This window comes from Caloenas nicobarica, chromosome 5 (assembly GCF_036013445.1).
Source record: "Caloenas nicobarica isolate bCalNic1 chromosome 5, bCalNic1.hap1, whole genome shotgun sequence".
Taxonomy (NCBI): Eukaryota; Metazoa; Chordata; class Aves; order Columbiformes; family Columbidae; genus Caloenas; species Caloenas nicobarica.
In genome coordinates this window covers 33230691-33342962 of record NC_088249.1, presented here as the reverse complement: position 1 = coordinate 33342962, position 112272 = coordinate 33230691, and the positions used below count along the sequence as shown (strand labels likewise).

The 112272-nt window shown below is 38.5% G+C and overlaps 1 protein-coding gene across 1 annotated transcript; it reads right to left on the bottom strand.

Annotated features, from left to right (window-relative positions):
• Window positions 1-28887: 28887 nt before the first annotated feature.
• On the bottom strand, window positions 28888-89268 carry SPRED1 (sprouty related EVH1 domain containing 1). The gene is made up of 6 exons (XM_065635931.1): window positions 88594-89268; window positions 53245-53419; window positions 45112-45280; window positions 43771-43820; window positions 35592-35750; window positions 28888-30687 (listed from the first exon to the last, which is right to left on the bottom strand). The coding sequence occupies exons 1-6, from the start codon at window positions 88623-88625 to the stop codon at window positions 30028-30030; spliced, it is 1245 nt and encodes a 414-aa protein (XP_065492003.1). The 5' UTR covers window positions 88626-89268; the 3' UTR covers window positions 28888-30027.
• Window positions 89269-112272: the final 23004 nt, after the last annotated feature.

Here is a 112272-nt window from a genome sequence, read left to right as displayed (position 1 = left end):
CACAGACCACAACCGCAGGGACCCCAGTGCCTTGGTTTTCCACTGTGGAGGCCTCAGCCCTGCCCCAGGGGTGAAGGCCTGGCAGAGAACAGCTCCCAGAGCCTGGTTGAGCTTAAAATCCAGGCTGGTTATGATATTTTTAATACATTATGGAGGGAAGCTGGCTTGTATTGGACTGATGCGCAATGGTACCAGCTATGAGCATGACCAGCTTGCTCCTGCCCGAGGAATGCAGGGTTTCCAGCTGCATGTGGCTGTGGTGATGAAGACCTTGGAAGCGGCACACAGCTTTATAGCCCATGTGGGTTATGTACTGCATGTAATGGAGTGCAGTGACCTGCTGGGCCTCTCTGGGGAAGTTACTTTTCTGTCCTGTGACCCTGCAAGGATTTCTAGTTTCAGTACTATCAGACCCATTGATTGGAAAACTAGAAGGCAGGTCTCCCAAAACATGTGACTTTGATCTTTGATTTTCTTTTTACTTTCTCTTTCGAGTTGTTTGGGTTCCCATTTCCAAATTTCTCTTAGCAGCAGCAATGTTGAAAGAAAGACATAAACTCACACCAGGTTTTTTCCTCTTTGGTTCCAAACTATCCTTGTTTTATCCCTCACTCAAAGCCACTTCAGGTGCAACATCCCCCAAGTTGCCTCTGAAACAATATTGCTACATCAGCTTCTCAGAGTTTTGGTTTTTATCTAGCTCAGCTGTATACTCCTATATTAACTGGAAGGAAAATTCTTCCTTTTTTTTTTTTTTCACCAGTGCTGTCATATATGGGCCTTCAGAAAATCCAGTGGCTGAATCTGTGATGAAGACCTGTAAAGGCGTGCAACCGGAGGGAAGTATTTGCAACACAGATATTCTTAATTAATAAAATCTCCACAATTTCTGAGGCAACCGTTTTTAATTATTTGCACTTAGCAGAAGACATGGCTTTATTGAGTACTAAGGTCTTAAAAAAAATGGGAATCAGGACATCCATGACACCCTCCCACACCGAGAGAAATCTATAAATTAAAACCTTTTTATTCGTGGCAGTCAGTGGAAAGAGCACCTCCGAGTTTGTAGGCTTATGTTGACTATATGATGTACATCAGTGCCAGTAGCTGCGTGGTCTCCTTCACACCTCTCAACCATGTCTCCTCTATATGACTGAGCTTTAAGAGGACTTTTGTTTCAAGTGGGTTAACATGATAATTTCTCTAAATGAAGGAACATGCATCTGAGAGCAGAGCTTTTGAAAATAAGAACTCTTACTCCTGTTTAGGCAACATTAATGTCCAATTAATAGACGGTCCAATTAATAGAGTGAGAAAACAAGATAGAGAAATAGATAGTTTTCTTTCCCTTTCTTTCCTGAAGTTGTATCTTTATGCTGCCCACAGTGAATCATCACTACACAGTTGTTCTGAGAAACTGAGTGATTTTCATAAGTGCATGCTAAGAAAAAGAACCAGGAACAACTGGAAGTGAAACCGAAAGTGAAACTATCATAACATAATCTACAACTAAAAAGAAATCTAGTAATTTAACTGGTACTGTGTGGTACAACCAGGTGGCAGCATTATTCCTTGGCTCTCTCCCTGTAAATTTTGATACATTAGAAACATGTTTTGCTAATTTATGCTACAGGACAATACATAAACCAGTAATTTCTCCTGCTGTCTTTTGACAACCTTGTATATATATGATAGCCAAGCATATGCATGAATCACTGTTTTAATTGCACAAGAGTTTTTTGAAAAGTCCTAACCTTTCTTTATAGTAAAGATAATACGTATATGAGGAAATATGGGTCTGAATTTCACAAATTGTGTCTTCAGACCCACAAGTGAAAGACATTTTTGGTTGTGATCACATACTTGGGTTGCCTTCTCACCTTCCCACAACTTCCTTCATGTCCCATTCTGCATTTCTCATCCCTCAGGAGGGGAAAAAACAGTGGGATAAAGCTGGCTAAAAAATACTTTGTAGCAGCCAACTCCCCTGGGAGTGGACTTTGCCCCATGCCTTTTGTAAGGTACAAACCAGAACACCAGAGGAAGCGGTCTCAGCACACAGCCATTACTTTGACAGGAAAGGCACATATAGCTTCAGCTGGGTCATCAGCACCCTCAAGCTTTTTGGTTTTGGTCAGGATTTCTGTTTCACTAGTCTGCCAGTTACCCACTTCCCTCAGCAGTCAGGTAAGTCCCGGTGCTACTGTGAGGAAGGACGAGAACGGCACAGCCACGGTTAGAAAATGAAGATAGCCCTGGATCAGCAGTGACCCGAGTCGACTTGGACTGATACAAAATGGCATCTGAATTGAGCATGCAGCTGCAGCTGTTTATGTGTCTCTTAAATCTATTGGAAAGGACCCTGAGTTGAAAGAAAGGTGAAGTTAGGAAGCTGAGGATGGGTCTTCTGCCAATTTATATTAAATTTCTACGATAATTACAAGTTGCCTGTAATCTTACTTACACCCAAAATACAGAACTCCATTTTCTATTGATGCTAAATCGAGGTAAATCACAACTGCTTACTGAACTAGTCTGAATATGAGCAGTCATATGTTGCTGTGCTATTCAAAATTGCTGGAGAAGTGCTCCTGCTGCCAGCCTTGCAACTGGGCACCGGGCATTCTCAGACTCCTGATGGCAAGGGCAGGATGGAAGGGTCCTGCTCACTGCGGTCACCTCCTGGCCTGCGCTGCCAACAGAGCAGGCTTGGGGTTGTACATCATGTGGACAATCTTATCTGTCCCTGGTAAGGAAAGTAAAACTGCCCACAGAAACACTAGCTGCATGTTTTGAAAGATTCAGTTGCTTTGTCCTTCTTGTATGCAGCGCAAGAATGAAAAAACAGGTGTCTTGAATTCAGATGAGGAGGATAGTCTCTATTTTAATGCAGAAGAGGTACAGATAATTTGTAGTACTAAGAAACGGTTAGCAGACAATTGTTGACCGCTAGAGGGGATCATAGGAGTGGAGAAGGAATTGAAGATGCTACATAATAAATGCTTTCCTCTAATACAAGCATGCCTACCTGCAATATGGTATGTATGTGCACAGTTTAAAAATGATTGAGAAAAGACAGCACTTTATGCATGGTTAAGTTGATATAAGAAGCTTGTATTAATTGAATTTAAACCAGATCAATAACAGGTTTAGTTGATAAAATGAAATAACTTCACACAGACTTTTTTGCATCAATTTAAATTGATACAGGCTAGACCTGTTCTGCTTCTGTCTGTAAATAAGTACAGTACATTCTTTTAAACAATTAGAAAAAAACTAGGTACTCTTCTTTAGACTTGCTGACCTTTAAGCAAGTGTAGCTTGCTTGTTTAAAAACAAAGTTTAAATTGCTCTTAATCCTTTAATAAACTCCTTCTTATCTTTAAAGATGATTTGGGAGTACCTACCCCAGGCAGTATCAACTTAATGACATCATTGAGGAACCACATTGCAAGTTAAAATTGATCTATATACAGATTATATCAATCTTGCAAATAAAGTAGATATGAATGATGGGTATAGTAACTTCGCTGAACCTGAACAAATTAATACTAGCTACAAGAATCCTGCCCAGCAATTTAAGGACTACCCTACTGAAACTGAAGCTGATCTCCCATTATGAACATTCGATTGAGAAAGCACCCTTCTAACATCTCCCAGACCAAACCAAGCCACCTGAAGTAGTGACATCAAAGTTTTCATTCCAAAATGAATTATTTCTAGAAATGATGCACAGTGATAAATTCTGCAGAAGGAAAATGTCAGTTTCTTGAAAACAGCCTGCTCTCAAACTACTTTCTCAGGGCACAGGTCTCTGCAGAGATGGTGGGGGAGAGGTCAGGAGCAGGCAGTCATCAACACCTTGCACAGGCACTGCGGCAGACTGACTAGTCCTCTTTTTCCATTACTTTCTCTAAGGAGACAGTGGCTCTTCATTGTCCCTGAGTTGGAATAAAATGAGTAAGGTACAGTCTAGCTCTGTAATGTTATAGACTTAATTACACATAGTTGAAGTCACTGAGATTTTTGAAATTTACTTTAGAAGGAGAAGCTGTGGGGCCTAAATATTTCAGTGAGATGTGCTCATACCTTTTAGCATCACTGGTAAAATGAAATAACTCCTTGCAGACCAGGCATCTACATTTATTCGCTTCTGGTTTTTTGGTGGGTTTTTTTGTTGTTTTGTTTTGTTTTTCTAGTGGTGCATTACAATAGAAGCATTATGAATATTGAAGGAACCTAGATTTCTTTTTGTTTAAGTGGAGTGTCGCATTCAATATATCCATACACAACAATATAGCAAGAAAGGTGTTGACCATAAGCAGCTTTACAAAAGAGAAAGCTGCGTGACTCACGGAATTGCCAGCACCTTTCACCTGTGTCAGGGGACTCAATTTAATTGTGTTCTTACTACCAGGATAGTCATTACACGGTGAGAACTATTTACTTCTGAAGTTTCTCATGTTTTGTTTTAAAGAGAAAGCGAGAAGATGATTTAGTCTGTAGGTGCCAAGTGAATGTTTGTTTGCAGAAGAGGCTGTTGAGTACTGGTCATAATTTTGTGGACATTATTCCATTAATGAGACTGAAGCCTCAAACTAGTGCAACATATTAAGTGAGCAAAAAAAAGACAGACCTGCAGTAAGTCTGGTCCCGGCTACAGCAAATGTTCAGCCTGGCAGGACAAAGCAATGAATATTCCAAGTTCATATTTCTCATACTTTTAAAAATAAACTGTGCCCGTTTTGCTCTTCAGACCATATGGCATGAATCATTTCAGTGAAGCATTCATCACATCATGATTTACACTGACATTATTTCTTAGAAGTTAAGTGGTGGGGATTCACTGTGAGGAGCTTCATGGATTGCAGCCGTTCTCTATTTCATTTCACTGATTTCACTGGAAGGTAACTTTATTCATCTAAGCTCAAAACTAGAGTTACAAGAGTGTTCCTGCTTTCAGGTTTTCTGGTTGAAAATTAATCTCCTCATAAATGTACACAAACTTTTACTTTAAGCTTTTATACTCATGTATGATGTAGTAATAGGTGCCTGTTTGACACTTGTTCTGTTTTCATTTTAAGAAAGTACAATAGAGAAAGGTCTTATGATAGTTCTTATGCTAATGCCAATTTAATTAAAATATGCTGAATATTTAAATGGTGAAGGAGGTGTGGGGCCAGGGGTGTGAGTTGTCTGAGAGAGATTCTCTGAGGTCAGAAACCTGCCGCCAAGTCCCCACAACCTGTGTCAGTAACACTGGAAAGCTGCAGAGTTCTTCAGGAAAGCATGTGTGCGAGGGCACCGCAGGCTCTGTGCTGCTGCCTCCATAGGGAAACCAGGCATATAGATTGGCAAAAGGTCCCTCTTCCAGCACGCAACTCTTTTTTTTTTTTCTTTCTTTTTTCTTTTTTTTTTTGATCACTACTTGTTTCTTTATTCCATTGGTTTGCCACAGATAAGTGAATTTGCTGGTGCGTGGGTTGTTTTGGGTTTTGTTGTTGTTTGTTTTTGTTTGTTTGCTTGTTTTGTGTCCATGAGTCCCGTCTCCCCACCTCCCCCCCATTAGCTTATTTCTGATGAGGAGAACAGAAATTGGAGAAAGATCTTTTGTGTATAGTGAGACAAAATGGTTTCTCTTCTAGCTATGTACACAGTGTGACCTTGAGAAATCACTCAAAACTCTTTGTGCTTCAGGTGTAAAAACCAGTGTTATCTCAGTATTAAAGACGGTAGACCAGCACTCAATAAATTTAAGAAATAATAATCATCATCATACTCTACTGATAAAATGTAAAGTATGAGAATATCTGTCCTAGTTAAAACAAAAGACAGGAAACAAGGGATACTATTAAATGGTGGGAATAGTTTACCTCTAAAAACCCCAAACAAATCAAAACAGCATAAAGTGGCAAATGTTGGGTCTTGAATGTAAAGCTGAGCCTTTCAAAGTATGAGGCATCCGTTTCACTGGGGCTTGACTCACGAGTCATACTTCACAATTTGTAGCAAAACTGGATTCTTAACATATTGGAATAAAGATTTTTAACAAGCTTCCATCTGTTAAACCAGCTAGTTGGCTTGGTCTGATCATGCTTGCTGTTTTAATAAATAGCCAGCATCATTTTTCAAACCACAGCTTTCAGATGAGTTTGGAGGATTTTGCCTTGCACTAGTTGTGGCCAGTCCTGCAAGGTTCACATTGCTGGTACGTTTGGAGGAGCCCAGGCCTCAGAGAGGGCCCAAGCTCCTGGCCTGCTGGCTGGGAAGAAAGGCCCAGCAGTGCGGTAGAGGAAGGGTGGGCTGGGAAGTGACCTCAGGACAGCCACTTCCCTGACTCACGGTATTGCAAACGAGACGTAATTGGTCTCAAACAGGAAGGGAGTGAACCACTAAAGTCCGAAAGCAACTCCCTGTCTGGAAGGTGTGTTTGCCACAGGAAAAAAAGCTACTCTGTTAGCACAGGAAAATGAACTGAGGGCATATTTGTCTTTTTTTTTTCAACAGCACAAATGAAAATGTCAACAAAGAAGTGTTCATGAAATGAAATTTTTGCTTTTGCCCTCGCTAAAAGAAGACACACTTCTCATTTAAAGGCTTCAGCAGTGCTACACAAGCAGTTTTCAGGGAGCTTGCTAATGCAAAGGCTTCAACAAGTGAGATTACAACCTGACATTTTGCATTCTCTGACAGAAATTCCCTTCTAGGTAAAGAATTAAGCTCCAGACCAAAGTGTGACCTGAATGTAAATCAGCATAAACTTGTGATTCTGAAACTGTAAACAGGTTACTCACCTCTGTATGTACCAACTTGGAAAGTTAATAATGATGTATCAATAATGGGTACTTACTGATAATTGTGTTGTGGAGAAAAAAACAACAAACGTTCCCCCTAACTTACCTGGCTAACACATTTATCCCAGCACTCACTACTGCCAAATTGCCTTTCCTTTCTAATCACTGTGTGTGAGAATACAGAAAATTAATTCAATATCCTAAATGTTTTTCTCTGGACAACAGACATCGAATTGATAACGTGTTCTTCTTTATCAATTATGTGGATGAGGGAATTGAGTGCACCCTTAGTAAGTTTTCAGATGACACCAAATTGGGTGGGAGTGTTGATCTGCTGGAGGGTAGGAAGACCATACAGAGGAATCTGGACCGGCTGGATCGTTGGACTGAGGCCAATTGTATGAAGTTTAACAAGGCCAAGTGCCAGGTCCTGCACTTGGGTCACAACAACCCCAGGCAGCGCTACAGGCTTGGGAAGAGTGGCTGAAAAGCTGCCTGGCAGAGAGGGATGTGGGGGTGTTGATTGACAGCTGTCTGAATATGAGCCAGCAGTGTGCCCAGGTGGCCAAAAAGGCCAACAGCATCTGGGCTTGTATCAGGAATAGTGTGGCCAGCAGGGCTAGAGAAGTGATCGTGCCACTGTACTCGGCACTGGTGAGGCCCCACCTCGAATCCTGTGTTCAGTTTTGGGCCCCCCATCATAAGAAGAACATTGAAATACTAGAGGGGGTTCAGAGGAGGGTGATGAAGCTGGTGAGGGGCCTGGAGCACAAGTCCGATGAGGAGCGGTTGAGGGAACTGGGGCTGTTTAGCCTGGAGAAAAGGAGGCTGAGGGGAGACCTTATCGCTGTCTGCAACTACCTGAAAGGAGGTTGTAGCATGGAGGGTGTTGGTCCCTTCTCCCAAGTAGCAAGTGATAGGACAAGAAGAAATGGCCTCAAGTTGTGCCAGGGGAGGTTTAGATTGGATATTAGGAAAAAAAATCTTCACGGAAAGGATTGTCAGGCAATGGAACAGGCTGCCCAGGGAAGTGGTGGAGTCACCATCCCTGGGGGTGTTTAAAAGGCATTTAGATGAGGTTCTTAGGGACGTGGTTTAGTGCCAATGTTAGGTTAGGTTATGATTGGACTTGATGATCCTGAGGGTCTCTTCCAACCGAAATGATTCTACAATTCTATGATTCTATAACATGACTGAAAGAATCTGAAGAGGAGAGAGGCAACAGGAGGCTGTGAGAGGGTGGGAGAAGCGACATTTAGGGCATATATATTTTTTAATAATTTTATATATTAGTATTAAATGATAAAGCAAAGCATCAATAAAGTTAAGATGAACGCTTGTGGTCCAGAGTAAAGCATTCAAAAAGCCATCAAAGAGAAATCATAATGGGAGAGGTGATTTTAAAAGAAAAGGAATAAAAAAATACTAAATATTAACAGCTGAAACGGTACAGCGGCTAGAAAGTCTGAGCATGCTTGGTTTGTGCCCCATGCCTCTCAAGTCCTGAGGGCAAGGAGCACACAAAATAGGAAGTGGTGAGGATTTGGATGCTGGCCTCCAACACATACCGTTAGAGGTTTTCTTATAAGAAAAATATGAATTGTCTAGTCTGTTGTCGCTTCTCCATCTTCTCTGTTTCTCCATCCAAGCTCATCAGTTTCTCCTGCGTGCTTTCCTGGGGTATTTGATCCAGACCGTTTCTACTCTCTATCTCAATCTTGTGTTTGTCCCAGTTCCCCTCATGAATTTAAAGACAATGCAAAGCATGAGAAGTGCTAAAGGTTCAGTGAAATGGTTGCTTAAATAATCTAATCTACGTGAACTAGCTGAGCTTACCTGGCTGAAGGAATAAAAAATTGAGTGAATTAAAGGAGCATGAAGCATTTGAGCCCAGATCACTGAAGTCTGACAATGTTAGAAGCAGTTGAAAAATTTATGATGTGACCTTTAATGAACACAGTCTTCCTCTCATGCAAAATTTGATACAGACACAGATACATGCACACATACACACGTGTATGTATATATAAAAGAAGGTCACTAACTTAAATTTGGGGTTGGGGGTAGGTTTTGGTTCTTAGGCTCTCTCTTTCAAATGATTCATGTATGTACTGCTTTTGTAAAAAGTTCTTAACCTAATTCCTTTGGATTCTCCTGGAAAAAGAAGGTATATTTAGAAAGCTTATTTTTCTCTGCCTTGAACTGTAGGCCTTTTTTAAAAATAGTAACTCAGCCTTTTGGTTTTCTCTCACCCCTTTCACCCCCTCTGTTGCTATTCCTTGAGAACTGTGGGTGGCCGATGAAGCAGTGAACATCACATGATATCACTTAGCAACCTGATGTTCATAAACAGCAACAATCATTTTTCTGATGGCTATTTTTTTCCCACCAGGAAAAATGTTGAGACCCAGTCCATTCTGACAGTGCCAAATTCTTCCTCTGGCCTTCCAGCATCTTTATTGCTTATGTTTTCCTTTTCTGGGGTCCAATTTCAATGATAACATCATGACTGATGCTCTTAGAAGGTTTCTAACATATTTCTGTGCTTACTGGTAACATTTAATGACAATAATTGTTAGCGCCCTTGAAGATCTTTAAGAGTAGTCTCCTCTCCCTTTCCCCAAATGTCTGCATTGCATAAAACTCAGATGACCTCAACATACAGTTGGTGAGATGAAATCAGAAGGGCCGTCCACAAATGTTTTTTTTTTTAAATGCCTTTGGGGAATACTCAGGAAGCTCAGACATTTTTCAATTCCTTCAGAAAGAATTTGGCAGGATATTTGTGCATCCTCTTAATATTAGTATAATCCTTTAAAATACTGGCTATGCTGTGGACGACTGTCTTTGTTAAATGACAGATTTTTGCCAATAGCATACCTTCACACGAGTTATTAAGACAGAAACCAAAATATAAGATTATAAACTGAGAAAAGTAGAATTGTGCAAGCCTTTGAAAAGGATCTTGCAAAAAATTGCTTAGGAAATACAGCAAAATTATGCAACCATCGAAGCCCAGCTTCTCCCCAAGGAGATCTCTGTCTGAGAGCACAGAAAAAGCCCCAGATCCTGTCTGTGCAGCGCCAGTTCCCCTCTCCCTAACCATATGGCTGCTCCTCGAAGAGTTGGGGGCTCTGTAACTGAGAAGAGGGAGTAACGTGGGTGAAACTAAGACACCGTCATCATGCGTGTGTGACGGCTTCCACAAATCCTCCAGCTATTCTGTAAATACTCTTCTCCCTCTCACTATTTGCAATGCTAATTCACACACCAAGTAACTAGTGGCTAAACTACAGAGATGGGGAAAAGCATCTGGATTTCTTTCTCTCCTTGTTTCTTTATTTTTTTTTTTAACTTGATTTTTAAAAAATCTAATATACTGTGGAACAGAGGAGTAAGGAGGACTCAACTTCCTTCTTTTTTTCCAAGACATCTTTTGTCATTCATACATTCTTTCTGCGGAGTTGCATTTCATTTCTATAAAACTAGGGGGTGGGAAATATACGTTAGAAACATTTAGCCCACAGAGCTCTATACAGCTCTCACATAGCCGCACTATCTTGTATCTGCAAACTGTGGTTACCTGAGCCCCTTCAGGGACACAGACTCACATCTGGAGGGTCTCAGCAGTAAAACTGCTGTGAGCAGTCTTGAAATTTCAACTTCAGTGTGTTTGGTGGAAGCCAGAGGAGCAGGAGCTACGAAATATACCATTTCCTCTTGTTTGAGCGACATCAGGACAGCAGGACTTAATCAACAGCTCTCAAATAGTCTCCTAAAACCTTTAAACTCAGCTTAACAGGAGAGGCAGGCGCAGTGATCCCTGTAATACATTACTTGCTACTGTTTCTTCCCTCAAAATTAAGGCTACTGTTGTGAAAGATGAATTAATCCAAGCTGGGATTTGATGTAAATTATGCCGACTGAGAAAATGAAAGAGATATCGTGGCCTCTGCAAATGCATGGTTTGCTCCCTGCCAACGCGAGAAGATTTTAAAAATTTTTTTGAATTCATATTTTTATTACTATATACATCATGTGCTTACCCACAGAAATCATCACATTCAGGACATGTGCTGGCTGGAGATATAGGAAGAGCAAGTCCTTAACCTGATTATCTCCCAACGTATTTTTATTTGCCTCATAGTCCTTTTACATGTCACGGTGTGAATTAGAGTTGGAAGACATAGCTAAATGAGGGACAGATTGTGGGGTGTAGCAAAACTAAAATCACAGTTCTGAGCTGCCGTGAAGAGGATTTAGGAAGGAAGAATATTTTATGCTCTTTATATGTCAGTAGATGGTGCTCTGTATGCTATCTACATAGACAACATATGCGTGCAGAGTGGTTTTATAGACAGTGATTATTATGTAGCATTCCCTTAGTGGAATGGAAAGGACTTCTAGGGAGAAAAACTATATTAAATTCAAGTTATTTATAATTTCATTTATATTAACTTAAAAATATACCTTTTGCCCCTTATTTTCTTTCTAACTCCTCTTTCTGTTCACGTGTGTTCTTAGAGGGTTTTTCCTTCAGTAGATCTTCTGGCTTCTGCATCAGCATATAAGACGGTAAATAAAAACAAACTAGTAAATAAGTTTGCTTCACAACTTAACTGATTTTCCTTGTAACTCCCATACACACAGCTGCAAGTAGCTCCACGTGTAGGTCCTTGTCTGAGTGAGAATGATATTCCTTAATAGTCTTTTAAAACTCCCATTTTAGGAATACGATTACTTTAAATACATTTTATGTTAGCTCTTGATGCTGATCTTCACAAATTACCATGCCCCTTATTTGTTCCCATGATTAGGTGACACCTATACACACATTAGTATCATTTAAGACTTCACTTGCAGGAGCTTTTGCTCTTTTTTTAAAAAATGATACAGACATCCATTCAGACACCAGAGTACGAGAAAATTTCCAAGAAAATAAATAGTGTTGAAACACAACCAAACCTTGAGTTATGCTGTTCCCTGTTGGCTTTACTAAGATGAAGAGTTCAGCATCTTGCAAGACAGGATTCACTTTGTTTTGGAACAATTACAAATCACAGCATGTACAAAGTATACAAGTTATCCGTCGTCCACCCTAGTCCCATGATGTCAATGGAAAAGCTCCTGGGTGACAAATTGAGTACACTGTGTTGGCACCCAAAGATCTTCTCACCACTCCTTTCTCATACAGGGTCGGTGCTCCTTGCTGTCTTTCTAAACATAAAATAATGGTAGTGATAAAGTATTTTTAGATAGAAAAAAAAGGTTTTATTTTGCAATTTCACTGAGATACTGCTGTGTTTCAAAAAGAAAAATATGGTGGACAAAAGGGAGGAATCAGGATAACGTGCTAGAACAGAGCTTCCAGGTTGGTTTTCAGCTCTGTCAGACTTCTTGCAGACAAGTTAATGGAAGTGCTCAAATCTTCAGCTAGGTTTTGCACGCTACCAGCTGTAACGTATGCTGTGATGTAAGTGCCCAGCCTGTACTCCATAAAGCATAAAAAGACTTAGATGTTGAAGGGTGAAGTTCATAAGACTGAGAGATCCGAGCAGAAGATAGTTATCCAATAGGACAGATCGAGGGGCAGGCAAAGGTCTAAGTGTTGCTGTTCTTCTTCTAAGAAACAGTCAAATTATTTTTTTAATAGCTAGGAGGGTTGGAAGTGGTACACGTCAACCAACTATTTCAGCATTTTGTGCATTGTGGGAGGTCCAAATTCAAACCTCTACAGTCTGAGGCTTTCTCAGGAAAGCCCTCTTCTTGAAGATTACCAGTTACGAATAAATTGGTTTTACAGAGAAATTTCTAGAACCCAGCCCTCCCTGCTCAGCTGCATGCCTTGAAAATGTGCCTTTTTGACACAGCAAATATGTGTTTTATAGACTGCAAACTCCACCAAAAAAATTGTCAGAGCACCTGGTGGATGGAGCAACCACCTAGGAGCGATCACACCAGCACTGATGGGGACCCAGCCTGGGACCCACAGCCCAAGGGGCTACTCAGGCTGAACTATCAGGACCACCTTGTACATTTGTCTTACTGGAGAATTTATACTCCAGATTTAGGTAGTAAATCAAGAAACATGGATAAAAAAGGATAAGGAACCTCTGTTTTTGTGAATCCTGGCAAATGTCTGGCACTGCCCAGCAGATAGCTGTTTGATACAGTTGCAACCTGTGGCACTTGTATGCCTGTCCAACAGATCACATAACTTTACACATGAAATAGTAGGTATTGAGTGACTTTGGGTGCCTTTCCATGTTGAGTAGATAAGGCAACTGAATGTGTTTGTAAGTGCCTGCAGAGATACTTGAGAGAAAAACCCTTGCTCTGAATTTAGCCCACAATCCCTATGAGACTCAGTTGGCTGTCCATGAAATGGGAATGTCATCACTTCCTTACTTCCTGGAAGTATTATAAAGGAAACCACTTGGTAAGACTCAGAAGTGTAGGGGCAGTACAGCTGTACAAAGGGGGAGGGAGGCTAGCGCATTTGATATAATAGGACGCTTTCTTGAGATACAGGTTTCGGGAGGAGAAAATATGTTTTCACCCAAAAATATTAAATAACTTTCTTCCTAGTTACTATAACTGTAGTAAACATTTCTAAAGCGATGACCAGCTCTAGAATCAAAAGGAAGATTAACAGCTTTAGCTTTGTGTGCTAGCAGCCAAATTCTTTTCTCACTTTGTGGAATTCATCCAGGCTTCTACTCTCTAACTTTAGTGAGTTACTCCACATTTAAACCAGTGTAAGCAAGGGCAAGTTAAAAATACTTCTGCCACAATTGGCCTTGGAAAATACATTTCTCCATGATGGACATTTAACTGACTGCTGAGGCAGACAGCATGTCTTGCCCATACTCATTTCGTATTTGCTTCTTTTCCTCAGTCCTTAAAATGAGTTCATGACTCTAAGAGTAAATACATTATATAATGAATACACTTTTTATTCAATATTTGGAGGAAATTAAAGTAAATGTTGTATGTAATAATACTGCATGGAAAAAGCAATGATAATTATCTCATGAGAGAGTAAATATGAAGGGCACTCAGTTAATCCTGTGGTCTGAGGTAAATGGCAGACAATCAAGTAAACCTAATGAACATCATAAGACAAAGACAAACAGCATTTGTCCACCAGCTCTTGGCTAATCTATTATTTTCTTCAGAATACCATTGCATGAAAAGGTTAGGGTGTATATACTCAAATAAGCCCAATTCCATAAATGAATTGTCACATTGTACTGCTGAAAAAATATCAGTAAATAGCTTTTGTTCCATTTATAGATTGTTGCTTAAATGGATTTCCTTTTCATTTGGAATAAGAAATCAAGTGGGATTTTTTCTGTTTGTTTTGGTTTTAAATGAAGCTATCATGCTTTAACCAAGTTTGACCAAGACTTTCTATCTGCACTCTTGCAAGCAAGTCCTTACTCATGCAGATAGACCTTTAGAAATGAGTTTTGCTTAATGGCATTTCCTCCCCATTATTCTGGCAGATGAGCATTGTACAGGGAGAGGGGGATTAGTGAGAAAAGAGAGAAACCACAGAAGCATTGCAATAATAATGGCATCATATTTCAGTGCAGACAGTTAAATGAGAGCAACTTTGCTGCTTTAGGTGCACTTCACCATTTGTACCAGTAATCATTGGAGGGGAGGCATCAACACTTGGGAAAAGCCCCTGAAAACAAGCATATTTTCTGTGGATTGTATTTTTGGTTGGAGAGAAGGATTTGTGACATTTTCTCTGAGGTTTTTTAAAGCAGATATACATAATATATCATTAAATTTGATTTCTTGTTATCTTGTTGGTTCCTTTTGCTGTTCATTAAAACCTGGAAGACTCCACATCACTTGTAGATAGTCTTTCCGTGAATGTGGCACTGTGGATAAGCATTGTAAGATGTACTTTGGACGTGACAAGGGTAATTTCTTCATACATTTATATGCAGAGACGTGGACAGAATATCAGAGGATGGACAATACAAAACCTTTTAAAAACTGCCTTTTTTTCCAAATTTACATAGAATTGAGTGGATGAGACTCAGAAAGGTTTTTGAAAAGTGAATATTTCATCTACACAAGCCATCTGAGGTGAACAGAGTTTCAGCTCTCAGTTGAGGAGGATTATGAGATAAAAATAGCTACCGGTATGATGAACTAGCACATGCTCAATTTTACTTGGTTTCTTCATTTACAAAAGTAAGAGGGGTATGGAAGGCGATAGAAATAGAGAGCAGTTTTTCTACTTTAAACCCAAGATTTGTGCAAAATATTAGGTGCTTTGACCACAATTTATGAAATTCAATAAGCAAAGTGTTGTCATACTTTGTTAACTGTATTGCCCTTTTCCTGTTAATCCTTCATTTTTTTTTTCTCCTGATGACAAATCATTGTCCAGCTAGCTTTATAAAAAATTATCCACCTATTAGTCTTTATCGGGAAGTAATAGAGAACTCATTATTAAGAACTAAAGCAAGCTAACAGGAGTACGTGCAGTAAAGAGGTTGCATGGAATGACAGGAAAAGGGCAGCAGCAGCTTTAAATTAAGAAAGGAAAATGATGTAATAATGATTAAACCACAAAACAGAACTCCAACACAGTGAATGAGCAATGAAAATAAGGTAATAAAAAGGGGTACTGAGCTAGCTCATGAGACATGTTATTACAGTGAGCATTACGCTAGCACTGTTTATTTTGCTTAGCATTATGGCCACCTTCAAGGTTGCTATGACAAATGTGTGTGAGCGTTTAATGGAAAGTGAACATTTTTTTTTAGCTAAGAAGGCATCCACTAGCTCTCTGCCTACTCAATTTCCTAAATTACGTGCCACATAAATTTAACTTTATTGGCACTAGACAAATGTTAACATTAACCACTTATGGGTTAAAATAATTTTGGAAACATTCAGTGTGTTTCTTTGTTGATATTCCTCAATCCATACATTGAAATCCATGCAGTTACGCAGTTTTGCTTGAAAAAAGTATTCACTCAAAATGTGTAACCCAATAGCAGCACCTCAATAAGAAGTTCTAGTTGAAGGGCTGATGCAGAGATAAAATTAATATATACAGCTTGCACTGGATTTAAGAGAAATTAAAGTTGTTTTCATAATTGGCCTTTTAATGACATTTTTTTCAAGACACTGAAAGAGTCTTATTCATGTGTGACTAAGCGACACTAAAATTTTTGCAAGCTTCTTACAGCAGAGGGAGTAAAGGAGGAAAGGCACAACAGAGTTTCTCCAAGCAACTTACAAAAACATTATCAGTGTAGTTCGTTAATTGAGCAATGGCAAACTCAGAGGCCTGTTACTACCTGCAATGGATGTAGTGGACCAAAGAAAGAGGGAAAGTGGAATTGGAACAAGCACAGCCTGAAAGTCAGTTAAAATCAGAGCACAACAAGGCCATTGGAACACAACACGCAGGAGAGCCGCGCATTGACGGTGCCACTTTCTAGGTTGTTATGTAGGGATCCAATTTATAAAGACTAAACTAGGTATTTGAGGGCTTTGGTGATATAGGAAGCAGGTGAGGGGTTCCCACCTGGCCTATCGGGACATGTAGGGGGGGGCAGTAGGAGGCTAGATTAGCCCTACAGCATTTGAAGCTGTGCAGGTAGTGCTCAATAACGTATTTAAATAACGAAAACACTAAATGGAAATAGAGTAGACACAATGGAAGTTCTGAAGCAAGAAGAAAAGCTGGTGTGGAAAAAAAAAAAAAAGTATATGAGATCAGGGAGCCCATCTAATCAGATCTCATCATTTCAAAAGGAGTGGATCCACTTCCTGTGCTGGGACGTCAAGCTGAAGGTACACTGCCCTCTAACGTGGTAACTAAAGAATTTTGTGACATTGTTGCTGGAAACCTTGATATGCGCTTTCCCTTTCCTGAAACATTGGTTAGGAGATGGTTTTTTTGCAAGTTTTTTCTCTTTGTTCCTGGGCGATGATGGGTAGAAGACTCTTTCATGGCCTGTACATCTTAGCACAAGATTGCAGTTTCGTTGTTGGGGTGCCTGATGAAACATAACACTGCCACTGCTTGACTAACAAAAAGCATCAGGAAGCTTCAGGTCACATCAAAGGAACCTGCAAGTCTACAAGTCATATCGATCGTGTTCTTGTCTGATGCTTGTTGTCAAAAACTCAGGCTCATACCCCTCCTAAAGAGCTGGCCAGGAACCTGTCAAAAGGACTCGAAAGCAGCAGGAGACACTTCTACAAATGTTCTCAAAGTTCATGTCGCTCTAATGCTACATGTGGCAAATAGTGTAAGAGCCTATATAACCATGTATATCTGCTGCTCAGAGAACAATATATATAAGCAAAGAAGGGACTGAGAACAAGGAAAAAACCCCAAAAAACCACTTTCTGAGATGTGTTTGGTGATGAGAGAGGAGCAGATTCACCTGGCTGTGGAGATTTTGCTTGAGGTACCATATTCTGTTTCAACATGGGAATGGATATTTTTGCCATTCCTGGGGACATGCTGTGGTTCACCAAGCTCTGCCCCACCGAAAAGAAACTTTTCATGGCATGTCTCTGCAGAGTGCTGCAGGAGATACTTGTGGTGGTAGAAAAGCTGGAAAGGCTGTGATCAAATTGAATGCAAGAGCAGAACTAATGCAGAGGTTGAGCAAGGCTGAGCATCAAGCTGCCAAGGTAAACACCATCTCAGGTCTTTCATTCTGGTCCATTAATACCTTGAAAAATGGAAGAAACATCATACAGTTGATGCTTAACATCAGCCCTCAATAACTCATCAGGAGCTATTTCACCTGAAGACAACTGTCAATAAGCTGTTTTAAGACATTGTCTACAGTGTTACCCAGCTGACTGATAAACTGCTGCCTGCTCACTGACATAGGTACAGGACCTAAAAGTCTTCAGTAAGCTGAAGTTTTAAAAAAGAAACCAAGACTGTGCACTCAGCAATTCTTTGTGATTGTCACATTGTGTATGAGCCCAGTTAACTTCTTAAGCAATTTTACACCCCAAATGCCTAATATCTATGACCACTGTAAGGTGCTATATTCCAATGTATAATTCACTTACAGGATGCTACCAAAAAAACCCCAAAAAAACACCAAACCAAACCAAACCAAAATATTTGGGAAGAGTCCTAGCTTCAGTCCTGATTTGACACTGCAAATTACTGTCAACTGTCTTCTAACAGTCAATATCATAAGCAGAGAAAGGCAAGACACTAATTTTTCAGGTATTGTGATGATACATGATGACATGGCAGGCGTTTGAATACTTCTGCATTCTAGCTATGTGCACTGACACTATGAAGCACCTGTTGATACTTTCCTCCTCTTGACTAACTTTCTCCACTTTTGTAACAAATCAAAATGAGTCAGCTGACAATCTTTCATTATCTTCTTTAATCTGTTGCTGTAGGTGTGTTATTGACAAGATACTTACTGTCCGAAAAAGGAAGCAAATAACTCACTGAAAAATTATATCAGCATGTTGTTACCAGCCATATTTCAGAAGATGTTTAAAGTCTGGTGACTATCCAAACGTGTTGTCAGCTGGTGAGATTACTGCAAGTAGAGTTGATCTTCCAAGTCAGAGATATAGTTAAGCCCTCACTACACTGTGTAGTAGAAACAGAAAAAAAAATTCTTTGCAAGATGCGCTGTTGCTGATGAGGTGCCATCTGATCAGCCATATAAATATGCAAACTGAAATTCCCCTTGGGCTGCATCACAGATGTCAAAGTTCCACCAAGTCCTGGCAGCATGTTCACCAAATGCTCTGACAGCCAAGTCTTTCATCTCCAGTGATGTTGTGGTAGTATGTCAGTCGCTCTGTTTTGCAGACATGAATCACTCATGATGTCAACCCTTCCTAAATGGCCTTTGCAACACATGGGAGCAGTTTCATTTAAATGTTCTTACATCCAGTTACCACACACAATTTTGAACCAGGCATGCTTAAAGATCTTTTCTACAATATAATTATTAATTACGCAAAGTGAGATTTCCCAACATGCAAAATTTTCAGAAGGCACATAATCCCAGAAGAGGTCCACACACATAGCAGGATCTAGTTTGCCCATTTACAAATCTGTATCACTTTGATATCTGGCAAACGACAGTTCTTCAACCAACAGCCTGATAAAGAAGCCTACATTTGCTAAAGGTTCATTTGTGGATAAATGATGATAACATGAACCATCACTGATTTAGTACATACTACTTGTAAATTGAAGAGCAAGCCCATACGGTGTTTCTGTCGAAGTCTACAGAAATACTCCACTGTATTACCTAAAGATTGCCTGCTCCATTAAGGGGAAGGCTTCTATATCACCCTCAGGAGAATAAAAGTAGATTTTCAGGTGCAGATGCTTGGGAAGGGAGTAAAAAAATACAAATCAAGGGATTGGGGACTTGGAAAAAAACCCACAGTTGCCAGGTGCAGGTAGCTTTGCACTTGAGATGCAAGTGAAGCCTAAACCCTAGGAGTATGTTGAAGGTAACTTCTAGATCATGCTTCAGCAGATTTATAGCCAATTAGAAATACCTGCACCAGACAAAGCACATTGTAAATGTTAGTTTGGAAGATCTGAAACTGCTCTAAGTCATCTAGACTAAAGTGCAAGTGGCTGATTTCTAAATTCTTCTAAATAATAGTAACTGTCCTAACACACTGTTACAACACCAGTTTGCTAGCATTCTCACCCTACTTTTCCCACTCAGTGTAAATGTGTATGTTAAAGGAATTGAAAGGCAGAAACAGAGAAGCTGAACAGAGAATAGAGAGAAGTGTTGCAGTGAAGGAATTTCAGTAGATACATGTGGGCCACAGTTCAGAGTGTGAAGTCAGAGCGAGTGTTACAGCTCTGGTGGCTGGCAGTCACAACTCTGGTGCCTGTGTGTCCTCTCCTCCAGCCCAAAGCTTTGGTACAGCAATACTGGGCAGCCATAGCATGGGAAAGTACAACCAACACGTCCACTCCCACCTTTCCTCAGTGTACCTCCCACCTTGCTGGAAGGAGAGACCAAGTTGCTTTACACGACTTGTTGTTTTTGTTGTTGATCTTGGGGCAAAAACCTTCTACTTTACTGCCACTATGGTAAGGCCTCAAGGCAGCGTTTACCAAGAAATGAGATCTGCCATTAATAAATATAGGAAGACAATATTGTCACTGGTCAGAACTGCTGCCACAGTCATGATTGTTTGAGTCAGTTTAGAGGTACCAGGCTGAACAAATGAGGACAGAGAGGAAAGCAAAGAGGTGACAGGTCAGAAGGGAAGAGAGACTTCAGCAAATAATTAGGCATTTTTTGTAAAGACCAGATCAATAGAGAGAACAGCTACAGAGAGCATGAAGTCATCAAGGAAGTACTTGAGTCATGATCAGCCTGTTACTGAGTAAGCTGATGAGCCAGAGTTACTGCTTCAGAACCAGCTGGAGGTAAGCTAGCAGGTGTCCATAGACAACTAGATACCTGATGAGCAAATGATGCAGTTCAGGTACTTCCGAATTTTCTAGAAACACAAAAAAAGGCTGAGGTCTTAAGAATATTTCATTATTCTAAACTTTATAAGAGAGAAACAGGACCAAGAAATGTGAACTGGCAATTACATGGTTGAAATCTATTCTAGTAATCACTTGAGCCAAATGTCTGTCTAAAACCGGGATGGATGTTTGTGTGCAGTAACATTATTGTAATTTTTTAGGATGTGCATGAAGGAGAACGACTCAGTCTTCTCAACTCCCCACTCATCCTTTGGGCCTGGCTGCTGAGCACCACATAGATGTTGCAGTAGGTCCAGGGTCCCAGAGGCACAGCCATCACTGCCTGCTGGCTCCGCGTGCACAAGGGCACCGCTGACCAGGCTCACCCTATGGCTGGTGCTTCAGTCTGAGCACATGCTTGTGCCTTCTAAGTACTCTCTGCTCAGGCATTTTTGCCTGGTTTTGCACAGAAAACTTGCCTCAGATTCCAGCCAGGTTTTAGAGATGTTCTTAAGATAGATTGGTAATCTAGAAAAGGCTTGGAGGGCCCTTTTTTTTTTAACTAAACTATCTTAAAGTTAGTTAGCAATTCTGGGAAAACATTTTCTGTGCCAAAAGAGCATGTGAAGCAGCTGTTCTGTACTTATGCAAACACCTGTGCATATTTTTAAGCTTACTAACAGTTCAAATAGCTTTCCCCCTCACCTCAATACTGTGCTAATACCTATTACTTATATTGAAGCCTTTGTTCATTAAATATATTCATATTTTAATAATTCCATCAGTGAAAAATATTGAGATATAATGATGACATGACTAAAATGACAATCCTTCTATGGTACTTGAAATATTCAAGAATTAACAGTAGAATTTGCCTCCAAATCAGAGACAAGATTTAGCAAGCACAAAATTGCATCAGTTTTCTGAGACTCTCTTGCTTCTCCAAAATCTTCATTTTCTCGAGAAACAAGCCGCAGAATTGCCGATGTTGTGACTTCCGGATATTGCCTAGACAATCCCACCCGCTCAAAGCAGGGTCAGTTTGAGCAGATTACTCAGAGAGATGCCTAGGTGAGTTTTGAATGTCACTAAGGATGGAGACTTGCCCACCTCTCTGGGCAACCAGCTCCAAATGCACTAAAGCCTTCTGGATACTCCTTCACAAACATGACTTTAGAAATACAAATTTACTTTATTAACAGAGCTAACACAGAGATGTCTATGCAGGTCTTCCACAAGCTACAATTATTTAGAAGCCTGAATACCACCACCACTTTAGAACAGGGTGTTAATTGAAATGTCTGGAAAGCAGTCAGCCTTCAATATCAATCAATTAGCTATTCATCTCTGTGAATCCCAGACAAGCACTATTTGCAAAGAGGAGTGTCCTGTACTATGACCTGGTGGATTTCAGAGACAGTTCCTATCATGGAAGAGCCAGGACCTGGACTGTAACAGACTTTACGTATTTATTCAGGTACACAATGAGTCTCAAAGGCTCATTGAGGCTGGGGAAGTCAGAACCCACACAGATGTATTCAGAAAGTTTGAAGTCTCTTGTGATTACTGTATCACTTGTCAACTCATCCTGAATAAATTAATTTTGTGAACAGGGCCCAGATGATGCTCCTATTCCTCTGCTCTCTCTCTCCATTCCCATTATTCCATCCACACAGGAAGTTTAACCTGTGTCCCACACTGTACCTCTTCAACTCAGGGATCACCATTCTAACATCTCATGCCTCCACCAGTTTCCAGACTTCCAAGAACTCACTGAAGACCATCAAGTCATTTCATCATCCTCATGACAGAAGTAGCCCTGAAAGAAAAAGAGCTCTCTCCTTCATAAGCAGCATTTTTAAAACACAGCTGTAATGCCATGGAAAACAAGAACAGAGGATCCTGCACAGCTGGTGACTCACCAGCATTTTTGGTGCTGTTGAAGGCTAACAGTGACAACCCTCCCAAACTAATTTGTTCCACCATATTGGTTTCAACATAGTTTCAACAACTGTTAAAATCATTTAACTGTATTACTGATGTGATTGTTAGGGCAAGAGAACAAACCAAGAGTTGTTTAGAGCTTCAGGGTTTGGTTTTCCCACTCCCTTTGGAAAGAGCTGCCCAATAACATACTGGAGACTTCACCCCATTACCTATCCCATAGACAGTTAAATGCAAATAGGCAAGACACAAATGAAAATTTAGACAAAAACCACTATCAGATTCAAAACCCAGCTTATTTGGATTGGTCAGCCTGCGGCTGGATGCCCGCATAACAGAGAAGACTTCTCAGCATTACCATATTCAATAGAGATGCAATATTTCAAACTTTCTTGGCGCAGCCTGTAAAAACCCCATATATGCTGGCAGAGAAAGCTGAAGAAGACTTCATGCAACATAAAAGGAAAAATGAACAAATTATGGAAAAAAACATAGGAAAGATCAAGCCATGCTAACACTTCCCTCATAGGCAACATAAAGCACATTGGCAGGTACAAAGGGACAGTCAGCTCTGGCAAAGGGGCAGTGATAGCTGCTGACAGCAGTAATAAGTTTTCACAACCCCCATTTACTTCAGAAATAACAAATATAGTCTCATACCCTCAGTTTGAAAGAAATGGTTCACTCTAGTACTTGCTGTTTACATGGGATACAAAATGGCAAGTTACCTACATTGATTGGCTAGGAGGTCTTTGATACACGTGAAAGGATTAGTTTTCTACAAATGTAGTAGTGGAAGGAGAGAACTCATACAGGAATGGTTTGGCAGGTTGCAATATTGGAGGAGATCAACCCGTAATTCAAGGCCAGTTTTGCAATAGGAAGTTTAACCATCTTAACAGACTTTCTTACAGCTCATTGTAGCATTGACTGGAGAAACAGACTTGATGGATCGATACTGGATCTGTGTTTAAAATGATAATTCTTTCTCTTTCAAACGTTTGTTGTTGATCCCACTAAATATAGTTCTACCATCACAAACCCCTGAGTATTTTCTACTGTTAGCAATCTCATTAACATCTGCATATTGTCCTTCCTGGTAAAATCAGAACTCTCTCTTAGCGAGTTTGCTCATTATCATAGAAAGCAGCTAAATCTTTCTAATAAGTCTCCATTTCTAGACAGGTCATAATGCAACAGCTTTCATTTAGGAGTTGTTTCATAATCTTCATAGTCTACCATGTAGCCCTGATCAGGAACTAAAAAGAGGTTTTGTTGGGTTTTTTGGTGTTTTTTTCGTTGGTTTTTTTTTGTTTCTTCTTTTTTTTTTTTTTTCCCTTTCTTTTTTTTCTCCTCTCTACCCATTCTGCCATCAAACACTGAGCTTTTTGGTTAGCTTGCCTTACCCCAATACATATTACTCAAAATCAGAATGCAGAAGATGTTCTTTTTGTTGGTGGTTAAAAAAAATATTAAAAAAGCAGTAAATGTCAAACATGAAATAATTGTTCCTTTGCATTACACTTCAGACTGACATAAATAACCATACATTGCTAAAAACATATCAGATATAATTTGGTGGGTACTGAGGTGTGCCTGGAGTCTGCCAAATCACCACTTAGCTGAAATCACAATTCATCTGTGCAGTTTATTCTGTCAGTAAAAGTCAGCATTTTCTTAAATATTCCAAAAATTTCTCCAGTGAGGGCATGGATATCTAGAGCTACAAGCTTCTTGAAGAACTTGACTTCTTTCTTTTCCTTCTAGGTAAAAACAAACACTGCTAGTCATTCACATTATGCAGCACTCAAAGCATAATTTAATCAGATCCCATCATGTGTGCATGCACGCACTCTCCAACCTCAATTTAAAGGTATGAAATGTGGGATTATATTTTATTCTCATCCATTTACTCCTTATGTCTGTTTCCAAACTATTAAATTACATGTTCCCAAATGATGGAAGTGATGATATAACCCCACAGACTAAAGTCTTTCCATTCTGTTGCAGGAGCACATAGTGATCCATGACAGTAACCCGAAAGGTTTAAGACAGTGATACAAAATACAGAGTATTAATTACTGTATGACAAGGATTAATTGAGGTATTTTGATGAACTCTCTTTAGAAACTGGCCATTAGCTCTGTGGTCTACAGACTATAGTCTGTGGATTAACTTCAGTTTTTGATTTGATTTATAAACCCCAGCAACGGAGTTTGACTTACTTGTCAAAAAAACCAAACCAAAACAAACCAACAAACAAACAAAAAACCAAAAAAAACAAAGAAAAAAGAAAAATAAAAAAGGCAAGCCCCTTACCTATGGACTTTTTCTTGTTCCAAACCAGAAGACTGTGCATTAGCCATGATGTTAAGGTGGATTTGACCAAGACCTAACATTAGGTTTTGAATTTTTATGAAACCATGTTTAATGCTGGGTCACTTTCTCATATGTGGTCTTCACGTAGCCTTAGAACATTCTCTCTTAACCCTGCATCTTGTTAGTCACTTAATTCACTTGTCTGTTTCCTTTCTCTGGTAGAGCTGCATTTTCAAATCATCAGTTAAAGGCTCAAGCATCAACAGTTAATAGTCCATGTAATGATTACACCTGTCAATGATAAAATTCAAGTTAGAAACTGATCATATGAATAGTGAGAATTACTTTATTGGTTGTAAGCAATAAGAAAACATTTGCAAAAGCTGGCGGCAAATACAATTCAATTTGGAATAATCCATCCAAAACCCTGACCGCTGAGCTTTCAAATTAGTCTTACAGACTTCTGTGTGTTTATCTTCATTTTTCTTCATGGACTGCTTAGTTTTCCTTCCTTTCCTGATGTGTATCTTATTCTTTAACTTGCACAAAGCTTAGAATTACATTCAGAGATACATGTTTGTGGTGGGATTGAGTGGGAACTTAGATAAACAAACATGATTTATATGATGCAGTCTTGACCATGATGCAATCCTGAGCATGATGTCAGGGACAGGTTCTGCTGTAGATACAAAGCAAGCTGTTACAGGCACATTTTTCTTTAAAACATTATAGCAACTCTTAATAATGGTTCTGGCGAGAAAGATGCTGGAGTCTGAAGATAATACAACGTTTGTTTGACCAGTCTTAAAAATCATAAAATGATCCAATGAACATTTTGTTCAACCAGTGAGCAGAATACTGTGGCAAAATTACCTGTATTTAGATCTTTTTATTCTGTTCTTGAGCTGCAACATTTTATTTCATACGCACTGTTCTGAGTAATCCCAACATGGAACTGAAAAAAACATGTCCATTGTTTCATTTCAAGATAGTTTTAATCAGGTAATTACAGGAAAAAAAAAACCCAAACATTTAAACATTTTTTATGGTGTTATCTGCTGTATCAACTTACAAGGATATGATGTAACAAACCAGTTACAAACTTAAAGGCATATTTACATTATGTACTCAAAGTAACCAGCTATATTCATAAAGGAAACACCTATGGGATGAGTAACTAAATTACACGTCATTTAGTAGAAATAGCAGTTGAGGTTTAATGGAAACAATATACACATGAGGCACTTTGAGGTCATTAGGGTGGAAAGCAAAGGGCACCACGCGAAAGAAGGGAAACTATGCACAGCTTATCCTGTGTCTTTGAACATCAAGGGTTCCTCTTCACTGAATGCTTTGATTTCTTAAATTAACCACAATTTTTGTGATTAAGAAAGAGAAGTTTCCAGGAAAACAAAACAAAACGACAAACCCGCCCACCCCCGCCTCCTCCTGCAAGCCCTCCTTGTATTTATCAGTGCACCGAAGGAAATGGAATTTCCATCTACCCAGCTGCTGGACCAACAGTACCATAAGGCATCTTTTTAAAGTTATCAGTCAGCCACCACCCGTGATTGCCATTTTGTTAATATGAATGTATCACTGTACTGGCTCCATACTGTGCCATAAGCTCTGAAAAGATTTAAAGTCTAATTTAAACCTGTGCATTATTTACATGGGAGTTCAACATTATCCTCCAGGTACAGGTGAACAGATAATTCTGGAGAGAACACATCCAAAATGGGAATGTTATACTCCAACATACAAAATGAAGACATTCTTCAAAATACCTTTGTTTCTCTAGAGGAAACTGCACTGGTTAAGGCAGTTTGGAACATCCCTTACATAAGCTCTGGAAAGGCATCCAAGCTTTATGCTATCATTTGCTGCTGTTTACTAAACAGTTACCATAGTAATTGTAGATAATTATCAGAATATTGCTTTAATCCTGCACACAGCTGTAGGTATACCCTTCACAACTACTGAATCGCATTTGCGAGGGCACAGACCCACCTTTGTGTACTCAAAAATTTGATTCGTATCACAAACCGAAAGGGCGGATTCCCTCTGCATGAATATCAAAACTCCATCACTTTGCTGGGGGAAGAACTTAAAGGACAAGAGAGGAAAAAAAAAAAAAAATTAAAAATCTTGCTTATGAACCCAGTGACAGAATCAAAAGAATTTTCATTTCATTCCTGATTTTTACGCTCTTGTGTAACAGGCCACCGCAACTATTTTAGACCTAAAAAAAGGTACGGTTAAAGCATTTTTACTTTCAGTCAATGTTAATAGTGAAACTTAAGAAGAATGATGAGATAAAGAATCGCAGTAAGAGTCCAAATTACTATTTTGTAAATTCATAACTAAAGCTTAACATATTTTTGTAGCTCCAGTAGTGCACTGATATCCAGTTAAATTACTATGTAATCAAATATTGTGCCTGAATGAGGCTGAATGACTTTTCCCCCAGTAGATGGTGCACGACTGCTGCTTTCATTTAACTTCTTCCCTCACTTTCAAGGGGAAATACTTAATTTTCACAGTAACGGAGGCTTTCAATAAGCAAGGGACTTAATATTCAGCGGTGGTTTCCCACGGCTCTGGTCTCCCCTCCAGGCAACACAAAGCTCTGCTACTACGTGCCTGACAAACTGCAGTTCTGGTGTTTAAGGGCATGGGGAGGAGTCAGGTTTGGGGAAGAAATTTCTCTTTTCCCAAGTGCTTTAGAAAGTTATTTCAGAGGAGACAGAATAAATGTTAAGCGCTGTCAAAATCAAAAGATGCATGGATGCAACAGCCCATTCTGGAACAGGCGAGCTGTATGTCCATCTTCTACTGCTCATCTCCAAACTAGCAGTGGGTAAGATCCCCAACACCAGAAGGAAATGTACGTGTGCATCCTACTGAAACCAAGCCCTATGTAAACACGGATCTTTGTGGTTCTTCTAGTCACTCTCGAGTTGGGCACGCAGGCTGCTGCCTCCAGCACAAGAAGAAAAAGTGAAACCGTGTCAATTCAGTAACCCTTCTTAGATGGATCAAGTCTTCAAAGAGGAAAGCAAAAGGTGAAAACATTTTAGCAGCAAAGTGATTAAATGCAAGGTGAAAATATTAATGCACACATTCAATAAAAATATTAAAGCATCTGTTTCATACAAAATACAGTACAGGACCAGGAATTTCACTATGTTGTATAGTGCTCAGGGCAAAGCGTTAATTTCTTTCTGAAGTATATACACAATATGATTGTACAGCATTTTCCTGTACAGCCAGCAAGTTCTTTTCTTCGGTTGTTCATACCTCTCTTCACCTTGAATTAGGAACCTAGCTAGCACTCAGAAATATTAAATTCTTCTCATTCACTAGAAAAACATCACCATTTTTTCTACCAAAGTTGTTTTTAAAGTTAACAGTCTCTCCTAGGCAACCAAGTTTAGCCAAAAATGTGTGAAGCATGAAAATCAACCAGAGTAGCAGCTTTCAAATATATAAACAGTAAAAACCAAGACTGCTGCTACTGTGTCATATTCTTGGACTTAATTCATCCAATCAACTCTTAATACAAAACTAGAAGCTTTTCCGTAACTTCTACAGTTATCAATATATTTGTCTTCTTTTCAATGTGAAATAATACTTTGAGATGATCTATGTACAGAAGGTGGTCAATTCAAGCTGTAATAGAAATGTAAATATAAGCGTTTTCTCTTTAAAAGTATTTTACAGACAGACAACATTATATACATTTGCTCATTTTACTTCTGGGCTACAAAGGAAAACTAAGGGCAGGATACATGCAGAAAGAAAAAAAATACACAAAATCCACTGAAGAAATGCATACAAAGTGAGGAAAAAGTAAATCATATGCATCTTTTAAAATCAATTAGTTTTTTTGCTTGTTTAATAACAAAGGTATAACTGAGGACAGTCTGTCCCAATCCAGCCATAATATCAAATAGGCACCTTCTCTAATTATGACTGGTTTTAGTGTTTGACCTATCTTTAATGAGGAGTGTTTCTTACTTCATGACAGGGCAAGGCATGTAATGTTTTAAAAAATTCTCTATGAGTTAATCAGTTAATTCTTACCTGAAAGTTAAACAGTTAGTACGTACAAAGCCATAACAAATACACACAATATACCACCGTGCATACACAAACACACATTCTCTCTCTCTCTCTCCCTCCCCATCCTCCCTCCAAATTTCCTCAATTAAGAAGTTCGCTCCAATTTTGCCTGGGCTGTAATTTATTTCTCAAGCTAAGCCTTTTGTTGTTGTTTTTGAACAAAACACACAGTACTTTTGTTCTTGCCCATTCAAACAAGAAGAAGTTGCAGTTCAAAATAATGAAAACAATTTAACTTTTGTTATTAATCTTTTGTTTTAATCATAGTACTTGATAAACAGCTGAACAGGATCCTAGTTTAACAGAAGGATAAACAAGAACACTGATGACAATTTGTTACAACTGCCTTAATGTACCTTTTGCTTAATGAACATTTGAATATGCAATAAAGTATTTTTGGAGGACACCCCAAAAGAAAACAACTTGCTGGTTGAGCAACAGAAACAACTTCCTTTTTACTATTATGTTGAAATCAAAGTCATTTATATATAAAAATAAATGTTATGTTCTAAAAAGAACATTTTAGACAATTACATCTGTGCTTAACAAAAAAATATTGGTCACTCAAGACTAGAATAATTAATATTTTAAAGGTTCTTAGATTATCAGAATGTATGGATACAACTCAACACAAACTGTAGCTGAAGGGAAACAGGACTGAAAATATCAATTTGTCCATCTGGAATAAAAATGCAACTAAATTAACTAATTAAATATTTAAAATACTACCATGGAATGTGACAGTAGATATGGTCCATACCTACTATATCAGAGGGAAGGAAAGTTTAACATGTAATAATTCGTACCTTACACATTTAGTTAAATATAAACATTTGTTATTTATACATAAAGTCGCTTCCAAAAAAACTATTAATAAGTGATTTAGTTGCACTTAAAATCAGTTTCATTTCTCATTTACCGAGTATTAACTGTTCTTAATCTTAAATCAACTGTCACTAGTGCACTTTTAGTTAAAATTTCCCCTCAGGTAAGTTTTAATCCTTTTAAAAGAGCCCCCTCACCTAAACCATGAATGTACAAAGTGGCAAAAGTTAATCCCTTTTAGTATAATCATAGTTTATATACTCATTTTATAGCCAATAATAAGAATAGGCTTTCCTCGCAAAACCTCCTTCACGACTTGCAACAAACGCCACGCACTCAAAGGAAATAGTTAGGCGTGGCTAGCACTTGTAAAATGCCAAGGTCTGGCAAGTCTTGTTGCTTCCTCCACATCAAGCATCTCTTACATGAAAGACGACTCCCTTCAGCTTGCCAAAAAGCTTCTACAAATCCAAGTTAGAGGCTTCCTGGAAACAAAGATTTTTCAGCTCTGTTTGGCACAAGACCGATTCATCCCGCGGCTTTATGCTTTCCTCCACAGCACCCGCACACCTCACCGCAGTGGTGGCACGCTCGCAAGGGGAGGTAGCAGCACATACAGGGAGCGATGAAGGAGAGCGCCACCAGCGCTAACCAGCGCAGGCAGAACTTGTCATCGCTAGTGTCACACGAGCAAGGATCAGAGAAATCTCCTTCAGAGTCCGACATGCAGTGATAGAGCATGCTCTCTGCACAAAGCATGCAACTAACTTGGTAGATACATCTTTTAATAGGATCTGGCGCATCTTGACATTTTCCTCTGCCGTTATCTTCGTGATTAAACCTTTCCTGGCAGTATATACAGCGGGAACGCTCACCATCCTCTTTCCTTCTTTTTGAGTTTTTAAATTTCGATGAGGAAGGCTGAGTTTTAAATACCACAGAAGTCTTTGAGTCTTTCAGGGAATTCAACTTAGTTCCATCCCCACATGGGTATAAATAGTCAGATTTTTTACTGTCTGATTTAGAAAATGGTATATTTGAGTCTGCGTCATCCCTCTCCAGGTCGTTCTTCCACATGTCAGGATGCCTGTAGTCTGCATAACGACGTATCAAAATGTCACGAGGGTTTATTCTAACAATTTCATCTTCATCCTGAAAACTAACGTGTCTGATTGACTTCAGTTGGACCTGAAATGGCAAAGCAAGAGAAGTTTACTATAGTGAAGTCCCAAATTTATGTCCACCTACAATGTAAAACTTAGATTAGAAAATTTAAAAAAAACCCCCACAAACAAGATGTTTTTCCTTGATGCTTGAAGATAAAAATTTCATCTTATTTTCTTACTAGTACAATTTACAGACTTCCCCACAATAATGAGCCTTTTGCACAATATTAGGACCACGAGCTTTAGTATTCTTTCCTGACTTTTCAGTATCTCATAAGAGCTTTGGATATTCTGGTATCTGCATAAAATTTGATACTGGTCTTTGAATTATGCTCAAAATTCAGGTTTTAACATCTTACAGTGGCAACTAATTCCACAGATCTATTACACCTTACGTGCGTTTGCTGATCTCATATCGGCGATGATCCATTGCTTTAGGATTAAACTCCCTGATACATTGACTTTGAGTCACTCCTGTTATCTAGGAGAAGCTTTCCTTTATCGCTGCTCTAAGTTTTCAAACTCCCTTCAGTTTTGCAACAAGAGTTGCAAATACTGGTTACGTATTCTCAAAACTGTATTCTAGAGAAGTATTTTGCCATACGAAGAATACTATTCAGTAGCATGATCACTTAATAACAGTGGCTTCTAAACGCATCTCCCCTTAGTTAATATACAGTACCTGAATCGATTAGTTTAGGACACCAGCAGGCAAACACCTGAGCACTTTTAAAATTCTCAACTTGTAATGACTGACCATAATTCAAGACCTTTTACCTCAAAAGGCAAGTAAGAAGGAACGTGCTAAACAAATACAAAACAAACACGAGAGAGATAAGAGTTCTTGTTTATTCTGCCTTAAACTGCAAGGGCACGGGGGCAGGGAAAAGTTGTTGAAGGTGGCAAATTCAAATAATCCAAATTGAAATATTGCAGACTTTACATATGTGTAAGATGGTGGACAGCCCCTAAATGTTACTGAAATCATATTACAAGTGACTTCCAAGAAAAGGTGCAAATAATGACAGGACAAAAATTTAACATATGCCTATGGAAGGAGCTCCCAAAAATAGCAGATAGCGCAGCAAAAAAGCAAAAGTCTCAGTATGTCCCAGTATTCCTGCCTTACAGACAGGCAATTATTTTCCTACACTGTAGGGCTATTATAATCAGAGCCAGAATATAAACCAGCTCCGAGTCAAATCCGTCTTTTTATCCTGTCAAGTGCACAGCCTACAAACCATCTCACTGAAAAGACCGAAAAAAAAAAAAAAAAAAAATTACTCCCTAACCCATCAGCCTTAAAAATTCTTCCAGAATCATGAATTATTTGGGAATGCATCTTTGGCGTCAGTATTGCTGCTTTGAGGGTGTTTACCTTATTAGTACTGATCAAATTAATGAGAATTAGTGTCACCGTTCCACAGTCCAGGAGGACAGCTGAACTGCATATTCCTAATATGTTGCAGTGTGTAACAACAAACTACTGAAGATGATGTTTTAAGTTAACACTCCTATTTCACTGTGCACGTGTCTATACTCCTACTGCACTGAAGTCTGCGTGCTCTGGCTTTGGGGTAGGAGGCAGAGGAGGGAAGAGGGAAGGCAGCTGGAGAAGAGGAAGGAATAGCTTCTTAAAATATGCCAACTTCTGATTATGTAAGAATATCTGTAACCTGCTGTACCCATCACTTCCCTGCTTGATAATCCTTATGTGATATATTTTAAGTGCAGAAGTATAATTAGAGCTGCTTTGCCCTGGGAGTTTCAACCAGAGTATGCTAACAGGAATATTTTTTTTTCTTTGGCTCCAAGCCACATAGTTGGACTTCCACAAGGTCTAAAGGATACGGAGTGAAGAAAGGTTATATCCTATTCAGCTAACATCACTGCTCTTCCACACTTCCTCAGGCTCCGATGCAAGCAGTTAGACCTTCCCTTTGCCTATAAAAGCAGAGTGCTTCTCAACTCTGTTCTGTTTTCAAACAAGAGAAAGAGCCTATTGTTTTAGCATCAATAACTAGCTATGGTTAATTGGCTTTTTGAACGGTTAACAGCATAAATTTATTTGAAGGAAAAAGCATCAAAAATGTCATTACAATTCTGTATGTTGCAGGCAGAAAGTAACCACTGTCCACACAGAATATTACGCATGCATTTGAGACATTAAATAAACCCCATTGTTTAAAAGAAAACAAACCCACAACCAAAACCTCAAACCAAAAAACTCACCCTCGACCTCCCATTCCCAGACAGCTAACAGCCATTAAAGATCACTACAATTACAACTCTAAAATCTGACCCCTCCTCAGTCTTTGAAGGCTTTTTATTTGTTTGAGAAAAATAAGCCACATACATAGAACTCATTTCTGTTTTTCAAAGCCTCAGCCAAACACCTACTACAATGCTTAAGGTCTGACATGTTACAAACAAGGCAGCATCATGTTCTTTATGAACTTATATTAAGAAATAATTTTTAAGAGAGTGAGTGGGAAATTCTGAAAAATAAGCCAACAAGAGAAATGTTGGAAAAGCTTTACTTATAAAGTGCTTACATATTGGGTGTTTAATGGGACAAATAAGAAAGCATGAGGTACATGAAACCTTAAGAACAATACACAATCCAGGTTCAGTTAGGTACAAATACCAGCAAAATTCAATGAGAACAACGCACACAGTTCTCTGGTCATTCAAAATTATAACTCAGTAGTAAGTGCCACGTCTATGTAACAGTTGAAGCAGGAAGGCAGGAAGAATATTACAGTAAACTGGAATTCCACAGAGAATCTCGTTATAATTAGCCAACTGGAAATGAGGCAGAAAATTTTTGTTGACATGACTGAACTTGCTAGTATTACACCTTACTTGAAGGGGTGCACCTTCAAACAAGGCATGGATGCTTGCTTGGTATTGCAGCCTTCACTGTCTCTCCTCAAAGAGATACACCTGACTTCGCTTAGCTTGCACTCCACAACATGAGGACACCAGCAGCTGAATACTTCATCGCCATGTATTATACTAAATTTAAGTTAAACGCACATCAGTGTATCAGAAGCCGAAGATCTGAGGGACTTGGGTATTTCTTAGTAACACAGTATTACAGGTAAAGATCTGGATGGTCATGAATCACTTCCTTAGTTTGAGTTTGTATTTCTTGAGCTATTCAACTTATGAGCACAGTAAGAGCGTTCAAAATTACTTATACGAAATTGAAACAAAATAGGTATTTACCTCAAGGCCTGCTGTGCCACATGGTCACATGCGTGGAGTTCAGCAGAGACACTGCAGTGTGTGCAGCTACTGAATGTGAGATTCTGTTGACTTGCCTATGTTCTAAATGTGTGCACCACAGGACCATGCAAAAAGCATGGAGTGTCGGATGCAGGTGGTGCTACAATACGAGAAAAATATTTTAAAGAATATCTACTTAGATTTCCATGGAATCTCCCGTAACTTCAGTCTACAAGAACATTCTCTCTAACGTTGTTAGTTCAAATAAATTCTTAAGTAATTTCTATCAGACAGGCACTACCCAGTATACCACAGCTTAAATTATCAAATTCTCAGTAGCCAATTCTGTATGTGCTCTTAAAACAGACGAGTATTTTAGGCTACTGCACTTTTCGTGCAGTACAACTCAGTGAAGACTAAGAGCACATACCATCACTGGTTACTGTAGCTGTTAAGTGTGCAGTTGTAAACTGCAATAATCACATCACCCATATATTCTATTCTATTCTAAGAAATTTTTAAATTCTCTTTGCAAGTAAATGGGAAGAAGGAATAATATGTATCTCTTGAACAGAACAAAAATATGAGGTGACTTATACAAAGCAATAATTGGAGCAGATCCATGATTAAAAATCGGAAGCTCATAATTACAAACTCTTCAGTTAGTTCTCCAGATAACACTGTTTGCTTCTTGTGCCTAATAAAGCTGTATGAAAGCAGCTGCTACAAGACCTCTAATACAATCCTACCTTTCTTTCTAAGAAAGACTGAGGATATTAAAAAGTCTTATTTCAAGGAGCAGAAATATTCTCTGATGAAGTGTTCCCAACTACCTGAACTTGCATTCTGCTTCTGTTATTAAGCTTATTCTATAAAGCTTCCCATGTGTTTGCTTCTAGGCATAAGACCCTCAAATTAATTCTTATCCAACTCACTATTATTCTACTTCTATAGTCTACAAAAACCGTCAAGTATTTGAGGCTTAGAAAAAGCAAAATGTGCAACATTGCCTTTCCAATCTACTGCTGTAGGAATATGACCTCTCTTAAAAAACGTCTGTATATCAGCCTTCCTTGTGTTCGTGTTGTGGGTTTTTTCTTTTCTCTCCCTGTTTTAGGAATCTGTTTACCAATAACTTGATATTTTTCATGCATAACTGATATACTGTTTTCCTTTCTGTACCAAGATAGAATATTTCAGTTTATGTAGGCAGTTAGAAAGCATCCAGAAAGTTTCACTAAAAATATTTAGCAAAAGCGCCTCACTGTAATGCATCCAAGATATCCATTTAAAATACACTTTTCAATATTTCAAGTAAAAACAATACTAGTATACACGTAACTGAGATTGAGCTCATGGCTAATTGATATTTTCTGAAAAAATTTAAACAGCTTTTCAAGGTTGCAGATACAGCAGTCTGTACTACAGAAATCTGACTTCAAAGAAAGTGAAAGATTTATTCATGTAGTCTGCTGCACTATAAGCATAGACAAATACCTTCACAAAGCTTTACCTCTGCCATAATAGTGCTGTGATATTTCAGCTGCAAAGCTTATATTGATCATTTCAAGGAGCTGAGAGAACAATGCTACATCCTGGGACTCAGAATGAAAGTGCTTTCTTGTCAGAAACTACATACTGTGCCATTAATGCAGCAAGCAAAGTAAGAGCTGCTGCTTCTATTGGTAGTCTTACCTGGTTAGGCGGGCTGGAAAAACAGGCTCTCCTGGTGCTGAAATCCTCAAATGCGGAAGGCCTTAAATTTGCACTGTTGTAAGGCTCGCTGGTTACTACAGTTTCGTGTTGGAAAAGTTGATCTTTCATTAATGAACCTGATGTATTTTCTTGAGTAGTCTAGAATACAAAAGAACTCCCTTGAAATGATTTTGCATTTACACAAAAACCACACTAAACCCACCAAGTTCATATATAAATACATTAATATTCTAGATAACATGTTAGAGGCATCTATAAACACAAGTATTTTTAAATACGCATTTAAAAAATACTTATAAGTAGGCAAGTATTTTCCTTACTATGACGTAGTCCTGGAAAATAAGAGTTCCTTCTCTGCAGAGTACACACAACTTGGGCATTAGAGATAAACGCCTTTGTAACTCTGTTGCCAAATCAGACTGAGGAACTTCTTTAAGGAAGGAGAGATTAGCCCAGTCTCTGAGATTATGCTTACTCTAACTACCCACAAGGCTGCCAGCGTTTACAAATATGCGATTAGAAGAAACATTTTCTGAGACTAATAAGGCAAAAGCTAGTCAGACCTTTTAATAAATTAAAAGCAAGATCAGCTGGAAAGGAACAGAGAGTCATTTTTAATGTATACAGGCTCAATTAAAATATCTAATTACAGCCAGTGTTGACTAAAGAAACTGATTGTCTTTTTGAAATTAAGTTTATATCTGGCAATTTGATACAGAAATAAGACCAGGTGGCAACATATAATGAGATATCTGCAGGACATGTGCCACTCGGAATAAGGAAAAGGAAGTATGTTTGGGTGCAATATTGGCTTGTGAGATTATCCAATTTCTGAAAATAATAGGAAAAACAAACAGTTTCATTTTTTAAGCTTAATTGACTGGGATATACTTAGGGTATAGTAGAGCATATTGATACAAATCCCACTGGACTGACAAAAATGTACTGTACCATGTTTTGTTTGTATTGAGAGGCACTGTAAAGTTAACTGGGTGTCATCACCTGATAGCACTGAGAAAATTCTGGCACCATCCAACTTCTAGCAATGAGAACATTTCAGCTCTATTATAAGGATTTTTATATATCAAGAAAACATTAAGGGGGAAACAATAAAAATACTGCAAAAAACTACTGAGGCAGAGGCAAACTTGAAGTTTTGGCAGGTTCAGTACTAACACTGAATCACTAGTTTTCCTTTATCAAAATACTTAAGGAATTTATTCTGAGATTACGTTCGCACCTTACATACATAAAAGCCTGATGTATCAAGTTCTAGGACATCTAGATAAAGTAGATGTAGCTGATCTTTAGGAGAAAGAAAATCAACAATCACGAAGAATTTATATATTGTTCAGAAGCACTCAGGGTGGAAAAAGATTAGAGTTAGTAATTAATTAATTATCAGCTTTAATTAATACCACAGAGCATACACCCCACGAAAGACAATAGCTCAATCAGGTTAAAGTTCCACTGAAAAACTTTGAAGACAGACAAAACTACAGAAACAAGTACATTTTGCAGATCCTTGAGCATGAACACACCACTAAGAAATTGACCTGTTGTTGTCAAAATTAAATTTTCTGGTCAAACACTGTTGGGAAAGGAGTATAAAAGAAATCTGGAAATGACTGGCAAGAGTTAGATTTCATGGATCTATACTTCTTTTAAGAGCAAAAAGCATCAAATATTAGCACAATATCAAACACCTTCCTAGCAGGAGGTGCTCCTGCAGGTTCATTGCCCAATGACATAAAAAGCTTCCAAAATACTGGTTCAAACCACAGGAGAGCTGCATTCAGAATGAGGAAGAAATAACCTACTACTGGTTTTGGTTTGAGCGATGTTATAAATGCTTACAAGCAGAAACTATTTAAGCTTAGAACATGCTTAACAGCGAGAAGCCATTTTACAGAAACCACAGTGATAAGCACTACCTAAGCCCTTTACCCCCCCAGCTATTATCAATTTGAGTGGTCTAGGGAGAAGGATGAGAGCTGTAAAAACTACTGCTCTGACCTTCCCGGGGAAAAAAACACATCCTACCCACAAGCCGGTCTTTATCCTTGGGTGAGATTTGCAACAGCCTGCATGATTTCCTGTCCCTGCAGGTGATTCACACCTTTTCCCTTCGGAAATAAACTACCTACACTATAGAGCAAAAAGGACACACGCTCAGACAGACAGATACACACACACACTTCCCTTGGCAGTCAAGAAGGGCTCCACCTAATATAGGATGCAGGCACTGATCATCTATCACGGTGCTAACTAGCAGTGCCAGATACTGATGTATGAATTACAAACCTTAATCTTAAAGCAAGCCCTTGTGCCCTACATGCAGCAATTATAAAGGAACGCTTTTATAAAATTCCAATGCAGACACCACAACTCAAGCTAATTGACTTCAAGGACAAATTTTGGGGTGGCAGGAGACAGAGAAAGGTATTTGACCTTTGGAAGGCAAGAACTCATGAGACAGCTGTTCGGAAAGCACAATGCTCAGCATACTAGGCACTCCAGGTAAGTAGACACAGCCTAACTTCTGGTATTTAAGAAAAATGAAAAGCAATCCCGTCAGTTATGATTTCATTTAGCCTATAAATCTTCACTACGCAGAACTACAGAAATGCCAGATGAATATCCTGAACTCTATATTTTTAATTAAACCAATAGTTTAGATACAGCCAAACCACCTTTATTAGTATCAAAAAGGCTTTATCTGATGGACACTTCCTGCTCCAATGTGATGTTTTATGACAAAGTCATAAACACTTGAAAACCCACGTTTATAATGGAAACACTGACAACCTGAATGGAGAGGCCCTAGAAACAAAAATGCTATTGTCCTGAAAATGCATTTAAGTAAAAAGCAAACATCTAAAGTTTTCTGCAAGAACTAAGCTTGGTATATTAAATATACAGAATGTTACACACACACAGATGCACACATCCCCCTTTCCTACTGTCCAAAGCAATTACACCGCCCACATTCAATATCCTTTAACCACAGCCTGCAAAGTACAGTACTGGCATAGGTTATTCAGTATCATCTGTAAAGTAACCTACGCCAGTTTTTAATGCACAACGGAAATCTGGTTTGCTCCCAGCTGCTGGTATAATAATTACTGTCCTATGGTTGCTAAGAGATACTCTGAATTTTTTTCCAAGACTACTAAAACATTTCTGTGCGCGCAGGCAAAAGGATGCTGGGTAAAGCAATAAAATGACTCCAGCTGTAGCTCTCCAGCAGAATTCAAAGCCAGATGACAGCTGTAGAGAAAATGAAAACCAGACCGAGCTTCTCTTATTCTTCAAATTTTCTCTCCTTACTTCTCCCAGTTTGCCAGAGTTAAGTCTGGGAGAGAATTCAACATTGTTCTGCAAACATTGTTAAAAATGTTCTGCTCTAAGTAAGTTTAATGATTACACAGAAGGATGGATGAGAGACCACATTTCCGTTGCATCCCAGTTTTTGTATTTACTTCCCATGAGGCCTGAAAATCTGTTGTTTGATGCTAACCAACAAGTTTAAGTGTTTTTCCTTAGTTTTTTAATTGTGAATAAGTGATACAGGTTTCAAACACATTTGAATATCTTCCTTCTGCTTTAGCTATTTCTAAGTCTGATGGAATAACTATTTTCATATTTGGCAAAGAAACTCTGTTATAATCAGGTATGTATTTCTTACATGGACTGAAATATTACCTAGATTACTCTGAATGGTTTTTACATTTTGAAATAAAAAGTAAGGCATTTGACATGCTTCTTTCTTCCAGGGCTGTTCTACCTGAATACATAAAGCATAATAGAGGTTTTTAGGCATTCCAAGGAAGGAACTAATAAATTAAAACACAAAGCATAACTCTGAGGAAAGAAGAGATGAAGATGTAAACAGGCTGTTAGAGATACTGGGTGAGAAAAAAAAATCCTCCTGAGTACTACTAGTATCACACAAAAAGGCTTAATAAACTCAAATAATTTTAGCATTACATACTATTAGATTTATTTTAAACGGATAATATAAATTAGCATTACTTTTAGCAACTACATCTAGCCAATTTATTATGTGCACTATATACTGCTAATCTTCAGTGTTTTATCATGTAGTATTTTCTTCCCCACACAAACAATAGTGTCAAGAGTAAATTATTTCACATTTCCTTACAAATCATAATGTCAACATATTTTTGTGAAACAAAACTTCTGCAAACCTTTTGTTATAGATAAAATAAATGGAATGGTCACTAAATAGTGTATTTACAAAGAGGTCACTAAATAGCGTACTTACAAAGAGGCACGTGAACCATTTATGCCCTCCCTGCCTGCACCAAAACCACTGAAGATGTGTGTAAGTTGCAGGTCTTTTCCCCTTCATATTGACAAAAATCCCAATGTACCTATTTCTGAAAGAACAAGGCAAGCGTGGTGGTTTTCGGTTTTTGTTTTTTTTTTCTTCCTTACAATTTATGAGCCTTCAGTTTTCTTCTGCCAGTAGTAAGAAACTCAAAAGCATAAATGCTCCACTTCTTACTACTTCGAAACTCTTAAAATATGTTGGTAGCCTACAAATAGCATCAGTATGGCTAAAGCAACAAAACCTGAAAAAATTAAGACTCAACTGCTCTATTTTTTTCATTCTCAAAAGCAGGACTTACACATTTCAGTATCCAAAACCCACATAAAAATACTTCTAAATGCATGAGCTCCGGATTTCATTTAGTTAGATTTACTTCTAAGAAAAAACCAAAATGAAACAAACCCAAAACACCACAGTTTTTTACATTTTTTTTTAGTTAAGCTAGATGAGTTTTAGAGCAAGTTTATACTCAGTAGAGGAAAACAATCTGAGTCAATCTTTGAACAAACAAGCAAACGGACTTTAAGAATCTGCTTGTCTACTGCATTCAAAATGCAGTTTTACAGCAAAAAACCCAAATCTCCTACCCAAATAAAATTCCCAGTGTATATGTCCATGTAAGTGTACATACATTCCCAGGATCCATTTACAAACAACACAGGAAAACAGACAGCTCTGCATTAACTCAGTGGTGTATTTTTATTCAAAATTGATCTAGTAAGACTAAGGTTTATTTAATTATATAAGCCATTTGCATGTAATATGTTCATTAAACAACTAATAGTAATTGTCATCATTTAAGCAACCTTAACAAGCAAGTATGAACACCCTTGAATGATGGCATTTTAATACTAAGATTTTAACATTATTTGTGAATAACAGATCATCTAAGGAAGCTATAATAAAGCTTTATCTTCTTAAAATGATATATTTGATCTCCAATACAAAAGGATGCTTTCTGTGTAAGATTTTAGTCAAAGAATGTGAAAACCCCACAAAAATCCAGTTAAGCAAGATACAATATAGTGAAGAAAATGCTAGCATAGAAAGCACAAGATAAGAGTTCAGTTGTTGGATTTGCATTTAAGAGTTGCACAGTTACGTTTTGGACAGCCCCTGTTTCTGCTTGCTACATCTATACATTGTGGTCATAGTTATTACAAGGAGGCAGGAGGTTTAACAGCCGTGCAAATGACTAGAGCAAAATGTTAAATGTTTTGATCTTATTTGGATCATTTTATTTGCCGTCTGTAGCACTGAATATAACCAGCCAGTAAAATAACTTACGAAGCATGTTTTGCTTTCTCCATCAGTAATCATCTTCATTAAAAATGCCCCACTATTAATGAAATTTATGTACAGAGCACACACTATATTCATACTTCAAATACACACTAAATATAGGATTTCTGCTGTGTAAGATGACTACAACAGCACAGGCAAAACACCTTGATGGCAGAGCATGTAACCGACAGGGACCTGGTAAAATTAATATTTTCAAACGTACTTTTATGACATCCTGGGGACTTTACCTACCATACTAACTAAACAAGAAAAATACAAGTCCGAAAAATATCAACACACGTGATAGCTACTACAGTGTATAGACAAAAACAAAACATATAAAAGCATATAACAAATATGCTATGAAAAGTAATTGTGAAAGAAACCTTTTGTCTTTTTGCTATTCTGCTATTTTAGAAACAATTTATGACCACTTAATATTTTTAATTAAATGGAGGAGCTCCACTGCTTGATCCGTTGTACTTCTTTCCTTAAAGGTTACAGATTACAATTCTGGAAGATTGTTCTGATGAAACAAGAAACATCCCATTGCCCTCATATCCAAGTGTTAACCTGCTCTTTAACATTCTGTCCACACTCTAAAATGCTCTTGCACAGATATACTCAAAAAACAGCTTAAAGAATAAACAGGGAAAAAATCCCAATCATTAGGCCATCTAAACAAAGAAGGGGGGCAACTCAACACAATTCTTCAAATTCGTAATACATTATCTTTAAACAAAATGGTCTTACCAGTCTTTCGAGTTAAAAAATTACTGGAGTATCAAGTTTCACTTACAACAGTATCAGTCTTGGAAAGGGGAAGGAATTAATCATTTGGAGGAGAATGTAGACTATTTGCTGTTTCCAAGATACTCTTGATGACTGGAGCTGGTGCCTGAAACTAAAATGCCACAGCCTTTCTACACTGACAAATTATGGATTAGTTATTGATATATAAACCTTATTTAGATGAAGCATAGCTAAACTGGGCTGGGTTCAGCCTTACTTGCATTTATTTCCCCCCTCCCTTCTGGTATTGTTATCAACAGGCAATTCTGGTATCATTTATGTTACTTTGGTATGCAGAGATACGGTGAGAGAGACCGGCTGGCTTTTTTGCCTCTAGAAAACAGGTAATTCTTGCTATCTATCCACAGCATGAATCCACAATTAAGCAATGTGCGTTGTAGTAAAGTCATGAAATATGATTTCCTTCCCGGAATGTAACAGATAATTTTACCAGCAGTTTGCACCAAACTGGATTGTTTGTACCTGTAAGTTATATACAGAGTATTTCTTAAAATATATATATTTGGTTTTTAACAATACATATAATATAAAGTAAATTGACATAATCTATTTACATATCTACTAACAGATCTATATTTACATCGATATAGTTGATGTGAATATACTTTTCTCCAGTTTCCCAATAAATTGTAAATATAAAGAATCACAGATATTTGCTTCAATTTTGGCATCCTTATATAGAAATGTGATAACTAGGCAGCATAATCAAGAGGTAATTAGTTTCCTCTAACCTCATTAGGCCTGCAGACAATGCTCAATTATTAATCTATGCAACAAAGCGTGTTTAAACAAGGCTTTTAAAAGCTGATTAAGGATTGCATTAACTTTGGCACACATTTCCTCCACCCTGTCAAAATCTCGTTCCTATTTTAAATGCAAGATATCTAATATTTATAGCATTTTACTTTAAAGTGCCTTAAAATGAAGCACTGTAAATAAAGAACAACAGGTGGTTGCATAGTCAGTTCTTACACAAATACATACATTTCTTCTACTATAAAACGGAAAGAAAATCAAGAGAGTCTTCTGCATTTTCACTGCATTGCAGCATCCTTTCTAAATACTTGACTCTCAGGCTCCTATCATAATTTGATTCTTACCCATATCTTCAAAGTAGGCTCCTTATTTTCTTGATTTTATGTTGTAGAGGTTCTACACTACAACTAACTACACTGATTAAGAGTTTAATATTGCATAAATGACAAAATTGTTTCCCTCAACAAACCACTTCGGAATACTATCAATTTTCTGAATAGTCACTAAGACCCGAGTCAACTTGTTTCTCTATCAGCTTCATATTAATTTAAATATCTGCACTCTGAAAGCTGACCGTATGTGTGAATAAAGCCAAGACTTTCCCTGAAACAGTAAATAGGAAGAGATGACAGGCACACATAGACACAAGTTGGTTTTTACTCAGTTATATTACAGCTATTTACTGTATATAAACATAAACCAGAATAGACATGGTAACCTTGAAACTTAAACTCAGGATGGCTAATCAACTATTGACTAAATATTGTCTGCTTAGTTTAGGACAGACAATACTGTAAATCTTCTAGATAACTGTTCTGGAACTTAATTCATTAAACTGATTTTGCTATTGCTCTTATTTTGCTTATTGTCACTAATGAAAACAAAAATTATTCAATTAGTTTCTTAAAAAAATAACTGCACAATTAATTTGAAAATGTAAATACTTACTTGAAAGCAGTCATCTGCCACTTCAACATCATTTTGGGAGGGTGGATAACCTATAGAAAAAGTAAAAAACAAAGGAACAGACAAGGTTATTTTATTTTATTCACAGTTTACTGCTTCCAGTAGTCCACACCATCCTTCAATATCCAGCTATGATGATATAAATATGCTTTACTTTTTAACCAGCGGATCACTGTCTTTTAAGTTGATTTTAATAAGTACCATTCATTTCTGCATTGTGTATTTTATATACTGAATACTCTCAGCCACACTCCTCTATCTTGTTCACATCTTTCTTGTAAAAGCATTTTCAAAGTGTCATCAGAAGTCAGCAGCAGAGTAAATTCTTCTTAATGTAGCATTTTGAAAATTAAAGGCAGATACATTTGGTTGGCATGAATGCACGTTGTGCTGTATTTTGCTATAAATCAGCAGAAATTGGAACTGCGAGACTAAGAGAGGAAAGGAGTCGTATGTTCTCTAATTACTTCTCTTGCAGGGATATGGATGATACCGGCACAATCCAGAAGTCATTCTAGTATGTCAAAAAGTGTTTCCCTTCAGAAACATGTTTCTCCCTTTGCTAATATGATAACACATTAACTCCTTAAATCTACAGCACGTTGCAGCACAGGATATTTTGTTTATATTTCTCCCTTTGAGTTACTTTGTACAAGCCTGAAAGAGATGCTCTTTCCCTTCAATAGACACCTGTTCTCTTCCCCCCCTCCTCCCATCCAGCAATACAGTTATCATATTTTTATCTAAGAATTGAGGCTTGATGATCTTCAGTTTGCTCACTGATTTCCATGAGGTCAGTGAACCTCTGGAACCAGTTAATCACATTCCTATTAGAGCAAATTCTTCTACTGTCCCATATAAACCTGTCCTCAGAACTACTGTGTCAGCTATTAGCAAAGAAATAAAACTATTAACTGAAAGTATGTGCAGATAAAAAGAGAACTCAACGTGTCTTCAAATCATTCAGCTTCAGAGCATACCCTCTAAGAACACAGAAGCTGTAACGAGCTTCTGAGAAGAAGATCCAAGTAAGACACTACAACATTCTAGCTTCCTCCATTTCCTCACCTATTAAAAAAACAGAGGCAATGCTTCATTACGTATGGATGTTGCAGGGAATTACCTTATTAGTGTTCGTGAACAATTTAAGACACTTGGATGAATGGCACTTAAAAAATGCCAGAAGTACTATTTAAAAACTGGTAAAATCTAAATATGCCATAGATCAATCCACATCCTTAAATGCTGTTATGCAAAGTGCTTGGACTTATCTCATTTACTAAACACTCAACATCCCATCTTCCCTTCACCTGAAATAAGTACCTTGAGAAATATCCTCTACTGCTCTCCGAATACCTCTGTCAAACGCTCTTGCATCAGCAGGACTCTGAAATGTGAGGCCAAACTTTTTGTCATCAATCTTCCAGTGGTAAAAAGTAGGAGTAACTTTGTTGTAAACGAGGTCCTTCTTTAATGTGCATTCCAAGACCACCTTCCAGAAAGGAGACAGGAGGAAAAGATATCAGTGACTAATATACCACATTTGAGAACAAAATGTAGTCTTCGTGAATTACCTGAAAACCTACATCATAAAAGCAGATAAAACTGCCTGTTTAAATGTCTTCCTCTTACAAGGATGTAACTTTAACTTTGTTTCCATTATGGCCAAATTATTCACTAACAGTTGCTGACAGGTGGTATGGGTTAAGGACACTATTTGTAAACCCAGAGAATCTTCCCAGTCTCGAAAGTATTTCATACCTGAAGCAAGCACTTCAGTCAGTACAGACTTGCTAGAAGTTCAGCAAACCAAATAGGCCACAACTCAAAAAACCCCATTATTATGCTGATATCAAGTATTACTGTATCACTGGGAATTTTATTTGTATACTTATTCTATAAAATTTTTGAGCATTGGACTAACTTGATGCTGCTTTCAGGCCGTATCAGTTTTTCCCCAGAAACACTACTAGATGAGAGAAAATAATACAGGAGAAGTGTTTTAAAAATTGAAATTAATAAAACAGAAAAACAGTCTAGGTACTACCTGTACCTAGACACAGATATATTTATGGCTTATGTTCAACTATATTGAAAACAGTAATTAGGAATAATTAACTGAATTATTTGGCTACAAAGCCATTACATGTATATATGCACATTCAGTTATGAAGCAAAGTCACAGTCTTCATATCATTTCCTCACTGTAAATTGGCTGGTATTTAAAATATATTTGCATATTTAATTTACCTGCAAAAATTATTTATGTAACATTGTGCCATTGAATGTTTCTTGATGAAAAAAGTCCAAGGTGAACATGAAAATACAGAGGGACATGCATTGATCTGCTCCTCTAGCACTAGATATAATAAAATGCACAGAAAGGCAACCTGTATCTTTGTATTATTACTGAATTCTGAAAACCTACACTGAAAGGAGAATCAAGAATTTTAATATCCTATCATTTCAACATTAATGTATTTTCAGATTTTTCTTTTTTCATTTTCTTACATGTGCAGCTCCTCGAGAAAAACATAGAATTTCTTACAGCCTGTGGAAAAATGAGGTTAATTATAAACATAACTGAGAAAAACATTCCAAACTTTAAAAAATTATCTGCCTGTACTTAGATTATTCTTACATATCCTTTGTATTCTTCCTCTCCTTTCCTTGTATAATTCATTACGTAGACAAACAGGCTTTTTTCTCCTGCTCTTCATTATTTATTCCCCCTACCTTAAACCCCACCACTAATCATCTCGAGTTTTACTGCCTTTTAGCTCTGTATCCAGGATGATATTCTTTCTCCACATATAAACTCTTTCAGCATTAGAATAATTTTTGTAACTGTGCTCTAAACTCCCTAAACAGCCAACAATATGTAGGTGCAACTGTCTACTAGAAATCATAGGAAGGAATCTAACTGTTTGCTGTAGATGTGCAGGAAAAGGCAATGAAGAAAACAAAAAAATAAGGTATCTTTCTGCAGTTCTGTGGTGTCTTTGTTGCTTTTAATAATTTTAAACTTGCTTCCTCCAAAAAAGAGAAGGAGTTAAAAATGAAGATTTCTCACATCACTGCATTTTCTAGGTCTGTGAGCATTTTCGGGGGATTTCTACTATATTAAACACCAACTATTTTCACACTATATTATGTGTGCAGTTTCACCTAAAATATCAACAAGAAGTACTGCAAGACTGATTTTATAGCATCTCAATGAACAGCTGCTCCCAAAGGAGTTAATCCAGATTGCTTTATACTGAAAATTCATACCCAAGATGACAAGTATTTTTACAAGATAGTAATACTGGAGATAAACTACTAGAGTAAAACTTTACTGAGTAGAAGCTATGATTTTCAAAAAAAACCCAAACCAACCCAGAAAACTCCCAAACCAGCTCCTCCCAACCCAAAAAGCACCACCACTACCACCTGTTCCCCATCCCCCTCATGACATTTTAGACAACAAGCAATCATTAACTAAACAAGCAAACATCCTATCCAATGCTGTAATTGTTTTCAGCTTGACTTAAGGAAACAAGAAATTCGACACGACAACATTGAATTTTCAGATCTAAAGCTGTACAGAAACAGACTAGTAAACACAGTAGGTGTGTGTGTGGTTAAGGGCCTTGAAAGGGGACAAATTGATTGCATCAAAATAAGACATAAGAATCCATATAGGCAAGACTTTATGCCTGCCCATGAGACAGAAAACTCAAAAACTGTAGGTCAGACTAAGCACTGGTACACGAATCTACAAACATCCAGCCTTCAATAGGTTTTGTGGCATCCAGAAATACTAAAACTCCAAACCAAACAAAAAACATACCAACCATCTATAAAGCTTTTTTTTTTTCCTCCTCAAAACACTCCTGTGCTTTGCAGCAACAACATATTTTTTTCCCTGTTAAACATAATGTGTCAAAGGCTTCTTTATGCTGAAGCATGTAAACTCTCATTGGGACTGGGGAAGAAGTCTCCCAATATGTGCACCTCCAACGCCTGGAAACCAAAACCAAACTTTTAGCAATACAGATTTGTTTTTTCTTTTTTTTTTGAGTCTTCAAATATCCAAAACTCCGATTATATTTGACTGCACTTGCTATAGTTCGGAACTCTCCACGTCATCTGTGAGGATGAGATCATAGTCTCCCACATGGTTGCCAAAAATCTGCCTTCCCAAATGTTCTTTGGTAGACTTTCCCTAAGATCTCCAGTGATAAGCACAACAAAAATCTGCAAAATCGTAAATTTAAGTGACTATGGCTTAAAAAAATTGCATTTTTAAAAATAAACACGGGTTACCATTCTGAAGGTTCTCCTCATTTGGAGAGTTAATATAAAACTTCCACACCAATATAAAGCCACCTTGGCACGTAATGGGAAATGTTGCAGAGTTCTCAGACTCAAGACAGAAGAGCCCAGATCTACATGATTGAGATGTAATTTCTCAGAGCATACATAGTGTTGTATGTCTACTTACTACTATTTAATGAAAAAATTATTTTAATATCCAGATGTCATTAAGTGCAACACTAATGAGTTCATGGCTACTCATAAAAATACTTGTTTGCTATGTGTTTCTTTTCTCACCTCTATGAGCTACATTCTTTAAAGATATCAAAAACTACTTGGTTTGTGTAGACAAGATGAATCTCTAAAGTCAGAAATTTAAAACTTCAACACTTAAAAATCAAATATTTTTAAACAAAAATAAAATGAATATTTAAGGTATTGACATCATAATCTAGGGTTTGTTTTGGAAACAAATACGAAAAAACTGTTGTTGCATTTTGATATTATTTTCTATTTTGATAACAAACCCCATAATTGAACATATCTAGATACTGAATACTGTTTTACAGGTTTCTAGCTGTACTTTCAACAGCTTACAACATTACATGTAGATAGTTTTACAGTTCTTCATTCATAGCCCAAATCTATAAACACAGGAGCATATAGTTTTGACAAAACTTTTGAATGCTTTTTCTGCTAAATAGAATCAAAGCCTTTTCTCTAGTCTTGGGACCAAGCAGCAGGAGCTGAATATATTCATGCTACAGATCATGTGGCCCCAGTGACATGATTATTATTCTACGTGTGCTTTTTTTCAATTAAAAAAGTAAGATCATGTAAAGGTTGTACTACAGCCCATCAGAATCAACCTTTTCTCAAACTTTAAAGACTACTTAAATAAGTAAATGATAAATTAAATTTTTGAATAGCAGATTTTTAGAAGGTAACAGTATTCATATTCAATTTCAGCTTTGTATCTCTCCCTTTACAAAATCACCTGCTCTTCAAAAGAAAGATTTTAAACTTTTATTTATCACTCCTGACTCACAATCCAAAAGATACTAATCACTTTGTTTTTTCTTTTTGTAAAAACTTGCATGGCAAAGAACTGAAGAAGAAAATAAAACAGAGAAGTCTATTAGATTTTTCATTCAAGAACGTAAAATTCACCAAAGTCTAAAAACCTGTAACCTCTGAGCCTAATGTATGTTTAACACTACTGCTATTAAGATAGAAGAGAGCTACTGTAAACACGGTAAAAGAGAACAGCAGAGCCAACAAGGTTAGGAGGGAGTGCAATTGTTCCAATCAGATTGGCTGGAGCCAGATCTAAGAAGGTGAGCACAATAAAGAAGGAAATGTGTAATTATGTCAAAGTCTTAATGAAATACCCTTACATTCCAACACAGAGCTAAACAACCTGAGCAAACTAGCAGGGAGCATTCCCTCACCTAAATAAATTCAATTGTGCCACCACTTTGATTTTCTTCTCAGATAATTAGGATGCTTTCTGTGATTCCCCACGAGATGTTTCAAATAGCTCAGTTCTGCATGAAAACTTTGGAAGATCTACATGTAGCCTGAAGCTGGTTTGTAAAAGGGCTGATTGCGACCTAACTCTCAGGTATATAAAGAAAGGATGAGAAACCCTCCTACCAAGAACTTCAATATTTTGATGTTCAGTCCCAAGGTATTTAATTTACACAGCTGACTTAGACTGAGATCAATAGTCCTAATTAAATGCCTACCTATCCTATAAAATATACAGAGAGTTCTGGCACATTGGAATGGAATTGCAATGTCGTGACAGAAGCAGTACTCGGAGAAGCAGCAACAAAAGCTAGTTTACAAGAAACAATAACGGAAGAGATAAATGATTTCTCATTCCTTTTGAGCATAACCATTTAAGAGGCACCTGGAAGATACCTCCATCAAATACCTCACCTATGGATTTCAAGTTGCAGTGGAATAAATTCCACTGTTCTACTGACACACAGACTGAACAGTAATACTAGCATTATGATTCCTGTGTATCTTATGTGAAAGCCATAGATCTGCATTCCCTTTGCTCTCTAACTTGAGCTATTTCATCACTCACGCTTCCCCACATCCCAGAAAAGTGCTCCAAGTTCCATGCTATAGATTTTCCAGGATAAGAGAATTTCTGCACCTTTTCTGGAAGCTGAGACAGATCACAAAAGAAAGACTTACTAGCCAGAGAAAATAAAAATCTAGTTATAAAGGTATTCTAACTGTGTAATGTGACCTGAGGCAGGGCAGGGGGGCAAGATAGTGTGGGTGGCACGGTAGGCTCCTTTTGTAAGGATTACTTTCTTTTTTGATCCATAGAAGTATTTTGAGAAATGGCTGTGTGTACCCTGCAAAAAAGTAAACTGGAAATTGTGGTCCAGCTGACAGAGCTGTAATGACTTCTAGATACTACAACAGATTAAATATGCCTGAAGCCACATGTGCTCAAAGTCTGAATAACTGAAATGTTCAAGATGGTTAAGGAAGATTTTTTTAAAACTATATTGCTACTTTTTATTTGCAAATACAGTGGCAGAGCAACCAATTAAATGACATACAACTAACTTCCAAGATCATTCAGGTATACAGATTTACACACCAAAGCCATTCTAAAATGGGTGTGGAGCAATGCTGGAGCACAGGAACAGCAGATTCATTGTAACTCTTGCCCAAAATCAGAAGGTGATCAAAGTATTTGGTCCCTACTCAATAGCAAACACAATGAACCCATAGCAACTTCCACTTTGTTTTTAAAGAAAAAATAAAAGGTAGCATTTTATGCCACTGCAGTGACCTTCAACAGCCCTTTTCAGAGTTGCCTCTTTGAGAACACAGCCTTCTCCACTATTTCAGTTGGAACAGACAACTACATTTCAATTTCTTGGTATTGTTTTTATTGGTCTTTTCTTTGGATTATGAAATATAATAGTCACCCGTCAATTCTACCAGGACTAAAACTCAATTGTTTGTCTTTCTTAAAGAAAAAGTTAAAAATTGTGCTTGAACAGTGAATCCACAGGAATATCCTAAGAACAAATGTAAAACCACTAACTATACTGAAAGTGTAAGTATTAGAACAGTTTCAGAATCAGTGACTGGATCCCTGTCCAACAGAATTTCTCCTCCAGTCCCTGCTACGGTCCTCTGAAAAAGTGTCGTGACCTAACGATGTCCTCACATACCTGGGTCTTGTTTCTTTTATGCCAACAGGGGTCTAGTTGCATACTGTGCAACTTCGGTATTAATTCATTACACATTAGCTGTTGCTTACAAGCACGTTATTTGAAGTGTGAGGAAATACATACATAGATAGCTTCCTTTTATTCCATCACAAAAGCATCACTGGATCTACAGCATTTTTCCCCACAGCCTAAATCTGTATTTGTTAGTTCCCTGAGATTTATTCAATATACATTGGATAGATGTTCTTCCTAGCTACATTTCTTTCATCTTTTATCCTGTGTTTTTGAGAGGCTGACTTCCAACAGCAACTTCGTAAAACTGCAGTAGGATCAAAATCTGCCCTGACAGACTAGTTGGTCACATTTAGGGGCAGCAGTGGGGGGACAGATGGACACAGGATGGGACAAATACACAAACAAACAAACGACGACGACAAACCAAAAACAAAACAACAAAACAACCGTGCCCAAACAAAAAACCTTTCAGGACAATAAGGGTTTGGAAAACATACTAACATGAGCTCGATTTTGGACAGGAAGAGGAGCAGAGACATTTAAGTCTTCTACCAGAAGTGGAAACTAAACAAGGCTTGCCCAGAGGAAGCAGGGGAGAGAGCACAAACAGATCAGGATGCTGATGGCTGTGACATTTTCATATGCATGCAGGAGAAACATTAAACCAGTCTTCAGTTTTGAGCATTTTATTACCCACAGATTCTGAAGGCAAGCTGTGAATGTTGAAAGTACTAAGAATGAAGAGAAAATTGTCAAGTATCTCTAAATGCAATTAAGCTCCTCAAAACCAGCCTCAAATAAGTCTAAAAAAAGTTCTCAAGGGAACTACTGCAAAGTGAGGAAGGAACTGCAGGTGCACATAGCTGTGCGGGAACACAGGGTACTCTGCTAATAGCACTACGCCTCGCTCAAACAACTGAGTCAGCACAATGTCTATTTATATGCTCTCTTCCTACAACAGCCACAGTCAAGGCAGAAAACTCAGCAGTCCTGCCTCAAGGGAGAAATGGGTATGGTTGAGAAAGAATCAGCAGTACAGTATAAGAACTAATTCTACCTTTTAAGCTTACACGGGAGTCATAAATTATTGGCAGAAAAGAGTAAGTTCTTGATAAAAGTCATTAAGATGGAGGTTTTGTGCTTTCTCTGCTTCTCTTTTTTTCCACAGCAAGACACGGCCCCCCCTCCAAAAACCTATTTGGCACAGGGGTAACCAAGTAAGCCTTAGTAAACAAATTTTGTCTTCCATAGATCTGCATGTAGAAACGGCTGAGACTCTACACCAGTTTTCTTTTTGTGAGGCTGGCTTTCATGATGCTATTTAAGACAAGTTTATTACTCATATTTTCTTTAATGTCGCTAAGAAATGAATACTGTCTATGCGTTCATCAAACCAGATCGGTTCTTGGACCTGTCAGTTTCATGCTTTCTTCCAAGACAAAAGTTGTTTCCAGGTAAAACGGCTACTTTTTGTTATAGCCAAATTCTACAACTAACTGAAACATTAGCAAGGGATTTCTTCAGATTTTGTGCTTTTAACAAGTTCTTATTTTCCAACACTCTTATTAATAAACACAGTATCATTTGTATATAAGCAGGTTAACAAGAAGATTGAACTTTAACCCCCCATTGGAAAAAAAACCTGACTGGCAAAACATTTCCCCAAATGAATGGAAATCTGCAATGAAAAAAAAACGTTTTAAAGTTCCTAAAAGATCAACATGCTTCATTTTAGAAATGCAAGGTATTACATTTAAAACAAATAATTGGCTTTTTAGGCATGAAATCATTGATATGGATAAAAGCTCGGCAACAGCGTTAGACTGAGACTAGAAATTTACTTTCTAGTCTACAAGCAACAAAAAGCAAACTTCTATTCTTAGGTCCTGCGTAGTTTTAATAGGAACACTAAATAGATGTTAATTGTTACCGTTTTATCCCTGAGTCGTTCTCCATGGATAAGAAAATCAGCACAGCTATTCTCTTCCTGGGGAATGACTTTGAAGACTGTGACACAGCTTAGTCCACCCCCTCCAAGTGGTAACCATCCACCACTTGAGTCATCCCGGGTCATCACCACAGCTCGCACTCGTGCATAACTATTACTGGAAGAGATGCAAAAGAAGAAATTAGTTTTCCATAAATGCAAACCAGCTAAGTCTAGTTAAAAACCGAAACAACAAACCCGCAACCAAGATCACAATAATTAACATTGTGGAGGTTCAGTCCTTCCATAACAGTTACCTAGAAGAAATCAGTCTAAGAGAACCCTCTAAAAAATGTTCCTCTGTACTTTTATGCCTTCATTAGGACTTTTTGGAGCTTACATGCAATTCCTTGTATGGAAACTCAATCAGACAATATAATTCCTCAGAGTCAAAAATGATATTCTTCTAAATACTTTACAGTCAGTGATATAGCTAGAGAGGGCCAGGGGTGGGAAGACAGTAAGAATCACCCTCCGATTTATTTTAGACTGATCATGAAGCCAGTCAGCCACCAAGAAATTGCACAGAAAAGAGAACGAGGAAGCAGAAAGAGGTCAGGCCTTCTGCCACTGAAATCTAAACAAGAACAGGCTTCTAGCCAAAAACCTGCTTCCTTTGTTCCTCTCTCCCTCCCTCCTCCCCATGCACAGAAGGCTTGCTCAGGACACACACTGTGGGGCTCAACAACACGACCGGTTACAGCTACTTAAACCCTAACATTTGTAGCATCTACTAGCTGGTTCTCTCCTGTGTTCGCAGTATGTGGAAAATTACTTACATTTCACAATTTATCAGCTTTTTCCATCATTTAGCATTTTTATAAAATAAACAAATGTGTATCACCTCATTACTTAAAAGCCTAACTCCCTTTTCAGAGTCTGAGAAATAAGTTTTTAGTGATCTTCTCTCTCTCTCTCTGCTTTTATTTATTTCTCTTAAATTAAATGGCACGTTTCAGTTTTGGTTATGAATTTGCTGCTACATCAGCTGGAAAAGCCAATGGCTTACCTAGGATGTTCTAAGATCTTACATTCAAAGTGTGGTTGATTGCATGAATGTAATAGTCCATGAATGAGCATTCCAACACCTTAAAAGAAATACGCTTTGTGATATCTTTTGCTACTTATTTCTGATTCAGAGTTTAAGTACTTATGTCAGTTAGCATTAGTGATATCAAATTTAAGAACTGAACAGGAACTATTAGATGAGGACAAAGTTGTTCCTTCTGTACAAAATTATTTGTCATATAACCATTCACCAACTGTTGTATTTAAAAATGATCACTGCTTTATTTTTTTTTCTTCTTAAATGTCCCAAAATAAGTGAAGGTAGGCTTTTATGCGTAATTAATATATTACATTCTCTCACACATACACGATTCACACGTATGATTCATTTATATATATATATCTCTCTCTCTCTATTAATAAAAGAATTTTCCTGCAGCACCTAAAGCTTAAACACATACTGGCTTGCAAAATGGAAATAAAACAAGACTATCCAATTTTGGCTTATAGGCAAGTGAATTTGTTTAGAGAGACTTTGTTTGCCCCCAAGCAAAAAACCCAGCCTCCTCCTCCCCCTAAACCTCATAGTTAAAATGACAGTTCAGACAGGGTTTCTCACCATTTCTCTACCAACATCTTTTAGTAACTCCTCCCACACAGCAGACAAATATAATAAAGAAAAAGCCAATCCTTCATTATATGCATCTATCAATTCTAACACCTGCAAATAAAGATGGCACTAATTGGTTAAACCTTTCTTTGCTGTTCTCCATTCAAGCGAATGACAAATTTAGCTTTAAAGGTATTCATTCTATAAATCTAGTTGCAAATCTGAATATTAGAGCTTTCTTTTGTATACCAACAGACTGCAGCAAGAGTTCAGTTAAGCATCATTTACGGATATCACAGAACTTCACTTAGGCTACATGAGAAAACCTGAACTACGGCAGATTTTTTTTCCCCCCCTGAAAATGGAAGTTTACACTCTGCATCCATTTTCTTTTCAAGAATTGCTAAGGAGAAACAAAGATGGATGATACATATAATACCTCCATCGCTTAGCTGCTTCCATTTGCCAGAAGCTTACTGTCGGTGTTGGGCTTTTCCCCCCGCTTCCCTATAGTGAGATGACTAGTCTGGTCTAGTTAATGATCTTGTGTTTTGCTTCCATATTTTCTATTCTTTAAACTCTTTTAAACAACATTTATCCTTTCAAATATTTTAAGAACTACTGTCAAAACCACTGCATTAGTGCAAGAACTAAACTAAAATTCCCCAACAGGTAATATTTAATGAACCACCTCTTAAATTGAAACAAAACAGTTTTCCTAAACTAGAAAAATTAATTACTGTCCTTGCAACAATGCCAAAAACTATACAGATTGCTTAATTTTGTGGTTTTGTTGTTGGTTACTTTTTAATATTATTTTTTATATTTTAAAGGAACTCGCGACTGGTTAGACAGCTATTTTAAGTAACAATACAAGCTGCTTTGCAATTAGCCACAAAGCAGCAGCAGGACTTAAAGTGATTTCCATTTCCAGAATCCTCTGCAAACAAAACAGCATCTGCCTGTCAGATTGCTGGTGCTACCAAAACCACCCAGACATCTTGTATCTCTAAGCATTATAGTCCCATCTACTTTTGGGAATTTCGGAACAAATTGCTAAACTGCCGCTGTAGCTCAGCTGTGGGAAAAAGGGCAGACAAGGCTCCAGTGTTTTCCACCAGCACCTCTCCAGCCTGACATTTTCACCTACTCTCGCTTGTTTGCAGCTCTATAAGGAATAAGAAAAGAAAACCAAACAAACTGGGCAATCAGTTGAGCACTGCTCTTATGAAACCTTTTCCTAGAGCTACTACAAGCATGTAAAATGTAGCATGAAGGGCAGCATTGCAACAGCAGGCCCAAACCTCCTGTATCACATCCAACCTTCCCCAAGATCCCCTGATACTGGTTGTGGCCATTGGAAACTCCTAAGGCAGGGCAAGATTTACAGGAAAAGCCAAATGTTCATATGAACTTGCTGCTTCCCAAGAGATAGTCCTGAGCACCACTGACGACTGGGGACAACCACACCAGAATCCAGAATCAATTCCTGACAAGAATGGAACAGCCAAGTACCTCAAGCAAGGAGATGATCTTATAGTGCTTTTATGGAGTGGGGGGGGGGGGGGGGCGCGCAGGGCACTCAAACCATAACTGGACAGGAAAAATGTAAGACTTACAGACCTTGCCTGCCATCAGCTTTAAGAGTATCAAGCATTAAAATCTGACCACAGGTTTTAAAGGCTCTCCTCCCTCCACAAGCTGTGTGTTTGTATCGTAATGCTCTTGGGCCCAAACTGACTTATGACCCGGATGACGAAGCTGCTGTTCAAGCCCAGGAAACTCTCCACTGATCTTGACAGCCTGGCACCTTCAGCTCAGCAACTAATGAACAACCCTGCTTCTGGTGGCTGAGGACAGTGACACAATTGTCATGTCATTCCTATGGCTTTTTTTTAAAATACGTTATTTTGATAATTTGAAGTATTTCTTATGTGTAATATCAAGACAATTAAAGATACCAAACATTATTACATTTGTCCTTTCTTCCATTAGCAATCCAAAAGAGAATGAAGGTTAAGAATTTTCTGCCAAAGTATTTTTCCCAGAGAAAAAGGAGAAGAGATGTTGAAGAAGGGGAAAAAAAAAAAAAAAAGCAGCAGCTATCTTGTTGCATTACATTTATTTTAGCCCAGTTAAACAGTACGCAAATCTTCCCTCTCCTAGATTCATATTAAGTGTTACCCTTCTTTTATTTGTAATGCATCTTGCACATTTGTATTTTAATATAGGACCAAAAAAAAAATCAGAGACTCGCAGAATGGTTGCGGTTGGAAGGGACCTCTGGAGATCACCTAGTCCAACTCACCTGCTAAAGCAGGTTCACCTAGAGTAGATGGCACAGGAATGTGTCCAGGCAGGTTTTGAATGTCTCCAGAGAAAGAGAGTCCACAACCTCTCTGGGCAGCCTGTTCAGTGCTCTGACACCCTCAAAGTAAAGAAGTTCCTCCTCATGTTTAGAAGGAATCTCCTATGCTTCAGTCTGTGCCTGTTGCCCCTCATCCTGTCGTTTGGCATCACTGAAAGGAGTCTGGATATAATAACAGTGATCTCAGAAATGCTTGTTAAGGCAATTGAACTGCAATTTCGAATTGGTTTTCAGTACTATAAAGCTACTACCATCACCATCAAGAAACCTGGATCTTCAAGTGGAATTACAAATTCCATACAGGAAACTGACCCTCTTAGCTTTGATAATTAGTATTATGAGTTCTTTCAAAGCTGGAAAGCAGATTTGTAGAAAAGGACCTCAGGTTTCAGGTGGACACCAAGTTGGACATGAGCCAGCAATGTGCCCTTTGAGACAAAGGCAGCCAGCGGTGTCCTGGGCTGCATTAAGAGGGGTGTCGCCAGCAGGCAGGGAGAGGTGATCCTTCCCCTCAGCACTGGTGAGGGCACACCCAGAGTGCTGGGTCCAGTGCTGGGCTCTCCAGTACAAGAGAGACACGGAGCTACTGGAGGGAGTCCAGTGAAGGCCACTAAGATGATTACATGACTTGAGCATCTGTCATATGAGGGAAGGCTGAGAGTTGGGACTGTTTAGCCTGAAGAAGACTCTAGGGGGATCTTATCAAACTTTATTTATATAAATACCTGGAGGGTGCAAAGAGGATAGACCCAGGCTCTTCTCAGTGGTGCCCAGGGACACGACCAGAGGCAGTGGGCACAAACTGAAACACAGGAGGTCCTGTCTGAACATGAGGAAACTCTTACTGTGAGGGCAACTGAGCACAGGTACAGGTTGCCTAGTGAGTTTGTGGAGCTTCCATCCTTGGAGCTATTCAAAAGCCACCTGGGTATAGTCCTGGGTAACCTGCTTTAACTGGCCCTCCTTGAGCAGAGGAGGTAGACAAAATGACATCCAAAGGTTCCTTCCAACCTCAATTATTCTGTGATTTTTTCTTTTATTTAATATAATATTTCAAAGCACAGCAATTTCAATAAAACACAACTTTATAAATATAACTAATATGGGTTAATTTATGAAAACTCATGATACTTTGAAGTAGGAGTTGTCACTGTGCACAACTGCTATTTAAACACTTCTGACAAGGCTGAGGGAAAAAAAAGGCATTCTGAAAAATCATGACACACTCTGCTATGAAATTACACTATCTTTGCTGACACGCAAGTAACAGCTCCAGGCTGATCTCTGAATGCGAACTGGTCATGGATCAAGGCTCTTTACCTTCGACTGGCACTTTACACACGTACTTTAACCCCTCCAACTTCTGGTGCAATTTACTTATGTGTTTGTAGCCTCACCCAAAGAGCACACATGAATCAGACTTGGCTTTTTATGGTTCTTATTATCCAAACAGCTTAGCAGAAGACTTTATGACTTCCAGCTAGAAAAGTGCTCATGAGTACGTGCATGCCCAGAGTACCAAAAGGTAACACCGGACCACTGAGCTAAACTCTATTTTACCTGCAGACAACATTTGTTGAGTATTGACTCAAATTAGAAAGGAATAATTAATATCATGAGTATCACATGAACGTATCGGTACACTGCTGATACAAAGCCCTTTGTTACTTAAGGTTTAGAAAATGACTGCCACTGGCACAAAATATTAATGACTTATCTGCAACAGAAGGAAATGCAAATACAGCACAAGTACTAAAGACGACATAATTTACATCAAGAAAACATTTGACAGCATATCCTATTAATTTTTATGAAAGGGAAACCACTGTACATATATATTTTTTGACACACTAACAGCTACTGCGTGAGGCTCTGCCTGACATGACTGTTACCCTTATCCTCTCAAAATTATACCAGCAGATCAGAATATACACCAAAATATTATGCTGGTAGAAGGCAAAAGGTATTCTTCACAGTAAAGACAGGAGGTACAGCAACCACACGTGGCTACTATGCCTAGGAACTCAGCAAGAAAAGACATGGATTTCCAGGAGAAACTATAGACAAATGCTGTTACATTTAGGATACTGGGTATCCACATTGATTTACTGAAGGGATTTGGACTCTACCAAAAAACCTAAATGAGACATTCTTGCTTGAACAAACAAAAAATCTGCTTACAGAAACCTGAACCAGGTTGGTACAAAAGTAATTGCTGTTTTTGCATTGTTGAAATTTGCCATTTGATACTGGAATACATTCTTAAATAAGTGTGCTTATGTTATACATAATTTGAATGTGTTTTTCTCGCTTTATGGGTTTTTTTGCTACTGGCTTACTGCTTGCTGTTTATATTTATTTTAGACTATGGAAATGATGTTAGTGATTTTCTTATTCCAGTTCAAAGTGGGTTGTAAAGCAGCAGAGACAACTCACAACATCAACACCACATTTGGCCCAGGAACTGCTAACAAACATACAGTGCAGTGGTGGTTCAAGAAGCTTTGCAAAGGAGGTGAGAGTCTTGAAGATGAGGAGTGTAGTGGCCAGTGGTCAGAAGTTGGCAACAACAAATGGAGAGCAATCATCGAAGCTGATCCTCTTGCAACTACATGAGAAGTTGCCAAAGAACTCAATGTCAATCATTCTACTGCTGTTTGGCATTTGAAGCAAATTGGAAAGGTGAAAAAGCTCAATAAGCAGGTGCCTCGTGAGCTGACCAAAAAAAATTAAAAAAAAAAAAATCATCATTTTGAAGTGTTGCCTTCTTTTATTCTTCACAACAGCAATGAACTATTTCTCAATCAGATTGTGACGTGTGATGAAAAGTGAATTTTATATGACAACGGGCGACAACCAGCTCTGTGGCTGGACTGAGAAGAACCTCCAAAGCACTTCCCAAAGCCAAACTTGCACCAAAAAAAAGTCATGGTCACTGTTTGATGGTCTGCTCCCGGTCTGATCCACTACAGCTTTCTGAATCCTGGCAAAACTGTTATATTTGAGAAGTCTGCTCAGCAAATCAATGAGATGCACTGAAAACTGCAACACCTGCAGCCAGCATTGGTCAACCGAAAGGGCTCAATTCTTCTCCACTATGCCCAACCACAGGTCACAAAACTGATGCTTCAAAAAGATGAATGAATTGGGCTACAAAGTTTTGCTTCGTCCGCCACATTCACCTGACCTCTTGCCAACTGACTTCCATTTCTTCAAGCATCTTGACAACTTTTTGCAGAAAAAACATGTCCACAACCAGCAAGATGTAGAAAATGCTTTCCAAGAGTTCATGGAATCCTGAAGCACAGATTTTTTATGCTACAGGAATAAACAAACTTATTTCTTATTGGCAAAACTGTGTTGATTGTAATGGTTCCTATTTTGATTAATAAATGTGTGTTTGAGCCTAGTTATAACAATTTAAAATTCATGGTCCAAAACCACAATTACTTTTGCACCAACCTAATACCAAGCAAAATAGCTTTTTCCTTCTGCCATTTTGGGTTCAAGACATGTGGAAAACTGTGTTATATAAGGATGAGATAACTGGTATCCTGAAAGAGACAAAAATACTTGATTACACAATTACTACTTAGCAGGAGAGGCTTGTAAAACCAGGTGTTTGACAGTGCACCTACAATTCAAGAGACACAAATGAACAAGTGTCCAGAACGGGAAACTGTCAAAACAGTATATTGCTGTTATGAAGTGTTCTCTTGGATGCTACATTGGGGAGGGGAAAATAAAAAAGGGGGGGGGGAGGGGGCAAAAAAGCAGTACTAGAACCACATTTCTATTTGAATACAGACAACTTAAGATTTGTGACTGTGTAAAGTAACTGATGCTGCAAGTAAGAATGGCTACTACCACAAGAGCTTTTACAAAGCAAAAGAGCACATGAAGAATAGAGAAGCTGTTAAAAAGTTTTGAAAACCATGAAAATTATACAAAGTAGATATTTGACATTTCCATGAATAATATTTTAGCCCTGCTCCCCAGCACCTCCTCTTGTTTAATAATTGTAGCTAGTTTCTATTACTTCTGTATGTCATCCATGAGGACTGGTTAAATGAAGTAATCTTTTAGCAGGTTAAAGGACATCATGACACATACTTGGGTTCCACCTCTTCTAAGGAAACTGCCTTCTGGAGGCCTAAGTTTTCATAATAGTCTGGATTCTGTTAACACCATCTGGTCAAGCCATACTACTTAGAAAAATTGCATCTGATATCAAATACACAAGCAAATAAAACACCCAAACAAGCTTATGTTTCTTTCTATCCTTCCCCATAGAAGTTTAAAAGAACCAAAGTAACATTCAAGGGTGAGTCCACAGGTCTTGGAAATGTGTAACAAAACTAAAAGAACAGTATATAGTGTATAGTTTCCTTTCCTAAGAGTTGGTGAGATGAGCCAGACATGGAAGATGCTTTTTGATGACTTCCACAGATGCCCGCTTAACAACAGAGGATAGCTGGTGTCATGGACTCCTGGATTAAATTCCATCCAATTTTAGGCAGATGGGATAAGAGAATTTGAGTGGTCAGATCCTGCTACTCATGCCCCCCAAGTTTAATTGGCTTCCTCCAGAAAACCTTAAATTTGCTTCATTTTCATAAGCTGACAGCCATGAACTCCAGAAATATCCACTCTTCAACTCAGCCTGGCTTCTCCTCTCTCTCTGTATTCTCATAGATTTTTCTTCCTCTTAACCCCAGAATTTATGAAGATCCAGCGGAATCTCTTCATTTATAGCACAGAACTGTTGGTACCTTTTCTAATTTTGTGAAATCACTACTTGCTTCTTAAAAAGTAGCAATCAAGCTATTGGGTTCTGATGCCATTTATTAATTGTGACTTGCTTACCATGGAAACATGTAGATAAAGACTAAAAGGCCCACAAATCAAACAAGAGAGTTAACTTTTTAGATAAGTTACCATTTCTTTCTAACCTTGCAAAAACAAAGTAACATCTAAAGAAATTATGGAAGACAAGCTTTTAATTTTCTCAGGCACTTCAGCAAACTTAGGACAAGCACAAGTTTGTACCCTAAGGCAGATTCCACTGAAACTAAGGCAACTTGACACTTCCAGTAAATGTCGTCAGACAACATTCATCCAGTCTGGAAGAATTTATTTTTTTTTTTAAATGAAGCTTCAGTTGTGCCTTTTATTTTCCTTGGAATAGCAATGCTTAGTACAGCTTATAATGCATAATTTAAGGAAAGCTTTTCAGGTGATAGTTATATCTGAACAAGTCAGAATTCTCTCTTCTCTCAGGGCCATTTTCCTCCAGCCTTACGTACCGACAAAGACCCTGAGCTTCACTCAAGTATGCAAGTGCAACTCGATCACCCTTATAGTCAAAGCTATTAGTCATCTAGCCATCAAGATTAGGGATGGCAGGACTCTGGAAACCCTGTTAACAGGAGATGTGAATGCACTAACCAAAAAGTCATTTTTTAATAAAGTTCTTGACCACTAAAATAAGAGGAAGGTAACTAATATATTAAAAGAAGACCATAATAAGATTCCTTATGAACAATTTTAGCTGCTCTAAGAAGGTATGGCAGGCTGTACCAAATACACTGTTTTCAAACAAGCACCTGTGTACTTTTTATTCCACTGCTCCTTGCATTTAAGAATAGTGCTCCACAAATGTCCAAAAAGCTATTATTCTCCTCCTAACACACCTAAGAACCTAATTTAGCAAAAATAAAGGACAAACCAAGCAGACCCTGCTATACTTTCTCTAACACACCAGAAAACACTGTCTCAAATTTTATGTTTCCTATGCCTGAATTTCTTTCAGCTTGTCCTGGACTACATTCTCTTTGAGACAGGGACCACCTGTAACCAACGTAATTTAATAAAGACCTAAGTGCATGTTGATATACAGTATACAGAGCTTAGCTGGTAAGTAGCTACATAATCTTCTGGCCATACATTTATGGGAGAAAAAAAAACATCAGTCCCACGGAGTTTACTCACCTCAAGCAAAACTTGGTATTAGGTAGGCAACCTGAAAATTTAAATAAACTATATCCACATTTATAAAAATAATCTTCCTTTAACTGTCTTGCTGAATGTTGTACAAGGAACAGTGTTTTAAAACTATGTGAATTAAAACTATAGTATCATTTGTTGATACTGGTAAATCTAAAGCTTGTCTCAACATTTACACTGACATGGCTTTTCAAGGATTTTAATCTGCCCATACGAAAGTGATCTTGCAAAGTAAATTATATTCTAGTAAAATCCCTAATGCTAAATTGCTCTTTTCAACATAACATGAAAACACCATGCATGCAAAAGGGTGTTTCAAACACACAAAAAATGTACAGATCGTAAACGTCCACACCAACAAAACAGAAAGACTACATGCCAAAGTGCAAAATGCTTAACAAACAGCACCAAAATCAGAGTAAAAAAGAAAATCTGAACGAATCTTAAGATAGATAGCTTGTGAATTTACAGATCTATTTTAAAGGTTCAGTGACCAAAATGAAGCTACCGTTCCCTTGCTAGGCAGCACCACATTTTGTGGTTTGAATCAGTCTTTTTGTAGTTTAACAAACCATGTATATTTGGTATAGAGGAAATAACCTGAGACAGACAAGTGAAAGACAAATTCAAAGACTTTTATAACAATAATCCATCAAAGGAGAAGAAACAAAGGATTAGCAAGATTATGCAAAACATTTCAATGGTATGTCCTTCATATCTGCAATATGTCAGCACGAACAATGACCTGCATAGCCAATATACAACTGTATAGAATCATAGAATGGTTTGGGTTGGAAGGGACCTTACAGATCATCTAGTTCCAATCCCCCTGCCATGGGCAGGAATGCCTTCCACTAGACCAGGTTGCTCAAAGCCCCATCCAACCTGGCCTTGAACACTTCCAGGGATGGGGCATCCACAGCCTCTCTGGGCAGCCTGTTCCAGTGCCTCACCACCCTCATGGTGAATAGTTTCTTCCTTATGTCTAATCTAAATCTACTCTATTTCAGTCTAAAGACATTAGCCCTTGTCCTATCACTACATGCCCTTGTAAAAAGTATGATCCATGTTTGGTAATCTCAGTAACAATTAGCATCCTAGCCAGCAGTCTCCAGCATGGAAATAAGGTCAGAAGACACAGGAGTGTTAATAGTGCATCAAAAAAGTGCAAGCCTTGTGTAACTACATTCCCTGCTTCAACTACTGCTAAAGTAATACTTTTCAAAAGTTTCTACAAAAAGCTGTATGTAATGAACACATTGGTCATGCATGAACATAACATAGAACAAAATAGCACACTGAAAGGCCTCTCAGTTCAAAAGGAAGACTGATTAAGTTGTATTATTTGCTGCTGCTCCAGAAATTAAGAGACTTGTAACCAACCACGCTGAAAAAAAGTACTTCCAGCCCTCCCAAAATATGTAACAAACCAAAATAAGAATACATTCACAAGTCATAAATGATAGTTGGTCATGAGAACTCCTGCAATAATCACTGAACCAGCAATAGTCACTACTCAGCAACTGAAAAAGGATCTACCAGCTACATTTTTCTTTGGCAGCGACAAAGTCCTAAACAAAGGGTTACAACACTGGGATCATGTGATGATTTAGTGTTATGATTACATCTCGTTGCTTCCTCTTTGGACTTTTCAAAACCATTAATACCATTAGAGGTTATGGGTCTGGGGTGAGACTTCACCGTAAGAAGGAAGTTCTGAAAAGGGTGCTGGAGACAGCGAAATCAAACTGCACAAAATACATGATTAGAGTATCAAGAAAGCAAGTGCAACATGACACAATGCAAGCTCAAAACAGTTTTTAGACAGTAGAATCCAAGCAAGGAGTGAAAGAAAGCTCTTGCTGCTCCAGTCAATCTATGAGACAAAAATGTCATGTAAAAACAACTAGGCAATTTTTTTTTTTGTGCAGTTCCGATATCTATGCTGCGCAGTTTTACTACACAAAACAGATTGTTATCCACCCTAAAAATGTTTTAAGTGGCTATTTGCCACTTCTATTACACAAAATATGGTACAATAAAATAGTTTATAAAATATAGTATAAAGTACAAAGTTGAAAGATCTTAGTAAGTCAGTGAGATACACATTAAGCTGTTCCACAAATATTTGTGTTCCTTTAACAGCAAGGAAAATGAATCCTGACTGCATAATTGAAGAAATACAAACAGAAAATTAAATATCTTAAGAGAGCCAGAAGATGACATTATATATTCAAAAATATAAGGAGAAATTAAACTGGTAGAAGGGACAAATAGGTGTAGATGGTGAAGATCAAATTCAAGAAACAGGAAATTGGGCCATTTCATTTGTACCCACATGTGTAGTTATGCACTTTTGCTCCTGATTTCAGCAACACAAGGACCTTCTCTATTCATATCCGAAGCACAGGTTCTGCTATTAAAACAGTAAGAACTACATATAATTTTCTGTTATTATAAAGAACAATGAATTTTGAGCACTTTTATCTGCAATGAGACTGTCTAAATAATCCAAATAAACCAAGAGACGCCATTTAGTTTACTGGCTAAAGAAAAGCAATCAGCATCTTATTATGCATCCTGAAAAGCAAGGTCAAAAGACCGAGAACGTATAACAAGTAACTTCTTTAGTGATGCTAACAAATAATATCTTTTTGAGCCGAAATTTTCACTATTTAGGAATTTAAGCCTAAAGTATTGGCTATACTGTAAAAGTTCACCTGACAGAATTCCGTAGACTTTGTTCACAACCCAATGTTGGGAACACATTCATCATGTATGAGCTTTACAACAGCAGGTATACTGTGTTTTGGAGGGCTCTGCTTCCTGAATTTGGTTGCTGTAGCACCAAACAGTTGTGTTTGAAGGGAAAAAAATAATATTCCATAGTCATGCAGTAAGCCCTAGAGAGAATTCATTTGCCTGTAATTTTTATCCATTCCTCCCACTGTTATTAGAGACTTATTTATTATTATTTTTAAAAACGTATTGACTAAAAGAAAAACAATCACACCTCTCTTGGTTTGAGTCAAAGGATTCTACGACCTCACTCTGCAGTTTTAACTACCTGATGATTAATGTAGCTCATCTTTGCTTTCTTCACCCATATGTTGACCAGGATGTGTCGTGTGACTGGTACTCAACACAATCATCTATTTAAGGCATTTTGACAAAAAACTGAGTAAAAAACTGATATTGATTATTCCACATAAAAAGCTGATGTTTAAAGAAAAACAGCTGACACAGTTGTTTCTTTAGGAAACACAAAAAGGAAAAGATTGCCCAAGAGTTATTTAAGGGGAAGAAAGGGGAGCTAAGAATGCCAGAACTCAAGTAACAAAAATGAAGTAATAGATGTTTCAAAAGTCAGTGACATGAAAAGATCAGGGTGGGGAAGAATACTGTTTGCAAATTCCTCCCTACCAAGTAAATAACATTAAGCAAAACAAAACAAAAGGAAAGAAAAATGGAGGGGAGGGGGAAAGAGGAAACAGCATCTCCTTTTCCCAAACAAGCAGCAGACACATGGGGGAAAACTGCATGCCCTTCTTCAGTGCATGCAGCGTAAAGTATTTGGCTTTAACCGTATGAGAGAAGCATAATCACAAAGCATATCAGTGTTCAGCATGCAAGTCTTACGCTATGGCTTTCTATAATACACTGATTTTTTTTTAATGTATTAAAAGGGAAGTATAAAATCTTGTAGTTAAATCTAAACTACTAAAAACTTGGTTAGATTAGTTTCAATTAAATAAAAAAACCCCAACAAACACAATGAAATACTGATTTTTTTCATTTTTAGCTGTATATGGATTAAATAATTTCCAGCAGATACAAGCTATTGCATTACAATCTATATCGTATTAATAGTTTTAAGTAACAGAGGTGGAAAACTGCTAGGGATCATGAAGGAGTAGAAAGGTTCTAAGAAGCATTTCCACAGTGAGTAAGCAGACACAGATGAAGACGCACAGCAATCAGATTTCTTCCTCTCTTTCCTGTAACTACTTTCTGCAGCCAGACTTCAGGAGGCACTTTAATGGAGACTGGTGGGAGAATACAAGATTACTGACTGTTCCACACTGTCTTCTACTAACAAGTCCGAGGCAACTTTCATACCTGCACTACCATTATTTTTATAAGCAATTTAAAGTACCATGATTTTGCACTGTTGCCAGAAGCATTCTCCATCCTTCTCTTGCCCTGGTCATTTATCCCTGCCACGCACTTTCTCCACTGCTTCTGCAGCTTTGCAGCGATCAACACCGGGAAACTGATGCGAATCAAGAGTAACCTGGAAGAAAGGTTAACCTCAATCCAGAACAATTATCTAACCTTAATCAGTACGTCTGATTTTAGTCACGAGGCTACCTCAAAACTGCTCAAAGTGGTTCTGTAGATATGACACTTCAACACAAGTTGCAAGGTGGTGTCCAAACGCTTGTGTGAATCTCTGCTTGACCATCAGCAACTGCTGCCAAACTGACTTTCACATAATCCTGTAAGGACCAGGAGAAGAAGGGGTCAAGCACATGACAACCCAGTTGGAGCCGGACTGCTTCTCTACATTATATACGTAGTTTTGAGATGAAGCTACAACTAGCAATATGAGTACCCAGGATTTAAGCCAAAGTCTGGCACATTCGACTTCTTTCTGCAGTATCAACGTAACTTGAGTCTTAATTGTTCCTTTTTTTTTTTTTTTGAATTCATGCACATGGAATGATGAACAAACATGTAACAAAGTTCTGAATAGTTTTCTTCCTCCCAAGAAACGTACATTTTCTTTCTCTAAATTGTTACTTCAAGAGGTTCTGGCCCTCTTTGCATTTAGTAAAGCCCAGTTTACATGCTAACAAAACAAACTGAATTTCCTTTATGTAATAACTGAATACACAAAGGGAAAGCCCTGGTGATTCCAGAAGATGCAAGGGGATTAACTCCAGTAGAACAGAAAATGGATATTCTGAACACTGCAAAAGGTTTATCCCACAATGTGGTGAAAACTGAGATGCAGAGAAACCACAATTTTAAAAAAATACAACTGAAAATACATCACAATATAAGAATCAATTATAAGCACATGTAATCTGCATGTAGCTTTTAATTTTGATATCATTAATCCAGGTAAATCCTAGTATTTTCAACAGGGCAATAGAGGAATTGAGCACTATCTTGTTGCAGATTAAAACATGGACACAGCCTTTCTGGCCAAACTTTTACACTAACAAAACAACAATTTGACAATAAAGTAACACTAAATATTGTAGTCTGATTGTATGATTTTAGAAGTCTGAATGCAAACTTTAATAAGACTCAGCAAGGGTTGAGAGTACTCAGTCTGGATCTTTTTATTGGAAAGGAGTTATAGCAACCTCTATTTGGAAGAAGTTTAATATATACCAAATAAGTGTGATTGGTCTGAAGTGATTCATCAGCTCATCTTCATTGATACACCATCACCAACATTCAAGGAAATGTCACTCCCCCCAAAAAAAGTTTTAAAATAGAAAAGTAGCCTTTAAGAACAATCTAGAAAAAAAAATAATTTTAGAACTGACCTTTGCTTCTACAAAACATTTCTTCATTTTAAGGAATTAAAAAAAAAATGATGAAGTGACTATATCACTAGCTAACTGCTTGTAATGGAGACTCTTTAAATTTTAATTGAGAATAGTCAATTTAGTGGTACAGTGTATTTTCCAAACTGCAGTACTACTGGCATTGTTAACCACTGTTGCTTGTTACCACTTTTTTTTTTTTTTTTTAGTCTGTGCTTCTGCATTATTATGCAAAGCACATAAAAGGAAAGGAAATACAAATCTCCCCTCTTCAAAAGAGGAAGAAGAGAAAAAAAAAAAAAAACACAACATGAAAACCCTTCAAGTTTTGCAGCTATTCATCCTTTAATAAGGATCATTATTTACAGAAGGTTATTCAGTATTTGTTGAGAATGCAAGGAAATACAAAATCCATGAATTTCAAGCTTTAAATACTGGGTTCCAGTACACTGGCACTCAGAAGAAAAACAGCTTCCAGATTACATTCATGCAAGCATTCTGACACACACAGATGATGCATCTCCATGAGAAAAATTAAAGGGCGATGCTCCCTTCAGTGGTTATGCGACAGGTGTATGGTACACTATGCATAGCACATAAATGCTACATAGATCTCTCATTTTGTGAGCTCCTTATTAATTGCAAGGTTTTATTCATAGGAGATGTCTAAACAGTCATACACATAGAGCTCTACCAGTGGTGCAGCATCTGTAGGTCTGCAGTATTTTTTTTTTTTTGTGGGATAACTAAACCTACTCACTAAATCCACTCTGAATCCCTATCCCCTTCTTTTCCTCCAGACATGGGGCACAATTCTGCTACCTCCTTTGTGTTAACTCAAACCAGTAGGCAACTCTGAGCTGTGCAACCAAAACAGAAAATCCACCATCAAAAAAGATCATTCTGACAGACCAGTGCCCCAAATCACCTGCAGTCACCTGCCCCTTGGATCTAAGGCCAAAGTTGTGCAGGTGAATGCAAACTACCCTTGCTAATGGTAGCCCCAGACAATAGTTCATCATTAGAAATGCAGATTTACACAACTGTAAAGACTTACCTAAACTATTCCTTGGGGGAAAGGGGCGGAGGGGAGGAGAATTTATATACAAAGGGCCATTTATATATAATTTTATCTTTAATCCAGAGGAAAGCCATAAATGTTGTTCTCTAGTCCATGCACAGATTTTAATTTTAAATAGTTTGTTTTTCTGTTTGTTTTGTTTACTGATTTAGCTCTGTGTTAAATCAGCCCGAAACTGATGACCAGTAGCATAGCCATTTGTTCAACATAAAAATCTATTTGTTCCCATACTGTGCAGGAGGAACAAATAGATAAAATTACCCCTTTGCTTTAAAAGACCCAGAAACCAAGAAATTCTGTTGCATATGACATATTTCAGTCACTGTAGATCTATTATACAGATGCTTCCACCACCAGGTGTGAATCTTAGGAAAGTTTCATACAGTCAGGATACTGCTACAGCAGTGCTTTCCAGATATAGCCAGTAGTACTTACATTCAGTTGTACATAAAGTTTGAAAAAAATAGAAATTAAAACCAAAAAAATCAAGCCATGATTAACTTCACACGACTAGGGGCAGAGAGCCTCACAGCCTTGTTTCAGATATGAAATAAATACTTTTACCATTTTAATTCAAAATTAGCCCTGTAAGTCTATTCATGTATTTACTCTTGACCCTCATGTTCCAGCTTCCGGAACAGCAGCTACATGGTTAAACCCGATGCCTATTAGAATAAACTTCTGGTGGGAAGTGCTAAGAATTCACCCCGCTGCCTACCAATCTATCCAGAAATCTGTTCTCACTCCTACTTCCTCCTGTCTGTTCCTTTCTGAAACAGCAGTAGGGGGCTGGGAGTTTGCCTTTCTTCTACTGGATCACAGTTGTGTACATGAACTATACCAGACCATATGGCAATCTCTTTCAATTTGTACGAGGCAAAACAAGCTCCCTACCAACCCAATCCAAAGAGATCCAGGTAATAGAGAAAAACCTAGAGATACCAGTGTTCACAGAGACCAGTTAATAAATTCTGCCAATATAGTAAAATGACAAGTAGAAACTAGCGGAGATGTTGTTTCAAGGATAAGAGCAGCCCTGCTCACACTCACACAAGGATTTACAGCGCACTCCAGCTTCCCTCTTCACCACACACACAACTAGCCAGCTGCCTACACACAACTTTGAGTAGTCTGGAGCAAAAACAAAGACTCAGATGCATTATTCAGCATGCAGGAAGGTTTTGACATAAAGAAAATTACTGTACTGAAGAAAAAACAGTGCCTGTTTAATGAGCAACATGTGCAGAGGATGAGCCTACTCGCAGGAGAGTAAAACTCAAGAGGGGAAAGGTTGAAAGCTGAAAAGAAACCTCTGTAGCTGCCTGGAAGCTGCGAGGCAGAGGCAGGCCAACCAGAAATGTAGTGGGGATGGATTTTCCTTTCGTGAGGAGAAAACATTAAAGCTCTATTGAACACCAACGTGCAAAAATCCCATGGGAAAACAACCACCAGACACAGCCCCTCAGGGACCAACCTTTGGATACATGATGTTTAGCTCTTCAGTAAAACTAGGATTGTCTGATCAAAGACACTGGAATAGGATCTTGCTCATTTTCTTTTCTGGAAAGTTAAGCAGATTTTTACAGAGACTTTATTTTCAATCTTACAAAATGATCATTGCATTTTACAAGAACTTTTAGCCCAGCAACCAAGTTCTTGTGTAAAATAGTACAAAATTTTGCCTACATTTCCATACTAAGTTTTAGAGAGCACAGCTTACCTGAACATGCAAGGAACTGACTTGACAGAAAATAGCTCCCTCAGCTGGAGCTGCATAATTTTTACTTTTTCACTTAATTCAACTAGTAGAGTCATTAAGTATGTAACTAAATTATATTTGTATAACAACACAGTCATCTCATTTTCTTATTTTAACTTACTGTTCATTTCTATGTTCTGAAGTTCTTTATGAGCACATAGCTAGCTTCTTAACAAGAAGCAACTATATCAGATGGAGGAGGAAGCAAACTGCAAGCAGCATAAGGCGTTGCCCACTACCTGCACCAAAGAAACATGAAAAACACCACAGACAACTGCCAACTAGCTTGAGACATATCCAGGATCTGTCTCTATTAAAACATAACTACAATTAAAAAAAAAAAAAATCAAAACTAGACTACACTTTGCCATTGCAACATTTCTTCTTCAGCTTTAATATTGTACACAATGTGGAGCCAGGCATGGGCCATACAGGGTAAGATTTAAAAATACTCTGCCTTTAATTTATAGTTGTTAATGCACCTGCAATCACAGATCCATGACATCTGCAATATTAATACCAGAAGTGTTATTGTAAAGAGTGTTTCACTCCTCATGTTAAGGGCAAATATTCATTCTTCTCAATTTAAGAGATTTGAACATTACTCTCTGTCCACACTTCATTAAAAAAAGGACATAAGTAATTAAAGAAATAAGGAATGAGGCAGCCAAGAGATTTTAACAAAATCTCTAAACACTAAACTAAACTAAGAGGAAGCCTGACCTCATCTCTATTTGCCTTAGAGAGAAAAAGTCATCCTTTACTGAAACGCTGCTCTAGACATAACTAAAAATTGCCACTTCCAGAATAACAAAGAAAAACAATTTTCTTTTCATTGATAAGCAGCTATGAAAAGAAGGCACCTCTGTATTTCTTTGTTCTGTTTTATGTCATAATTGCATGTTATGAAGATTAAACATCCAAAATCACCTTAAAGGCTCAAATGTTAGTGTGAAAAAGTTGAAGGGTTGTAACTCTCCCTCACTTAAACCACACAGTGAACATTGAAAAAAGGATGTCAAAGATGCCACTAGACTTCACATTTTCAGCCCTCAGAAGACAGCTGTAAAAACAAGCTACTTGCAAAAAAACCAAACAAACTCAACTTTGAAAGAAGCTTCTAAATCTATGTTTAACAGCAATGAGTTAAAATACTAAAAGTTAAAAGTCTAAAAGTTAAAATACTAAATTTTAGAGGTCCTACAGGGCTCACAGAACCTCTTGAGGAACAAGGTTCTCTAAATCACGCCACAATAATTTAAGGTTCAGTTAGTATCGAGCACCATTATTTCTTAAGGGCTTTTCTCAGACAGATTATATGTCAAACAGATTTAACCCCAGAGATGTAACATGATCTTATAATAGTTATGACTAAATTACAAGTTTTAAAGTAGACAGCCATCAAAGTAAGGAGAACAGGCAATCGTGGATTCAGGAAATGTACATTCCCCCATAGTCAGCTAATGGCAACTTTAATAGGATGTGATGGATTTCTCTCCACCAGGAGAAAATACTGCCTGCATTTCTGCTTCAACAACCCACGCCAGCTGACTAATGGAGCTATATTTTTGTCTCGTATGAGGACGGTTACTTGCCCATCCTCTAGCAGTTGCAGAATGAAACATTAACAGCAGCTGTGGGGTGAACAGAAAAGCTGCTCTATTTGGTAGCCAAGATCCAAAGCACAGGCCTGTCCCTCCGACCAGTGGAGCTCATTTTCTGTCACAGGGTGAAGACAAGACACAGCACAGAACAAGGCCACTTTCAGGGCTTAAAGTAGCTAACTGAGGATACTTCTAAGGAGCAATAAATCTTCATGAGGAAGAAAAGTAAAAGATTCAGAGAAATTAAAAATAGGGTTCCTGGACAGCAAAGAGACCCTGGGAGCTTAGAAGTTGTTGTTGGAAGTAACTACTGGTGGATCAGAACAGGTTTCTTAAAACAACTCTTATCAAATACTATTAAATGTAAAAACCCTTTATCTTGGCATAACAACAATCCTAATCGTAACAGACCAATCCCAAAGAAACACTTCTGCCACACTACTGAATAATCAGCATATGCCTGCAACTAGAAACATCTTTTAATGCAAACACTTGGGCTTCAGTCCTGCAAAAATTTAAATATATCACTCTGAGTAGACCTACAGATCTCTGTGGAAGTCTGTAGAGTTTATCACACACATAAAAGCTAACACATAAGTCTTGCAGGCAAATTGCATTTGGCGGAATATAAATAACATTGCTGTAATGTGTTTCAGCATCATGGTCTCCTGACTTAAGAACCAAGCATTCTGGTGAAGCCTGTCATTCTTCATACAAAGAGTGGCAGCTTCATAGCCCACAGAGACATTTAAACTTCTCTTTGCAGTTCCTTTAAAGTTTCGGAATGGCGTTTGGGCATCGTTTAAAAGTTGCAAGAAAGCTAACAAGTGAAGCCGATAAGAATTGCCTAGAAATGCTTTCTTTCTTGTACCATGAATACCACTGGTATGACTGGAAGCAATTCTTAGACAAAGTATCTATAGCTTCCAGCACTTCCAAAGAGTACATCAATTAGGCTGTGGAGTTTACTAGGTATTTTTCCAGAATCCGACACACTGGGTGACAGGGAATAACTCAATATGAGAAGCAGTCTTAATAAAAGACTCTAATGTTCACTTTACTGTACTTCAATGAAAAAGCTTAAAAATTTGCTACAAGAAGAGCTTTCAAATAGCGAAACAGACATCTGACATAATTTTAGAAACTTAATGCCAGTATTTTGCCTAATTGACTTTTAAATGCCTACCTAAAACTAGGCCTTAGATTTCTCTCCTTGTCAATTGTCTTTATCTTTTCAGCATTGTCTCACTGTCTCTATTGCCTTTAACTTCTAGCAAGGGTAATCTCGACCAAAGAAAGGGAACTTTGGTAACTGCCAATGTCACTGAGAATTAAAAGAATGGTGTATATCACCTCCTGCAGTCACTACAGCTTCTGCAAACCCCAGCTGGAACAGCAAATCTGTCTTGGCAGAAGGCCCAGCCCTAATAAGAGGAAAGGAATTAGTATATTTTCTAGACATAGGTAGCTCTTACAGCAGGTTTACTTTTGCTCTTCCATCCCCTCTCCCCCCTTATTTTCATTTTATATCTGCATCTCTCTAATCCCACCTTGAAAAAACAATACAGTTCCACTGATGATACATCATCAAGATTTTATAGCACAGAAAGCATTGGTGCAACAAGAACAGCCCTGCTGTAACTTACTTCTAGGAAATTGTCTACAAGAAGCCCAACACCACTAACAGCAATGAGAAATAAAAATAAAATAAAATACTCAGCATCTCTCTCAAACCCATGATTTCACATTTACAGTTTGTATTGCGTTGTCCCAAATAACTAGTCAGAAATTCCTTGCATTCAGTTGACTTATATTAAGCACATTTTGGTTTGTGTAAGAAATGACAGACAGACTTAGAGGTAAATGGAACACACAGATACATTTTGAAGTATTTACCTAACTTTTAATCAAGAAATCCTTTGTTTGCACCTCAGACGTATCTAGTGTAAAGAAGCATCTTTAAAGAAAAAAACAAAAACCCAAAAAACCAGCTTCCAAGTATTAGTGAGGAAGCCACGACTGAATGGAGACTGAAATAAAGCGACACGGGTGATACTTTCCCCACTTCATGAGGTCCTTGTTCAGGGCCAAAGCCCAAGAGCATCAGCACCTCCCAATCCCCTTTTCTCCTTCTGCTAAAACACTACTTTAGCATCAGAAAGCAAGCAGGTAACACTGACAGGACCATAAATTCAATGCATTTCCTAACAAAACTGAGTTGCTAAGTTTTTCCCCAGAACATCATGTTTATCGTTTTTTCTCATTACCTTATTCACATCGTTCTTGTGAGACAAACCTTTTCAAGAAAAGAAATATGCAGTGCACAACACTCTGAAATACCTTGTTTAGATACTACCACTAATTTCAAGTTCTAACATGCAAATATGGACAGTAAACTATACCAAAAGATTAACACTGAATAATCTGGCATAGTAATTTGAGCTCGCTTCAAATTCGGAATGACTGAAAACACAACACTTGTATTGAGAACAGATAAACCATCCAAAATTAAATGACTGCTAAAGTAAAATGAAGTCCTATCAAACAACCACATGGTAAAGTTTTTCAAAGAATCAAGAAACAAATAATATATTTCAGCTCAAACTTCCTGATGAGGAAACAGATGCACATGGAATTTAACCAAGCATAGCAAGTGGAAAAGTCAGAGAAAGGATGTCAACAAGAATTTTTGCCAGATCCTTTTATGGCAATTCTTATGTTTTTATGTAAAGCATTAGTATCTTCAGGTAAGAGCAGCATTAACAACCTAAGATAATAAAATATAGTACTAAACCATTATTAATTTGTGATGCCCTTGGAACACTTTGCGCAGATATTAATTGCATCTCTAAAGATCTTCAATATCTCAGTTATCAAGTTGCCTGAACACTTTCAAAGGGAGATTTCCAGTCTCACAAAAAGGAGAAACTGTAGTTGACCCCTTTGTAGTTTTGAAGTAGTTCTGAACCATCATTTGCCTTGTCACAAAAACTTCCTCAAACTATTTCAAACCACAGATCTGCTTTACCATTAAAAAGCAAACAAGTGAGCAGTTAAGTTCAGTGGATTTTAAATAAATCTACTCCCACTCTCCCTCATTAACTGATCTCAACTGTAAATTTGCTTTAGATGCTTTAAGAGGCAGCTATTAACTACATAGAGACAAAGTTATTTTTTGTGTCAAAATGACAGCACCAGTGCTATTTATTTAGTGAAACTGGATTTGTCAGTGTTGGTAAAATGCAGGGTATTAATGGAATTCTTTTTATTTCTATTTTAAATGGCTTGTGTACTTATGCAGCTTTAGCTTATTCTGAAATACCTCACAGGTTGACAGAAAGGATCTGGAGGAAAAAAAACCAACACACAACACAAAAAAAAGTTAAGTATTTCAATTATGTAAATAGTTTGCCAAAACCCACTAAAACAAACACACCCATAGCACATATCAGTTATACCACTACAAAACTTCATTCCATTTGAGGGGACATTTCAAAAGAAGTTCAGATTTACATCTCTTAAAAACACCCACAGAACTACGAAGATTTGCTTGTATCCTTTTCCGCACAGTTTTACAAATGAACATCAACTTCCAAAGCTTCAGAGTTCCAGACAGATAATTTCATGCCACCTCAAACAGTATTATTAATACTGAATTCAACTTAATTCCTGTGGATCTTGGAAGGTCACTTGGTAGCAGCCTCAACCACCAGATTGGGCAACTGCTGCTGTAAGGCTACGTATTGAAATGAATAAACCACACACAAAACATTTTCCTTTGTGACGGAAATGGTATATAATGGAGTTCAAGAGAATGAAGATGAATGAACAGAAGTTTTATCATGAGGAAAAAAACAAACCTTCAGAAAATGATAGACAGAAGTAATACATGATCCTCCCAACTTCTGCTGTCAGATACTGGGGCAATTTCTGATCGTGCTCTCTATGGAAGTTAAAGGCATACAAATACTGCCTGGCTGTTTAAACCTGGATGAGGATCAATGCGGTCTTCTTGTGACCTACTAGAATAATGCACCAAGAGAACCTCCTACTTTTTGACCAGCATTGTTATTGCCAAAGGACATATCCCAAAGTCAAACAGAAACCATTCCTGACAAAATTATTTGCTGAGCTATTATAAAATAAGAACTAATTGCAGAGGAAGGCAAAAACAGTCCTTTGGAGAATGGAATTTTCCAGTGTAAATAAAGACAACAGAAGTTGCATTCTACTGAAAACAACTAAACTGATTTTCCTGGTAAAAAGATAAAAGCTTGAACAGCATCTTTCGATTTAACTGTTAAGACTGCATCTCTGAGGAATCAAATATACCATTTTATTATACAGAAAAAAAAGAGTACTTGTCTCAGACAAGGAACACTGAAGGTGCAAAAAAAACCCCTCTCAACAAATACACCCTAGATCACAGATATTAATGCTGTAACTGGGAAATGACAGTTATGCTTTCTCCACTGTAAAACACCTAAATTACACAAGAAACAAAAAACGTAGAAAGCAGATCCTTTCTGCTGTAAGATTTGGATCATCATGCCTTATTTGGGTTGATACACCGATCAAAACCCATTGTTTGCACCCTCAGCTGGAAGGAACATGAGGACCTTAAAGCTTACTTAAAAGCTTTTGCTTCATCCATTGAGCTTCAGTTGTGAGGATCAAGCTCATGCAGCGCAGATTTGCTAAAAGATAGAAAAGCAAATCCTATACCTCCCAGGAGCTGCTCAGGCCTAAAAAATGAGCTGAAATATGATTTGGTAAACTTATTTCCAGTTATTCCAAAAGTCGAATCCATACATTTTGACATTGTTCAGAAAAGAAGCTATACAAATAATTGTAGTTCTACTTCAGGAAGATTTATTCACAAACGTCAAGAAAGTTGAATTTTCTCTACTGGGGACCTCACTCAACATTGATTTTCAACATTTCTGTTATGTCTTCTTTCACTGCTGAAAGGAGAATGATCTTGTAGTCTATGGGAAGCATTCTGTCTGTCTACAGCAAAGGAAACACATGGTTTTATTTGGGTTATGTTTTTGTTGTCCCAGAATGGCAAAAAACAGGCTTCTTGCTAGCATTGCTCAAGGGTGAAACCCTGGTATTAAGACCTGTAAGGGTGGTCAGTGAGCCAGCCAAAATGTCTCAAAGAGACGCTAATCAGCGTCTTATTTTGTGGAGAAGTTTTTCTGGAGAAGCTGTATGAGAACACTAATACAGAGAAATACTCAGAAAAAGGCTTCCTAAAATGCTAAAACCAACCCAAAACCTACAAAAATGGGTCTCTCTCTAAAAGCCAACACACTTCAAAACACAGAAACATATGCCAGTTTCAGCAAGATGAAAGAAAAAAGAAAAACACAAATAACAACTAATGCAAGAAAACTGCAATGGTACAGCAGAGAAGGAAAGATGGGAGAACCTGAAAAGCTCCTCTAGTTAGACAGCTAAGCTTATCAGTTTTCCCGTAGTTACTCACAACTTACTCCAGAAGGACAAGAATAAAAGGCCCCCACAGGAAATTACATTATACTAAACCATAGCACTCTAAATTCATGTCTCGCTCTGGAACAGCTTCCTTGACTAGACCTGATCTTCATCCAGAATTCAACCAATAGATGAAGAAGAGCTCATTTTTTCTACTTTGCTTCAGGGGAATGAACATGGACATATTTACTCTTTGCAGGATTTGCACGCAGCCATAACACCGAAATAAAAGGTAGTGAATTCCTGCACTGTCAACCTAGGGAGTTCAAAGACAAACAAAACTGGTTTTGCATCAGTGACAAACATACAACATGCTTGCACAAGCATCTCCTTTACACTGTGCAGAGCATCCTAAGTATAAGATGTAAGATAATTAAAAGCATGTGATAAGGCAGTACTACTTCAACTTCTCCTGAAACCATTTCCCAAAAGTCCTCTTCACCCCCTGAACAACCTGAAAACAGAGAAGTGTCTAATCCCACAACAAGATTCCCTCAGCCTGTCTCTAGCCAAGAGGCTGGGATGGAGGTATGGCCACAGACTCAATTTTAAGTGCCCCAGGCAAATGCTTAACTGATTTCTGCAAATCCTCCATTACCTAACACGGGGTTGTTAACATGCACGATTCTTTTCCATCACCATAGTAACAAAGCACGTACATTTTAAGGTGCATATGGGGGCTTTTCTAGAGGATGTGTCAAGTTGAATACAGCTAAGACAATACAAGATATTTTAAGCAAGACTCGTTCAGTACAAATACAGAAAGCATGAAAGTACTGTGCTAGAGATCATCACAGGACTGTTTAAGCAGTGGTTACACATCCATTAAAAAGTTTTCTGGAGGCTGAAAGCAGCAGAAGATGAAGGAAGACTCAGTCAGGACATTTATGGGCTTTAATGCATAAAACCAGCTGTGTAGTAACAGCCTGATTTTAGACACTCTAACTTCTTCAGGAACCACAGAGCAGAATGTAGTAAAAAAAAATAAAGAACAATACACTTTACCTACCAATTGCCAAAAAAAAAAAAGGTAGAAAAAAAGATCTAATTAGAAAAACATATTTACTGATTAAGAAACGACAAGCAACTGCCATATTCATTTCAATGAGAGCTGCAAGTACTTTGCACTTACATTCCTGAAGTAGTGACATTATTCCTGTAGGATATGAGTGACACCACAGAAACTCAGACTTAATGGTAATCCATATGTTAGGTGCCTCCACAATAAATATGAACATACATGTCAACAGCCTAACTCTGCCACTAGCATGCCAGACGCACATATCCCATAGTGGCATGACTTCTCGTAACAGATGTCATCATCACCTTAAAAGAAACAAACCAAAAGCAAGTTCAGTGTAACAAATGCAGTCTTCCCTCAAATAACTTCTCAAACCACACTAGAGAGAGCTTCCAAACCGGGGGAAAATAACTCAAAATCACAACTTTCAGATAAGGATTAAGAAAAATCACGCAAACAAAAATATAAGAAACTACAAGTCTGGAATAGATTGACAGCAACATTACCAGCATCTGAAATACTCCCATAATTAAAATCTGAAGATTAAAAACCAAAACCAGACTAAACTGCAGTAACAAATGAACAAAACCCTAGCAAACTTGTTAGAACATTGTTTTACTTTTCAGTATTAGTATTTACAGAATTTTAATACTTATTAAGATGCAGTCTTCAATTACACAACATCATCCATGTGCAATCAGAAGGTGCAGTCCTCCACCCTGGCACAGGATGAGCGGCAAATGAGGCAACAGGCTGAAAAAAAGGAAATGGGCATTTCCTAGTATTAAAGCTTTGAGAGCAGAACGCAGGCAATCTGGTTATATTCCTGACTCTGTCTCATTATCAAAATCATAAAAATTCATACCCCCTGACCACATGGATTATATTTGAACAAACAATTTATGTTCTTAGGTCTGAAAATTCCCAAGCATTTCATTTTGCAACTTTGCATTCACCTGGCACACTTATTATGTACCATTGGTACCAGTCATCATAATTTATTCTAGTTTTTCTTAAAATTTTGCAAAATTGAAGAGACAGTAACCCCAAAGACTTTTTGCATAACATCAGTAGCACAGATCAGTAGTATTTGAACTAGAAGTGGAACTTGTGATGAGATATATATAACTGCCCCTTGAAGAGGGCACAAACATACTTAAGTCTACCCTGCAAGAAAACTTCCAGTCTATTCTCAGTCCTAAAGGGAGCAAAGACCAGTGATTAGCAACAGTAATTAGTGCTTAAAAACATACATGTTTGCTACATAAGGTTAGCCACTTATTTAGATTAAAAAAAAAAAAAGTATTTCCCATTTTAAATGTATAGGCCTCAACTCTAAATCCTGAATTAGCTTCTTTAGACCTTTCAGAAATGTGTTCCTCTTCAAGGCTCAACATATATTGGGGTCCTAGTCACAGACTTCATATTAAGGCATGCTGTACTGAGATCCAGAGTAAGCCCACCATACATGGAAAGAAATACATAGTACTTCATCGTGTCTGAGGGGTTGAAAAGTTTCTAGGAAGCTACACAAAAATGCGCAAATCAGAGCAAGCTCTATACTCCCACCTTTCACTATGCTTACTTAATCCTTTCAAAAGGTTAAAGAGAGAAATCACTTCTGTCCGCAAGGTTTATACCACTCATGGAGAGTTATATTTTACCAACTCTGGGTTTATTTAGGGAAGGCATCCAGTTTCAGTAACAATTTTTAATAAACCTGACACTAGTTTTTAGTAATTACTTGTTTTATTAATGAAATTCTTGTTTATTCACAGAATTTGACTTTACTAAAACTGAAATAAATCAGTTTCATTTTTGCTTTGACAAACTTCAGTTAGTGTTGCAACACATCAGTCCAAGTCAAAGAAAAAGAATAATTGTTAACAGTTGTCAGATCATCATGGGGAAGACCTATTTATTTGGTACTTAAAAGAAAAAAGGACAACTCTTCCATAGACTTTAATGACACCAGCTCTCAGAAACCATTCAAGCCAAACATCAGTTCACAGAATTTCCTTAAGGGTTCTGAACAGGTGTTTGATTTGCTGTAGCAGAAGCATGGATTACAAGACTTCCTTACCTAATGAAAATATCACAAACGGCAGTAGTCAAAATTTTCAAACACAAGAATGAATACATCTGGAGGGGAGAGGGGTGGAAAAGAAGAAGAAAAAAAAAATCTTTACCACCTCATTTTTAGATAGGTTTAAATGTTTCAACAGTACACATTTGGGGAATTCTTGTGTAGCACACACGTGAAAAATATTTTCTTTTGAATGGAAACTTGGTATCAGGCAGCAATGCAGAATAGAGCACAGTAACTGCTGAAGTTTCTATGGCCTATTTTTCCCTGTTTGAATTGAAGTATTTACTGTCATATGACAGCGAATTCTTACAGAAAAAATGCTTGTGATCTCCTTGCACATATATATGTATTTATCATCATTATATTTGGACTTTTTAATTATTATTACTATTTATTTTCTTCACCTTATTTGGAGCATTGGGAATTAGGGTCTGCACCTGTGTGTAGCAAGTAAGTTATTATTTAATTGGACACACATTTATAACTAATTTTAGTACTCAAAACACCTAAATGCACATTTGTTGTCCCTCAGCATATCTAAAGATTTGTTGGTCATTTTTTTTATTTCCTTGTCATAAGTAGGAGAAAAACAGTGAATATAAAGCACTGAATATAAATAAATGAATATATATTCTTTTAACAGAGCGATATCACAGATTATCAGCATGAACATAGAGTAAAAGATAAGCTTGAAAATATGTGAAAACTCACATCTAAAATGTCAGCTTGCTTACTGCAAGTAAGTGCTGTTCAATACCACCGTAGTCTTAGTGATTGATCCTGTGTAACCTCATCTAGGTGTTCCTGCTCCGGCGGGGGGATTGGACTAGATGCTCTTTCGAGGTCCCTTCCAATCCCTAACATTCTGTGATCCTGTGTGATTCCTATTAGAGATTTTTCAAGTAGCAGAGATACCATGTTTACCCTGGTACTATATCCCATGAAATCCGCTGCCATATACAACATGATACCACCTTATGTATGAGGAAAACCACAGGGAGTAGTGCCAGCCAACAGATTTTAATAGATATAGTCTAAGCGCTAGCAAAGAAAATCTTCTCTTACAGAGTACAGGAAAAGTAAGCACAACAAAAGTATGCATTGCTATTGTCTTAAGTCTAAAAATATATGTTAACACAGCATACCAAAAGAGCATCCAGTCCCCTTCTTTCCCTCAAAAAACAACAATCGCTGAAGATTATTTCTGCTGAATAACAATACTGGTTAGAAGACAAACTTACCAAAGTATTAGAAAGTATAAAAAATGTCGCAAATATGTTTACATCTTATCGAATTTTCCTTAGTCACCATTAATTAAATAAATACTTCACAACTAGAAGTGCTTTCAGAAAGAAGAATTAATATTTTCAAGGGTAAGAAAGGAGGAACAAATTTTACATTTTCAGGGACCATTTAATTTTTGTGTACAACCAGTTCCAGCCATTCAGTAACTGTGTAAACCGTGCTAGTTAAAATTTTCTTGCTTTAATGTTGTTGCACACTAGAACAGAGAGGAAAAAGACACAGATAGCTCCTTTTTAATACAACCATAAAGAAACTGAGATCTTCAGCAACATGGCAACTCCCAGTCATCTTTCAAATTCCTTTAAGGAAATTGCGACATGTTCCAATTGAGAAAAAACAGTAAGAGGGAGAAAGTAGACATTTAAACATTAGAACACCACCATTTAAGACCACATACACTGTATGCCGTAACATAGTTACTTTTTTTGAATCAGCGGAGTAAAAGCCAAAAACCACAAAAGTATTTCCTTTGTCTCCTTTTTAAACTTATGTCAATATTCTGAAAAGTATTTTTTGTTTCTGGTGTTTGTCATATCCCATCAAGTCATCACCAATGCATATGACTTCTCTAGATGTACACAAGAATCAGTAAATAACAAACAAAAATGCCAGTGTTTAGCCTGAAAACCACTCAGCTTTAATCCTGTGACTTCTGATCCTGCTGAAGATATATTCCTTTGAAGAAATGTCTCCACTTTTGAAACATACACTGACAACCTCACTGCCACTTCAACACTTCAGGAACATTAAATTTTAAATGAATAAACAAGGGAAACACTCGACATTTTTTAATTCAAATATTATTGCTAGCTCCAGTTGTGCTGAAACATCCAGAAAGCATTTTTCTGCAATACCACAGTAATCAAAGAATGTTGCTAATGTGAACTTGTTTTTTAAAACTAAAAAAACAACCAAACAACGACAAAAAACCAGACTCCCACATTATGTAACATGCAAATTCAGTTTCACCTTCAAAATAGTGTCACGTAACATAAAGCCAAAGAGACAGCAAGAAACAGTTCATGAGACTGGAAAAGCTTCCCTGGGACTCTATAAGGAACAATTTCCCAAAAAGAAAATACATCAGGATAGCAATGTTTTCCCATTTTAGAAGATACTTCCCTTAAAACAAACAAACAAAGAACAAACAAAAACACCCACCAAACCTTGCTTCTTTTTACAAATTCCTTATATTAAGAGATGAAGAATTCCCAAGTCTATACATGCTCTAAATAGTAGAAAGAAAATTACCCTGCTGAAAAATGTTAAAATCCTCCCAGAACTAATAACATGAAACTAGTTGGCTTTACTTTTTATGGTATGGTTTCATGTTCATCTTTCAGTATTTGGGCTTGTAATACAAGAAGTTCTGAAGCACAAATGGAGTATAAACAGTATTTTCCTATATATTGAAGTAAGACACGAACATATCAACCAAGTATTTTACTATAAAAATTGAGTTCAGCTTTACTTGTTCAAATCAACACTTCAGGACATTTATAACATCATAATCTAGAAGCTGTTAAACACACAGCATTAGTACATACTCGCTGTTTCTGTAATTTATAATCTCTCCTGAATTAAATTATGCAGGAAAATTAGTATAAGATTACCCATATTTATGTAGCAAACCAATTAGCATATGACAGTCTGAATCTGTAAAAATACAGTAGGTAAAAACAACCCCGAATATAATTCAAAAGCACAAGCATTCCCTGAAATAGAAAGAGGCCACCTGCAAGAGACGGAAAAGTAAACAAGCCAATAAAGCAGTGCTCCTACTTTTCAATAGCAGAGACGCAGACTCCATCTTAAGCCTGTCATCATTCATCCCTACTGAATGGGGACTACATAACGTAACAATTACTCTGTTCTACCTAACACTGAAATTCAGTAGTGTTTCTAGACTGCAATAACATCTGCCACCAAAACAGGAATTCGGTACAGTGCTTGCTGACCTGCCTGTTTTGATATTATTGTGTTGTGTGAACAGGCAATTGACCCATGAGTCCACAAATCCTACTAAATTCTTCATTTAAAACTGATAGTATTTGTGAACACCACCTTGTGTTCATGTGAACCACAGAGATTGCAAAACACTGAGGGGTAAAAAAAGAAAATTATCTGGAGGTTTAGAAATACTCTAATATCTAACTGACAAATACAATAACATCATTACAAGAACAATGTAAAAATCACCAATGAAGATTCATTCGTGGCAATCAGAATTTTATAAGGCCACCTTCCACATGTTCATGACTGACAAGAAAGCTAGTAGTCCTTAATGCAGCTTTTTAATAAATCCTTACCACCACCAAGAATTTAACATTATTAACTGAGGTCAAACTCTAAACACCGCAAATATTTTTATCTTATCCATAAAATGAAGTTTTATAAACAAAGAATAATGCTTAGTTACCAGAATATTCCCGGTAGCCACAATGACACAAAATGCTTTGCAAAGTACCCGTATAACCTAAGGGTTATATGCCGAGATTTTTTTTTAATGAATTTGAGGCCACCGATGTCATCAATTATACTGATAAAATTAAATACAGTGAACTTTAATAGATGATGAATTTCAATTGGTATATCTGCCCTATTTTTACAAATGGTTTATTTGGAGTTTCAATCATATTTCCTAATCATTTAAAGTGACACACTTATGCTGTGTGCAAAATCAACCAAAGAGGAATGACGAGCCTGGCCTCACCAAAAATGGTGTTAAAAAGACGCAAATGAAACTGAAAAATATTTTTCCTATTTTTCTTCTAACATTCTATTAAGCAAAGTAAAAAAAAAAAAAAATCTCTTGAGAAAAAGCACTGTTTATTGTGCTTTGTAAGGTTATACATATTTTGCTCTATAACAACACTGAATTAACTCAAACCAAATATTGTATGTGAGCTTTCCTTTCTCATTTTAAGTAAGGCTTAGTAAACTTCCATGTATTCTCTTAGGTTGCATAAACAACACCACCTCCTCCACTCCATTAATGTATAATTAAGGATCGCCTTAGCGTAACCTGTTAAGATAATGAAATAGTGTTTTCTTGAGCAGTGAACATCACAATTTTAACACCGGCAACCACAAAACAGTAACATCAAAGAGACTGTCTGCTTCAGGGAACCTCTATTACTAAGTTTCATCCGATTTTATTTTTGAAAGATATCAAAATATTGAAAATCAAAGCTAATACACTGACCTCTAAACAGTTTATACCATATTTAAACCTTTCTCTGTTATTCTGATATCTCAGGTCTCTTCAGCACAGCATAGGTTAAGGAGAAATGATGATAGCTAATCTGCTATAGAATTCTCAAAGTCAACTGACAAAGCCAAACTGCAGTGCTGATTTCTATCAATGTAGTTGTCTTCATTGTTACCTGTACTTCATAATAGGCAACATTTTCAGATATCTCATTAGGTATGATTGACTTCCCTCTACATTACGTTGATATGTTGCAGATGTTAGACAATATTGTTCAATAAAATGTAAATTACCCCAAATGGATTAACATAATCTCTCAAAAACACATTCATGATAATGAATTGGATTTTCGGTATTTTATTTTCAAGTCAGTGTTTCTGGAGGGAAAAATATTTCAACGTTTTCTGAATAAAACTCTTCCCTACTCCAATGTTAGACGGTACAGCAAGAAGGTACTTCTGAACGAATGCTCCTTTATACGAAAAAGACAAACACAAACCATAAAATCAACTCCTCCCCCCATCTTTATAGTAACTTCCCATGCTCGCAGCCATAAGCCCTCTTTCTGCTGCCCTCTCTGATAAACCTGCCGGCCTGGCTGCCTCTCCCTTCCCATGCAGGTCTGATCGGCGAGGCAGCTGAATGCAGACACTGTACTGCACTGTGAATGGACAGCCAGGTATTTTATGAATGGAGCTGATCACGTGCTCCCAGCACCTCCCCGAGCTGATATTTCCCACATAACTGTGTCAACAAGCAGCGAACAGCACATATTAATACAGCAGGTCCTGGAGACCTCCCTCCGCCAGCCGCTGGCTGCAGGCTGGTCCTCAGCCCAGGAGCAGCAGCTTGAGGCATTCTGCAGGGCAGGTTTTGCCGCAGGTCAGCGGTGGTGACAGCAAAAATTTTTTTGGTTTTTTTTTTTTTTTTATGAATGGAGATTGTGGTATGCAAATGAGAGCGATTCACAAAAAAGGAAACATGGCGGCGGCCCCGGCTCCGGCCCCGCGGGCGCCGCAGAGGCTCCCGCCCGGCCCGGCCCGCTCCGCGCCGCGCTCAGCAGCGCGGGGCTTAGCGGCTCCGCTCCCCTACGCGGCTTCGCATCCACGGCCCCCGGGGATCGAAGCGTCGTGTTTTGGGGAGCGCACAGGAAGGTGCGCAGGCTTTGCCCAGAGGAAGGCAGGGACACGGGCAACCCGCCTTTCCTGCCGGAGGAGCCCTCTCCGCAGCCCCTCGGCCGGGCTGGGCTGGGCTGCTCCGCATCCACCCACCGCTACCTGCAAGTACAATGGGCGCAGCGCTCCCTCCCCATCGCCATGGCCGCGGCCGCCAGCCGCATCATTCATAAAATCAGCCTCAGCAAACGCCGACATCGCACATCCGAACACTAAAGCTCGGAGGCTGCAGCGATCGACCTTAAACTGCGCGATAACAGAAAAGTTTCAAAATACTTTATATTTGTTTTTCAATGCCATAAAGAACTCGGATGTTTTCTGAGAAATATTTATCTCCTCCGATCCCAAATGTATTTCAAAGCCAGATTACGTGCAGGGGGATACAGCCGCACACACACATTCTCCTTTGGATTTCCTCCAAACCAGTCACATTAAAAATATTAAGATATCCTTGTATGTCCCCTTTTTTGTCAAAAAAAAAAAAAAAAAAAGTCCCAAGTGCTCATTAAAAGGAGGAAAAAAAAAAAAGGCTTCAGGGTAGGTTTAAGCTGTATTTACACTGACTGACTCATCCAATTAAAATTCAGGAGCAGTTTCCTGCAGGATGAAGCTCCCACACACTAGTTTCCATGTGAAATATCTACAAGTAATAGGATATTATCAGAGGTGGTACGTGCCGACACCTCTCCGGGCATTCGAATCCCATCCTCCCCCTCCAAGACACCATCGTTACCTGCACCGTTTTCTACTAGGCTTTAACTAAACCACGCTTTTCTGGCCGCTGGCTCGCAGCCCTTCTAAACCGAGCTCCTTCACAAAGAGGCAGCCTCTGGGCTTCCATGTACGCGGGCAGAAATGCGCAGTACGCGCACGGCGAGGCCAGGACACGTACGTGCGCGGGCAGAGGCCCCCGCGGGTCGCGGAGCCGGAGGGACGCGCCGAGCCCGATCCCCAGCCCGATCCCGGGGCGCGGTGAGGGGGGAACGGCCGCTTACTCGTTGTTAGAAGTCGCCGTCTCTTCGCTCATTTTCTCCTCACCGCGATCCGACAGGGAGATGGAGCAGCACCGACGCAGCCAGGGCGCAGCCAGAACTCACCAGAAACTTCACCATTGTTACCCCCCCCGGTCCGCCGCCCCCGGCCAGGGCACGGGCAGGGTTGGGAAGTGAGGGAGAGGGAGGGGAAAAGCGATCTTTATCCTGGAAACACCAAATCCTGTTGTCCGGCGGTGGAGCGTTAATTCCCGCTGTCTTTAGAGACGGATGATGATGAAGGTGGTGGTGGAAAACAGCAGCAACAACCACGGATCTTCTGCTCTTCAGCTGCTCCCAGTTAAAGGGGAACAGAGTGGCGGAGACCAGGGAGGGCTCCCCGCCGCAAAAAGCTGCACCGCACCGTCCTCCCGCTGCAGCTCATCTCCCGCTGCAGCCGCCTTCGCTGCTGCCCCCTCCGCCTCCTCCTCCTGCTGCTGCTGCTCGGCTGCCTCCCTGCCCGCCCGCCTCTCGCACCCAGCCGGGGCAGGCGGCGGCAGAAATTCCTCCAGACACCAGAGCCGCCGCCACAAGCTGGGGCGGGCGGGGGAAGGGGGAAATGGGCAGAGCGGCTCAGCTGGGCTTTCCCACCCCCTCCAAAGCGACGCCGAGCACTGCGGAGGGAGGACGAGCCGGCCCCAGAGAGAAGGCTGGTGACGGGGGGAGGGAGGCGTTTTAAACCAGCCCGGGGGTGGGAAAGGGGGGGGGGTGGGACGGAGAAGAGAGAGGATGCGTCACGGCTGTTTGTGTGCAGAGCGAGCGGGGAGGGAGGAGAAGAGCTGCCAGGCGAGAGAAGAGCCCCCGGCCGCAGCGACGAGGGGGAGAGGAGGGGAAAAGCCCGCGGGGAAGTTCAGCGGCAGCGCTCCCTCCCCGGCAGCAACTCCATTAGCCGCCCCCGCCGCCTCCTCACAGGAAAACTGGGCGGAAGCGTTGACTTCAAGCTCCTTCCGCCGCTACAGCTTGATCCAAAGTAGCCACGGGGGAAAGGGAGTAAGGCGGAGAGGGAAGCCAGCGATCCCCTGACCCCCGCGCCCGCAGCTGGACGCGCCCGCATCGCCGCCCCCGCCGCTGCGCCCGGCGGCTGCCCCGCGCTCGAGTTTCCTGAAAGTAGTTCCCCTCCCCCCCCGCCGCGGCCTCACGCGCTTCCAGAGGAGCCGCCGCACACGCACGCACGGCGCCGCGGAGGGATACGCGAGCGGGCCCACCGTCGCCCTCCTTCCTGCTCGGCGGGCGCGGGGCAGGGAAGCGGGGGAGCCGCTGCCGCCCGGGGACTCGGCGGCCCCAGCCCGAGGCGGCGGCGCAGGGTCGGCGCGGTTGTTGGCCCCCGCTCGGCGCGGGGCTGCGCAGACCCCCGGGGTTGACGCCGCCGCGGGCCGGGGCAGGCGGTGCGGCGGGAGCGGGCTGCTGGCGGAGAGGGGGCCCAGCCCAGCGGCGGCCTGCAGCGGCCGGGGGCTCGGGGCGGGCGCGGCTGAGGGACGGCAGGCCTCCGCCTGGGCTTCCGCTGTTTTCCTACTTTTTTAAGTCGGACTGAGTGTAAACGCGAAGTGTGCGCAGCTTCCCGGGAGTGCGGGGGGCTGGTGAAGCGAGAGCCCTCGTGTCCCGTTCCCGACAGCTGGCACCGGTGTCTCCGGCCTGAGCCTGCCGTTGGTCTCCGCGTTCAGCTGGAATACGGCGGTGAAGAGGACGGACTGGCGAGCCAAGGAACGCGGTCACGTTAACCTGGATCTGCTCTGCTTTGCGTGGTGCCGTGTGGGGCTGTCACCAGTGTGCCACCTGGAAGGATGTGGTGCGCGGCTCGCCATTGCCCTTTGAAAGGGGAGCCCTTCTGTAATTAGTTCCTTAACGCTGTAAACCTGGGAGCGGTTCTAAGTGGGTGAAGGCATGGGAGGGTGTATGAACTACTGACTTGGCCTCTCTCTAAATGCATACTGAAATGGAAGCGTTTGTGCTTGATCCAGGTAAGCAGTGAAACCAAGAAGCAGCAGCAACTGAACCCACATCCCTTTTCAGGAACTTACATGGTAGACGTGCTGCTTGATCTGATGGAAAAGTGAGGCAGTACTGCAGACCCTGAGGACTCTAAAATCATGAGTCAGACCATCAAGTAAATTAGATTATAATAAAAGATTATATTGTGGTTTTGTCTGTTGGTTGGATTTTGATTTCTTCCTGCCTGGTTTTTGTGTGCATGCTTGTCAACTGATATGTCTCATTGTCTGAAATCTGCGGAGTAAAATACTGTGCTGCTGCTGTAAGACACATCACTTCCTGATGCACATTCATTATTCCTGGCTTTTTATGTACTTCCTCACTTTTTCACAGCTGCTCTCCAAAAGCCTTCTCTGTTAACTGTGATCCCACTTCAGTTTTTCCTGTAACTGTGGGATTTCTTTCCAGCTCTGGTGGTGTCATAGGACCAGCGATGAGCTGTTCTCTCTTCCTGTTTGAAAAAGATGGGGTGAGCTCCCTTGGCGATAATAACATGTCTGATTCCCACACTGCTGTTGGTTGCTTTTCCCAAGGAAGGGATTGACCGGAACATGGGAAATCAGGAGAAGGGGTTTGCGTTGTTTCAAGGGAACCTGGAGTGCCTCACATGACTGTAGGCCAGACTACAAACTTGCAGCATCTGTCTGAATGCACATAAGCAGGACTGTATTGCATTTATCAGGGGTATTTGATGAGGAAATTCTTTCTTCCTTTTCATCCAAGGTTCAAAGTACAATTTGTCTATGGGTCTTGATGTCCAAAGACTTCTCTTGAAGACTTTTTCTGTGTGATTGAAAACTACAAGAAAATGTTGCAGCGAGGAAAAAGCATATACAGTTTTAGTCAGGTTTTAATTTTGGGAGGTGATTGGTTAAAGCATTTTAAATGTAGATCTGTTTTTATATTATATAGCAAGCAAGAAAAGGCACATTTTGTTTCTAGATAGGCCATAGGAATACTGCAATGAACATAAGCTGAAATTCTGTGTTTCTGTAAGAGGGTTCTACCATAAACATAACTGAACAATTACAGTAAACTGCTGTCAGGGTCTCTGATGAAGGTTCAGTAAGACACGTTTAAAGCAGCACAAATCTCAAGCCTGCCATAATAATGCTTGCTTCTTTCTCTGGGAGAAAATTTCCAATTATGTTGTTAAAACCTTCCCGCCCCCCCCCCCCCCCCCCCCAAAAGGGTATTGCAAAAAATGGATCCGTTTTTCAGGGCACAACCTCATCCAAATACTAAAAATACGTTAGAAACCCAGTTTTGTACAATTTTACAACTTGCATGAATCAAATTCAGTATTTGAATCACAGAGCATCCCCCTCCCAGGTGTTTTGAAACTCAGCTGTGGGAACACATTATTCTACTTGGCAATGAGAATCCCCTCAGAGAACTTCCTGTCTTGTGACTGCCAGATATCGTGACTTCCTGCTAATTTAATTCTCTACTGGTTTCAAATTTGAAATATTTAACATTCCGTAAGCTGACAGTTTATTAAGATAATTTTATTAATGTGATCCTGTACAAGAATGCGGAGGGATCAACTCAGTTTGTCAGATGGTGGTATAGCTCTATTCAGATGCACCTGAAGAAAGACATGATGACAACAAAAAGCATCTCTCTTTTTTTTAATTATTCCTTAAATATATTTAATGTAAAAATGCTTTTCACTATGGCAGTTCAATAAAATGAACTGCTTTGTAATACACCACAAAAAATTTCAAATCACTTCAGTCTCCTTAAGGTTTGAATGAGTGTCTTTATTAAGAATAGAATGTGTATTCAGCTGTCAACTGAAAATGTGAAAGTCATCCTGCGACTTTTAGTTGTTTGTGTGAGGGAGGCAAGGGGAGCGGGTTGGACCACTTCTTCACCTGAGGTGGCTCTTCAGCTTCTGGAAGCAGCCTCATGCTGCATTACGGATAGCAGAGGTCTTGCAGTTTCTCTCTCTTCATCTGAATACTATAAAGAGGACAGAAAATCTGCACTGGTCTGTGTCTTGTTTTTGAGATCGTGTTTGTTTGTTTACGTCTGCCTGGGTTGGAAAGGTTGGAGGACACAGTCCTGGAATATTTGCGTCCTTTTGCTGAGCATAAAATGTTTTCAGGGCCTTCCAGGTTGGTTTTTTTGTTTGTTGTTGTTGGGGTATTTTCTTGGTTTTGGTTTTGGTTTGGTTTGGTTTGGTTTGGTTTTGTTTGTTTTGGTTTTTTTTTGGTTTTTTTTTTTTTTTGAGCAGGAAGAAATGATGAGGTGTTTTCAATGCAAATGGCTTGTTTCAGAAGTCTGTGTGAGCTCCGCCTGTGCAAACAAGGCAGAAGCATGCTGGGCATGGGTGACACCATTCAGAGACCTCAGACAAATGACCACTTCATGTCCCAGGCACCACATGTTTTGAGGTCTTGTCTTTCTTTGTGCGTCTTTTCTTTCTGTTGCTACAAACTTTACAATTTAAGTGTCCGGAGTTGAAACCTGGCCTTCCTGCATGTGATCTGGAAAGGGTAAGTCTAAATATGGAAGCCTCTAGTACTTTTCTCTAGAGCTGCTGAGGTGTACTCGCTCTTTGGTGCAGGCTCAAGGGTGACTCCTTAGCTAGAGACAAGATATGCCCAGTATGGAATGGGACAAGTGTGGTTAAAAATCGTTATTTTTTACATTGCTTTTGAGGTTTTCCTACATCCATTGCCTACTTTAGTTGCACTTTACAAAAACTAATCTATACCTCAATGCCATTGCTCCACTGTAACATTTTGATAGCCGTGAACCTCTCAGGTGCTAATATTCTCTCACCTCATTTCCAGAGACCCTTTTAAATGAGAAATGGGGAGGCAACAGTTACTGCTAAAGGAAAATGAAGGCAATGTATGTAGTCAGGAAGCCAGGAGAAATCTATGTAAGTGAAATAATAATCCGTATTCTGTATTTCTCTGTTTTTGTTATTTTCACACATGTCTGCATCCCAAACTCACCAGCTTTTGTCCTTCTGTGACTAGTGCTAGTCTTAAAAATGCTCAGTTAACTAGGAGAAAATATGATGAGGCAGCTGTCTGCTCTATGTTACAAAATATATTTACTTGACTAAGTGGGACTAAAGGATTTCTCATATCCATACTACTACTGAATGTAGAGCCAGCGTACATTTGGCCCAGTATGCTTATTCACCATTCCTTGAAATGGTTCCACTTGTCTCTGTGAATGTGTCTCATGAAAGAGCTGGTCGGGAGTGGCCATGGAGTACAGCAGGACTCTGATTCCGCGGCAGAATAATTATATATACAAGATGTGTTAGCAGGTTAGGTTGCATAATTCTGATTGGCATGGTATTCACATCGTAAAATTCATAATAGTATCAGTGGAAGTTAAGTAATACCATCTGATTAGTCAGTCATTGCAGAACTTAAGTGACCGATTCTTAGTTAAGGTTTAACTCCTAAATATAAAAGCTTTGAATTCTTCCTTGACAGAACACAGTGATGCTTATATTTGTACCCAGATGATAATGATAAATGTACAAAAAATGGAGGTCGGATGGATGTTCTGCCATTTTGAGGAAAATTATTAGAGGTCATTTGGGAACTTCCTTTGTAATAATTTTCATCCAGAATCCTCGTGTGAGTTAAACATTGAGTGGTCATTACACATATTCTAATAAGGATTTAGCTAAACTGAGCTGATTAAATCTAGATTAGTATTTCAGCAAAGTCATATTTTGTTAAGTTTTAACTAGGAATCCCTTTATTGCCTACAGGATAAAATAAGTTTATTCTGCTTGAGGCTACTCAAAAAATGTTTTCCAACAAGATACAAAATCACGTTAGAGTCGAATCTATATCATTTCAAATATGTCGGAGATGGATCTAACTCATTGGAATATCAGAGTTTCATAAATTGTTCCAGTTACCAATTTGTAATAACCTAGAACTCTTTATAGCGGATAGAAAAATGCTGGCAATGGCTGCTACGTGTTGGAAGAATGGAGGCGCAGGTGGGAGGATGGGGGGACATCTTGTTTGTTTTCAGATGTTTCAGCTGATGTACCTCTGATGTGGCTGATGTGCACAGCAGTCGCAGTGGTGATCTGTGGTATCAGTGGTTTGATAACTATCCTTTCTGAGCATGCTCACAAGGCGTTTTGGGATAAGCACGTGTTCAGTTTTTGTGATACCTTATGTGCCTTAAGGTACGGCCGGCTAAGGCAGCATTGCCCTGAAAGAAGCAGCCCCACCTTCCCTCCTGCTCTGCTCCCTTCTCTATCTTGCAACATAGGTGTGTGTTGAGCAATGAACTACGCTGGGCAACTCAACCAGATTAAAACTAGTGTGGGAAATCTGATTAGTCTTTCAGTATTTCCAGTTAACCATGCAACTGGGAAACACTAATGCTCGTCCAAGACTGGATAACATGGAGTGGGGAGCAAGAGAATGGTGGCAGCGCAAAGCTGCTTCTTATGGAGGCAGTGCTGATTTGTGCTGACCTAAAGTGTGGCTTGGTAAAATACCACAAAAATTTGGTAAATAAAAGGAATAAAACAAGCAGTCTTGGTACACTGAAAATTACTGCAATCTCATTTGTTCATGAATGGTTATGTTAAGGCATATTCTGTGAAGAACATGCAAAAATCTTATTTAGAATCTCATTCTAAATTTGAGATAATCCTACATATGTTTCTTTTTATGGCCCATTATTGTCAATAGCCACCTAGAAAATCAGGCCCCAGGATCCCCTGAAGGGAAAGTCCCAAATATATTCATGAATTACAATGATGCCTGCTGGCCAGCAACTGGGGACAGATTCATTGCAGTCCACATAAAATAGGAACCGGAGACACATTTCTGTTCCATATGCAGAATTGTGTTGTCTAGGGGAAACTGTGGTCTAATGCACCGAGTACAGAATGACCTGTCAGCAGTTCTGGTTCTCCTCCCAGCCCTGCCACCCCTGTGTTGTGCGATCTTTGGCAATTCATTTAAAAATCTGTGGGGTATGGCACAATTGAACAAGAGGTGCTGTGAGTCATTTCAGGTGCATTTCAGGTGAGGTGCTGTGGTCAGTTGTATGCAGACTTTTAATTCATTTCAGGGCACAGCTGGGAGATTAGTTTCAACCTGCTACTGCAGTGAGTTAAAGCAAACCTGTTTCTTTTGCAGTAAAATGGACAAGGAGCATCTACACAACTTGATATGTTTGATATGTTCAGCCATGAGGAAGTAGGTTCCTACAACACTTCAACCCTATGGGAGGACAGTTCTTACTCTGCCCTAACTTATCTTACTTCTAGAATGAAGAATGGAAATATCCACTGTATTTTTAAAGGTGCCTCAGAGATTGAAACGGATACATAACTCTCTCAAGCTTTTCCATTCCAATACGAGCAGCAGGAAATCAGGAATGGATATGCAAGGTCTGAAGGGAGTGTTAGCTCAAGCACAAGTGAATGTTGCACATAATTTTTGCATTAGAAAATAGACAGCGTGGTACCAGGATTGCAAAGAGACAACTTACTCTGCACCACTTCAGGTACCTGCTTACTCCAGTATCTTCTTCTACCATGCTTATCGCCATTTTACTGAAATTGTTTCATTTAAAAGATTGTTAAAACCTAAGACTTTCTGCATTGTACTTGTGTTGCTTTTCCTACAAATGGGCTTGTGCTGCAAACCAGTGTGATGACTTAGCTGTATATGCCGTTATTTCTAGGACACACACAGAGTTGTGCTACATTAACTAATGGCATGATTATACCATCAAACAAATTTGATTAAATTGTTATACATGCATGCTGCCTCTTGTAGAAAAGCTTTAACTCAGGGAAGGAGAGCAAAAAGTTAAAACAGCAATATAAACTAATTTAGAAATCAAGCATCCAGTATGGAAGGATTTTTTGGTATTTATATTGGATGTTTCCATTCCTCCTTCTTTACCATGAAGCAAATTCATCCCTTTATTTTAAAAATGACTGTTTTTCTTCTTAAGTAATGGAGATTATGAATACCATTTTAGAATTGTAGTGTACTTCAGATCTGGGCTATTTTTAATTCCAAATGCCCACTGAGTTTTTCTTTTGCCCAAGAAGGTCTTGAAGCAAAAAGTCCTCTTGCTTACTTCCCCAATTCAAGCTCAGCGTGTGTAACCCTAGAAACTCACTGCTGCTAGTTGTCGGCACTCAGGACTAGGATGTCTCTCTGGTTTAGTGCCTAGCTTAGACTAGACACCCAACTTTTAGATGGCTAAATGAACCCTACTTACAAGTGATTTCTGTACTTTTAAAACGATCAGTCTAGCAAATTGGTATAATACTCTAGGGTCTTTCTGATCCTGAGTTGCTCTGATGTCTCTCAGCTGAGAAGTAAACCAAGGTCCTGATTAGTAGTGTTTATTAAAAGCCCTGTGGCACTTTTTGCCCGAGCTGACTATAGATGGGTAATTGCATCCACGGTTACATAATGAAGATAAACATTTCACGGCATTATAAACTCTCCCGCTGTGAAGCACAAGCCACCCACCAACTGCCTGATTTTAGGAAGAACCCTCTCCATTACATAAGTGTTCAGTATGGGGGCTTCTTGCACCTGCCTCTGAAGCATCTGGTACTTGTCACCTTCAAAAACAGGATTTGAGACTCGATGGACAACTAATCTGAGCCAATCTGGCAATTTTTATGTAACCAAAGGCTCTTTGTGACAGGAGGACGTGTCATAGTTCTCACTGATGTATCTGCCGAGTTCCCAGGACTATTTAAAATGTGTTTTGTATTTTCTTCCTTAAAAGTTCATTTTTAAGCTGCTTGATACAAGGTAATATTGTAGGGATCGCTATATAAATGTGCAAACGAGTGGGACTATACTCATATGTGTGATTGTGGGTGACTTTTAAGTATATTGCTGTTCATGAAGAAGCAATGAATTGCTACAGAGAAAGTGGGAGTACTGTTACGTAAGGTAGAGCCATCCAGGATATCTTTAACTCGTTCTCATATGCTTTGTGCATTTTTCTTTTCATCGCAGCTAGGGCAGAACAGGTGTAACTATTTAACATTGGCCGTATCTCACCCTAGATTCAACTCCTCCCTACAGTGTTTAGCCAGTGTGGATTCCTGGTTGCTCTCACAAGCAGACCACGTAAATGCTACCAAAATGCTTGTGAAGGACTTTACACAAAAGATCCCTATCAGGGGATTTTATAGTTTATAGAAAGAAAAATAGTAGATACCTTTTACTGAAGTGACATCTTTGATTGCAAAGCATTCTTCAAATCCTAGATAGAAAACCTGTTATTTTTCATGAAAATGTATTAGGCTCTGGGATGGTAAATGGTCATGTTTAAATCGAAGTGGTGTGTTGTTTGGTCTTTTGTGGTGGTTGTTTTTTGTTTGGTTGGTTTGTCGTTTGGTTTGTGTGTGTGTGTACGTATGTGGTGTTTGTTTTTTCTACCTCATATTTTAATCACACTGACATTTCTGAGAATGAAATAAAGCTAAGCACATTCTTGACCACTTTGCAGCTTTAGGATAATGTAACTTGCTACCTGTATTAAAACGTGCCTAAGCATTTCCTAAACAAAAATCTCATCATGCACAGCAAAACATTTTATTGTGGGACTTTAACAATACCATATCTAATTGAAATGTAATGTTCTTTAAATTAAAAAAATGGCAGCATTTTATGCTGTATACATGATCCTCAGTAATGATCTTTAATATTTTAAACATCAGATTAATCTGAAGCTCTCCAACCAATAGACTTCGTGAAAAGCTTTCCAAACATTTTCATCCATCACTCCAAATGTATCGGCTCTTTGTCTTTTTCCTGGTTGCACTGATTGCAACTGTCACTGAGTCACACAGCTTGCTTTGGGCTTGCAGCCAAGTTGATTACAACAACAACTTGTGAACCATAAAAAGGTAGTCTCAGATCTCAAAGGCAGCTGAATTAAAAAGAAAAAGGACACACTAAACCCATCTGAAAAAGAGTGGACTCAAAAAGTATTTTTGCATCATTCTCACCACTTTCTCAAAAAAAAAAAATTGCTACCAATGGTGAAATTAATTCTTTTGAGGCATCACAGGCAGCTACAAATGAAAAAGATGTTGAAGCCGTCTGTGGTCTATCAGGTGTTAAGACAGTACCTGTTAGTGCAAAGACCACTGACGCAGAGGTTTAGGGGCAAATGCACCGAAATAATTTCTTAGTTACTTTCAGTGTATTTCAGTGTTATTTATTTCTCAGTAGAATAACTGCTCACCAGCTATCTTGGAATATTTTACATCTTCAGGGTATAAACAATGAAACTAACAAATTTCTTTATATAATAACATTTACTCTTTATACAATGGATGGTAAACATACCAAGTAGGAAAGAACTGAGCTGTTGCTTTTGGGGGGCCCTGGAAAGCACTATTATTAAAAATAATATCACAGCCTTTTTAGATGATTGACTTAAAAATTTACTCCAAATCTTCCACAGCACAGCATGGCTCACATAAATACTTTGTGAAAAAAATACCAGAGTTCCCAGTGTTTTAACCCATATATTTTAATTGCACGAATTCAGTGAGGGTTGGGTATATAGATAACTTTTAAATGTTTCAGTCCATCTAGTGAAATACCACTTCAATTTAAAAAGGAAATTTTGCACTAGGTAAGCTGAGAGTATTCTATAAAGTAATAAGGAGCAAGACATTGATTTGACACGTGGCTTTGCTGACATGAGCACCTATGTTATATATTTTTCTTCTGTAATGAACAAACTTTGTGTTAGAACAACCCAACTTGTTTCTCCTCCATACTCACAGTGGGAAGCTGATCTCTGTCTTCATTCCCTAATTAGGAGAAAACATCCTAATTTCCAGCCTAAATTTACTCATGATCAAATTATACCCACGTGTTCTCATGAAAACACTGTCTATTAGCTTAAATAGTTATTTTCTCCCTTATATATATCTATAGTCCATCATGATATCGGTCCCCATACTCTAGAGAAACCAGACCACAATCTTCCATTTTCTTCTCATATGCCAGGCTCTCCATTTCCAAGATCAGTTGAACAGCCCATCTCTGCAACTACTTCAGCTTAAATTCATCATTCTTGAACATAAAACGCAGGAATTGTGCAGAACAGTTTATAGGAGGTATTGCCAGGGCTCTGCATTAATGGTATTAATCCTTCCATATCATTCATACAGCCTATGAATGGATTTCTCATTTTCTTTGGTTGTAGCAGATTGGTAGTTCGAATAGTTTTATATCCAGTTAATGTATAATGCCATCTCCTCCTGAGTTGCCTCTAGCTGAGGAGCTCAGATTTTGTAATAAAACTTCTGTTCTTAGTTTCTAAATGCTCGATTTTGGCCTTTGAATTTAACTTCATTTCTGTTACTGCAGACCTTGAAATGATCCACTTTTTCTGTTGTGATCACTTGGCTTTGTTAGTCCGTCTTATAACCACAGATGTTTTCTGTGACATCTACGTTCATCCAGATGCAAAGATGACTGATCCAAGAGCAGAGCTTGAGGAACCCCACAAGCTGCCTCTGTCCAGCTTGGTGCTTTGCTTTCAATATTTGATGAGAAACATCTGCATTTTGTAAGGTGATGTGGAGACCACTGCTCCTGCATCTATTTTTAAATGAAATCTTAAGATGTGTTTTGTAAACAGAAGAACTAGACACAGGATAACTTTTTTTTTTTTTTTTTTTTTTTTTTTTTGGTCAAAAGATACTAGAATCCTCATTCAAAGCCTTAAAGCTATTTGGGTCCATCAGAGTTCCCCCTGCTGCCTCAGACTGCTAACATTTGCAGGCACTTCACTAGTTTGTATGAGAGCATTTTAACAATTTCAGAACAATTAAGGGCAAATAAACAATATTAATATTCAGATTAAGTATAAAGTAGTATAATCTAATTTTGATGCTTTATTTGATTTAGAATTCAGATTAGAAGGCATCAGAAAACCTACAGCTTGTCCTCCCTTTTATCCAAGTTTGGATAGAAACTATGAAAATAAAACTAAAAGCCTTTGTGGGAAAGAAGGTCGTCAGGTTCATTCAGATCCAGAAATTCAAATACATCTTGGAACAGTGAGGCAGAAACCATACTTACTGTTTCAGTTTAATCTGCAAATCACAAAGCTGCATCAGAACTAGCAACAATTTATATAATTCTTTACAGTTTCAGTATACATGACAAGACTTAAAGACTAAACTAACACCTACTATCTGCTTTCTCTCATTTCTTAGATTGTAAATTGTTTGAGGTAGGGCTAGGTTTAAGATTATTCTGTTTCCATAGTGCTTAGAAAAATGGTCTCTTAGTTGGCACTATTGTAGGAAACACCATTTCTGAAGAAGTATGGACAAAACCTGCCCTGTTGTCAATGAATCATGGATAGTAGTAGTGCTTTACATATTTCCTCTTAGCCTCCACATTCTGTAAAGATTTTTAAAAAATCCACTGTAAATAACAAAGTACATACATTTGCTGTACAAAGAGCAGTGTTCAGTTGGTGTAATGACTAAATCCAATTCACAAATATACAAAAAATTTAGTCAGGTTTTAGAACCTATTTTTAATTCTTTCCATCAAACGCACAAGCTGCAACACATATGATATGATTCCTACATCTGATCTGTATGAGAAGGAGATTTTAAACCCTATTCTTGATTTTCTGAGATTGATTAAAATGCTTCAGCACAGCTGAATTGTGCAGGTGTAAATTGTCTGTGTGTGGGAGGAAGATACAGAATTGCTTCTCTTCAGCCTGATCTGACTTACACTACAGCAAACAGCCTTTTCTCCTTTATGAAATGTGTGGTAGTCAAGAAGCATCCTGCTCCTCTTGTGATCTGGGGTATTGACAGTGTTTCCAGTTACTCATTCTAGATGGGAAATGCAGACAAGTACAATGCAGAACACGATTGGAAATGTGCTCTGGGTTTTTGGTGGAATTCTTCCATCACTACATCAATCTTTTCCTAAATGTGTGTGAAGTGTCTTTGTTTTTAAGCTGTTTTACATACTCGTTCACAGACACGCACACATGTATAGCCATGCAAGCATACATGTGTGTGCACAGATATGCGTACATACACATCAACATATCTCAGTTGTTCCTGAAAAATGAAGCAACTTTTCAGCTATTTTTCTTCCACTATGTTATACCTACTTTGCAGTCTTTGATGCTGCTGGTGTCAGAGTACCTATGGGGCTCAAAGATCTGGGCTTAATTGCAGTAGCCACTGAATGTGCAGGGAAGAATGATGCAATAAGGACTGGAAGCCCAATGGGAGGCACCTGTGACTATTCTCTGTCCATTGCCTGGAGACGGACAGGGAGACAAGGTTGTGAGGCACCTAGATCGTATGCCTGAAGATATTGTGTTGTATGTTTTTTCTTGCTGTGATTTGCCCAAGCTCGTACTGACTCTCCATGGTAAGACCATGAATTGATTCTGGATGTCTTGATTTCAGTCTAATATGTTAACCACACATTATTCTCCTACTGTTACTAGAAAACATGTACCTGAAAATGCTGTGTATAGATTGCTGGGAGCTGTTTTTGGTTTGACTGGCTATGAATCAATTTAGAACAATAAAAGTGGGCATATTAAAAGTGGATTGGTAAAGCATTTTGGGAGATTAAGAAATTTTAAAAGCCCCAAGAGAGACTCAAAGAGCAAAAGTTTCTCAGAAACCAATGGAGAGAGCAGATGATTGACATAATATTTTATAGAGAATGCACATCTACCTAGTGTGCAAGAACAATTGTTAATGTAAAAGTAAATAACCTTTGTCATTTCAGTCACTTGACTAGAAGGAAGCTTGCTGTTCACAGGATGCAAACTACCTGGAGAGCTGCGAAAGGTCATGCAGTGGAAAACACATGTTGAGGATGTTCTCTCAAGTCTTGTATTTTTCGATTCCTGTCAAGGAAGTCTTGAGATATCAGCTCTTTGCTGATATAGCCTTCTGAATGAATGTAGTAATTACCTCTATTAAAGTAGTAAATTCCACCTCAGCAGCACTCCTATAACTACAGTTCAGGTTTCAAAAGAGAAAAAGAAAGTACATTTTCAGAAATGAGGAAGAGTCATGAAAAACAGTCATTCAGCACATTTGTCTCTTTTATGTCCCTGATCTTCTGAAACAATCAGAAAGATTTTACTGTGGTGTGTTTCACAGTGTTAATGGTCCGATAAGATAAATGGTATTTTTTAAAAAGATACAAATATTCAAACTGCCAAATATGCCTATGTTTACATGTACATTTTAAATTTTGCTTTTACAAATGTTATTGTGTTTTGTATGTCCTACAAAAGGTTTGGGATCAAATTTCTGCCTGGTGTGAGAATGTAAAATTATATTACTGAATAAACATTAGCTTGTGGCAGCCATAAGTGTATGTGAAATGTAAAGAAAACATATTCTTCTAGATTAAAGAAAATATGCTCTTTGGTATCTCCTGCTAACCCAGCAGTGCAATGGACATGTCTGGAGGAAAGACATTGTTACTGGGAATACATAGTTTTGCAATAATTTGCTAACAAAGCACTCTCTTGATCTTGTGATTTAGTTATAAGCTAAGGCAAACCTGAAGCAATCTACCCTTGGGACCAACAACTTCAGGATCTGGGGAATGTAAAAGGTGCAGCTTCTTGCCTCTAGTAATCCTCTGAAGATTTCACCTGCATCCAGCTAGGTTCAGCTAGATAAGGGTGTTTTGTCCTTTTGCCTTTAATCTTTCTACAACTGTTTTTCCTTCCTCTAATAATGTCAATGCTGTTGGTTTTTAATTTATTTTCCATTAGTAATAGAGTCATAATCAATGACTTTCAGGATTGATGAGCAGCTGACATTTGCTTTGGGATTACCCCAAGCTGTCAGACCATTACTATCTCCTATGTTGGCCATGACCATATTTCACTGCTCATGTATGCACTAACTACTGTATGGTGATTACTTACGTGAAATGAAACACATGGAAAAAGCTTTGCCAGCATCTTAATGAATCTTCTGAGAATGACTCTCTTGTGTTTCAGCTGCCTTGCTGTAGCTCCCAGATCTTTCCTTTTCAAATCTACCACTTAGTTTTCTACAGACTTTTGTCATTTGCTCACAGATAAGACAAAGAAATGTGAAGTCCAAGAGTTCGTGCATGCTATTGCTTTCCAAATCCCACAAATATTCTTCAAACACTGTAGACCACAGTGAATTTCTTAGGCAAATCAAGCTATTGTAAATGAAAAAAATCAGATGCAAAAAATGCTGATGTAAAATTATATAAATTTTAAAAATGCTCGTGTGGGATACAGAAATGCACAATATATGCTGCTCTCAAATTACTCAGGATTGCTAAAGAAGTCATCCTGCTATTCTTAGAAACAGTTCTGAGAACATTTCTTTTGCTGTACAATCACAAATCCTGTTTCATCTCAAAACCCACAGAGACTCAGGAGCCCTTTCTGTGCCACTTTCAGATGGATCAAGATTCCCCATTCCATGATTTTCGATGAATCACTCTATCTTTTTGAGCAAGATTGTTACTATCACGTAACTACCACCCAGATGACAGAGATGATGCTATCTCTTCTTATTGCTGACTGAATAATCACCAGCTGCAAAAAGCAGTAGCTGGTATCAGGCAATACACAAAAGGCAGGACAGTCAATATTCATCAGCTAATGTGATGAAGAATGAGCTGGAGTATTTTTCTGTAGCTTCAAATAATTATCTTTATTTTTAATGTTACATTTTTAATATGAGATTGAATAAATGTGTAGTTATTCATGTGGAGGATCTTTACGTAAATCATGGTTCTCAGGCTGCACATTACAAAGTGTGATCAACATTTACAGTAAAATCCCTTTCTTGGTCAGATTGTCTGCAAAAAATATTTTAAGGAGAGATCCCCTATACAGGAGATGACTTCTTCTACTCCTGTTTGTACCCACTTGAAAGCTCTCTTTCTAGATTTCAGAACTGTTCCTGACTTGCCTTCACACTTCTGATTTCATATTCTGTTCTTCCCATCCCATCCCATCCATTTCTTAGTTTTAGATCTTTCTCTCCTTTTTCTGCCCTTTTGTTCTGTGAATCATTCTTCCATGTGTAGTACATATCTCTGCTTCTAAACAAGTGTGGCTGGTAACTCTTACATGGAAACTAAAATTCATTAAAATTGGAGTAACGCTTCTGAAAAAGCTCCAAATTTTTCACCTTTTCCTAATGGTTTCACTGAAGGTCTTAATTTATACTTTAGACACACTTTCTTTGCAATATACTAGTGATTTAACATATTAAGTGTAACATGTAAATCTATCAGGTTTTGTAATGCAAAAATATATGAATAATCAAGCTCCTAACAGTCAGAAAAATGAATTAAATCTTCACAGAGAACAGAAATATCCACTAAGATTGGCAGGTATGCTAACGGTCCCTTAGACTTCCATCAGACTATTTGAATGGGAAAGCCTTCCCTAGTAAAGCCATGCAGTCATGCAGTGCAGAATATTCCTATGAGGCATCTGCTTGGGGTTTATTTTACCACTTCCATGTTGTGCTATTTTGGCATGACCATCATTAGGCTTTTGAGGTCTGAAACAACCCTACAATAAAACACTAGTTTTTTAGTATAGTTATAAAACACTCACAGCATGAAGTCCATCACTGCCTTCTCAGAGACCACAAGTTAGGAAATGGTGTGGGATCACATTTGCCTGTTGCTATTTTCTTAATGTCATTTATGTTTTTTGTTTCTTTTTTTTCATTTGCAGTCCTTGTATTTTCCATAGAGGAGGGTGAGGTACCAGAAACCAACACATAAAAAGCTATTTGAGATATAAAAGAAAGAGACAAAAAAAGACAAGTCTGAGGAGACCAGTGCTGTGTTCTGTGAGAAGACAGCAGTGAAACACACTGATAAAAAGTAATGCATCCATTCTTCTTCCTCTTGTTTGAAATGCAGTGTTAGATGCTATCTGAGATTAGGAAACACACAAAACCAAATCTACATATGCAACTAATTTAATCAAAGGGATGGGAGGGGGGACTAGAACAGATCAAATACCAAACCCATACTTTGCCACTGGGAGTGGAGTGGGTGAAAAATTTAGTCCATATGGTCTAATTATTGATGTTCAATGCCTTTGTCATCTGCCAAGCACAAGGAGATGCAACTGGAAGTATGCTGTGCTGGCTGAACTTCCTGATGGTTGCTTTCTCCGTATTTCTGTTTAAAGAGTGATAAATCACCAAGGACTACTGCATAACGACACTTTCTTCTTACTCAAGGCAAGGCTGTGCCTCCAGTAGCCTCCACTTATAGCTTGATATGGAGTCTACGGAGAGAAGGACAAGAAAGCATGGGTTGTTTCTTACTGTGCAGGATGGTCTGCTTGCCCGTGGCACCTAGAAGAGTCCTTTAACCAACATAATTTTTCTTTTGATCTTGGCAAAGATTCAGTATTAAAAGCATTGTCTTTGTGAGAGCCTCTGGGACACACACATGAGGCCATGGTGAGCTTGGCCAGGGGAAGGGGTAGGAATTCCTGCATTTAGGGAACTGGGCCAAGCAAGCTGTAGAAAATGCACCTTGCAGGTATGAAGAGACTGGTAAGATATTTTTGCACTCACCAGAACTGTTCGCAGTATCCCAGACTTTCTTGGATTATAAAATAAGGATTGTGAAACACAGGGGCCGGCTCTTTGATGCAGTTCCCCTGGGAACACGAAGACAAAGTGAGCAGGAGGTAAAAAACAACCTAGAGTTCATGGGTTTAGCTTTCAAATAGTGCTTAAATAGTTGATACCATTGCAATTAGTTCTCATGAGCTACAACTTCAGCCTGGGAGTTGTGCAGCATGGAAACATTGCCCGCAGTCTTCTCCTTGGGATTTGATTTGGCACAGAAGTGCGGGACGGCAGATGGAGGAGTCGTGGTCCTCTAGGTCATCTCATTGTTCTTCTGGTGTTTTATCACATCTGCGTGGGATGTGTTTTTCCCCACTATGAGAAAGAAATTTAACTTGCAGTACTCTCATTACTCAAATGAGGTGAGGCATACCTGTTTAGTATCAGTGCTGGCATTTTTTGAAAGCTTTGTAGATTGTGTTTGATGCTGTGTTCAGAATTTTCATCTGCTTAATAAAACAGTGTCTACCCCTGTCCACCACCAGCCCGGCAATCACAATTGCCAATTTTCAAATCAAAATACTCCAGCTCTTTTGAGCTGCTTCTTCTTAGAAAAGGTACATCTAGTGCCAGTCCTAATAAGCAGATTTAGTGCCAGGCATCTCCTTGGTTCAGTCACACATTTTAATCAAACTTTCAGAAGCGAGTAGAGCATTAAGCACACTTCTTCCACTATTAATTTTTTAGTGAATTATTCAGTAAATATAAAGCAATAATTGGCTACTGTATATGGTGACAGATTGTCTCCCCCTCCACTAATATACAAGTATGAATGTTGAAGGAGCCATCTAACTCAGACTCAGGCTGTTAATGTATTGTTATACAGATTTTTTTTTCAGGTGGGCCAGTTGCTGACATCTCCACTTGTGGGCAAGCATGTTTTAATCCACAAAAGAATTAAACATCCAACTGATGTTTGCATGAATTTTACCAGCAAATTATATAAAATCAAGTTTAGCTCTCCAACAAACCATTGGAATCTAAGCAAATGCACTTTCACTACCCAGATTTTTATCACTTCTGTGTTATTAGTTGCAGATAAGTTCGAGTTGGTGAAGGGGCAAATAGCTGTCATTTAGCCCTCTAAGAAAAGTGCTTGTATACAAGCTGCAATTTACACCTACTTACTTCAACAAAAACAATATTAATAGCTCTGATCAGTGCAGGGAGTCATGTTGTGCTCTAGAGCACTCTAATCAATTGCCAGTCTTTAGTTTCCAAATCAAAGCTGTTTAGTAGACATCCAAGAACAGATCTATATGCGTGCAAAAGTCTAATTTTTAAAGGAACTCAAATAACTTGAAAATAACTGCTTACTAGGAAAAAAAGCAAACCTCAAGCCATGAAAACCTGAAGTAACAAATGTGTTCCCAGGCTGAAAGTATTCTAAGTTTGCAGGGAAATTTAAATATTGTCTATAATTTCATGCAAAGTGGTTAAAGTATTACCATTATAGTTCCAAATGTTTGCCCTTCCTCTGGATGAGTATAACACCAGTCAGACCTACACTGATCAGAATAATGAAGTCATACGTAGATAATACAGTGAATAAACATTTAAAAGAAAATAGTTTAATTTGTTTCATTAATTCTGCATGGCGTATTCTCTGAATAAGTATAAGATTGTCAATGAAATGCATAACATCTTTTCATGAAAATATTACACGTGTTAAATGAACTGAAACCTGGTAATTCAATTAACAATTATCTTGCTGTATAAAAAACTTTAACTACATCTGAGTGTAGTAAAATATACAGTAATGATTTCCTAAGTTTTAAATCCACCTTTCATGCGTCAAGTAGGGAATAACTGCTTATGTGTCATATTATTATTCTGGAACCCTGACTTCCTAGCAAAGATCAGACAGATTGGTTGTAATGTTAAGACTGAAGTGTTACCAATTTGGGAGGGCCATTTGCAAATTCGATATCTGTGCATATTTACCAGTTTTCTTCTTAGTGTATGCATGTGTTTCTGTACCCACACACGCACGCACATATATCTATATACAAAAGAAGATGGAGATTGATGTTGTAAGTAACTTGTAAATAAGTAACTTGATAGGACACCTGCATACAAAGAGACTCTTACCTTAAGGACAATGCAAAAGCTTTATTTATAGCTTTGCCACAATGGAGGAGGCTGTGTTGACTGTGTATTTTTTACAATGAGGATAGGCAGGTTCACATAATCCTCCTTAAGGTAGATTTAGACAAGCTCATCGAAGGAGTTCATGTGCTGCAGAGAGTTCTTTCTCACCATTAGTGCCAAGGAAAAGAGAATGTAGTTGTATCAGGTTTGGAATAGCAGCTGTACCCACTTAGGCACAGGTAGTAAAGCACTGAAGGTAGCACAGGAAGTGCTTAGTTTTGGTGAAAGGAAGAAAAATAGGTTAACTGATTTTATTCATGAATGAAAAAAATCTTAGGTCGGTAATATATAAAAAAAACCCCAAAACCTATTTCAGGGGTTCAGGGTATAAACAGTCATATTTTATAACTGAACACAAATATATTGTCAGCTATTGCCTGACCAATTATGTATTTCTGAAATTGAGCTTTACAATCCTGTTGCCCCACAAGAAAAGAAATATATAGAGAAAAATTTTTCTTACTCTGATACCTGCCAGAGTCTCCAGCTTAGTCACTCTTCTCTCCTAAAGAGCAGCATCTGGCTGCTAATGTGTTGGCACTTAACATTATTTTTAAGAGTTCAGGAAATACATCCTACAAAAACTGCTGCTGGTAACAGGCTTAGTTCTAAACAGAAATGCACAACAGTACTTTTCTCTGACAAATGTCAAAGAACCAAGCTAGGTCTTGGTAATTCTGTAACCTCAGTAACCTATGTGCTTCCAACAGTGCTGTGAGTCAGTATGGATTAGCTTTTGTCCAGTAACCCAATTTTCCTCAGGTCTGAGATCGCAAATATTTGGGTATTCTTGGTTTTCAGAAACTTTGGTATTTTGCACATGAAGGAAAGAATAATAATAAAAGACAAATGCAAAAACTTCATCGCTGATGTAAGACTAAAGATTTCCAGCACTGCAAATGGTTCCTGAGATACATGGAGTTACAACTCCGAAAAGGCTGGAAGCTTGAATCCAGCCAAGCTGGACTCAACACCTTCCTGGATGTTTTCCTTTTTAACTACAGATACAAGGCACCCTTCAAACTATTTTCTTCTCAGTCCTGGGTGTTTTGGTGACAACAATGAGCAGTGAACCTAGTATCTCGTAGTGCTCTTTCTATACCCTGAACCCATGCTGTTACCAGTATTTGATGCTAGGGTTGTAAGATTTAATTTAGAATATTTGTACAGCCCCTTAGAATTTTCTTGAAGTTTTTATGCAAAAGGCACAGTGGAGATAGAAGTTACTTTCAATAATGAAACTTTTGTGGCAATCCTTTGATACTGTGAAACATTATTTCCTTCTACCCTCAATTAAAAAGAAGAAATTAAGTTCTGACTTGTGTACTGACTACTGTGAGCACTTACAACTCAATAATGATGCTATTAACAGAAAAATAATGAAGCTAGCATGTTAATTTTTTTTTTTCAAAACAGGATCTTTCTAGAGCAAAGTCAGCACTAGTAACTGTTTCCAAATATGTTCCTTTTCTTTTTTTTTCATAAACATAAAATCCTTTTTAAACCCCAATTAATAGAATCTTTTGCCTAAGGCAACATGATAAATAATGAAGCTGCAAAATAAGTAACAGTAAAAAATCCTTTGTTTGTGTGTGAATTTGCACATATTTTATCCCATAGAGTATGCAATATAAGCAGAATCATACTTGCCCTGACTTTTCTTCTTGAAGTCGTGCTCGCCATTGTTCTTTATCTTGACTAATGATTTACACTTGAACTGAGTGCGGAGAGTGTAAAATAGCATCTCCACATTTAGGAGCATTTTATACCCGATTTAGGCTGGCATTTGTGCAATTGCTATGCAAGAAGAACAATAAGTGAAGCCCTTCAACTGTAAAAATAGATGATTCAGCAAACTGTTCCTTATATGAGTCACCCTTACACTGCTGAACAGATTTTTGATCTTAATGACTCTCTACACCATCCTGAGAAAGCATTCTGAAGTAAAGTTGCAAAGAAAGTAACTCCTACCCGTTGCACCGCTACTTTGCAGGCAAAGAGCACATATTATGTATGATCGGTTTGTCTGGCTCTAGCTGGCAGGTTATAAAGCACATTCAAATCCAGATTTGTTTTGCTACAACAAAATCCATATTTTCAGGTTTGTTGTCCACATATATAAACCCAGCACTGGCAAGTAAATCTGCAGCACAGAATGGTTTTATTTAGCTAAACGCTAATTTATCACTGGGACAAAGACCATTCCTACTGTTCCGATTTAACCACAGGCAGCTAATCACCACACAGCCATTCACTCATTCCTCCCCAGTGGGATGGGGGAGTGAATCAAAAAAAAAAAAAAAAGTAAAACTCATGGGTTATGATAAAGACAGTTTAATAAGACGGAAAGGGAAAATAATAATAATGAAATAACAACAACAACAACAACAACAACAATAATAATAGAATATATAAACCCAAGTGATGCACAGTGCAATTGTTCACCGCCCCCTGACTGATGCCCCACCAGTTCCTGATCAGCAGCCCTCCGACTAGTTTTCCCCCCTAGTTTATATACTGAACATTACATCATATGGTATGGAATATCCCTTTGACCAGTTTGGGTCAGCTGTCCCAGCTGTGTCCCCTCCCAGCTTCTTGTGTACCTCCAGCTGCCTCGCTGGCTGGGAAGTATGAGAAGCTGAAAAGTCCTTGACTTATTGTGAGCACTGCTTAACAACAACTAAAACATCAGTGTGTTATCAACACTATTCTCATACTAAATCCAAAACACAGCACTATGCTAGCTTCTAGGAAGAGAATTAACTCTATCCCAGCCAAAACCAGGACACCTACCAAGCAATTAGAGCATTTTAGCTGGTGACCTTGTCTTTGCACAGAATCCTAGGTGAAGGACTTATACATCTCATATAGTATGGAAGGACAGGAAAGCCAAAAGAAAAAATTCAGAAAATGTTCTAAATGCTTTTTAGGGCCAGATTTAACTGCTGACCCCTGACACTTTAACTCTTTAGTTACAGAAAAGCATTCTATAATTGTGCTATTTGTAAAATACTTTCCGGAATGACCTCTATGTAAATTGAATTCCCAAATCAATTGTTGCCTCCATATGAGTGAAACTCATCAGTTGAAATTGTGGCTTTTATTCTCAAATAGAAGTTTTCTATGCAGGTCATGAAAAGTTCAGTCCTAAATGAGAAACTTTTCAAAGATTTCAAAGGTCGAATTACAAACCAGTAATTTAGGTCAGCATGACTGTGTGTCCAATTTGTAAGGCAAGATGATGCAATGACTGGGTAACTGAGTCCCCCACAACATTTTTTGTTTTTTTTTAAAGTGAGCCTCTTTTTCCTAGGTTGGTTATTTCTATATTTGTTAAATTATTTATCCTAGTAAAAAGCACTGCCCAGTCTAAGATTCTTTGGTTTCTTGTCTACTCTATTTACATAATTGGCAATGACCTGCATGTGCAGAGCAGCAAAGGATTAATTCATTGTCCTATGTTGAGGTGCATCTGCCAGAACTGCATGTTGCCTTTTAAAGTGGAGGTGCTTTCATTATTAAAGAGGTGCTTTACTTGACAAATTCCAGTCTTAATGCTAAAAACATACATATAATGTGGAAACCTTTAAAATATTCTGGCATTTCATTTATATGCCGGATCACAGAGCAGAGGTGAACAAGGGTATCCATTTTGCTAGAACACATTGCATAGACTACTCATTCATGCCAGATATCAGCTAGCAGGTATGTCTATCTCTCATGAATGGGTAATTACTGGGAGGGTAACAAATGCGGTCTAGCCAGTTTTGATACCCACAAAAATGCTTTATTTTTGTGCCTATGATGAGTGGAACATC

What these genes read in the sequence shown, in the direction of transcription:
- SPRED1 (XM_065635931.1), bottom strand. Translation starts at nt 88,625, where the DNA reads ATGAGCGAAGAGACGGCGACTTCTAACAACGA. An exon ending in AGTAGAGGATATTTCTCAAG is followed by an intron (nt 43,821 to 45,111) that starts GTACTTATTTCA and finishes CTTTTTCTATAG; the next exon opens with GTTATCCACCCTCCCAAAAT. An exon ending in TTTCCAGCCCGCCTAACCAG is followed by an intron (nt 30,688 to 35,591) that starts GTAAGACTACCA and finishes TTGCCATTTCAG; the next exon opens with GTCCAACTGAAGTCAATCAG.